Here is a 144,179-nt window from a genome sequence, read left to right on the forward strand (position 1 = left end):
CTTACTGCCATGAAAACACATTTACACCTGCTTAAAAGTGTCTTATGCAGTCCTAATTGACAGTATCAACAAGACTTGCAGGTCTTGAACCCTGGATCATGCACACTGAGATCACTGGACGTACCACTAAGCCATCTGGGTAGTACACATGTTGCATGGAGTCTATAATGCACATCCTACCACAGGTATTCCACAGTACTGATTACAAATGGGACAGTCCCTTTGTGTACATATGTACAGTCCCCTTGAATGTACTGTACTCTGTGAAACAACAAAGACAAGTCTACATCTGTACTATATATATATATATATATATATATATATATATACACACACATCTGAACGCCCTTTGTGACACAGAAGGGTTCCAAAGGAACTGACGTGTACACAAAACAGAGGCACCTCTTGTGTTATAACATTTAAATCATAAGCAGTTCACCAGAGAAGGGATGGTTGTTGTATATGTGGAGTTTGTTGTGGGGAATGATGGCTAATGTAATCTACTCCAGGGATTGTGGAGTTAGGGTGGGGGAATGATGGGTATGGACCTACACCCCAGTGACCACTTCTGTGTCACTGCTCAACAGTGGCACAGGAAAATAACATACCCAACTGTAGTCGTACTTGACTGTGTATTCTTTATCATTCCTAACTATGTAATACTTTGTAGACACCGGTCACCACAGATGGCTACCATGGTGTGCTAAAAGACATTACACATGTGTATGCCTGGCTACAGGGTAGTTACACACACAAACATGCACACACTTGCCAGTATTGTGCATACACATCTTGCCTATGTAAAGGTAACTAGTACAGTGGTATGCAGTTGAGGTATGTGCCACAGAACACATACAATTACACTTACTGAATCCATGTCTGAGCTGGGTGACATCACTGGACCGATTACTTGCAGTGGGGAGGGGGGAAGAAAAAGGTTTAGCAGCTGACAAGGATAAAGGCCAGTGCAAAAGGAGGTATCTCTTTGGAATGCAGCAAAACACGCTGCCATGACAGGATGCAGACACAAATACACACCCACAACCACACTCAGCCCTTTGCTGACACACACACTCAGGCATTTGCTGAGACACACACACACACACACACACACACACACACACACACACACACACACACACACACACACACACACACACACACACACACACACACACAGCCATTTGCTGACACACACACACACACACACACACACACAAACACACGCACACAGTTGCCAGTGGTGGGATCAGAACTCCTGCCTATCTAAAGATCACTATTACAGTACTACGCAGTTACGAGATGCGCCACAGAGATTACACATTCCAAGGCAGTCAGACTGCTCTTCTACAATTGAGGACAACAACAGGAAGACTGACAGTCACGAAGTACATAGCTGTAGACCTGTGTGTTTAAAGTAGGTGTCCATTACAACCTATATGCACAAACATGACACATCATCTGCAGATAGGCCTGAGAGATATAGTTGTAGCACAAAAGGAACCTGAACTGGAGTATGGCCATCTGCGGAATGGACAGCTACTTTCACTATACAGGGTTACAGTGGGCATGCTCATACATTTAGTAGCACAGGGCCGTTTGGGATGCACTATGACTACAACTACATAAGGTTATACTGGGCATGCTCATACACTTAGTAACAAAGGGCTTGTTGGATGCACTGACTCAAATTACACAAGGTGGCAGTGGGTACGCTCATACAGAGTTGTTTGGGATGCACTCCGATTCTAACCACTGAAGGCCACAGTGTGTATGCTCAAATACGTACATGTACAAAACACGTTGTAATGGACTCCTATTGTAAATACACAGGTTTACAGCTAGGTACATCTTACCTGTCAGTATATATGCACATCACACTGGTTTACTACCTGATACCTGTATGTGGCCTGTAAATGATATATCTGTGTCTGTGCTGTGTGATACACATACATACATGTACATGAAGTACTGAAATATATATGTAATGTATACACATTCATGCATGTGTGGACGTGACAGACAATAGGTTACCTGGGTCGCACAGGTGGATGCTACCTACAGCATGTGTCTCACACATTGCTGCCCTGAAAGGCATACAATGATAGCAGGTTGTGGACAGTGGCATTATACGTGGAACAGTGGCATGTGCAAGCATAATGTGTGAGCCACATTGTGTAATGGTACTGAGGTGCAGGAGTCAAGATGACCTCTCCCGGCTGTATTAGCAGTTGTCATTATTAACAGGACTACTACCCTAAGTATATCTCAAATTGGTCATATACACAAGTTCTGCCACTGTCCGTCACCTTACATGGGGCATTTGCTACCAAGCACATTAATGCCACGCGTAGTGATGTCATGGTATGGGTGGCAACTGCTAGACCAAAATAATGAGCCAATGTCCTGCTGTTATTATGTGGTTGTCCAGTGTCTGTCATTCCAGGCTCATGACTGAACAATGAGCCTTCAACACAGGGCACATGCATCCATGTTACACGTGTGTGTGGATAATATCTATGTTGCATTTACCCATATAGCTGCATTCCAACGAAATGTCCTACACACAGAAGTAACACCCTGACACCTACATGACAATTGCATTGGATGCCTATGCTAACCCATGCTAGATGTGTTGCTTTAGTAATCCATTTGCTCAATGTAGAACCTAAAATGGGGAATACTGACATCTATGCAGTGAGGAACACCTGGCTGAAGGCTCTGTAGTGCACAATTGCACTACCACCATATAACTCAGATCCAGACATGTGGGTCACAACAGTGGTACGGACCATTCCAGGTGGGGGTGTACACATATTCATAAAGGCTACTCACATGTAAAGACTACTACTCTGACATAACGCATCACAGATGAGTCAGGTACAGGTGACAGTGGCAAATGCTGCATTCTAGGTTGTATCCTCATATACATCCACCACCTTGTTCCCAGACTACCAACACACATCCATATGTGGTATGACATGGTATGATAGACCACCAGATAACCCTCGATTGGTGGACTGTACCTAGGCCTACATCAACTGTGCAAAGTGACCATGTACAGACACAGCTGCATAATGTGTTATACAATGCAATAATACCACTGTTTGTAACCAGCTCAGTTGTACACATACCAAGGTCCCTCGGATGTTGTCAGCATTAACACGGTCAACTGTTGCTGTACACCAGTAAACAACAACCTCATGTTTGGATATGACCTAACCGTACCTGCCCTGGATATGTACATCCCACACTCATACAACATAAATTACATTACCATAGCTTTTATTTACCTTTCTACATACAGGTGGCTACAGTCATTACACACATGCACATGGCAGATAGCATGCTAACAGTACATAAGGTTTGATATCTATGTTGACAGAGGTAATATTCCCTCTCTACTGGTCACCCATGACACCTATCATATCATTCAACACCCCATGTGGCTTGTATGCCTTTAGACATGTCCACCTAATGCGATGCCTACAAACATACCCAAATAACAGGACCATAGGACCTACACAAGGCCTGTATTGACAAACTCAGGGAAATCCAGCTCTGCTCTGTATGTTCCTGAGTAGTCACAGGTGATATGTTCATGACATGTACAGCCATATGTGGCCACAGCTCCTACATATACCCCATGTCAACAATTGCAAGCCATGCATGTTGTGTGCTATCTGGACATTAACCTTAGTACCACAATAGCCAGTACATACTGGGGTGAGATGTTTACAAGCCACAGACCTCGCACATGCTTGAATAAGTGTACTGCCTAGCTCTTACAGAGCACATTGCTGGCACTCTTCCAGTATACATGAGGTGTGTGTGGCAAATATGATGTGCTCACTGTTGACCATTACAGTGCCCTGGCTTCACCAAGGCACTGTCAAGTAACAGTTTGCAGGAGTATGACATGGAATAATGCTGTGTGTGTCACACTGATATGTGCTGTTGTAATATATGTACACTTGGCTACTCGGTGAAAGTGGTGGTGTCCTACCAGTACATGAATACAACATCCATTATGGTGCAATGCTCGGCTATGTTTCACACATTGTGTGGGGAAGGTGTGGAATGTATCCTCTTGACCTGCTAGTGCACGTACTAATGTAGACCACATATATGTACATGTATTGCTGTTTGTGTACATTTCATGTGTGTGCAGTGTCTGATGTCTGAAGGTGACTGTTGTCTTAGTACATCATGCTGTTGCAATACAGCCTCAACATTGCCAACTGTATATGGTGATATGCTCCAAGTACACTAAGCCATACATGAGGTATGGACAGATGTTTGGACATGGCTACTAAGTGGTGTGGCTTCTTTGCAGATTAATGATTACTGAGGACAGCTCACCAGTGTGTTACAACCAGTCCTACAATACCCTGTGTACCTGCTAAGGTCAGGTTTTGTTAATTGAAGTGGAAGACAGACAATGTAGAATGATGTAAGGGTGACACAGAAGGCAAACCTCATGACACCTGTAACAGTAATACCTCCCCGTGCATATATTGTGCATATATCAGCACAGTTGTCAAAGGAAAGAGTCAGTAAGTATTGTACCGGATGCGATAGTGCTGTACTTCTGTAGTACTTATCATGAGATAGGCATGTGTTTGATTCACAGTACTGGCACGTGTGGGTGTGTGTCCATGTATGTCACATATGGTTGGGAATACATCCCACATGTTATCATTGATACCAGTACAGAGTGAAGTGTAGAAAGAAAGGCATAGGCAGGTGGTTAAACCTCACACATGTAAAGTGTCTGTATGTGTGTGACATAGGTGTATATCTTTGTGAATGCCAGTGTGTGTGTGTGTGTGTGTGTGTGTGTGTGTGTGTGCGTGTGTGTGTGTGTGTGTGTTTGGCTGTCTGGTTCCTGGAGTGAGGCTGTATTTTACCATAGTGAAATGTTAATGCCCCCTCCTCACATCCACTCAAGCAATCTAGCATCCCTGTTGATATCATCAGTCATAGATGGGCATACTAACTGCCTGTTAACATGTACATCCTGGGGTGTGACCTGTTGTTACATAGCCTACTGATGGACCCCCCTCCCCACATACACTCACTGCACTGTAGTATTACTGTCATTGTCCTCCATCTTAGGCTATTCCAACTACCTTTACATGTGTAATCTCTGGGGCGTGTCTTGTAATTACGTAGTACTATAATGATGATATGCACATAGGCAGGGGTTCTCATCTGAACACTGGAAACTGTGTGTGGGTGTCAGAGTGTGTGTTACTGTGTCTGTGAATCCCTGAGTGTGTGGGTGTGTCTGTGTTTGCATGTTGTCATGGCAGTGGGTATTACTGCTTCCCAATGAGAAGCTACTATTTCCACTGGCTTGTACCCTTGTCATCCGGCATACCACTCTTTTACCCATGCCGTGCTCCAGGGAACTATACCTGTGATGTCACCCACTATGGATGTGACGGCTCTGAACACAGTAGCTTACTATACAGCTATCATGCTCTTGGATCATTAGAACAGTAAACATAATTGAAACATGGGAGAATATAACTGTGATGTGGAAGCTACAAAGTGCATGCAGGTATTGTCATACTGATCTGTGGGTAGTCAACATGTACATATGGCACTCCCACAAATACCAACATCCCCTGGCACATGCAACTACACCTGAAAGAGGAAGGCAGAACGTCAAGATCAACACGCTGTTAGTGTTGTTACACATGATACATACTGCCAAACGTACAAAATGCATTCTGAAACTGCAATGCATGGTATGTCTGCTGCCTGTCAACACTACTCAACAATAGTAATCTACAATTGTCTACCTAGTATGTTCACCCTGTGCATCAGACCATATGAACATGTCCCTGCACCGATGGTGTGGATGACAGGGATGCGGCACAGGCATCATCATATTCACAGGGTGATAATGTTTGCCAGAGGCCTAGGCTGTGCCATTGGATGACATCATGTGTGTGTTATTAGGGCCTGTGATATCATTGGGCGTGTGTGGATGTTATGCGTGTGTGTGTTGAGGTGCCCTACATTTGTTTCTAGTGTGTGTGTATGTATGCACACAGGTCTGGCATGTGGCTGGCCTACACAGGGGTAATATTGACAGCTGCAGACTGTACAAAGCAGGTTTCACAGTTCATGGTGTCCGGCCACGGCCATGTGACCTGCGCCTGCCAGGGGTTGCATGGGCACTACCAGGCAGAGGTCCAGATTGGGTACCATCTGATGACACATGTCCACTGGAATCGTGTCCCTGTTGGGACCATCCAGGATCACGTGCATGTGGCCTGCTGTGTCCTGGTGTGGACTGCACAGCACCAGCTGCACTGCTGCTGCTACCGCCACTATGGGAGCGGGCACGTGCAGTAGCATTTTCACGTAGTCCTTCAACAGGTGATGTAGCTCACCTACGTCCATGTGCCCAACACCTCACTCCCACCAGATGTTCCAGCACAGACATTCCAAGCATGAGGATTGACATGCTGTGGTCAAGGACTCCCACCATGTCACCCAATTGTCTATCCAAAACATCTGCAAGATGATGGTGAGCATTTGCAAGTGCCTGGATGTTGTCAGTTAATGAACAGACAGCAGCCCTCTGAAGCCTCAGACCTTCTCTGTTGTGCCATTCATCACGTGCCTGTGCCTCCATTACAGCCCAAAACATGCGCCTGGTGACTCCGGCTGATGTGCTTGGTCTCACAGGGGCATGTTGGCCAGTGGTCTCCCTACGAGCAGAGCTGGGCACATGCCTGTGTGGGACATCACCAGTCTGTTGACTTGGATCATGGTGTGCAGGCACACCTTCCATAGTCACCACACTTCCCTGTTCCATGCTACCACCTGCAGGCAGGGGAAATGTGTGCGAGGATGATACTATGGAGTATGCACATCTGTGCATACATAGAGTAGCAGACTACAGTATGTGGCATGTGTGCATACATGTCTTGCATATGATGTTACATTACATATTGTACAGTAACACGTAACTATGCGATATATGTGTTTTATGTGCAGTAGTGACTTACCAGGCAACTCCAGGCTCGATGGTTGAGAGACACCCACTTCCACAATACCAGATAAAGCTTGTGGATGGAGGTCTGCAGGTGTCCCCAGGTTGGCCAGTAGCTCCTCGGTACGTGTGAGTGGGGGCTGGGTGAGTGGCCCCCCACCTGTTGCACCTTGTTCCCTGGTGATTGCATTAGCATGCTGTTTCGCCCATTTTATCAGGTCAGTGCAGTGTCGGTGCACCTGCTGATAGGTGCGATTGTGATCACCAACGTCATTTACCCTCCTGCAGAATTCCTTCTACAGGGCATCCCACTGCTGTGCATACTGTGGCACATGGCTGAAGAGTGTCATGTAGTTATTGAGAAGGTATGGGATGAGGACCTCATCCTCCAAGCGGCTGTACGGCGGCAGTCTGCTACATGGCATACCTGGAAGACATAACAATGGAGACAGGTCACAGTAACTCACAGAGAAGTACAGCAGTACTGCTGTACATACATGTGTATCACATTTATTAAGATTACAAATACGTCTTTGCAAGTCTACATGACACTAACACCACTGACATGTATAAGTCACACACATTTGACACCTACTGGTGATGTGATGTTATCGCCATATATGTGTATGTCATGTGATGACATTGCTCATACACCATGTGGATGTTGTCTTGACGTGGGCATGTCTGTTTGTCTGTAGTGGTGTCTTTACCTATTAGCACATGCCTGGATGTGTTCACATTAATGCAATCGACCTTAATGCTGTGTATATGCCACATATATAGTCATACATAGCTGTTAGGGACATATCCTTTGACCCTGCAGACTCTCAAGTATGTATGTGTTTTGCCATATACATGTACATGGCACTGTACAGCTGTGTAGCATCCTGCCATGTATTGCCTGTGTTGCACATGTGTAACACATGGGACAATAGCTAGCCTGATGGTATTTGCAGGGTTGGATATCAACTATAGCATGTATGGTCATAGTGATCTAGTAGGCTATATGCCCTGGGCCATTTATGAGCATAGGCAGACAGGTTATCTAGCTGTAGGCAACAGACAGGTAAGTTTCAGTGGCCAGTTCAAGCAGTGCCACAGAACTGATACACATGGTTACTGATATATTTGGCATGCGGTCATCACACCATGTCACAGAGAGGGATGATGTGCAGTTTCGCTGGACAGGTATGCATAGTATGGCAAGAGTATGTTAAGTGTATGGGACAGGGATCTGTCAGGCATGTTGTGATCCTTGTAATAGAAAGGTGGATGTCCATGATGTATGTGTTTATTTGGGATCAGGATGTGTTAAGTGTAGCATGCCCAACACCTCTGGGTTGGACATGGCTTTATTCAGGGTAGGCTGCATGCTACATAACGCAGCTAATGATTGTAAAGGGCAGTGTAGGCCATCTACACATGGGCAATAGCCCTTAAAGGAAATATGTGATCTATTATGGGTCACATGGGTGTTGAGTATGGCTGAGCATTTATCTCTATATTCCTGGATGGCACCCTGTCATGATTAGGGGTGCCACATACGAATACCTGTCTTTTGTGGTGATATAACTATCAAAGGGAAGTACTGTCCAGCTGCATCCCATGCACACAGTTGCCATTATGTTGACCGCTGCCTAGGTGGTAGTTAATGTGTACAGGGTTTGTAACATAGGGGATAACAATGCAATACTTAGCTGTCAGATTGTGGCCATACATCACACACCACACATCTGACACACTAAGGCCCTTCTGTATGTTGAACGCAGTAGTCAACTATTGCTCCTAGTTTATAGTCATTTGCAAACATCAGTAGGCTGATGCCTTCTGTGTTAGTCTATGTGGTATAGATAACAACGAGGGGGAGTACCAGGAATGACCCCTGTATTACTGTGGCTGGCACTGGTTTAATGTGCATGTATTCGTCAGACACCTTCTGTAGTGTGGGTTCTGCCAGCAGTCCAGTTGCCAACCACTCCTATTACATAGGAATATACACCTAGTTTACTGAGTGTAGCTGGAACACAGTATGGGTGATAGTGTCCTATGACCTGGCAAGGTCATGATATGCAGTGTGAATCAACCCTACTGTCATCTACATCTGTACCGAGTACATTAATTACGTTGACCATGGTTCATGGCCATACAGACCAGACTCAGCAGGGTAGTTGTGCACTATGTCCCATTATCAATGGTGTCTCCGCCTTTGTGGGATGTGATAACTGCTGCTGTGCACCATTCAGTGTGTACACAGCCTGACATGGAGCTATGATTGAACATGATGTGTATGTGGATAGCTGAATGTTCTTACATTTGTGTAGGATACACCCTGGGATGTTGACAGGTCCCATGAAAGCTGTATGTATGGCTTTATAGAGTGTAGCTTGTTACCTGCATAGTCATTAGTAGAGGGGCCCTGAAGTGTATGTGGATATATTACTAAGTGTACCTGTTGGGGGTGGGGGTGGGAGTGGGTTTAGGTTCTCCAAAACCCTATCTGGATGAACAGGTGCTATTTCTGTAGGTGCAGTACTTCCCATGTCATAGTGCTGTGCAGCATGGCAGGTCTTGTCATTGCCATTGTGATTAATGACACAGCTATAGACTGCTCTGTGCTTGGCCTCATAATATGTGGCTGATTAGTTTCACAGTAGATTTGTGTGGTTTTATATGGTGTATCTGCATCTTACTGAGGCTAACCAGGGGATCACCTACACTCATGTGTGTTCACTCTTGCAACAGTTACTACCTTCTGTGGTACAGTTTAAAGCATGGTACCACCAGTTTGCCTACTTGTTTGTGTTGGGTTGAATCCTGGTTCTGTTTCAACGGCACAATCACTGCACATATGTGCCTACTTAAGGTTCATTTGTGTAGGATTCAGCATTTGCACATGCATCATCCATCTGCATGGATGCCATGGCACTCACCACTCTTCTCTTAGGAAACATAATGTTGGCATTGGAGACTAACTATGTGTAGCATACTGTTAGCCCTGTTTGTGTGACTACTGTGATCCAGGTCAGTGGGGTCGATTGAATTCAACATGTATTGAGCACAGGTGTTGGTACATGAGGAGTCTTCCCAGTTCATAATGGAATAGTTGAGAGTAGCCATTATTATGGTTCTGTCTCAGACCTAATCTTCCCCATTACAGCACATTATGACAGTTGTGAAGTCCGCGGCCTGGTGGGTGATCTGTCTCAAGGTGCATTTTGAATTCCACTTTGGCACAAAGGTAGTTGCTCAGCATAATGCATCTGATGTTATGCAAGTGCAATTAGCATGGGGGTGTACATATACTTCAGGAATATGGACACACCTGCAGCCCGTGTGTTCCAATAAAGGATAATGGGCAAGAGGTGAGGCATGTGTTATAACATGGTCATGCAGGTGTGCTCTCCGGAGCATTGAAACATGTCTCAGCCACTGCACAGATATGTTCTCCATGTTAGGGATTGACATATGTGTGTCCGTATAGTGTTTCTGACATGTATCATTGTGTAGCAAAACCCACAGTTTATTGCTTGGCTGTCCCTGTAACAGCAGTGGACACTCACTTGAACTGTGCATGATGAAGGCACTATAGGGGAAGCATGAGCCTTAGTATCCAGATTCCTAGGGGTGACAGGTGCAGGCCCTGTCTGGCAAAGCATCACGGTCTGTCAACCATGTTATCCCAGGATGACAGATACTGGATGCCCTGTGACTACACTAGACAATTGTGGAATACAATCCTTTTGTTCCTGTACTGCAGTATCATTCTGGCCAATGACAGAATGCTATCTGGGACATACCTGCATGGGTTACAAGATCTGACAGTTCCTACATGCGTTTTCATGCAGTCCAGGCTACTGCATCACAGGTCCTGCACAACATGGAATATGCCAGAGCCATGTGTATAGTTCAAAACGTGGCCTGAGTGTATGAGTATGTGGCTAATCATGGCAGTCAGGCAGCTGACAGTATGTATGCCCTCGTATAGGTCAGTGTGTAACATAGTGCTAGTGTTTGCATTCACAAATGAGTACTGTTGGGCATGTTTCCAGTCATGTGTTCAGAGGTGTGGCACAATTATGCAAACTACATCATACAGTTTGTGTATTTCGGTGTCTGTCTCTTCCTGCTTGGGGGGGGGTCAGTTGTTTGGCCAGATACTTAGATGCATCTGTGAATGTGTGTGCAGGTGTCCTTACTGTGTTCTGCTAAGGGTATGTGTTGGTTGTGTTGATGAGCTGCATGTGTTAACCTACACCTCATGACTGTCCAGTTGAGCCATGGCTGTAGACTAGGCCGCCTTCCAGCTTACCCCTGTAGCTGTTTCCCAAACAATATGTGCGGCATGGTGTTAGGTGGGTCTGGCAGTGTACATGGCATAGAGATTACATTCCCCCAGGATGGTCACATACACAAAGATGACATTAGTAAACACCAGTAGCTGACTAGTGGACATGCCTGTATGAGCATTTAGTACTACAAGTACCAAGTACTGTATTTAGTTTACGTATTGCCTATGAAGATGTTTTAGACAGTGATGCTCACATGTAAATATTTGTGTTATGGACGTGACAACACTGGCTATTATGGAAACATTGTAGCTATCTTTAGCAGCAATCCTCCTCTGAGGAGCACATCACATCCTGTTAGTTGATTACAGATGATGCAAGTGTCTACAGGTCTGTTTTCTTCTCTGGGTATATACTCACATATCCACCAGGACCATGAGCTCTGTTGGGCACAGACACCCACTCTTCAAACAGAATCATGTATCAATAGGCTCTGATGCCACTATCAACATGATCAGGATATAATCAGATAGTGTGAGCCATCACCTATGATGTGGCTATTACACATGGGCAGCTGTCTCCTACATCTTACACTTCTACTGCAGATGTTACACTGGAGTTAAAGATGATATGCAACCTGTTTCATTACTAGTGACTCTTACATTAAGAACTATAATACTTACCTTATAGCTTTAGGACACCTTAGGAAACCTTGTAAACTGCAATAGCCCCGCTACATTCGCCCTCGATGTGCTTTGGCTCTCTTCGCTCCCCTCCCTGCCCCCAATTCCCTCCTGCCCCCAGTACCTCTAAATTTATAGTACTATAGCCACTCCCCCACATTCTAGATCCTATCTGCTTTCATCTGGGATAATTCCTCCCACCCCCATTCTTCTACCTACATTTCAATAGCACCTATTAGCTTTCATCTGGCATTCTCCCATCCCCCTTCCAGTACCTTTACCTCACCACTCTATCTTCTGGTGTTGCATCACCAGGCAAAATAGTTCCTTAACTCACTAGCTGAATCACAGATAACGATATACTCCTCTTTACTACCCCTCTTGTTCACACCATACCTCCTTAACTTGTATGAAAACCAGTTTCTCACAGGATTTCAGGTCCCGAAAGGCCATACTATCACCCCAGCTGTAAATCCTCCCACCTTCAACCATACTTACAGTACCAGGTCTTATCCAACATCTTGTTCAGTCTATCAACATCTCAACCCCAGGCACATTTGCTCTAGATCCAAACACTACCACAAACTAATAAATTCCTGTAATTCATCACCAAGTATAGACTTAACCTAATACTTGGTGGTGATATTCACCCCAACCCTGGCCCACCCACTTCAGATACACATATCCCCTCTACTTGTAATCTAAGCTACACACCTACAATTAATAGGCCAACTAACTCTCGCCTAGCCTGTCATCTCAATATTAGAAGCATTAATAACAAGGTACATGAATTGCATGCACTTCTGGATGTCCACTCCCCTGAGATTCTCTGTTTATCTGAAACCTGGTTAAAACCTAACACTACAGACAATGAAGTGTTACCACCTGGGTACAACATACACAGGCTAGATCGTGCTTTGAGGAAGGCGGTGGGGTAGCTGTACTCTATAAATCTGAGTTGAATGTAACCATAGATGTAATACAACCACCTCAGATTAATAACTCGGAGATTCTTGCCACCAAATTACAACTTAATAAAAATAAATGCATTAATATCATCTGTATGTACATACCCCCAGGTAACAATATATCTACACCTGAAGATATCCTGCACTGGCTATCATGTCACTACCCTCAAGAAACCCTACTACTTGGAGACTTTAACATAGACTGGGGCACCTGTTCCTCAGAATCCCCAACCACCCATATTAACCTGCATGCATTTACACAAATCGTATCCACCCCTACCAGGATAGGTAAACCCAACCAAAAAGAAAGCATACTTGACTGGGTACTCATAAATAGTCACCCCCAACTGTACACCTCTGGTACCCTCCCTGATGGCCTAAGCGATCACCTTCTCACATATGTAATTAAGCACAAAGCCATTAATTCCCAACAACTCTTACTCAGAAAGGTTAGAAACAATATAAACTTTGACCCTGCCAAATTCCAACAAGAGCTAAACTCATGTAATTGGTCTATTCTAAAACACCTCCCCTTAGAGGAAGCAGTAGCATACTTTAACAACAAATTCCTTGAGATCCTTGATTTGCATGCACCTGTTCGTTCAAAGAGAACAAAGGCAAAAACTGCGCCATGGCTTTCTAAAGAGTCTAAACTCAAAATTACCCTTAGAAACAAAGCATGGACTTCATAGCGTTCTTCTAAAGACCCCCAAGATCACATTAACTACAGGCAATCCAGGAACGAAACTAAAAAATCCATTTTACAAGACAAAAAACAATACTACTGTAATTTACAGACAGTAAATCAAAATAACCCTCAGAAGTTTTGGGCAGGTTTAAATAATCTACTACATCCTGGACAAACTTCAAACCCAATCCCTGCTGCTACTATTGATAAAACCCCTGAAGATGTTTCTATCAGTTTTAACCGATTCTTTACTGAGACAATTCAAGCCCTAGCTAGCCAACTACCTCCTAGCTCCCCTGGTCCTGAAAGTAGCACCCCTAGAAACCTACTCACATTCAGCTTCCAGCCAGTCGCCACTTCACTTATCTGTACCTTGTTCAAAAAATTAAAACCCACTACATTTTCTGCTGATCAACTCCCTGCCGAGTACCTACAAAAATCAGCTGATGCTATTGCTTACCCCGTCTCAATACTAATCAATCAAACCATAGTAGAAGCTAAAATTCCCACCATCTGGAAAATATCCTATGTAATCCCACTTCACAAAGGAGGCAGCTCTACTGAATTCTGCAATTATAGGCCAATAGCTAAACTCTCTCCACTTGCAAACATTATGGAAAAATGTATTCATAGACAACTCATGCACCACCTAATCTAGAATCACCTTATGGCAGGCACTCAGCATGGCTTCCGTCCTCATCACAGCACTACTTCAGCCCTCCTAGCCTTTACCAACACCATAAACCATAATCGCAACAATAATTATATATCCTCAGCCCTCTTCTTGGATCTTTTCAAGGCATTTGATATGGTTGATCACCAACTTGTAATCCACACTCTGCAAACATTCTGTCTAGATACTAGAGCCCTTCAATGGTTTAAGTCCTACCTGAATGGTCGTCAGCAGGCTGTCCCCTGACAGAACAAACTCTCTAACCTTCTACCTAACACCCTTGGAGTACCACAAGGCTCTATACTAGGGCCCTTGCTGTTCTTCGTCTTCATTAACAACCTTTATACTGTCATCTCAAAAGTCAGTTGTATCCAATATGCTGATGACTCTACTCTGATTATCTCGGCCACATCTCCATTAGAGTTATGGTCAGCTACCCAGACCACCTTTAATACAATAGAAAACTGGCTTTCTGAACTTCGTCTGATCCTAAATCCCCCCAAAAAATAAAATGCTGTTATTTTCACCAACACGTAGGTCTACCACTTTCACCTTTACCATACATTCAAATGATGGCACAATAATCTCCCCTGAGCCTTCTACAAAACTATTAGGTGTCATCATAGATAATAATCTAAAATTTGACCTACATGTTAACCAAACTATCAAAACCATCAATAAAATCTAGAGTCACTTTACAGAATAAAAGCCTTCCTAACCCCTCCAGCTAAAATTGGCATAGCTCGCTCTCACCTTCTTTCAACCCTTCTGTATGCATCCCCTCTACTCTCGAATTTAAACAAGACTGTCCTTAACAAACTCTCAATTTGCTACAACCACATTGCCAGGTTTGCCACTAGACTGCCATTTAGGACACATCATTGCATCAATCTAAACCAGCTTGGGTGGTTTGAACTACCCAGCCTAATCCAGTATAAACAACTGATTATGGCCTATAAAATCCTCTATAATCCAGACAATACTCCTGCACTTAAAAATATTATCACCCCCTATAACAATCCTAGACCGCTTCGATCCTCTAACAAACTACTAATTCAGACTAGCAAAATTAATAACACAGCCAGTGACTCTCACTTTGCAAACTCTGTAAGTAGATCCTGGAATGTTTTTCCAGCTGATATTACCTTACTTTCCACCTTAGGTCAATTTAAAACTAGACTCAAACAACATTTGTCACTTAACTGGCTATGTCACTGTATCAAGCCTGGCTAACTCTCTCTAGAATGTGTAAAAATCTGTTAACCATCTTACTGTGTAATTTAATTTAATCCTGATTTATGCTCGGGATTAACTCTAACCTGTGGAACTTGTTTAACTTGTTTACTTATGTAATCTCTGTAAATAGTCTGTTTGTAATATGTAATGCTGGTATTATGTAATGCTGTATCTGCTTACCCTTGGAGCTTTTCTCCCTGGGCCTCCACTGAAAATGGACATGCATCCAGTCGGACTATTCCGGTCAACAAATGTAAAATAAATAAAATTAAAAAATAGTGCTGTGCACTACCTTACATACAGTATGTGCAGGCGGCTGTTAGGTTGGCAATGAGAGGTTGGGCTACACAAACCTGGTAGTTCAACCAGTGTGTGTCTGTACTCTCATTATCCACTCTATGTAGGTGTGCACATAGCCATTTGGCCCAGCCCTGTAACAAGGGTCACTACACATTTGCATAACATATACACATGCACAGCTGTTATTGCTTGCAAATGATATTACATGTGTTATGTGCATGGATAGTTACCTGGCTCTAACAATTATCTTTGCTATCAAGCTGCTAACCTGTCAAATGAATACTAATGCTATGTATCCTGTCATTGAGTATTGTAATTGCCAATAGACATAACTACTGTTTGCATAACATAACAGAACTGCTATGTAGAACAGAATACAGATCTGCCTAGAATACTGTACATTACACAGTTACTGGCACAATTTCCCACAGTGCACACCATATTTGTACGGTAAGCCCACCTTTAACACGTTCATCTTACTTATACACCCATACATATGTCGACTGTTACAATATATCAACATATACTATCCCCTGTTATAGCACATACTTGTTGGACCAATCCTGACACTGACAGTGGCTGGAAGCAAATTGGTGGGTTCTAAGCCCATATCATCCCTTGTGGTATACGGGAAGTGTGCTGTGTGACCTACAGCAGTACACACATAGAATACTACAAGCATTACTACTGCTCAACAATACATCGCTACAAGATAGTTATTTCCACTATATGCATTGTTTACACTGTAATTCTTACAGTACAAATACTACATACACAGACATACTACATGTTATGTATACCGTCTTAGTAATCTGAGGTGTTATTAACTAGTGTAATACTCGTTTCCGGTTCATCTTTCAGTGTTTTGTACTGTCCTACAGGTAGATACAGATGGTTTGAATGTGTGACAAGGCAACCTTTTATAGTTACAGATCAGTAACATGTGCTATCCCGATGACCAATTGGTGTTTCTAAGAAGCTAATTACATGCACATCAGCTGCGCTGCTACTGCCTTAGCCAATACCATGGCAACAGTGGAGTATAATTGAGTACTCAACTTGGGCGTTGTCCCTTTGCCTTACTTGTGAGGAAGACAGCGTGGATGTTTTGTTTGGAATCTATTGCAACAGCTGTATGGAGACGAACAGTAATATACTGTGTGTAATGCCTAGAGGAGTTGGTCTAAATGTGAGTACTGCTGTTATATTTCTGAACATTGCTACTTGTGCAGGGTTTGTCTGCACCTAATACTTTTGCATATGTTTCAGTCTGGCCAGGTTGTTTGACCAGCTCAAGGCCACATAGCTATGCATATAATGTTAGGGGGTTTACAGTGTGCCTACCAGACATATTTAGTTTGGTGTTACTGTGTATCATACTGTGCTAATAATCAGTGCTTGGTAAAACTTCCTGGTGTACGAACCTTTCAACCCTCTGAAACGGGATTAGTTCATACAAACCCTGTTACAGCAGCAGCTGTTCAATTGTATAACGGCAACTAGTTCACATAGGGCCATGTTAGTGTGTCTGTGCCCAGGTATGTTAAGGGTTCAGCAGATGTTGTACAGTAGTTGCATAATTGGTTATGGTATGACAGTATGTATTGATGTAATTATTTCGGTTGTGGGGTTATTGTTGGTGGGTGTACATAGTGCATGCAGGTGTGCAGGAACCCCTTTTATATAACATTTATATGTGTGTGGGTGTTCTTTCCCTATGTGAACACTTATCCCTTAGTGGACTAATACTATGGTAATTGCAGGCTGATTCATTAAGGCACTATTAAATGCTTCCTGTATAGCATGCAGTTACTGTTAGTCCTTGAATCCTTTGGCAATACATCGGAATGTAAAAAAATTGCAAAATGAAAGCTGTCTGTGCAATTCTGTCATGGATAATTGCAGTCATTGCAGTTGTGTTGGTGACTGTGTCCATAGAACATATTTGTAATAGTATATTGGTATATACTCTTCATATGTTATGTTCATACTGTTTGGGGGGGGGTGGAATGTGTGATTGCTATGGTCCATATTATACTCAGATATGACCACTTCGGATGCTGTCTACAGACATGTATGTATGTGTATACTTATGTATATATATATAAATATATATATATATATATATATATATATATATATATATGTGTGTGTGTGTGTATATGTATACAGATGTATACATTATTGCATATGTTTATCTGCACCTCCATAGATGTGTAGATATTTTTAACCTATCTATATATCTACATATATATGTAGACCTGTATATATCGACATGTCTCTATGTATCTCTCTCTCTCTTTATATATATATGAGCATACACCTTTAATTGGGTACATGGCGGGTTGTCCTATTTCAACACATTCCTCCCTTTTGTGTTTTAACCTGTCTCCATACACAACTGGGATAGGTACATCCCAGGTAGCTTAGTCTTAGGTTACTCTGAGGATGGAGTACATGGTTGCGGGTTCTACTCATGGAAGGTGTTATTATTTTACCTCTCAGAGTAGGCACTGGTAGGGAAAGTGTGAATAATGCACATTTACGTGGTTGTGAGCAGGTTTGCCCATGGTCTGCGCGACGTTAAGCAAAGGTCAAACGTGTGAAGTGCTTCTCCGTTTACCATGTTTCAGCACCGCTTACCATCGTGCAAACATGTGGAAACCCGCTTACAATTGCTTAAGAGTCAGAAAGAAAAAATCCGCTTAGGCAAAAGCTGCTCGCCACGCTTTATTATAATAAAGCGTGGCAAGCAGCGTTTGCCTAAGCAGAGTTTTTCTTTCTGAGTTTCAACTGCTTAAGAGTGCTTTAATCCACCTGCATCCAAAAGCCCTTATTCTGGCCCTCAAAATAACCTAACAGCCCTTGCAGGTCTTGAACCTGGGACCATGAACCCCACAGTCACTGACTTTACCACTAAGGCATTTGAGATATGTACGAATGTTATGGTGTTTAGAATATACATTGTACTACAGACATTCCTCACTACTGAAAGCAAATGTGACAGTCAGTTGGTGTACATATGTCTGATACATGTTAATGTTCATATGTTTGTGAAAGTAGCTGTTGCAATATGACATGTCAGGGTATATTATGAATGAGTAAGGTTCTTGCTTTGTGTCCTTATTATATTGTCCCCATACTCCATGTATGCCTCTCCAGTTCACTTATTGGACATCTGACCCAGGCCCTCTTTGATGCATGATTGCATTACCCATCATTCCTCGCCACCCCAATCTTCACATACACAACAACCACCCCTTCTATGGTGAATTAGGTTAATATTAATTCTTATAATACCAGAGCTGTGTTTTGTGTACACTCCAATTCCTTTGGAGTGCTTCTGTGTCATGAAGTGTGTTCATAGATGTTTATATATATGGCTATTGATGTAACTGTATAATATATATATATATATATATACATATATATATATATATATATATATATATATATATATATATATATATATATATATATATATATATATATATATATATACACCATATTAGTTTATAGGTTCATAGGTTCATAGGTTCATACTAGGCTATCTGCCCGAGGGCATTTACAAGCCTAGCCCATCGTTTTGTGGCTTAGGCCACCCCTTTAGTATGGGGAACTATACCCATTATTTTTCTGTGCCTCTGTCGAGCAGTGACACTGAGGTAATCCCTGGGGTATATCGATCTCCCATCCATTGGTCAAGATTTCTCTTGAACAAGGCCAGCGAGGTGCTCTGCCTCACATGTACCGGGATTTTGTTCCACAGCATAGGGAGTCTTTGGGTGATGAATCTATCCCTCCAGCACGTCCTATTAATAGCCGTGTCAAGGTTTAAGTCTCCGCCCTTGTGGCTCTGATGGATCTAGATTTTTGAGGTGAAGCATATTCATCAAATCTGGGTTTGACATGGCCTTGTATGTTAGGCAAAGGTCACCTCTGAGCAGGACTGAATAGAGCTGGAGTTCTTTCAGTCGGGCAGCATAGGACAGATTTTGAGACCCTTTATCCTTTTGGTGAGGAACTTTTGTGGCCTCTCCAGCTGCTGCAAGTGTCGGGTCAGATACATTCGAATGGGGCATTGTACTCAATCATTGGTCTGATGAGTGATGAGTAAAGGGAGACTATGACCTCCCTTGATCTAGATGAGAATCCCTTCATGATAAGGTGGGCAATGTAGAAGGTCTTCCTAACTACTTTAGCTACATGGGTGTCGAATGACAGACTACTATCAACCTGGGTCCCCAGGTCCCTGATAACTTCTTCTGTGCTCAGTGGATTGCCACCTATTTGGTAGCTAGGGGTAACCTTGTTTTTCCCAAGGGTATGACTATGCATTTTTGGCATTTAACTTTAGGCCGTGGCTCTGGCACCAGTTATCCGTTTCTGTGAGACCCTTCTGAAGGATATCTGTGTCAGATGTGTTTTCTACTATGGCCAGTTTGCAGTCATCTGCAAACTTTGTCAGCCATAACCCTCCTGTGTTTGCTTGTACTTGAAAAGTAGATGCCAAACAAGAGTGGGCCCAGGACTGAGCCCTGTGGGACACCACTTGTGACAGGCTTTGAGTCTGACATGGCGCCAGCAGCTCTGACCCTGTGGGTTCTGTCACTCAGCCAGTTTGCAACCCATCTTGTGATGTATGGGTTGACATTTAAGCTGATGAGTTTTTCAATGATACCGAATGGGGTATTGTATCGAAGGCCTTAGCCAGATCGAGGTAGGCTGTATGGACTGCCTTTCCTCATCAATGGCTTTGGTGACTGTTTCAAAAGTCAACCAAGTTTAAAAGGCATGATCTGCCTTTGACAAAGCCAAACTGGGTTGGATCCAAAGTCTGCAAATTCCTATGTCTTTATTTATGAGGTCCATTATGATCCTCTCCATGGCTTTGCAGATAAGGCTTGTCAAGCTAATGGGCGGTAATTTCAGGGTCGGTGGAGGCACCGCCTTTGTGAAGTGGTACCACAGTTGCAGTGCGCCACTCCTGGATGTATCCAGAGGTAAGACTTTGATTAAACAGCTGTCCTAGCTGTGGGTTTAATTCCTCATTGAGTTCATGGAGCACACAGCCGGGGACACCATCAGGTCCCATGGATGCTGTGTTTTTGCTTTGAGAGAGCAGTTCTCACTTGGGCGCTGGAGATGTTTGGGGGCTGCAATCGTTTGGTATAGATATCTCTCCTTTTGGGGGAGGGAAGTTTGCACTGAACCTGTCAGCCAGTATGTTGGCAATGTCTGTAGGATCAGTAATCTTCACATCATTTTGAACTAGCTCTGAGCATATCTGGGAGTTTCCTCCCAGGTTTCTAACATAGCTAAAGAAGGCCTTATGATTGTCTTTTGAGTCTTTAGCTATTTTTCTCTCGAAATTTGCTTTGGATGATTTTATGAGAGCTCTTAGTTTTTACTTATAGTGATCAAAGGTGTCTTACCTTTTAAGGATTTTGCTCTATCTTGTAGTAGCTTCCTCCTTTTGTTGTAGAGTTTGTTTATGGCTGGGGTCCACCAGACTGGATGCTTGCCTTTGGTACAAAGAGTCTTTGTTTTGCTTGGGATTGCCTTATCCATGCAGTCCTGCAGGTGCTGGTAGAAGGCATTTGTAAGTGATTCAGCGGCTTGAGTACTGTTTTCCGCCTCGGGGCCTTAAAGGAGACCACACTAGTCTTTAGAAGTGTGAAGTCGGCTTTTGAGAAGTTCTTTACTGTGGTCTTTTATTTCAGGTGGGGTGGGATGAGGACCTCCAGCGAGATTAGTTTGTGGTCTGATCTCACCAGTGAGGGTACACCTCCGGTGTTGAACATTGTGCTCCCATGTTCGTGATGATGAGATCAAGTATGTTATCTCCTCTTGTGGGGATGGTGACTAGTTGTTCCATGGCATTTGAGTTTATGAATTCCAGGAACTTTTGGGCTAGGGTGTTTGGGCTTGAGTAGTGTTCCCAGTCTATATTAGGGTAATTGAAGTCACCTAGTATGATGGTGTTTGGTGATACATTTATCCCCTCTAGTGTTTTCAGGAAGGCCATGTGAGGTTCCTGAGTTTGTGAGGGTGGCCTGTAACATGCTACAATTTGCAGAGCAGTCTTGCCTATGGTTAATTGCACCTGGATGGTCTCCGATGCATCGTGCGTTGCCACCAGTCTTGAGGTGTGGGTGTCCTTGATGAATATGGATACCCCCCCTCCTTTCTTGGTATTGTCCAGATTTTGGGGCCGGAACGCATGATATGAGGTAAAACCTGATAGCGCCGGGGTGCTCTCAGGAGCCTTGAACCAGGTTTCTGTTTGTAACAGTAATACATCTGTAGAATGGAATGTGTTGGTTCACAAACTACAGTGCATTACAATGTACTGTACATATGTACACAAAGTCACTGTCCCATTTGTGATCATTACAGTAAAATGCATATGGTATAAGGTGTAGTCTCAAGACCATGAAACATGTGTACACCTCGGATGGCTTAGTAGTACGTCCCATGACTATAGTGTGCATGGTCCAGGGTTCGACACCTGCGATGCTTTTCAAATGTTTTTTACTGCAGAATAAGGCTCATTTAAGCAGTTGTAAGCATGTTTAAAGGTGTTTGTGTGACATTATAGCAGCGGTTAAACACAGTTAAACGAACTTTGTAAAGTATAACCTGTGCGTGCAAACACAGCCACATCTGCTAACTACTCCAGATATATACATGTCAGTGACGTAACATCTCACTATGTGCTGACATAACATTACATTCTCTGTTGACCGTACTCTCCTGCACACATGGGTTTATATGGGTGATTCGAATGTTTGTTATACAGACGATTACTACCTATATATGCAAGCTGTGGTTAAGGTATACTTTTGCACATGATAAACATCCCTGCCTTTATCGGGATTGGAACCTCGAATGCACAGATACCATGGGGATGCTGTAAGCATTACACTGTTGACATTAATGTTGCTTCTGCCTATTTCCTATTTAGATGATTTCTATGTGTAAGCTAGGCTAAGCAAAGGGCGGGAGCCCCCAAACTCATTGAGCTTCATGTACTCTTGAAATAACAACATATAACAAATGTACTGTGAGACAATACATTACATTCCTAACTACATTAGGCAAAGCCCCTCACTGACACACACTTCAAGGGAAACCTTATTGTGTGAATTGGTAACAGACTATACACCCCTGGGATCATGTGTCCCACAACCATACAGCCAGGGGGTTGGGGAGCCTGTCCAGTTTGATAGCTGCAAGACCTGTTGGGGGAATTGAATGGTGTTGAATTGCCACATTAACATGCCCTCTTTAGATCACTAAGTGCTTCTATCACCCTCCACAACCCCAGTCTTCAACAGCTTCCAGCAACTCTGCCTGGAATTGCTTCTTTGGCTATGCTTGACAGAGGCTCAGTTACTTCATCAATGGTGCGGGGAAGGCCAACACACTCTTGCTATGCTTCTAATTGCCTGATAGGTAGTAGGCTATCTGTGAACCTCTAATGTACAGGCCATCACAGCCATAATATGTGAATAAACAGACCTTCAGATCACAATATACAGTGTGAACTTACCATGTAGTCAGGAAACAGTTGAGTACAGCAAGAACATACAGAACACTGATACTTAGTCACTCCAAAAGCCTATCTTGGAAACTAGAAGACTTGTATAAGTTTAAGGCTTTCTATTGCTTACCAGTAGGTTACCTAGAGGGGAGATGAAAAACAACCACATATGGAGAACATGCATGAAATGATACCATACAGGCCTATGTGTCAGCCTTATGCTTTGGAATACTGGCCAAGGCTATTGGCACCCCCATGGTGCCTTATTTAGGAGAGTCTTGAAGGTGAATACCAGCTCTGTAAACAGTACAATAGCAGATTCAATGAGGATTATGCTACTCAACACCAGGGGTTGTGATCACAACATGCATGCACTCACAGCACTCCTCAGGATGGACAACATCAACATCTGTGCATTAACTAAAATCTGTCTTAAGGCTCCTGAGAGAATACTAGCACTACCAGACTACAACCCATACCACACATTTCAACCACAGAACATGGACTGACAGACATGGAGGGGCTGTATCCATATTCATTAGGGATACCTACACCTCCAGGTTAGTGGGGCAGCATGATACCTCTGTCATCATCCATGTGCAGCTAACATCAGCCACAACTGCAATGTGGAATGTGGCCTGCTACGGATCACCCTCCATGACCCAGGACCTCCACTCCACCTACCTGGAGACAGTGAAGAACATGACAGTCCTAACACACACTCTGGCATTGGACAATGTCAACTACCATACCATTAACTGGGAAACGTACTCCGGTACTCACTTCCAGGACCAGCGCTTCCTGGAATGTATCACCTCATATGCTCTGTATTAGGTGGTAACCTCCCTAACATGGGGTGGAAACTACTAGATGTGGTCATCACCAACATGGGCAACAGGTGCACCACAGTGGAGGATAACCGATCACTGGTTAGATCTGACCATGAATTATTCACTGTTTCCATACCCTAGCATCTTACCCGCCGACGGATACCAGAGTGTATACCTTTCCTACAGCTAAATTTACACTAATAGTGATAGTGGTGTGGGGGGGGTTCACAGCCCACATGCTAAGGGGAAACACTGCTCAAGATACAGACAGATTTACAAATGTAGTCTATAAGCACCTACACGGATGTATGGATCATGCCATCACTGGTAGACCAAGACTCACTCCTCCTAGACAAGGACACTGGTTTGGTGGACCTCTGCAATAAACAGGCTATACTACAGAAGTAAGACTGTGTTCCAGACATACAGAAAATCCCACGAAGGGCAGACATCCGTGACCACTATTAGTATGATACGTCGGTCCCTCATGACATCATCCAAGGCTAACATCAGCAGGAGAATATGCAAGGATTCAAAATATAACCACAAAGCCTTCTTTGGCTATGTCAAGGATCTATGTGGTGACACACACTGTGCCAGTGAAATATAGCACAAAATATGCTGACTCTAATGATACTGTCAACATCCTTGCTGATACATTCGGTGCATACTTCACCCCCTAAAGAGCCCACAACACTACCAGAAAGGTACAGTATCCCAGCCATCAGAGACACACAGGTGGAAGTAGCCCTCTCTAACAGCAGAACACATCATCATTGGAGGCAGATGTTGACCCAGATGGAATCTTGCAAACTGCACAAGACAACCTGCCCCCCCCATCTAATTAGGCATTCCTACCTCAGCCTCTCCACAGGCTACATGCCCATACAATGGCGCGTGGCAACAGTTATTCCACTCCATCAAGGTGAAATCACAACTGACCATGGTAACTACCACCCCATAAGCCTGACTAGCCTGGTCTGCAATGGTATGGTTTGCATCCTCATGGCACTCATTAACAATGACATTGGTAACCTTTGAACACATGACCCAACCCAGGTCAGCTTGGTTGAGTGCAGTTCATGCCTACTGAACCTGTGTGACATCTTACATACAGTCACCAAGATGTTAGATGATGGGGGAGGTGGTTCACACATACTACCTGGACCTCACCAAGGCTTTTGACACCATGCCCCACTCAGGTATTATTGATAAACACACCAGCCTGTACATTCACCCATACATCACAGGTTGGGTTGCCAACAGGCTTACACACAGAACCCACATGTTATGACTAGTGATCTCCAGGTCCAACTCTTGAACAGTCATGACTGTTGTCCTACAGGACTCAGTCCTGGGAGCCCTACTGTTTGGCATATACATCTCAGATGTACAGGCAGACACAGGTGGACTATGGCAGACCATGTTTGGCAATGACTGCAAACTGGGAGCCTTGATTGATAGTCCAGCTGACACGGACATCCCTCAAAGGGCCTCACAGAGAACATCACAGGGTGCCAATGACACAGCTTCCAGCCAAGTGCCACTAACTGCATGGTCATTCCATTGTGGAATTGGCACCCACATATTAACACGAGTGGCAGCCACTTTAATACAGATGAGGTAATGGGGTATCTGGGGACTAAGGTAGATAGTGATCTCCCCTTTGTCAAGCATATCTCCACAGTAGTTAGGACATCCTTCTATGTAGGCCATCTGATTACTAAAGGATTCCCATCTAGACATACTGGGGTTATAGTGCCCCTTTACTCATCACTCATCAGTCCCATCATAGGGTATAATAACCCATGTGGGATGTACCTCAGAGGACACGTCCAGCAGCTGGGGGGTCTCACCAAGGGGAATACTGGCCTCCAACATATGGCCTATGCAGCCGGACTGAATAAACTCTGCTTTACTCTGTGGCATCTCGTTTACCCAGTGATGATCTCTGCTGGCCAACACAGCCATGTCAAACTCAGGCTTGATGAATATGCTCCAACTATGGGAATCCATGTCACAGTGAGCCACACCCTGTAGTGAGCTGACCTTGCCACAACAATAACCAGAAGATGCTGGAGGGACAGCTTCCTTTCACAGACACTCCCAATACTTTGGAACAACATCCCTAACTACATTATACAGAGCCCCTCACTAACACTCTGCAAGAGAAACCTTGAAGGGTGGATGGGGAACAGTAGATGCACCCCAGGGATCCTGTCATTGGCTCTGCTCCACAGAGGGTGGTTAATGAATCAATGGGGTGGCAAAAGCTGACACATTTTGGCTGGCCTTATGAATGGCCTCTGGCAGTTGGCCAAGTACCTACCTATGAATCTATACATACAGTATCTGCATATGCTGATAGCTTAATTTACTGTTCAGGTGTTGACTTATCTTGTGCCAATGGCTGTTGTGTGTGCAATAGTTGAGAGCTGCCTATGTTGGATGTACACAGTAGACTGCCTATACATGGCAATTTACAGGTAGTCTTGTGTGTGTGCTATCCAGTTTTACTGTGTGTGCAGGTGGAGAAAGGTGTCACTCCCTAGGTGCCTACACTGTCAGTGTGTGTGCTATACGTTCCCTCTTTGCCAAGGCATGGGCATACTGGGCACGCCTCTGTCTGCCTACTGAGGCTGGCTCAGGGTGTTCGTGGTCTGAGTATCTCTGTGCCTGTGGGGCCCTTGGCAGTGGTGATGGGCTGTGAGGGCCTTCACCATTCTGTCCCTGCTGCAGCTATTTTCGCAGGACCATATTGTGTAGCATGGCACATACTATGAAGATGTGGGCACATGTGCCTGGAGAGTACTGCAAGGCTCCACCAGATATGTCCAAGCAACAGAACCATGATTTCAGCATCCCAAACACATGCTCTATGATGATTCTGGTTCGTGCGTGTGCCTCATTGTGGCATTCCTGCATGGGTGTGTGGGCATTTCTGATGGGAGTCATCATCCACGGTTCCAGTGCATAGCCAGCATCCCCCACCAGGTGGCCATTTGGAATGTCCCCCCTGGCAAATAACTGATACAGCTGTGAGGCATGCCACATGTGGGAGTCGTGATAGCTTCCAGGGCTGCCAGCACACACATCCATGATAATGCCCTGGGCATTGCACACGACCTGGCAGTTGATGGAGGGGTATCCCTTGTGGTTTATGTAGCGCCTACCCTGCTCACCGGGCAGTGACTTGATGTGTATGTGCGTGCAGTCTATTGCACCCAGTGCCTCCGGGTATTCTGCCACATGGTGGAAGAGACGCATATTGCTGGCCAACTCCTCCTGTGGGGGAAGTATATGTGCTCATTGGCATGTGGTAACATGGCATCCAGGAACTGGTGTAGTACCCTGGATGCTGGTGCTTGTGAGATACCCATGATATCCCCAGTTGGTCTTTGAAAGGTACCTGTAGCTAGTATTCTCAGGCTTATACATACCTTCGTATCCACTGGGATGGGTTCCCCTCTGTTTGTTCTGGCTCTGAGGTGTGGCCGGCACAGCTCCACAAGTTGATGTAGGGTTTCCCAGTCCACCCTGTAACGCTCTACTATCTCCAGATCATGTAGCCCCCTGGTAGGTTACCCTGGGTCTGAACACTCTCCTCCTCCTCTAGTGCCTGTGGTGGTCATGTGCATCATCCTCCACACCACCTTCAGTCTCCAACACATGCTGGTGGATCAAAGCTGTGGCAGCCCCTAACATGTACATAATAAAAGTTCCCCATCTGTATACACCACTGGTGCAGAGTGTATGGGAATACACAAATGTGTGTGAGGTGCTTTCACACTTTATAGTATTGTGCTATAGATGCTGCTGATGTAAGTGGGTGTGTATGAGCTATTCCAGCTACTGTGTGTCTTAATTATGGGTTTTGCAATGAGTACTGCAAGTGTGGGGCCTTTACTGTGGAGATCTACTTGCCTGCCTTGATTAATCTGTTGCCCTTTAATTCACTTTTAGACCTGGATCCCTTCCCATTATCAAGCATGCATCCACCTGCTGTCTTTCTTGTTTTGTACTTTCCTTACCCAGTCATGGTGAAATGTGCCTTGTAGCTGATATACTGCATATCGCCTTTGTTCTTGTTCTACTTTGACACTTTGCTGTTTTCTTTGCAGTACAGCCCCTCCCCTTCCCTGTTCTGCAGGTAGCTGCTTGCAGCCTTGTTAGCTGTTGTTAGTGGCCCACTGTAGGCTTCTAGGTGTTAATTAGTCATTTGTACTCCAATTTCACTGCTGCAGCATTTCCTTATTTCTTTCCTATATCCTTCCTGTTTTAGCTGCAGTGCACAATGCGCATACCCGTTTACCGGGTTTACATGCATTTTCATCTCCGTTCACATGTATACTCGGATACCGTGTGTACTCTCAGCTAAGTATAGCTATTGGCAATTCGACACACCCCTATCCTGCAGCTTTGCCTAGCTAGGGGCAGACTGGTTTAGCAATGCTCCAATGTGCTTACAGCAATGGCGACACTCCCCTCTCTTTTGATGTCATCTTTATCTCAAGGGCTCACCTCGGTGTTATAACGCTATGGTGTGAGGTGCATCCTTACACCAGCGGGGAATCTGTGATTCACTATTACTCCTCTCATTTGCATGGCATTGCCTACTAATTCCTAGCTACTGCGCATAACACTGTCACTGCCCCTTAGCAACCCTTGCGCCATGTGTATAGTGTAGCATGCCTGCTATTGACTATTATGGGGAAATCGTGATATGTGTTTCATTGCAGTTTTATTCTATATTTTTATATATTCCTTGCGATCCCCTTTGTGCACCACTGCCCTGCACTTCCATGTCGTGATAGTGCGACTATATATATTAAATGTTAATTTTATATTTTGTACATTTTTTTTATGCCAGTGGCTATATATTTAACCATTGGCATATATTAACAATATAATACATGTGTTTGGTCAGCTGTCATGGCTCCAATTTTATGTTTGCAAAAATGAAAACGGTTTACATTTCTGCATGCTTACACTACACCTGCACCACTTCCTGAATCACTACATACCTTCATTTGCATGCTACACTGCTGCACATGGGGTAATTAACATACAAGGCTCAGGAGTTGTGCGGGCGTAGCGTACGCAGGTAATGCACGTGAGAACAGCTCCTACCTAAATCGCTCGGTGGCCATCTTTGGTGTTAGAACGCCAACACTATGCCTGCACCTGGCGCAAGCTTCATGAATCCCGGGGATTATGTTTTTCAAACACATTACATAATTTTTTGCTGTTTACTATTAATTAATTCTCTGAAAATGCTTCAATAATTTTTTTCAAACATATCTAATTCTTATATTTTTAAAAATTATGTTTATGTAATATTGACAGTTAGACTACATCCTGATGGTAGTAATTTCAACTCTGTCTTATACTGATACTTATTTACAGTATCTAAACAGTGTAATTTGGCAGTCTATGATAATGCTATTTCTAATATATAAAATTTGAAAAAAACAACACTGTGATTCAGAAAGGGTCAAAGAGATGCGGTAGCCTTATTTGGAACTTTTCAACATCATGCCAAACATTTCTGATTCATAGACTGCTCTGCTACTGGCATTTTCCTCTTGTGAGCTTCAGCATAGACAGCAGTCTTGAGGGCAAAGACTTGCCTCAGTAGCTCAGCAAGTAGCGTACTTACCTTTGGTAATCAGTAGGCTATGAGTTATATTTCCAGACCAAGTAGTTGGATTGTTTTTTCCATTACTGACATTGCAGTGTAGCATAAGAGAGATTCTATACTTCTGAATTTGTATTCCTTTGGAAAAGAGTTTAAACCAAAACCCAGCATCTGTCTGACACAGTATTAGTTTAAGTTAATGTAAAAGATCACATGGCACTTCTCAAAAAAGTGTAGGGGAAGTTTTGTGGTGCCCTGGCCAGTATGAATACCACTACAGGTCTCCAGTGAAAAGAGCCAATTGAACAAGTGGGACTAACCCAGTCAACAAAGTGTAGATAAGTAAATAAATGTTAATTTGGCAGTCTCGTTGAGTAGCTAATGCAAATTAACTATCTGTACTCCCCCAGAAATGTCTTCATATTCTGATTTGCTCAGGCAAGTGTTCCAGCGAATTAGTCAACCAAGTAAAATTGTATTATTGGATGAAAAAGTGTATGCCATTGAAAGGTGGTGGGCAGTCAGTCATGGCTATGGAAGCACTTGTAGTGCAGCAATTTATGGGAGTGGGTAGTGTGCTAGTGTGTATGTATATAGGTTTGTATGGACATGTGTGCACGTATCTGTAGAAGCATGAATGAGGCTGCATATGTATGAGTGTGTGTGTGTGTGTGTGTGTGTGTGTGTGTGTGTGTGTGTGTGTGTGTGTGTGGTGTTCAGACATGTGTCTGGGTATATAGGTTGTGCTTCCATCACTGTGAACAGGTACTGAGGATTTGTTTGGGGATGTGTGGGTGAGACTGTTTGTGTTTGGGGGAATGTCCAGATGTGTCTGTCTGTGTGCATGGATTTCCAAATGTATCAGTATGTGTTCATGCAAGGGGTGCCTTTGCTAAAGCAGTGCATGAGCGAGAGAGAGAGAGAGAGAGAGAGAGAGAGATGCTCAGATCTGACAGTGAAGTGTTTGATTCAGAGCAGTGCATATATGACCAAGCACTCCATATCAGATATAACATTAGTTGTCATATCTCAGTTGATTGCTTGCAATTAAGCTATCATTTGATTGCAAACTGTTTTATACTTGGGTCATATTACTTTAATGAAATAATTTACTCAGACTGTCTGATATTGTGCTGCTGCCAAAGAATGTTGTATAACACACAACTTTATTTTCATTGTATATCATAGTTTCTGCATTATTTTGACAGTGTTGTTCTTACAAATGTTTGCTTAGTAAGTTTTCTTGTCATGGGTAATAGTTGTTATGCATATTTTGTTGTAGTAGTATAGCATTCAGTTAACTATTCCATTGGGGTTGTTTGGATAGCAAAATCTCAGGAATTCTTACATCTGTGGTATTTCAAATGAAATTAATCTGACCATACGTTATCTGATACAGAAAGCATAACAATACAAGAAGACTTAGTTCCAAAATGACTCAATACGTATCCCTGAAAGGAAGCAGAGAATCTCAGTTTGCTTATAGATCTCATCTAGCGTACTGGTATACATATTAGCACAGCCTTTCAAAATCAGAACTTTTCTGCACATTACTTGAATTAATTATCTCCTGGATTAGTCTACAGTCTTTTGTCTTTAGCGGGTTGCTTTCAAGTAAAGCAGTAAGTCACTGCACAGACAGAATATAGGTTAAGTGGTATGCTTTTAAAGATACTTGCAGATGAGTGTATTGTATGCTAACTGTATTTAATATAGATTGTACCATATCCATAGCTGTGTGTGTACATTTCTGAATCATTGTATAACGGGTATTATGCAATGAGAAGAGGAGTTATCAAGCTATTAGATATGAAGTGTTGTGAAAGTTATCTACATTTAATGCATTCTGCACTTGCTTTTTAGTCATTTGTTAATTTATTTGCATTTAATTAAACTTTATTTGCCGTAATATTGATACACGTTTGCTAGACTGCACTGCATTTGAATTGTATTTACTGCTGTTTTAGATGCTTTTCTGTAAAAAAAAAAAAATCCAAGCTTGTTTCCTATCTTTCCTGTAACTTATCTAGTCCAGATACAGACTTGCTGTATCCAGGACTATTTGTAAGCTCTTGAGCCCCCCAAGCCTTTCTGTGTTGGAGGGAAGCCTTCTAGCTTATCAGTGGGAGTGGTAAGCACTAGGTAGCCTATCTACCACAGAAGGAGAGGTTTCTGGCCCAGCAATTATAGTTTATTGGCCATTTGGGAAGCTCTTCCATGCCTTTCAACCTTCTGATTCAAAAGCCTGTGTTTGTGCTTGTTTCCTGCCTTTCCTGTTACTAGTCAAGTCCAGGTACAGATTTGCTGTATCCAGGACTCTTTGTAAGCTTCTGAGCCCCCCCAATCCTTTCTGTGTTGGAGGGAAGCCTTCTAGCTTATCAGTAGGAGTGGTAAGCATCAGATAGCCTATCTACCATGGGAAGAGTGGGTTTTGGCCCATAAATTGTAGTTTATTGGCCGTTTAGGCAGTTTTCCATCTCTTTCAACTTGCTGGCTTAAAAGCCTGCATTTGCGCTTGTTCCCCACCTTTACTGTAACTAGTCTAGTCCAGGTACAGATTTGCTGTATCCAGGACTCTTTGTAAACTTCTGAGCCCCCCCCCAAGCCTTTCTGTGTTGAGGGAAGCCTTCTAGCTTATCAGTGGGAGTGGTAAGCATTAGGTAGCCTATCTACTGCAAGAGGATTGGTTCCTGGCCCAGAAATTGTAGCTACTGGCTGTTTGGGCAGTTTTTTCCCCATCACTTTCAACTTTCTGGTTTAAAAGTCGCACTTTCGCTTGTTTCCCACCTTTCCTGTTACTTGCCTAGTCCAGATACAGAGTTGCTGTATCCAGGACTGTTGGTAAACTTCTGAGCCCCGCAAACCTTTCTGTGTTGGAGGGAAGCCTTCTAGCTTATCAGTGGGAGTGGTAAGCACTAGATAGCCTATCTACACAAGAGGAGTGGTTCTGGCCTAGAAATTGTAGTTTATTTGCCGTTAGGGCAGTTTTTTCCATCTCTCTCAACTTTATGGTTTTAAAGCCCGTGTTTGCACTTGATCCCCACCTTTCCCGTAACTAGTCCAGTCCAGGTACAGATTTGCTGTATCCAGGACTGTTTGTAAGCTTCTGAGCCCCCCAAGCCTTTGTGTTGGAGTGCAGCTTTCTAGCTTATCAGTGGGAGTGGTAAGTACTAGGTAGCCTGTCTACCACAAGATGAGTGGTTCTTGGCCCAGGAATTGCAGTTTATTGATCATTCGGGAAGTTGTCCATCTCTTTCAACTTTCTGGTTTAAAAGACCACATCTGCGCTTGTTTCCCATTGTAACTAACCAACTGGAAAGCACTAGAAAGCCTTAAACTGATACAAGCCTTCTAGCTTAAAAGAGAGACTTTGGAGTGATTGAGTATGGGTTTTCTGTGTTTTCTTGCAGTACTTAACTTTTTTCCACTTAAATACTGATTTTCAAGCACTTACTGTGATTTAAACGCTTGTTTTTTTCACATATTGTACTTATTTGACTGCCTGCACTTTTAAAAAGTTGTTTTTTGTTTAAATAAATTGTGTAACTGTTGTAGGCTACACACTAAAGTGCAATAGCTTTTTCTGATCGCTTGTAGTTGTTTAAAGCTGTTTTAAGTGTACTTTTTATTGTTTTTGCCTTATCTTTAAAAAAAAAAAAAACAAAACAAAAATTCTTGTTTCCCGCCTTTCTAAGCTAGTATAGTCCAGTTTTCAGGTTAGTGCTGAATTCATGGTTGTGTTACAAGTTTCTGAGTTGCCCATACCTTACTTGGATAGAGGGAAGTTTCTCTGTTCACCTGTGAGAGAGGGGAACTTTGAGCAGCCATCTCTTCCTGGAGGAGTGGTTCCAGCCCAGATGTTAGTAGTTTAAAAACCGCGTTTGCACGGTTTTGTGCGACGGGCAGCACTGGTTAGCTAGGGTTAAATTATTCCCGGCTCCACTTAATCTCTTCTTCAGTTTTTCACTTGAAACTAGTCTAACTCTCAACCTAAGCACTCAAAATGCATCCTACAGTCCAGCACTTGCTCAGACCTAATAGCAAGCACTAATATACCCAGACACTTGACTGCCCAGCAGGGCAAGTCTCTTTATCCACCCCTCACCAACCAAGTGACTAAGCAACTCACCCTACTATTCAGGCATGACCAAAGGGCAACTTCAGGTTTACTCTCCAGTCCAGCTGGTGAATCTGGGTATCCTGAGGCAATGTTACAACTGCCTCATGTACACAGACAGCCCTATCCTCCTACCACAAAACACTAACATATGCGAGAGATACAATTATACAGCCAAACTGGAGGCTAAGGTCTCTCCACCCAAGACTGGAACAGACAGTCATGAGGACAAGGTTAACACTTGCACCACACCTCTAGCCTCACATAGATCTACTAAACTAGCATTGGCAAAAAATTCACATAAATATACAAAATCATACTTGGAGGCTCTAAATAAAAACCTGCAAAAGCATCAGAGAGCTCCAAAGCAGACATCCACAAAACCTGCACCTCCCATCACAAACCAGACAACACATAAAATACAAAAATCAATGTGCCACACAATCACAGCCCTTAAGGTGAAATAACATACCTAACACACTAGTAATAAGTGACTCAATAGTTCCCCAGTCACTAGGCTGGACAAGGAAAAGGTTACTGTTAGCTGCCTGTCGGGAGCCAGAATCCGCCACATAACACAAGCACTCAGGTCACTCCAGAACAAGTACAAATATGACTGTCATTGTTCATGTTGGTGTGAATGACCTGAGACATACCTCCCTGGACTACATGAAAAGAGACATGGAAGAGCTCTCTGATCATGTAGCCCAGGCATGTATGACTCTGATCCTGAGTAGCATCCTGCCCTCACCAAGAATGATACCTCAGTATAAAGAAAAAAAGATCAATTTCAACAATTGGCTAAGCTTCTGGTGTCATTCAAAGGGGATCCAGTGTCTGTCAGCCTGGGATGACATGCTCAACAAGCCGCGTTGCTTCACAAGAGACGGCTTGCACCTGTCACCCCTTGGCTTTCGAATACTGGCCAAGGCTCTTGCTGCCCCCATAGTGCTTTTTTAGGCAAGGCTCAAAATTCAAACCCACCTCGGTAAACAGCACAAGTAAAAAAATGAGGGGTTATGCTACCCAACACCAGGAGTTTAAATCTCAAAATGCATGCACTCGAAGCACTCCTAAGTATGGAGAACATCGACATCTGTGCAGTAATTGAAACCTGGTTCAAGGCTCTAGAGAGCACTCCAGCACTACTGGGCTATAATTCATACCACACATTTCGACCACAGAACACGGACTGAAACACAAAAGGAGGGGGTGTATCCATATTCATCAAGGATGCTCACACCTCCAGGTTAGTGGCGCAGCATGATTCCTCTGAGATCATCCATGTGCAGCTAACATCGGGAAAATCTGCAATGCAAATTGTGGCCTGCTACAGATCAGCAAACAACCATACGCTCCGCAAGGATGGCATGCAGGGTCAAGCCAACAATGTAAACCACCAACGACCAGCAAAAAACGATAGTGAACACGCAATAATGAAGAAATAATGATTATTTATTTATAATTCCTTCAAATCCAGACCGGTTTCGGCTATTCAGCCTTTATCAATGAATACAATCAAGTTTTTTTGAATGAAATGAAGCAGCCTGCATTTATACTAGTCTCTGATTACCTGGAAACAATATTACAGCACCACCCAGTGGCTGGAGTAACAAAGTGCATGTTCCATTCTTGATTAAAGCATATGACCAGTGACATAAAAATGCCAGAGGTGTAGATATTAAGTCATATTTTTAAAGATAAAAATCAAAGCTCTGGAAGTAAGCCATTATATGACATACATATTACAAGGTAATAGACCAATACCATAGTCACTATTTGTGAATGCATATCATAGTGTAAAAAACAGAAAATATATACCACTAGTATATATATATTTTGAAGGGTGATAACCACAAGTTCAAAAGAACTGAATAATAATGAACCAAGTACTGATCATATAATATATTACAAAATAAGGCAAAAAGAGTATAGTGGCCTCATTCTCAGCTATATTATAGATTATAATAAATTGAAATAATATGCTTGTAGATAATACAAGTTCAACATTGTAATTGTACAATACTCAATGTTTAACGCCAACATACCAGATACGAATACCAAACCATACATATACATATTCGTATCCTGAACAATTTTTTATCATGCTTTATAGAGTATAATATGAGCGTTGGTAGGCCTAACCACCATTGAATGGTACTAATTCTTGATCTGTATGAATGTTTGTTGTTGTAACCATGATTATGAAATCCTCCAGTGTTCAGTGAAACTCACAGATGGTCATTCAGACCTGGGGGGAATAAACATCCAAGGGTGGTTATCCAATATTGTTCCTTGTGGTTTAAAATGGTGTGCCAACCCTGTTGGTTGTTCCTATCTCCCTGAATTTTGTCAATGATCATGAACATAAACTGGGCATTGGGATGTTGTATCGTGTGTCTGTATAAAGCATTTGTTTCTTTTTTGTTCCTGATGTCACTACGATGTTCTGTCATCCTTATTCTAAGAGACCTAGAGGTTTGACCAACATAAAAAGCTTTACATTGGCAGGTAGCTAAGAAAATAACCCATGTACTGCTGCAATTACCAAACACCCTGGTTTTAAATACCCGATTGGTGTTGGCACTGGTGAATTCTTTTAGTGTACTAACTTGTAAACAGGAGCAGCAGTGACCACATGGAAAAGTACCAATTAGTTTATCACCACTGATAGTGGTCTGATGATATATCGCACCTCCCCTTCTCTGTTTTTGTAATGTGAAAATAGCCCTCCCAAATTCTTGCCTCTTCTGTATGACATTTGACATTGAGGGCCTAGTATTGACCTTAAAGTGTCATTAGCCAAAAGAATTTTCCAGTTGCAATTAAGTATATCCCTGACAATAGGTTGGTTCCTGCCATATGTGGTGACAAATCTCAAGATAGAATCCTGATGAGCATGCTCTGATTTTTTTGTATTGTAACAATGTTCTCCTGTCTATGGTTTTGCTCCATGAACTAGCTTGATATATATCTATGTCTCTATATCCTCTGTCCTGAAATCTATGGTATAAATCAAGTCTGGCATGTTCAAATTCATCATGAGATGAACAAATGCATCTGATATGCATAAATTGAGACTTAGGGATGTTGCGGATGGTGTGGTTCGGGTGCATACTGGAGGCGTGTAACAAGGTATTGTATTGAGGGTATTTTCTAAATGTTTTGGTACTTATAGTATCATCTGCGTTACGGTAAACAGTAACATCCAAAAAATCTATGGTACTCCTGTTACATGTAACCGTAAACTCAATACCCCAAATGTTACCATTCAGGTACTCCATAAATTCCTTTAGATATGCTTCATCTGTCTTCCACACCATCCAGCAATCATCCAAATATTGTCGCCAGATATCGATTTCCACCATGTAAATATTGTGTGATTTGTCATATATCATACATTCTTCAAAATAGGCCATGAATAAGTCAGCATAAATGGGTGCAAAGGAAGCTCCCATTGCTGTCCCTTGTAGCTGCCAAAAGCATTCTCCATGGAAATAAAAGACATTTTTGTTTAATACATGTTCCGCCATGCAGACAAGTAAGGTGTTGAAGCCCGGAGGATATAAGTTTGTTCTCTCAAGCCAGTATTGCAGGAATTGTAATCCCCCCAGTGTGGAATACTTGTGTATAAAGATTTAACATCCAACGTGCACATTAGCTAGTCTGGTTCTAGCTGTGTGTCCTCCACAATTTGTAAAAAGTGCGTGGTGTCCTGTAGTCGGGCCCTAACTGATGTTAAAAGGGGTTTGAGATACTGTGTTAGAAATGCTGATAGTGGTTCTGTCAAGGACCCTATCCCTGATACAATGGGTCTACCTGGGGGGTTTGAAATGGACTTATGTATTTTTGGGAGAAGATACAAGATTTGTTTTTGTGGGTCTTTTACAGTAAGATGTTTAACAGTATTTTTTGTTATGATACCCTCATCCTCAGCTAGTTTCAGAAAAGAGTCTATTTCTTTTTTAAAAACCCCAGTCAGGTCAATGTACATTTGCATATAACATCTAGTATCAGCTAACTGTCTTTTCCCCTGTATTCCCCAATGTTCATAACCACCACGGCACCACCCTTCTCTGCAGGTAGAATGGCAATGTCGCGATTATGCTTTAATTCCTCCAAGGCTGCCTTTTCCATGGGTGACATATTCTGGCCCAGAATGTATGATTCATTATGATGAAAATGTAAATCCCTGAGAACAGATTGTTGGAAAATAGAGACATGTTTGTTCATGGGCGGTTGAAAGTCTGATTTCAAAAATTTGAAATCAAGTGATCTTTGGGAGGTGTTGTCTGAAAAGAATAATTTCAAATTCAGGTTACGACAGAAAGACAAAACATCCTTAACAATGCTATGTTCATTAATAAAAAAACTAGGAATAAAACCAAGTCCTTTATTAAGTAGTTTAGTTTGTACATCTGTCAGTTGAACATCAGAAAGGTTCAAAACATTATGAAACTCAAATTCCGTCAATTCAACATTGTTTGTAACAGCCCTTCCATGGAATTGGATCTTATTCCTATATTTGTGCTTGCGACCCCCTCGTCGCTTGTTTGTATGTCTAAAGGGTACTGAACATTAGTTTTTTTGCTTCTGGGTGATTCTCGATAGTTATTACAGTCATTGTCTGTGCAAGATGAATCATCCCCTGAGGTACTAGCTAAAGTCTTGTCAGAGGATTTTAGAATAGACCTAGGCCTTTTCTTGGGTTTGTTTCCTGGTGTTTTTTGACCAAAATCATAGAATCTCACAGTTTTTAATGTATCAAAAGGACAGCCTCTTTGGTAATCAGTACAGTCCCTATTGAACTTATGTATTTTCCTATCTTTAATTAGTTGGTCAAAATTAGCCAGATCTTTGGATAATTTACTAACCAAAGTGGCATATGTTGGTTGTGATTCATATTTCTTACATTCTTCACATGAAGCTTTTACTTCCATTAAACAAATGTCCACCATTCTCTCATAATAGGATGCAAGGATCTTGACAAAAGTCATTGATGATTGTTGGAGAGCTTGGTTCCATTCTTTGGTCAGCCTGTCCTCCGACCTACTGACCAAAGGCTGTAACTTAACTCTAAGTCCTCTTGGTGTGATATCCTTATTAATATATGCCTTAAAAAGTCTGAGGTGCCATATATTGGCACGTAAGTTTTTAAGATCCTTGTTGAATTGGTTGAAGGCCATTTCACAGCCATTGTTAATGTTAATATTTGAGCCAATCGGATTACTGCTTGACATGTTATTCATACCAAACACCCCAATATCATGTCGATCAGCACATAATCCCATTAGTAGTTGCTCCAAATCCATTTTTCCAATGTATTTATGAATTTTGACCAAATAGAAACCAAATCTGTTTCAATCAATATGTCCAAATTAGTAATAGTTCAACAGGGACTACACTGAGAACCTAGGTGTCAATAAAAAATATATAAATATTTTTCAACAGTTAAACTATAATATATTTGGTCAAAGAACATCACTTAGTAAAAACCTTGCTCATGAACCCTGACATCCACACTTGTGTCTATCAGTATATCTGTATTATGCTTGGCACATATATATTTGTGAACACAATATATACTTTATATTCAAAATGCAATGCTGAAAAGGCTTGTAGTTCTTGTTAAAGAATATACAAAGATGTATTATTATTTGTCACATGATATCCGGCAATAAAACTTTTGAAACCCCTTAGCACATATTGCCTTTGCCAAAGATTTCAACACTGGGTTGCCCTCGTAGTACATGTAGCAACCTAGTCCAACTGTGAACTGACAATACAATTTTCAAGCGGTGGTTTTGCACACATAAAACGATTACAACACATATAGTTGTTCATACACAAGATAAAATAAAAATAAAGGTGTTATTCCCTCCTACACTTATATTAAGCTGTTATAAATATGATTCACTTGTCATTGACCCAAGTCAACTGTACTGTTATGGATCAATTCCTGTTGTTATATATCCTAGACCAACTATGGCATAAATAGTTTGTCAATATACATGCATACTAAGTAACTGTGGTGAATGAGACACTTCAATATGATATCAAATTCTGTAACAAAGAATGTATCCCACTTGGTTGACAAACCTATCCCAACATATAGCTGATGTTATTGTATGTATATCAGATATTTAAAGAATATAGCATTTAGAGTCAACCATTCATTAATACATTTCGAGATCAAATAAATCTCAAAAGTTAAAGTCAATATGATGTTTTCACCAGTTCTAATCCATCAACGATAGTCCAAATGCATTCCATTAATTTCCGATTTATCAGCCTGTAATCCACCAGTATTGCCGACCTCTAACAGCACAAATGCAAAAAAGATCGCAAAATGTACAAAAATGGTTAATATATAATAAAGCTGAAAATTTAGATTTATGTCCTGCCACTAGTCACAGTACCTGAGTTATTACTGTTGTTCCTGGGTTTATAGGCTTCTGATCCATAAAATGTTGAATGCCATGGATGAATCTCTGAACACCAATTTGCACAGAAAGGAGTTGTTAAACAGATGCCACAAAGTAGTAGAATGAACCACCATACATGATTTTAGGCCCCCAAGCTTATCCGCATGTAAACCAAAGCAATTCCAAGGTAATTCTTCCCTGGTCAAAATGTTAATTCCCCATCCACTTTGAACTAAACAATTCACCAACGTGGTAAGTGCTGGACAGAAATATGACATCTGCTGCTTCACGACCAGAAAGCGACTAAAAAATATACCAAGATGTTGCAAAAAAACAGCTGCCAACACAGAAATGCTGTGTCACTATCGAGAACCACCAGCGAAGCCAAAAACATCAGCAAACAACCATACGCTCTGCAAGGATGGCATGCAGGGTCAAGCCAACAATGTAAACCACCAACAACCAGCAAAAAACGATAGTGAACACGCAGTAATGAAGAAATAATGATTATTTATTTATAATTCCTTCAAATCCAGACCGGTTTTGGCTATTCAGCCTTTATCAATGAATACAATCAGGTTTTTTTGAATGAAATGAAGCAGCCTGCATTTATACTAGTCTCTGATTACCTGGAAACAATATTACAGCACCACTCAGTGGCTGGAGTAACAAAGTGCATGTTCCATTCTTGATTAAAGCATATGACCAGTGACATAAAAATGCCAGAGGTGTAGATATTAAGTCATATTTTTAAAGATAAAAATCAAAGCTCTGGAAGTAAGCCATTATATGACATACATATACAAGGTAATAGACCAATACCATAGTCACTATTTGTGAATGCATATCATAGTGTAAAAAAGCAGAAAATATATACCACTAGTATATATATATATTTTGAAGGGTGATAACCACAAGTTCAAAAGAACTGAATAATAATGAACCAAGTACTGATCATATAATATATTACAAAATAAGGCAAACAGAGTATAGTGGCCTCATTCTCAGCTATATTATAGATTATAATAAATTGAAATAATATGCTTGTAGATAATACAAGTTCAACATTGTAATTGTATAATACTCAATGTTTAACGCCAACATACCAGATACGAATACCAAACCATACATATACATATTCGTATCCTGAACAATTTTTTATCATGCTTTATAGAGTATAATATGAGCGTTGGTAGGCCTAACCACCATTGAATGGTACTAATAGTACTGCTACAGATCACCATCCATGACCCAGGACCACCACTCCGCCTTTCTGGAGACACTGGAAAACATGAAGGTCCTACCAAACACCCTGATATTGGGCGATTTCAATCACCTTACCATTAACTGGGAAAACTACTTGAGTACAAACTCCCAAGCTCAGCGCTTCCTGGAATTTATCAACTCAAATGCCCTGGATCAGCTGGTAAACTCCCCTACCAGAGGCCACAACATATTGGACCTGGTCATCAACCAACATGGGCGACAGGTGTTCAGTACCGGAGGTCAACCCGTCACTGGTTAGATCAGACCATAAACTAATCACCCTGGATATCCACAACCCACCACCACCCCCAACCAAGGAAACCACAGTGAAAAACTTTTCTAAAGCAAACTTCACCTTACTTAAGGCAGAGGTGGTAAGTTTCACAGCCCCCACGCTAAAGGATAACACTGCCCAAGATGCCGAATCCTTTACAATTGCACTCTATGAGCACCTACAAGGATGCATGGATCGTGCCATCCCTAGCAAAACCAAGACTCACTCCTCTAAGAGAAGGAAACCAGTCTGGTGGACCCCTGCCATAAACAGGTTATACAACAAAAGGAGGAAACTAGTTCATTAAAAAAGCAAATCCCAAGAAGGAAAGACATCCCTGATCAGTATCAGTAAGAAACTAAGGTCCCTCATAAAATCATACAAGGCTAACTTCGAAAGAAAAATAGCCAAGGATTTGAAAGATAACCACAAAGCCTTCTTTAGCTATGTCAAGAATCTAAGTGGCAACTCGCAGATATGCTCTGAGCCAGTGCAAAATAGCACAAAATATACTGAGCCTACTGATATTGCCAACATCCTGGCAGATAGATTCAGTGCAAACTTTACCTCCATCTCACCTTCAAAATGGCCCACAACAATACCGGAAAAATGTAGTGTCACAGAAATCACAGAAGCACAGGTGAAAACAGCCCTTTCAAAAGCCAAAAACACAGCATCAATGGAGCCAGATGGTGTCCCAGGCTGCGTCTTGCATGAACTACAGAACGAACTAACCCCCCAGCTAAACACGCTGTTCATCCTCAACCTCTCCACAGGCTACATGCCCATAGAATGGTGCACATCAATGGTTATTCTGCTCCACAAAGGAGGGGCCACAACTGACCCTGGTAACTATTGCCCCATAAGCCTGACTAGCCTGGTCTGCAAGGCTATGGAGCGCATCATCATGGAACTCATTAACAAAGACATTGGGAACCTTCAAACACTTAACCCGACCAAGTCTGGCTTTGTTAAGGGCACATCATGCCTACTAAACCTGGTTGACTTCTTCGAGACAGTCACCAAGGCCATAGATGAGGGAAAGGTGGTTAACACAGCCTACCTTGATCTTGCCAAGGTGTTCAACACCATTCCTCACTCGGTTATTTTAGAAAAACTCACGATCCTGAACATAAACCCCTACATCACAAGATGGGTTGCCAACTGGCTTACAGACAGTACTCACACGGTAAGAATAGCGGGCTCCAGGTCCGACTCTAAACCAGTCACAAGTGGTGTCCCGCAAGGCTCGGTTCTGGGATCCCTACTGTTCGGCATATATTTCTCAGAAGTACAGGCAAACACAGGAGAACTATGGCTAACCAGGTTTGCTGATGACTGCAAACTGGGAGCCATAACTGACTCTCCAGCTGACACGGACATCCTTCAAAAAGGCCTTACTGAGACAGACACCTGGTGTCAAAGTCATGGCCTCAAGCTAAATGCCAAAAAATGTATATTCATCCCATTTGGGAAAAACAAAACACCCACGAATTACCACATAGGCGGCAGCCCCCTTAATACAGAAGAGGTAATAAGAGATCTGGGGACCCAGGTAGATAGTAATCTCTCCTTTGACAATCATATTGCCAAAGTAGTTAGGAAATCCTTCTATGTGGCCCATCTAATTACTAAGGGGTTTGCATCTAGAAATAAAGAGGTTATAGTGCCCCTCTACTCGCCACTCATCAGACCCATCATAGAGTACAATGCCCCATTTGAGATGTACCTTACAAGACACTTCCAACAGCTAGAATGACCACAAAAGCACCTCACCAAGAGGATTACTGGCCTCAAACATATGTCCTATGCAGCCTGACTGAAAAAACTCCAGCTGTACTCAGTGACATATCACTTACTCAGAGGTGATCTCTGCCTGACTTACAAAGCCATGTCCAACTCAGAATTGATGGACATGCTCCACCTAAGGAAATCCAAGTTACTGTGAGCCATGTGCTCTAGTGAGTTAAACCTCACCACAACAATAAATAGAACATGCTGGAGGGATAGATTCCTGTCACAGAGACTCCCCATGCTGTGGAACAAAATTTCTAACTACATTAGGCAGAGCCCCTCACTAACACTCTTCAAGCGAAGCCCTGACGAGTGGATGGGTAACAGAAAATATACCCCTGGGATCACTTCATTGGCTCTGCTTGACAGAGGCTCAGTTAATTAATCAATGGGGCGGCGAAAGCCCACACACTCTGGCTAGGCTTATAAATGCCCTCGGGCAGATAGCCTAGTACCTACCTATGAACCTACAGTTATGCCTCACATCTCAGCTAAAAATGAGACTTACTTCCTGACATGCATACATTGCAGTTATCAATGACAGACTCACCTTAACAATAGGTTTTCAAGTTGAGGCCATTATGACATGTGGGTTTATCTATGTTATCTGTTCTTTTCCTAATCAGAGTTTTAGTCACCTATGGTTTTATTTTTATGAATAGTAATGCTGATAGATTCCTGTCCCAAAGACTTCCTATACTCTGGAACAAGCTACCCATCTATGTCAAGAAAAGTTCTTCATTAGCACTCTTCAAGAAAAATCTTGATGAGTGGATGGGAAATAGGAAATACACCCCAGGGATCACTTCTTTGTCTCTGCTCGACAGTGGCACAGGAAAATAACTTTCTTGGGTGGCGTAAGCCATGGAACCTTGCTGGCTAGGCTTATGTAGGCCCTTGGGCCGATAGCCTAGTACCTACCTATAAACCTATGAACCTATGGTCTTGTGCCAGCATTCCACAGAATCTTGGCAAAAGTACAAGGCACTTCTATACAGCCAGCATTGCTAGTGTCATCTTCTGTTCTTTGAGCTCTTTTATGGCCTCTTGGGGACCTGTGACTCTAGTTAGAGTGCACTTATTTAAAAATTGCTATGACGCTATCAAACAGTAACTCTAACAATACCTAATATAGTGGATTGTGATCAGTTTTGATGATCATAACCTATTTATTATGTGTTTGAGACATGGATGCCAAGGAATTCACTTCAAGAGCAAAGCTCGAGGCAAATCCTACTGCATGGAGCCTTATCTGCTCCATGTAAAAAAAAAAAGCTAAAAAATTCTTTATGGCTTACAAAGCTGTAAAACACTTAGCGAGCGCTATCAGAAAGGCAGTGTAACATTCAGTTCCCTTCTGTTTATACTCACCTTTCCATTCAGGTAAATTATTCAGCTCTTCACAGAATGTCCAGATTTTTGCCTCATTTGTTTTGCCGGTTCCTCATAAAGTTTGTAATTTTCAGAGAAATTATGAAGGATTGAAGATACTAAATAATGACATACATTTAAGTTACACATTTTGTATCCTTCTGAAAATGCAAACCACACATTCTGTTATTCTAGTAACTTTTATAGTTTGTAAGAGGAAGCAATGCCTTTTTGGCACTGGCAGAGACAGCAGGCAGAACCAAATCTTTTATTCTGCCACTGTCGTTTACTGATCACCACTGGCAAATTTAACTGCCAGGCACAACAGGTTAAGCAGATGGGTTTTTAACATTTGTTAAGGTCAAGTCTTGTATCACTGTAGTGCTTAACTGATTTGTCCTTTTCCAAATATTGAAGCGTAATCATTGCACTCCATACACTACAAATATTTATTATAAAAATGTAAAGGGTGGAAAGCAGCTTTACTATTGCATTGACCTCTTCTCAAATGTGTACTATAATGGTGTGTATCTTATACACACATTTAACACCTTCTTTGTAGAGGACTATTGCAGCAGTAAATCAAAATATTTGAGTAAATTATCAATCATTATTTGGATACCCATGGGAAATGAAAAGTTCTATAATGTCCTGGAGCACAGTTGTGCTGAAACATGCCCTACTCTTAAGACTGTGTTTTTGTAATATTTTGTGAAGATGTAAACAGTAGACAATATGGTACTGACTATGAATGCCATTTGAAAGAAGATTTCTGAAGTCTGCTGATGATGCAGTGGGTGTCCTAAATTTATATGCTGTGTTGTGCCTTGCAGAGATTTATTATACATATCATAGTAAAAAGTATTACATTTGGCCAACCAATTAAAGTCTGCTTACTAAATGGAAGCACTTCAACCTTTCTGAATATATTAGTTGTCCTAATATAATATCTGACTTGCTAATGTACATCCAATAAATGCAGATGATGTTCCCTATCACTTTGGTAGTTTTGATAAAAAGATCTGAGGTGAAAGGAATAATTTAGAGAGAATGTCAAGACTACTTTTGATGTGAAAGATGGATTTTTCTTCAATGATACCATTTCACTGTTGAATACCAAGTAAGGTCACTCATACAGGAGAGTATATAACTGAAATTCTTTTGTTGGAGTAACAACAAAGAGAACAAATGCTTTCTGTGTTAGATAGTTTTAACACCATAGCATATTGTGTTTCGAAGCGATAAAATAGTAACTTCTCCAACATAAAGTTAAAATCTCAAAAAGAAATATATCTATTTGGAGGCCTCAGATGAAAAACTTCTTACAAAAGGTCTTAAAAAACAGATTGCATTGCCAGCTGTGGGAAAGTTCTTATGCATGCAAAGATTAAAGAAACATAAACTTTGATTTCTGACTAAGATAAATATGAATAAAAAACAGTTTAAACAGTATAATGACATTGAAATTGGTTCTTATGCATGCAGATTAAAGAAACATAAACGTTGATTTCTGACTAAGATAAATATGAATAAAAAACAGTTTAAACAGTGTAATGACATTGACATTGGAGAATATAAGAGACTCAGACTCAGACTTCGTGACATGGTCCGAGAAGCAAATCTCTACTACTGCGAACATTAAGATTTCTTATAGTAGGCCTTTTCACCTTCTTTTAAAATAGTTAGTACTCAATTAGAAATGAACTTGCTATGGAAATCAATATTTTATCATCCAAGTTCACTGTTCTTGAATTTGAGATGTAGTACCTTACCCTGTTAATGAATCAGGACGGATTTGTGAATAGGTCGTCTCCTTCACAGAAGAGTAATCAAACTCAATAACAGATAATAGCATGACTGCCTGGGCCAGTACAGAAACCCCATTTTACTTTAAGTAGCACCCCCTAAATTCGTTGAAATGGAGGGAAGGCATACATTAAGCTTTGGACTGCATGGAAAGGAGAAAGTATCTTCCAATACGTTTTGTGAAGCGTAAGGAAGAAAAAGACTATGACTTGATTGTTGAGATGTCTGGTGAATGAGTCTACATCTGCAAGATGGGGTTGAAGAGATCTTAAGCATAATCTAAAGAACCCTTTTGTTAGACACTGGACTTCAGATGCTGAAAATATACTACTCAATCAGATAAGTTTGATGTGAGTTTCCACTACACAAATTCCTGGTTTATGTACTGAGGGACTGGATTTGTCATATTCAGTGGATCTGTAGACCATTTACAAACATTTATAAGATGACATTATGTCTTTCTCGTATATAATGTAATGTAAGGCACTAGAAGAATTCAGAGAGATATGTATCCAAGTGCTGTCCCTTCAGGACTGTGCAAATCTTTTTTCTTCAAAATAGTAGGGAAGATTTTCATTAACAGTGAATTTATGACTACCCCTATAAATGTTATTGATGTTGAAAGTGTCAGAAAAGACATTTTATAATTTATTTGTTAATACCAATGACTAGAGGAATACAGTGTTTTGTTTTGTGTACTATATTAGTTCATTCGCCTTTGTTGCAAGTAAGTAATCATTCAGATTAGTAAAGGCATTTATGCTTTGGTTTCTGAGGACTATAACAACAAAGCTAAACATTTATTAAATATTTTAAGAGTGATAGCCAACATAGCAGAATTGAAAAGTGAAAATAATGTTGAACTGTATGAAATCTGAAATATCTTCTGTGGGATGGCCTCAGTGGTGAAGGACTGTATTTTCTCTGTGTTTTGTGGCTGTTATATGAAAGAAGGACAGTCATCAAAGTCACCATCATGAAAAATTTTAAGTTTCTGAACTTGTTCATATCTGATACGTTTAGAAATGGCCTTGAGGCCTTGGCCTTTTATGAGACTAGAAAAAGTATGGAATAAAATCCTTGATACGTTTGAGTGGAAGGGACACTATATATTGTTTCCTTTACTAGTTAATCCATCAGCTGTAAGACATGTTGCACTTGACATTCAGGTGTCTGGAACAAGCTGCCTTGTTTCAAAATTTTCAAAAACATTTTCAAAATAGGCTTGATACCTATAGCAATGTTAATGCCTGGTGTAAAATCAGCTTGCAGTTTTAATCTTCTTCTTCTTCTTTCGGCTTTTCCTGGTTAGGGGTCACCACAGCGGATCACCTGTCTGCTCATGATTGGCAGTGGAGTTTTACGGTGTCGAGTTGCCAGCCCGGAGCCCAACCTTCCACAGAAAGCACACACACTCACTCATGCCTATGGCAAATTTAGAGTGTCCAATCCACATACAGCATGTCTTTGGGATGTGGAAGGAACCCAGAGCACCCCGAGGAAACCCATGCGACCACAGGGAGGACATGCAGACTCTGAACAGAGGGCACCCCAGCCAAGGACTGAACCAGAGAACCTCTTGTTGTGAGGCGGCAATGCTAACCGCTGCACCACCGCAGCCACCCCAGCTTGCAGTTTTAATATTCAAGAATATTCCAAAATCTCCATCTCATTGTTACCATCTCCTCCTCTCTACATCAGAAGATTATGCATCCCGATTTTGAAAAAGAGACAGATGACTTTAAAATGAATGTTTTTAAAATTTATCTTTAAAATGTTGTTACTTTTAATTATTTGCATAATTGATAACTACTGATTGTGTGTTCTGATTGGGTGTTGTGCTTTATGATTCTTTTTGATCTGGTATTTAAGTGCACTGAGCTGTTAAGTGTATGAACACTGATGAAGGGAATTTTTTCATGAAAGCTTTCTTATTTTTACAACTATTATTAAATTTTGTGATGTTTATGAAGTCTGGTGTGTGTTTCTTTAGTGTAGACATTTTTAACGTTTGACTTCAGTTTACTGGTTTGCGACCCCTGTTTGCTTTGTTGGTGTAGCCATCCCAAAGTTGGGGAATCCCAGGGAAACTTTCTTCTTTTCTTAGGAACACAAGGAAAAGGAAGAACTTCAGTATAGTTTTACATTTGTCAATTTGTTACTTAGAAGTTTGTTTGTGTCTTTCGGCTTTTCCCGGTTAGGGGTCGCCACAGCGGAATTCCGGTCCGCTAATGATTGGCAGTATAGTTTTACGTGCTGGCTTGCCGGGCCTAACGCACAACCTTCAATGAAGAAACGCCCGTTCATGCATGTCGCCACACAGAAGACACTCTAGCTGAGAATCGAATGGGCAACGTCTAACTGTGAGGTGACAACGCTACCGCAGTACCACCACCGCAGTATAGAAGTATAGATCATAAAATATTAATTAAAAAAACTATACTCTAGGTGGTGTTTTCACTTTTAAGGCTTCATCAGACCTGCCCAGATAAATAATTCTTATAACAAATATGGTTAAAGCTGTATTTGTAACAAATTTAAAAACAAGTCCTGATTATAAGGACTATAATGATTTAGGATTGTTTTGAGAGGCCATGTTTGTTACCTAATTGCATTATCAATCTGCGTTTGTATGTCTTTTGCTGCCTTATCACACCTTACCAGATTATGCATAGCCCACTTTTATGGGGCTCCAGACCTTTTTTAGGGGGGGTGTCAGCTTGGGGAATTATGCACCTGCTGTGACCTCCACCATTCGACATTACTGAAAGGAAGCTCCCTTTAAATGACTCGCTTTTAGGGAGTATTACAGTGCCAGGGTTTCAATCTCATTTCTTTGTGCACTGATCCTCCAGCTAATCATGCTGGTATAGGAGTGCTGAGAGTTTCATTACAGACTTCTAACTAACCTTGAGATCGAGCTTTAGGTACCAGCTGGAATGGTGGACGTGCCAGAATTAGAGAAGGTAAAATAGAAGTGACAGTACAACAACAATTCCTATGGCCATATATACAGTTGTTATTAATGTCTCAATGGACCCCTCTGTTGGCTAAAATGCTCTAAAGGGGAGGGTTTTCATTAGGAGAACTGTTTAGTGGCTGTGGATCTATAACTTTAGGAAATCCAAAAAGGTTGTACCCTTGTACTGACTCAACTTTGCAGACTGCTAAAGAGCCAGAGTTAGAGTCTCAGTTCTTTTTCCACTGATCCTCAAGTTATTCATGAGATGGGCATCTGTCTTGCTAGATAGTTATGGTCAGTGAAGCACTTTGGAGACCTGAGATGGACTGAATTCTAGTACTGTCAGAAAGAAACACTGCTTGGATGTGAATAACCCAAAATGAACCAAAAGGCAACAAAACTCAATCAGAAAAGTTATAAAGAATTTTCCAAACCATTCTTCCTTTGTATTTACTTACCTTTACAGAGTCATACTGTGCCTGAGGTTGAGTCTCAATTCATCTTTCCAGGGCTTAAAGTTTATCAAGTCGGTGAAAATTGGGTGTCTGTCTATTCTAAAAGCAAAGTTATCTAAAGCCATGAGGACCGGGCAGGAGATAAAAAAACAAACTATAAAGAATCAAAACTACCTCCAGGATGTTAAGATATTAAAATAGTCACCTGTATAAGTCATCCAGTAAAGCTTCAAAGACTTCATTGTCACTAACTTGCCTGTATAACCTGGTGAGCTCATTATAACCTTTCTATCTAAAGGTTACATACAGTAGAGAAAACTGTAACATGCTTTACGAAACAATAAATAAAAATTTTAAATAATGAGTAATCCCCAGCCAAACCGAGAACTTGTTCATACACTACACACACAATATATATATATATATATATATATATATATATATATATATATATATATATATATAAATAATTACAGTGTTGGTACCTTATTTTATTATTTATTATATTTATTTAACAACTTAGAAAATCTTACCGATATGTAAGATGGAGAGACATCCACTCTGGTTTGATGTTAGAGAAATAACTGTAGGATCTGCCTTGTAAAAATTATATAAAATCATATCTTTCTAAAAGCAACTTATTCACTCAGTTAGCCTTACTTTGGTGCTAGAGGCTGTGAATGTTGACACTAGCTGTCCCCTTTTAACAGATCCTTAAGGGTGTAGCTTACTGCTAGTACTATGAACCTAGTATTTGGGAGCCTTATCCCATCTCTGTATCTCTTCTCATAAGGAAAGGTATTTTATACAGGCCAAATGCAAAAAAAAAAAAAAAAAAAAAAACTCTCATAAAATTTAATGTTTCTAATAAAGGAAGTACCTTAATGGAGATGATCTCAAAGACTGATAGAAATAAATCCTGTCAGTCTGAATCCTCAGGGGAAGGAGAGTGTGTAGGAGGAACAAAGCCATACATACAAAAAGCCCCTTGACCAATCTAAACAGGCAGCTAAGAAGGTTAATTAATACTTCAAAGGCTAAATTTGAAGAAAAAATAGCTTCTCAGGCAAAGGACAATCACAAAGCTTTCTACAGTTATGTCTGTAACCACAGAGGAAATGCACAGAACTTATTATAAGTGGGATCACCCATACTGAGTCAAAGGTCATTGCCAACTTTTTGGCTGACATGTTCATCTCAAATTTTTCTCCCCACTCCCCCCCACTAGTCCAAAGGAAATGCAACAGAACACAATCCCCCAACCATTACTAGGGGAATAGGTCACCAATGCACTTTCGAAGGCCAGGAACACTGAATCAATGGGCAGAGATAAAATGCTGGGATGTTTAATAAGTAGCATGAAACATGACCTCTCTGCTCCACTCAAATCATTTTTCAGCTGGAACCTTCATTCAGGTTTTGTACCCAAGAAATGGAAGATGGCTACAGTCATTCCTCTGTACAAAGGAGGTCCAACCACTGATCTGGCTAACTACATGCCCATAAGTCTTACCACCCTCATATGTAAGGCCATGGAAAGAATCATCATGGATGTGATAAATGAGGACATAAGTAACCTGCAAAGGCATGGATGGAGGTAAGACTGTGCACACAGCTTACCTTGACCTGGACAAGGTTTTTGATAAAATACTCCACACATTCACTATAGACAAGCTTACTAATTTAGTTATAAACTCTTTTATCACCCACTGGATAGCCAACTGGCTCACTGATAGGACCCAGAAGGTCAAAATAGGTGAGGCCAACTCCACCAAGAAGTCAGTCACTAGCGGAGTCCCTCAGGGCTCAGTACTGGCCAGCACCTTTTTGGCATCTATTTCTCTGAAATGGAAGCAAATGCTGAAGGCTTATAGCTAATTAAGGTTGCAGATGATTGAAAGCTGGGGGTTATCATTGACTCCCATGCAGACATTAGCATTCTTCAAGAAGGTCTATCTCTGACTAACAAATTGTGCCAAAGCCATGGTCTTAAGCTCAATGCTAAGAAATGCATAACTGCACCCTTTGGGAAGGCAATCATCCCAGCTAATTGTCATGTTGATAATACACTCCTAAGAGTTAACAGAGTGGTCAGGGATCAGGGTACACACATAAACAGTAGCCTTACCTTTGACCGCTTGGTGATGAAATACTTTTATACTGTGCAACTTGTAAGTAAGAGCATGGCATCTTTGTTCAAAGAGGTCATTATCCCAATGTACTCTTATCAGACCAATCATAGAATCCTCCCTTTGGTATGTACCTGACCAGGTATACACAGCAACTACACACCACAGAGGTTCCTTACAAAAAGAATACAAGGCATAACAAACCTGCCTTAGCAGAGTGTCTTAATGCCCTTTCCCTCTACTCAGTCTCCTATAGATTGCTGAGGGGTGATCTACACCTGGTTTACAAGGCATTTGCAAACCCTACACTTATGAATCTCCTACATATTCGTACATCAGAGTACCAGAAAAACAAAGTCTGTGGATGTGAATTTTGTTTGTGACTTAAACAGAACATACTGAGAGAAAGATATCTGTCTCAGAGAATGCCTCTACTATGGAACAGGCTTCCCATCCATGTGAAGCTGAGTTTGATCTATTACCCAGTTTAACTGCAACTTAGACCCGTGAATGGAGAATAGGAAATTTACACTGGGCCTGGTACCCATGTCCTTTATGGACAGAGGTAGCTTATAAATATCTGGTCCTCAATGTCCTATTTAGATACAGGACATCATTATTCTTTCAGGAAAACTTGTCTAGGCTTAGAAAAGCTCTCCCAGGTTTTTAGCCTAGTAACAGTCGATGAATCTATAAATCTATAAAATCTTCTCTTTTTTCAGTCTGTAGCTGCTGCTTCCGAATGTTCAGCCTTACTAGATATCACCATTCTATCCATTTTTATCCTGTTTCTTATCTAACTTCCTGGAATCCCACTCTTACAGAGAGTGGAATGTAAAGATGACATATGGGGAAAGGTACTTGGAGTATCGTAGTACTCAGAAGGGTGATCATCTACCATAATTGCAGCTTTGACTTAGTATTAGTTTTACTGATGACTCTGAAGAAAAACAACAGTCAATGTATGTGAGGTACTATGCAGATTAAATGAATCTGATGGTGATTTAATCTGTGAAACACTGAAAGCAGTATGAATAACTGAAAAAGAAGCTCATAGCAAGCTGGTAATACAGGAATATATTAAACAAGGATTTATGGAATGCAGGTGTGAGGCCAGAGATGGTGTTCATAGGGAATACGATAATGCAGATGAGAACTTTGACCAAGAACAGAAAAGCATGTGGAATGGTTAAACCCAGATTTTATGATTTAATGTTACAGTGACTCTCCCTGAAGAAAATGATCTTGGTAGTTGACTGGATGTGTGAAGTAATGTATTAACACAAAATTAGCATGTGGAGAGGAATATGATATACCCAGTGTGTAATACATACTGACTAAAGTCGATACAACGTGAGATGATAACATTTTATCTTATTTTACAGCCAACAATTAGCCTTCTCAGGATGTGCAGACAAAAGAAATGCAGCTGGAAACTGTATATATTAATCAACAAAGATATCCATGCACTGTATTTATATAATGTGTTGTGCTTGGCTTACACTAACCACTGCAGTACAGAATTACATACCTACTCTGCAACACAAGCAAAATATACTGGAAGTATACATAGGTTCATAGGTTCATAGGTAGGTATTAGGCTATTGGCCCTAGGGCCTATACAAGCCTAGCCAAAAAGGTACCCTTACTTTCGCCACCCAAGAAAATTATTTTCCTGTGTCCCTGTCAAGCAGAACCACAGAAGTGATCCCCAGGGTGAATTTCCAATTACCCATCCAATCATCAAGATTTTTCTTGAATAGTGTTAATGAGTAGCTCTGTTTGACAAAGATAGGTAGTCTGTTCCAGAGTATGGGAAGTCTCTGGGACAGGAATCTATCCCTCCAGCATGTTCTGTTTATTGTGGTGACAAGGTTTAGGTCCCTAGAGCGTGGGATTTGGATTTCTTTAAGTGGAGCATGTCCAACAGTTCTGGGTTTGACATAGCTTTGTATGTTAGGCAGAGATCGTCTCTGAGTAGGCGATATGCGATGGAGTAAAGCTGGAGTTTTTTGAGATGGTCTGTGTAAGGCATTTGTTTGAGGCCAGTAATCCTCTTTGTGAGGTATTTTTGCGGCCTTTCCAGTTGTTGTAGATGTCTTGTGAGGTACATACCAAAAGGGGGGTTGTACTCTATAATGGGTCTAATGAGTGATGAGTAGAGGGGAACAATGACCTCTTTTTTTCTGGATGAGAAACCTTTTCTGATGAGGTGTGCCATGTAGAAGGATTTCCTGACCACTGTGGCGATGTGATTATCAAAGGAGAGACTACTGTCCACCTGTGTCCCAAGGTCTGTTATCACACTTTCCATGTTAAGTAGACTACCGCCAATGCGGTACTTCATGGGTACAGAGTTTTTACCAAAGGGGATGACAATGCACTTTTTGGCATTGAGCTTGAGACCATGTCTTTGACACCAGGCATCTGTCTCAGTGAGGCCCTTTTGTAGGATGTCCACATCATTAGGAGTTTCAATTATGGCTCCTAGTTTGCAGTCATCTGCAAATTTAGTTAGCCAAAGACCTTCTGTGTTAGCCTGTACTTCAGAGAAGTAGATACCAAACAGGAGAGGACCCAGGACTGAACCCTGTGGTACTCCACTTGTCACTGGTCTGAAGTCTGATTTGGAGTCTGCCACTTTCACGGTGTGGGTTCTGTCAGTAAGCCAGTTGGCAACCCATCTTGTGACATAAGGATTTATACCTAGTTTAATGAGTTTATCTATAATTCCAGAGTGGGGGATGGTGTTGAATGCCTTGGCAAGATCTAGATAGGCTGTGTGAACCAACTTACCCTCATCTATGGCTTTGGTGACTACTTCAAAGAAGTCTATCAGGTTTAGGAGACATGATCTGCCTTTTACAACCCCAAACTGTGTGGGATCCAGAGTCTGGAGATCTCCAATGTCTTTGTTTATGAGTTCCATGATGATACATTCCATGGCCTTGCAGACGAGGCTCGTCAGGCTAATGGGTCGGTAGTTCCTGGGGTCTGTTGTGGCCTGCCCCCTTTGTGGAGTGGGATAACTGTCACGGTGTGCCATTCAATGGGCACAAAGCCTGAGGTGAGGCTATGACTGAACATGGTACTTAGGTGGGGTGCCAGTTCATTCTGTAGTTCATGTAGATGGCAGCCTGGGATGTTGTCAGGTCCCATGGATGCTGTGTTCTTGGCTTTGGAGAGGGAAGTTTTTACCTGTGCAGCCATTATTACAGGAACTTTGCATTCTTCCGGTATAAAGATTGGCCCTTTAGGGGGTGAGAGGGGGATAAAGTTAGCACTGAACCTATCTGCCAGGATGTTGGCAATATCAGTTGGTTCTGTATATTTAGTATCATTGTGCTGTAACTCAGAGCAGATCTGAGTGTTGCCATTGAGATTTTTGACATAGCTATAGAATGATTTGTGGTTGTCTTTAGAATCAGTGGCAATTTTGTTTTCATAACTAGCTTTGGAGAATTTTATGAGGGATCTCAGCTTCTTACTGAGGCTGACCAGGGAGTTCCACCAATCGTGGGATTTTACTCTATTTTGCAACAGTTTCTTTCTTCTGTTGTAGAGTTTGTTTATGGCAGAAGACCACCAGATTGGCTTCCTTTTTTGGAGGATAGCATCTTGGTTCTGTTAGGGATAGCACGATCCATGCACTCATGTAAGTGCTTATAAAGTGCATTTGTGTAGGATTCAGCAGTCGTACCTCTATTGTCCATCTGCATGGGTGTCGTGAAGTTTGCCACTTCTGTCTTAAGAAGCATGAAGTTGGCTTTGGAGAAATTTTTTACGGTTGTTTTCCTAATTGGGGGGAGGGGGGGTGGGAGCGGGATGTGGATGTCTAAGGTGATTAGCTTGTGGCTGGATCTGACCAACGAGGAGCTGACCTCTGGTGTGGAACACCGCTCACCCATGTTGGTGATGACCAGGTCTAGGATATTGCTGCCCCTGGTGGGGGTGTGGATAAGTTGATCCAAAGCATTGGAATTGATGATTTCCAGAAAACGTTGAGCAAAAGAGTTGGTACATGAGTAGTTTTCCCAGTTAATGGTAGGGTAGTTGAAATCACCCATTATTAGAGTTTTGGGTTGTACCTTAATATTTTCCAGTGTATCAAGAAAAGAGGAGTAGGAATCCTGGGCCATGGTGGGGGTCTGTAGCAAGCTACAATCTTAATTGTAGTTTTGCCCAGAGTTAGTTGAACTTGGATAATCTCGGATGCATTATGCTGAGCAATTAGCTTAGAGGTGTGGATATCCTTAATGAATATGGACACGCCTCCACCTTTAGTGTTTCGGTCCAGGTTTGGTGGCCGAAAGGTGTGGTATGAATTATAGCCTGATAATGCAGGGGTGCTCTCTGGAGCTTTGAACCAGGTCACTGTCACTGCATAGATGTCAATGTTCTCCATTTTAATTAGTACCTCGAGTGAGTGCATTTTGAGGTTTAGACTTCTAGCACTGAGTAGCATTACCCTCAGATTTTGCTTGCTTGTACCTGTTATGGTGGTGAATTTGTCATTTGAACCTTGGCTAAAAAAGGCACTATAGGGGTGGCAAGAGCTTTTGCCAGTATCTGGAATCCCAAGGGCGACCGGTGCAGGCCATCTCTGGCAAAGCAGCGTGGTCTGTCGATCATGTCATCCCTGGCAGACAGATACTGGATTCCCTTAGAATGACACCAGAAGCTTAGCCAATTGTTAAAGTCAATCATTTTGTCCTTGTACTGTGGTGTCATTCTGGGTGATGGCAGGATGCTACTCAGGGCTAGGGTCATACCGGCTTGGGCTACAAGATTGGAGAGCTCCTCCATGTCTCTTTTCATGTAGTCCAGGGATGTACATCTCAGGTCATTCACACCAACATGGACAATGACAGAGTCATATTTGTACTTGCTGTAGAGTGACCTGAGTGTGTGTGTTATGTGGCGGATCCTGGCACCTGACAGGCAGCTGACAGTAACTTTTTCCTTGTTTAGCCTGGTGAGTGGAACATCAGTGTGACCTGGCTATAGAGTCACCTATGACTAGAGGTTGGGTACATTATGCCTTATGGGCTGTAGTTGAGTGGCACACTGAGTATGTGGGCTATGTGTCATTTGGGTTGTGTTGGGGGGGTGGAGGTTGCTTGCATTTCTGCTTTGGAGGTCTCTGTTGTTTAGGCAGATTTCTACTGAGAGCCTCCACAAATGTAGGTGTGTGTTTTGTGGCTCTGTGTGTGTGTTTTGGTGGTGTAGGTTTTGAGGGACTATGTGATGAGTGTGGTGCGGTGCAAGTGTTTACCTTCTCTTCCTGACTGTCTAGGCCAGTCTTTGGTGAAGAGAGCTTTGCTTCCAGTTTGGCTATATAAGTGCATCTCTCACAGGTCATAGTGTTGGGTGGTAGGAGTAGAGGGTTGCCTGTGTACATGAGGCAATTGCTGCATTGTCCCAAGATGCCCAGATTCATCAGGTAGATAGGAGAAAACACCAGCATCTGACCTTTGGACATGCCTGAGTAGGTGCTTATTTATTAAGTACTAAAAACTGTTTTCTTCTAGACAAGTGAGGAAAGTTGAGTGTTGTAGTAATTTGTAACTTATTTAGTACTTACAATGAGTTCTGAACAAGTGCTGAGATCAAAGAAACAGATGAGTGCTAAAACTAAAAAGCTGGCTAGTTGCAAGGGAAATTTTGAAGAACAGACTTTATGGAGCCAGGAATAGTTTAACCCCAGTTAAGTGGTGGGGGGGGCTTAGGAGTTCACAAACAGTCCTGGACACAGCAAATCCGTATCTGACCTGCCACAGGAAAGGGGGGAAGCAAGCTTAGAATTTTTTTTCCAGTAAAGTGGAAATGGAGAAAGGTGGAACAGAAGTTAATTCAACGTTAAGAGTCTGAGTGGGTTGGCCTTCACAAATGTTCTCTATTAGATTGAGTGAACTAATGACACTAGACTGGAAGGAGTGTCACAGATCAAATATACAGTATGGGCGGGCAACTGCAAAGCCACCAAGTATAAGAACACACAACACTAGGAAGGGTGGGTGGGAAAATTATAGTTCCTAGCTGTAGCCACTAAATGAAAGTTTTAAACAGATCAAGGAGCAGACTCGAGAATGCTTTTAACTGTAACAGACATAAATGCACAGAAAAGCTCGGATAGAGCACTCACAAACAGAAAATACAACTCTCAGTATGAAAAAGCAGTTTGCAGTTAAGTAATGTTAAAACAGTATAAAATAGTACATAAATGCAGTGAAACAATAAAAAAAAAGCTTTATAACAGCGCAAAATATAGTAGATCAACTGTATAGCACAATTATAAGCATTTCAGAAGTACAGTTCAGTGAAATAAGTGTAAGAAATAACTTAGCCTGCTCTTGGAATCTTAAGGAATTTCCACTTATGCAATGCAATCCAGAGCCTGACAATATAAGCAGAAACTTTATAAGACACAGGGTTTATATAGCAGTAACAATGGAGGAGTTGGAAGATCAGATTACTACTCAGCCCCTGCTATTACCCAATCACGCGTACTACAGAAGGTCAGGAGGCCTTGTTACTCTCAATAATAATGAAGACAATCAGCAAAAAATGGCTGCCAGAAACACAGGAAACTCAAACAAAACCACCAGCATAGACAACAGGCCTCTATCAAGATTATGCCACCTGAGCAGAACACAGAAACCTCACTTTAAAAGCATAGAAAGAACACCCACAAAGAGAAAATACAAGTCTCAGTATGAAAAAGCAGTTTACGGTTTAGTAATTTAAATAAAAAAGCAATTATAGTAATGCACACTATTGCAGTTACTTGCTGTAGCCACTAAATGAAAGTTTTAAACAGATCAAGGAGCAGACTCGAGAATGCTTTTAACTGTAACAGACAAAAATGCACAGAAAAGCTCGGATAGAGCACTCACAAACAGAAAATACAACTCTCAGTATGAAAAAGCAGTTTACAATTAAGTAATGTTAAAACAGTATAAAACAGTACATAAATGCAGTGAAACAATAAAAAAAGCTTTATAACAGTGCAAAAATATAGCAGAACAACTGTATAGCACAATTATAAGTGTTTCAGAAGTGCAGTTCAGTGAAATAAGTGTAAGAAATAACTTAGCCTGCTCTTGGAATCTTAAGGAATTTCCACTTATGCAATGCAATCCAGAGCCTGACAATACAAATATTACAACGCATTAACAAAGAGTCTAGTTCCAGCAGACGTTTATAAAAAAGAAAAGTATGGCAAACTTGAGTAGTGAAATTCTGAATATGTTACTGATATAATCATGCCCTAGGACTGAGAGACATTAGCTCTGACGTTGTTAATTGGCAAACTTGAGCCTGGCAGTTAGTGCTATAGATGATTACTTCTGATTCACAGCCAGTGTAAAGCAAAACAAACACCTCATTAGCAGCATATTACCATGTCTCTGAACTGATTATTGAACTGTTAGACCTGATTGCCCTAGTGCTCTACCCTACCAGCTCACACATTGTGTTGCCACAGCAGCTCAAAGCATACATATACACACACACACTTACTAATGCAGCTGCAAACAAACTTCTTTAGACATAGTCTCACTCATAGAATTACTTTCTCACAGACCCCCAAACCCCCACCACACCTACTCATTCTACTGTATTTATGCCCATACTGACATGTGCACACATTCTCATAGATGAGCGCGCGCACACACACACACACACACACACACACACACACACACACACACACACACACACCATTGTAGTACCTACCTCTACTCAAGCTACAAGCTGCATATCATCCAAAGGAGTGAATGGTTGTATTCTGTCAAAATATGGGGTATACTTTTCCTTTTCTTGTGCAAAATAAGTGCTCCACAACATTATTCCAGTGCTGTTGCTATTTCCAGTGTATAGCACCTGGCTAATTAGCATTAGAAAGGTCTCTAGACTACCACATTTTTATACAACATTGTCAGAGAGACCACTGTTCATGCTACATCTGGTATCCATGTAAAGTTGTAGTGGGATAGTGGTCTCTGAATCACTCAGGCTTAACACCCTGTAGAATCCTTCTCAGTAAAGACTAGCACAGATTGTTGTGCCTTTCTGAATCCTAGCGATAGTTTGAAAAGAGCATGTTGTCTCTTGTGAGGCATTTTATGGAGGCAATGCTACCAGATTAAATCAGAAGACATGGAAAATGCTATGCCCTAAAGAAAAAGCAAATGGAAAATGCATATATTGCTAAACCATTTTCTGTTACTTCTCTGTATATTTGGTTCATTAACATTGATATTAAAAAAATATGTAATAATGAATGAATGAATGAATGACAAAATTATTAGCATAGAAATATGCATTTTTGTAGTACATGGAGTGTGCTGATCGCTTTCAAAAATCAGCAAAATTGTAACCTTCCTATATAACTTTTAAAAATGTTATGTTCTAATCTTGCAGTGCAGCACAAATATCATTCACCACAGAAAATTGTTCAACTCTTTGACAGATTTAAAAGCTGTAATGAACTTCATGCTATTATACACTGTGATAAAAGGAGGTAGTGCCAGCACAGCTAGCTGGAATTGTGTAAATAAGTATATGTCATTTGTGAATATCAAACTAATTTATATCAGATGCTTGTGTTACAAATGTATTAGAACTGCATGTCATGTGTATATCAAACTGCTCTGTAGAGATGTTTGTGTTGAAAAGGTATTTGTAAAGTGGTGTGTTTAAAATGTATCCACAGTATACTCTACTGGAAGAGAACAGAAATGTGCGTGCACTATTATAACTGTTTAAATGCATATGTTAACAGAGGAAACTGGAGGGTTAACCTCAGATCAACAAACTTTAGAAAAATATCTGAAATTAAATTACTTTATAGGCTAGGCCATAAAGATGCTTCAGTGCAGCCAGAGAGAAAAAAATCTGTACTAGGACGCTTTCTGTATTGTCTTTGGGGTGAACTAATTGCTACTTTGGAAGCATGAAGTAATGCAATTGTTTTATCACTTCCATCATCTGCCAAAGATCTGAGCAAAAGCCCTTGTATGAGAATTTTTACAGGTAGATGCTAAATACTGCCAGCTTCAGCAGTGGGAGTTTGCATGAGAACTAGAAGTCAGATGACCAGAAAGTATATCATTTTGCAAACTATGTCAGCAGTAATATTTTAGATATTATTTTTGAAGTCTCTTAGTGAAACAGAGCATTCTGCAGTCTGTCTTGGACCTGACAACAACAATAAGATGCACCATTGACCATATCTGCCTTGCTCTAATGAAGCAAGTTTCTAGGAAACAGTATAACTCTCTTAGATTTAGTTTAGATTTTATTTTTCTTTATTTGTGTGAGCCTGTGCTGCAATGTTATTTTAAATATTTCCTGTGGTTTTGAACTCTGATGTCACTGTGAATATATATTTAGTATTGCCTTGTTCTTTTATTATCTATTATTAAATAGGTTTAAACCTTTCATTGTGGCTGATCTGTGTAGAGGTATTTACATTTTGAGAGCACTTGCATATTTATTTGGTGACACTGTGTGGGCAACTCCTAATAGCCCTGCTCTTGGTCAAACTACCATCTGTATTAATATTAATATCACTCAGTATATTGGGTAACCTTGGAAGAGCTTTAAGGTAGCTGGCAGGAGTGACTGGTGGCACTGAAAACTACCTTATAGTCTGGGCAGAAGGGGGCCTAGCTAGTAAACCTATACCACCCTTTCCCAGGAGTCTGTGTGTATGTGTGTATGTGTAAATCAAACCTCAAAGAGTGTGTGTGTCAGCTACTTGGGCAGGGACATGAAGTACTGGTTGGAAAGAGAAGGTGCTGGAGGTCTTGGCTTGGTCACTCAGCTGAGATCTCAACTCTATAGCTGTGCCATTGGGGACTTTTATTGTGGATCTAGAGAAAGAGGGAAAAAACAGCCCCAGAGTGACTGTGGTCTCTGTGTGCTTTTATGGGAAATTGCACTTGATGCAGAGTTGCATCTGGAAATACTGTGTGTGTAACTGTTATCCTGTCAGTGAACATCCCCCCACTGGTGCCAGTGGTGAAGATTGAGGCTCCTTGTTTACTGGTCCAGTGGTGGGTTGTCTCACACACAGTCACACACACACACACACACACACACACACACACACACACACACACACACACACACACACACACACACACACAATAAAAACAAAATAAATACATAAATAAAAGTGTGGTAGAGTGAAGTGTCTAACAGGTTTTAAAGCAGCTGGTTGATAAGAGGTCCAGTCTTCTGGTTGCTACTACTTGTGGGCAGTGTATTATAGCTTCTATAGCTTTCAAAACTGTAAAACAGCACTCTTACAACTTTTTAATGTTGAAAATGTGAAAAATTGTGTTTCTAGTGAGTAAGTGGATAACTTCTGTGTTAAAGAAATGGGAAGAAATGGATGTCACAGTTTTCACCAGAATACAAAAACAATAGGCAAACAATTAATCGATTAAACATCATTGTGGGTGTCTCTGCCCAAGCCAACTCCAATAGAACCAACATCTCAGCAACAAACATGTTGACAGTTCTTTAGCCATGGATGGAGCCCCGTGTATATACTATTCTTGCAGTACATGGAACACAATGATTAAACTTTAAATTCAGAAAAAACGACAGTGTTTTAAATAGCTTTCAGGCTAAGTGGTGATTAATAAACTTGTATTAAACAACTTTAGATGCTGTTAAACTTGAATCTCATTCAAGGGCATGAGCAACAGCCACATAGTATAGTGTCCAAAGCATTTCCACAGCATTAAAAGTTGTAATACATTTTATTGTCTCTCACACAAATTAGTGGTGTGGTAGAGTGACATTTTTAACTGCTTTTAAAGCCATTCCTTCATCAAGAGACATTTCACTTCTGACTGGTATCTGAGTGGTGTGTCGAGGATATATGTATGTATGTATGGTTTCAAATCTGCAAAACATGTTGTGCTTCTATACTTTTCTCCCTATAAGTATTAATATATGAGGGCAGCTAAAGATCCACATACTACAAATAATTATGATTGGGTTTGTGTAATCATAACTCACCTATTACATATTATCATAATGGATATCAAGATTCACCTTTCAAGCTTTGCAAGAATATAATAACTTGGTTCTATTAAAGATCTATTCAACATCTGCACTGAAGACAATTTGAAGTTATTACTCAAATGCAATTAAGACTCATATTCAGTAATTTCTTTACAAAGTATGAAAGTGTTCATACTAATCAATGAGATTACTGAAAAGTGTGCTATGTCACTGTCAGTTTTATATATATTGGGTGACATTATTGACAGCAGATTACAAGCTTTTAGACAAATAGCATGATTACAAGTCATGCACTAAACATTCTGTCTGAAATTAGACTCTCAAATAAATTGCAATGTGAATTATATGATAATAAATAAATAAATGATATTAATGTATTTTATATGACTATATCTCAACAATGTACAGTGAAAGAATTACCACTCCCAGGAGAAGCAGATGAAAAGCTAAGTTGTTCTAGGGTTGTCATGAGATTTGCCAGCTTGCATAATGAACTTGAATGTGACAAAGCACAATATGTACATGTTCAAAGTGAAGGAAATCAATAAGTCAGATTATGTGTCTTGTAATTTTATCATGTACCACCTCAACAAGAAGGCTTGTAAATTTTGATTTATTTATTTTATTTATTTATCATTTGTTTACCGGGAAAGTCCAACTTCGAATCAGCCAATTTTCAGTGGAAGCCTGGGAGAAACGCTGTAGATGCATGTCTTTGTAATGTGGGAGGAAACCAGAGCACCCGGAGGAAACTCACACGAATGCAGGGAGCACATGCAGACTCCACACAGAAGGCACCCCAGCTGAGAATTAAACTGGAGAACCTCTTGCTGTGAGGCACAACAAAATCCACTGCACCACTACGCCGCCCTAATATGCACTTTATATACACTGACTGAAGCAAAAATGAGAAGTCAACTCATTAAATCTAGATGCTATAAATTACTACTAAGCAGCTTAATAAACTATGCCATTGTTCATCTGTAATCTATTTATTCATCTTGAAGTTGGTGATCTGCAGATGATTACAAAAACATCTGTCAATGTCTACAGAGGGGTCCGAATGGAGAGATGAGGGGTCTGAAGGGAGGGATGATAAATCAGCAAGCAAAGGAGAGTAGTATTGCTGGAATTTAATTCATCTTCAGGTTTTGGTGAGTACCTTCATGAGATAGACCCTTTTTTCACAAAATCTCATCAAGATGACACTGGTAAAGCATCAGTATGGTTTTGTGGAGGGGAGGCAAACATTTGACAACACAAACAGAACTGTGATGATCTAGAGGGAAGCAGAATTTAAGAAAATACCACTGCTGTTGGTGAGTCTTGATGCAGAGAAACATTTGACAGAGTAAGCTGGGATTTTATGAACAGAGTAATGGAAGCATTTGCATTCCCTGATAAAATTATAAGGTTGATTAGGAGGGTGCATGAAGGATTGGAGGCAAAAATTAAAGTGGGTGGGGTCCTCTCTGATAATCTCTGCTTGAGCAGAGGACCCAGGTAGGGATGTCCTCTCTTCCCTTTGTTATTTGCATTATATTTAGAACCACTGGCCAAGAAAACAAGGGACTCAGAAATTCAAGGATATAATCGGTATGGTAGTCACGAAAAGCTGGCTGCATTTGAAGATGACATTACTTTATACCTGACAAAATCAGAAAGGGAGATTCCAGTGCTGTGGAACATACTGAGACAGTTTTAAACCTTTTGGGATACAAAATTAATGAAGCTAAAACAAAAGCAATAGCAGTAAATTATGTACCCACATACAAGTTGGTTCAGCAATATCCATATTTATGGAGACATGATAAAATGAAGTATTTATGCTTATGGATTAAAAATTATACTGGTGTGGCATTTAAGGATCTGTGGGAGGAGACTAAACAAAAGATAATACAAAAACTGAGAAAATGGAAGCTCTGTTATATGGATATCGATAGTAAGATACAAGCAGTTAAATGCTTTTAGTCCCTTTAGTCTTATATACTGGTCAGGCATATTTTTATCAACTAAATGAGAAGTTGTGGATAGCAAATAATAAAGAGCTGAAGGGTTTTATCTGGGAGGGGAAAAAGGCAAGAGTCAAGTGGGATAAGCGTATTCTTCCAATAGAACAGTGTGGATTGGGATTAACCAAGTTGAAGGGGTATTTCAGAGCAAAACAGTTAAGGCTGCTATACATAGCACAAGCAGAAAAACATAATTCAAAGTGAAAAGAGATAAAGATGTAATGGGAAGCTGAAGTAACAGGGAGAGACTGGGATTTTGGACCTTTAAGGAGAACAGCAATAATCATATAGAATATTATATTCATACAGTAGCAGAAGGTCTTCTAAAAACTAAGCCAACACAGGAATGTAAAAAGGAGATTCTGCTGGTAGAGATGACTACAATAAGGGATACAGACAATACGCAAGAGGGCGCGGGAATATATTAGAGAAAACTGACAAAGGAACCAAGGTATCAGGAGCAAATAACTAGAGAGGGAAAGGTAACAGAATGGGAGGAAGCCAAGAAAGTATTTGAATTGCAGGCTAGAGACTGCCTTCCATCTCAAGGATTGTATTCTGCTTTTAACTGCATATTAAAACTTTTTAACTGCATAATGATATCAGAATATAGGCAAAGAAAAAGAAATAGGGGGTCCTAAGTGAAAGACCAGCACTGATAGAGTTTTTAGTAGAATCTAGAACAGAAGTTGCCATTAAGAAATGAATAATTAGTAGAGCATATTGCATGATAACTATACAAATCAATCACAAGAGGTTAGAAAGGATTGAGAAGATTGATTAGATATGCAATTCACAAAGAAACAATGAGGGGAATATATGTATATCTCCCAAATATGCAGCAAAATCTAGAAGATTTAGTATCTTTGCCTGAAAGTGTTTACTCAGGTATTTTTATACCCCAAGCAGACTTGGAAGAATGTTTCCTCGGGCAGACAGCAAATGTTGGAGGTGTGATGGGTAAGAAAGAGGTAAATGGGAACATATTTTCTGGGAGTGTAATGAGTTGTCAGACTTTAAAGATTCCCTACAGACTGCTCTGTCACAGATGCTGAGTGAGCAAATTGAAGTAACTAGGGAAATGATTTTTTTGAGCTATGATACAGAATCGGAATTGCCCAGACATAATAAGGTCTTGCTGAGTCTAATTGTGATAGCTGCCAAAAAAGCAATTACTAAAAAATGGAAATCAAAGTCTAAACCAACTTTACTAGAAGTAGTAAAGATAGTAATAGAGATAAAACAACTGTGACTGGGATCTTTAGTAAAGGGTATGAGCAAATTGCACAGGAAAAAAATGGAAAATGTGGGATCAATAAATGCAGAGGATTAACAAGGTTTAAAAGAAGGCAGGATTTGAATGAGCAATGTAATGTTTGACTAACAATGACTGGATATGATAAAATTGAAGTATAATGTTTGCAGCTACAGTTGTGTCGGCACGGTTTGGAATGTATAATGTTTGCAACTGAGACTGTGTTGCTGTGGTTTATTTTAATTTATATAAATGTAACATGGCCTATCTCATACATGATAATTTAATAAAGATGTTTCTTGTTTTAAAAAATAAAAAAGATGACACTGATATATAGACTGTATTTGATATAGCTGGGTGCACAAGACACAGGATAAAAAATGCCCAATCCTGGTAGATGCACTGGTGCCAGGACTGGAAAAAAAAGACAGTGTAGAATCCTCAATACACAGAAACATTCCTACGATTGGGCTAAGCCAGTCCCAGGCTGAGGATGACCCCCTTTTGTAGAAGGAAGTAATCTGTAAAAATCACAAAAATTGATTGGCCAAAAAAGAGCCATAAAGATGACAGAATGGACTATTAAGGATAAGAAAGAAATTATGTTTCCATTATGCAAGAAGCTCAGAATTTCCAGACAGAAGATATACAAAAAGATTAAGAGATAAATTACAGGAAAGAAAAATACTTGCACAAGAAAAACTGTCAGAACCTTCAAATAAAAAAAATTGTCTTCATTAATAGAACAGATTTATGAAAAACATTATATAGACCAAGAAACTTTGGGTCGTTTGGAAAAAGAAGTGACTGAGGAAGTGCGAAAATATAAACAATAAAATCTAGAGATTTTTGAAAGCTATAAAAAAGAAATATGGACATGGGAAAGAAAAAGAGATCTGATATGGTGCAATATTTATGCAAACAAGAAAGCCAAATTAATCAATACAAAAAAGCACCCACAAAGATATTCGAAGAGAAATACAGGCAAGGGCATCCAGATATTAAAAATTTCACAATACAAAAATAAGATCACAAAGAGAGAATGTAGAACAGAAAATTAGTAAAGTATAAGTTAAAAAAAATAGAAACTGAAGTTATGGAATACCTGTGAAGTGAAGGATTTAGTGTAGAAAGTCTAACACAGGTTATATGTCAGCATAATGGAACAATGAGTCCCCCAAGTAAGGAGAAACAGAAGGACAGGAGACATATGAAGAAGAAATATGGACATAGGAAAGAGAAAATGATTTAATATGGTGTAATATTTATGCAAAGGAGAAAGCAAAACTAAAATACAAAAAGTGCAGCATCAAAGGTATTTGAGGAGAAATACAGGCAAAGGCATCCGGATATGGAAAATTTTACAATGCAAAAAATAAGAAAACAAAGAGGAAAAGTAGAAAAGAGGAATAGTAATGGGGAAGTTAAAGAAATAGAAAGTGAGGTTATGGATTACCTGCAAAGTGAAGGATTTAGTGTAGAAAATCTAATTTTGATAACATCACAGCAGGATAAAGCAATGGATCCCCAAATTAAGATGAAAACAGTGGAGCAGGAAACATCTGATCAGTTGCCATATGAAGGTATTTTGCAGCCTCCCACAGGAAACCAGTACAAAAGTTTAGTTGGAGTTGCACAGCAAGGGAAGGAACAGGAAACTGTGGCAACTCTGACATAGTCAATGTTGTGGAGAGATAGGCCAGTGAGTTCCCAAATGAAAGAGCAACAGATGACACAGGATGAAACTGAAGAGAATATGGTACAGGAAGATGGTATGGAACTTTCTATGAGCTGGAAATGAAGAACAAAGAATGTGGCCTCAGTTTAGAAGAAAATGATCTAAAAGAAGAGTAGCTTGATTTAACAGAGATGGGCAGACATATTAAGATCGATAAAAGAAATAGACTTCAGAAAGTGAATAAAACCCAAAAAGTTAAGTTTGATAAAACAAATGAAGACAGTAATTAGGACTGTCCATAGAGATCCGTGCGATATAACAGCAGTAAACTGGATATATTACTGTGCAGCTAAATTAATAACAGACAACGTCTTGCCACAAAAACACAGGGCAGTAAGAGAAAGGAAGGGGAAAAATCAAATGCAGTCATGGAAGTATCGAATAGAGAAAACTATGAATCCAATATGAGAAGAGTTGTCACTGTTAGAAAAGTATAGAAGAGGGAATAGAGCAACAAAAATACTCAGAAAGGTAGATGTGATAAAAGCAATATGTAGCATTAGAACAGATGAGGCTCTATCATGCACTATCACAAATAATAAACTAAACATATCAGAGCAGGCAGAAAAACTTCGAAAATGTACAAATAAATATAAAGGAAAGGTACAAAATAAACAATTTATTGATGGCACAAAAAAAGTTTTATACAGAACTGGAGCAAGACAAAAGGAATTAAAACACCACCAAAAAAGAAAAAAATAGATACATTTTGGAGAAATACATATGAAGATCCTGTGGAACATAAGGAAGATTCTAAATGGATAGAGAAGTAAAAGAAAGAATAAGAAGTTCAAATGTACAGGATATAAAATGGGATGAAGTAATGGCCAGAGAAACTGAAACTAAATTAAGAAAAGTCTCCAACTGGAAAACCCCAGGTTCAGATGCAGTACCTAACTTCTGGCTAAAAGTATTAACATCTTTACATGAAAATTTAACCACAAGTAAGAATTATTTATATGCACACCCTGAACAGACACCAGCCTGGTTAACAACAGGAAAAACAGTGTTCCTACTTAAGAATGAACCTGCAAGCTGTCCTAAAAACTATAGACCAAGAACCTGCCTTCCGACGACGTATAAATTGTACACTGGAACTGATGCCAACAGAGTTTATAGTCATTTAGAAGAAAACTCAATCATGGCAATAGAACAGAAGGGTAACAAAAGAAAGTCATATGGAACAAAGGATATTTGTTGTTAAATAAAGTCATAATGAGAACTGTAGAAAGGGGGAAAATCTAGGTATGGCATGGATAGATTACAAAAAGGCATGTGACAGTATCCCATATTCATGTATAATGCACAAGATATACCCTACATTGATCAATTATATTGCAGCAGCCATGAAACAGTGGCAAACCATCTTACAGTTAAGCCATGATAAAGGACAAATTATTATTCCAGGGATAACAATTAAACGGGGGATCTTCCAGGGTGCTCTTTGTCACCTCTGCTCTTTTGTCTCACCCTTAACCCACTAAGCTGTCTAATTAATAGATTAGGTCATGGCTATAATTTGGCTCCCAGAAAACAACAAAGTGTAAAGACGTCTCATCTCCTTTTCACAGATGATTTAAAACTGTATAGCTCATCAGAAAAGGAACTGAAAACACAACTGCAGGTGGTCAAAACTTTTTCAGATGACATAAGAATGCCATTTGGTCTTGATAAATGTGCAAAAGCAACCTTTAAAGCAGGAAAGCTGCAGCACGAAGAAAACATCAGTTTGATATAGGAATGCAATATAAAATAACTTGAACAAGAGGGAGCGTATAAATATTTGGGATTTGATAAAGTATTAATGGTAAAACATGAACACATGCATAAAAACTTAGTAAGTAATATTTTACAGTACTAAAATTAATACTGAAAACAGCAGTGACATCTAGGAATAAAGTACAAGCTATAAACCAATTTGCTCTTCCTGTCATGACTTACAGTTTTGGAGTGACTGACTAGGCCCAAAAGCTGTTGGATCAGTTGGACAGGAAAACAAGAAGGATGCTTCATGCTCATTAAATGATTTATAAAAATCAATGTATCCCAAGACTATATATTCCCCTTTCTGAAGGAGGTATGGGCCTCCTTGAAATTGATTACATGTATAGCTCTGCAATAATGAGACTGCGTACATATCTGCTGATCTCACAAGACCCAAACATAGTAAAAGTTTTGAAACATGAGGAGAATAAGTATTAGATGACTTCCCTTCTTAGTCTAGCAGAAGTATATCTGTGTCAGGCAGGAATGGCAATCAAACTAGAAGAAGATAAAAATCAGGCAGCAACTGAATGTGCCAAAAAAACAAAAGAAAGAATAAAAGGAGAAAGATCAGATGAGAAGGTAAGAAATGTGTAAAATGCATAAATATAGTTGCAAGTGTAGAAAACATTTGGAACAATCTTGTATTGATCAGGAGTGAGCACAGGAATGGTTAAGGAGAGGTGAATTTAAACCAAAAGATGAAAGGTTAATATTGGAGGCCCAAGATAATTTACTTTGTACACGTTGGTTTACAAAGTCCATTGAACATGTGGGACAAACAGACAAATATAGGTTTTGTAAAACAGAATCGCAAACAGTCACACATCTTGTTGCTGGTTGTGATATACTAATGGCAGAAAGACTGTATACTGAAAGTTTTAATAATGTGGCAAGACTGTTGTATTGGGGATTGTGCAAATATTATAATACTGAAGTAGTTGAAAAACACTGGATACTTGAGTCTCAAAGTGTTATAGAAAATGATGAAGTTTATATCACATGGGATCACCCATTACCAACAGTTCATAAAATAGAAGCAAGAAAACCAGACATAGTAGTCCATGAAAAGAAGACAAAAGTAGCATTGATCATTGAAATTGCTATACACAGTGAGTACAGTGTGTTATAGACAGAGAGACACAAAGTCATAAAATATCAGGATATGCAGGCAGAAATGAGGGCAATGTGGAAGAAGGATACCCACACAGTGCCAGTAGTAGTAGGAACAATGGGTCTTATAAAAAAGAATTTACAATCGTACTTAGATATGTTAGCAATACATGTAACTCCATATGAATCACAAGAAGGAGTCATTACTTGGCACATTATGAGCACTGCAAAGAGCACTTCTAGCTAACATCAAAGATGAAACAATACTAATTTCATGAACTTGACTCATACTTTGACTTAGGAATGGGGTCCATTCCTGTCATGGTATTAGAAACCCAAAAGACTTGGAGAAATTAAAAAAAGGAAATGACTACCTTACAAAGCTATGCAGGGATTAATGCAAATTTTGAAACACAATGGAGAATCAGAATTATATGGAACATGGATGTATCACTGTATATTAATATATGACAAGTGAAAATTAAACAGACAGTGCAAGGTGACCCTATAAATCTGCTTTAATGGTTTCTTAAGAAATACAACTTAACAACAGAATTCCAAGGTAATGTATTTTAATCATTTAAATTCAGCTGACTATTACAGAACATCTGATATTTAAGTTCTAGCAAACAACTTCAATAACTTTGCACTGAATAAAAATTCACAACACAAACACACTACCATGGCCTTATTTCTGATGTTGCATGAGTTGGAAATTTCCAACAATTTAGCTGCTGACTCGCATCTTCCTGTTGCAACTGTAAAATCATTACAATACAAGTTTGGAAAATGAACATGACATTTCATGACTTTCAGAAAACTAGTCATCATCAGTAGAGGACTGCAATTCAAAGTTTCAGAACTGGAGTAGAAATATGTACCACTTAACACACGAGCTATTGACTCATCAAGAAAAGATATAAAACTGGCTGCAACACTTATCTAACAGGAATGTATTACAGCTGTTGGCTGCAAGAATGGCTTGATAGAAGTGACACAAAATACTCTGTACTTCCACATTTCAAAGAACTTTCAAATAAATGACAAATCACCTCAGTAATAACCCACAAAACTTTCTACATGCACAAGAAAAACATGCTACAACTCACTGCTGGTTACAGTGTGATGGTTCGGCAAATGGCCTCACCTCAGTCTCAACTACCCATGCAGAGAATGCACAGAATGGGAAAGGTATTTATTTATTTGCATTTTAGATGGAAACATCCAACTGGGAAGTCCTCATTTTCAGTGGAAACCCAAGGAAACAGGCTCCAGAAACAACTCAGTATCATCTCAGTGGCACTGTGTGAAATAATACCATGTGATTCAAAGCAGTATGAACTAAAACGTGCATTTTATGTATGAAGTAATCCTAACCTGATACAGTCGTGGCCGCTAAGTTTTCTGAAAATATATGAATGACATGCATGCATATGCATCAGATGATAGCCAAATGAGGGGAAAATATATCATAGGATACAAGTATAGCCAATGGCTGAAATGAAACATTAGGCATTATCCAGTTCCACTGGTATATACAAGTAAAACCCTTAGTATGACTTAGGTAACTCAAGCAGACAACTGTTGAAGTTCATGAGGGAAGATGAATGACAGACATGGATCCTGCTCACCTCTTCTGGAGGATTGTGAGAACATGGACACACGTGGTGATATCAATGCTGTGCCACTGACCTGGTGTTGCAGTGTAGTGGGGCAGTTGTTTGAGGGATATGTCATCAGATAAGTGGATGCATTTCCCTGTTACATCACTGCACACCCCTTTCCTGTCATCAGAACTTAGGACCTAAAGTAAAAAGCACACTGTAGTTGCCAAGGACATTAATATCAGCAAGCTAGCAGAAGAGAATACCTGACATCAATGATGGCAATGTTAAAAAAATATGTATTGAAAACTGTGAAATCCTCCTTTGGTCATTAGAGAGATAATGACTGTAAGCATGCTGTATATATTTAGTATGCATGTTGCAGAGATGCACAGAAATGTAAAAAATACTTTTCAGAGGGAATAGGAACTATAAACATGAATGATGCATTTAATACATCAGTTTGAGAGGCCTAAGAAGAACTAATGATGAATAAGGTTAAGTCCTAATTAACATCATGTGGGAAGAGAATAACCATCGAACAAGTAGCACAGCAGCACCCAATACACATGTAGCTTGACAAAATGATATCATAGGCCCATAGTGCTACATAAATTATACATAATAAAGAAACAATGCAGCAGGAAAGCTCTCACTAAACCAACCACACTAGTTAGCAGACCAGGAGCAATCAAGGAAGGTAAAGCTGAAATTCTAAGACTCTGGGAACTGATTATAATTTCCAAGTCCTCAGCAGGTGAAATTAGAGAGTGACTGCCCATAGAACTAGAGTCTAAGTCTAGAGCTAGGGTTGGGGTTATTAGGGAGGAATGCTTTGGCTAATAAGGGAATATCCAAGTAAAATCAAGCATGATAAAAGACAAAGATGGTAAAAACCTGATGTCATCTTTATCATTATCAGTCACCTTTGTCTCCAGTTTTACATGGGGTCAGAATACATCATCAACTGTCTATATGTCTTTCTTTTCATAGGCATGTAATAACTTCTTCAACAGTAATGCCTGCCTGTCTCAGGTCTTTTCTCATGCAATCCATCCATCTGTCCATCCATCCATCCATCCATCCATCCATCCATCCATCCATCCATCCATCCCTCTCTTTGCTTGATATCCTTGTCTCCTCTTGCCTTCTTTGTGTGTGTCACAAATCTGCTTTACCAAATAGTATTCTGCTTTTCTGCACTTGTAACCAAACTACCAGAGTCTGTTCTTTTTGACCAGCTCTGTAATTGGAGCTACTTTGGCTTTCACTCAGATGTCCTCATTTCTCTGTCTCACAATGTGCATCACTACCTATTTCAGCCACTTTATTGGGATCACTTCCAGCAATTGCAGCTGTTTTACTTGCTAGTGAGATAGTACTCAAGATCCTTCAATATAGACCCCAGTAATATATGAACCAAGAACTTCTAGATGTAAAAACTGGTTTTAGAAGGGGCATAAGTACTAGATATAAAATTGCCAACATATACAGGATAATAGAGAAAGTACAAAAGATACACAAAAATATTTATTTCTGCTTTATTGACTACTATAGAGTCTTTGACTGTGGATCATGAGAAACTATGGCAACTTGGCATGCTCTTAGAGAAAAGGGAATACTAGCTCACCTTACCTTTTGAGGAAGAAGCGAGCAATAGAAATGAATATGAAATAACTGTCCTATTCAAGAGTGGTTAAGGATTATGACAAGGCTGTATATTGTCCTCCTACTTAATTTATATACTTAATAAATCATATGAAATCCTGGGTTAGACAAATCAGATTCTAGAATCAAAATTACCAGAAGAAATATTAATAACATTAAATATTCAAATGATACATCTCTAATGACAGAAAGGGAGAAACAATTAAAGAATCTATTGATGAAGATTGTTAGATTAGGGACTTCCATTTTAAAGTAGTTATTAGGCATTAGGGAGACTAAAAAGTAAAACAGGCCTAGAAATGTAGTGTCAGAATTGTGTTTTATTTATGCAAATATTTTAGAAAAGACAGTTAAGCAGAAGGGAAGAATAACCTTGCTGGTCAAGCATAAGAGATAACAGTTCCCAAGGGAAGGCTACAGACTATTTTTTTTCTGTTCCTTTCTCAAAGGAAATATACAATCTTGTCAGCAAATGTTCCTTTCTCAAGGGAAAAGATGTATATAGCAATGGAATGCTCGATAAAGAGACACAAGGTAACCAAGGCTAAGGAGGTGTGTAAAGCATTACAGGGTTTTGGTATTATTAAAATATACTTCAGATACAGTTATGAAAATCAGTTAGTTAGTTTGGCCTGACATACAGAAAAAATTAAATATCTCACATTTTAGAAAGGAAGCTACAATGCAGACACTTGAGCCTGAGTACAGAAGATAGGTCAAATAAAGAGTGTTTCAGTTTATATTATTCAGAATATACGTGCAGAAACTTTGAATATATTTATCAGCAGTGTTAATGAAGACAGTATTCGGATATAGTGAACATCTAATAAAGCCTTATTAAATGAACTACAGTCTTTGGAGAATTCACTCTGGAAAGTACACAATACCTGGCCTATAAAGGAGAGACTGGCATCTGTTCAGCAAGAGTTTGGGTAATTAACAGATAAAGACTTTCATTCCAGTCTTATTTCAGTTGTTTCTAGTTAATTCCAGTGTAGTGCAGTCTCATTAATTCTTTCAATGGTGAGCCACTATAAATGGGTAAAAAAGTTAAAGTAAATCCCAAACCCAATTGCAACCTTGCATCAGCAGTCAGACTACGTGCATTCTACAGAGAAATCTACAGAAGAGCAGTGTTTTGTTCAACTACAGAGCAATCTACAGGAAAAGTGTTTCCTTCAGAGCAACCTTATCAGCAGTAACACTACAAGTACCTATGTTCGTTTGACATTTCTTCAAACTTCAACAGACACAGCTGTAGTGAGTAACCCTTTCAAGTACAGTTTCAAATGCAACAGCCAGCGTAACACTTTTTTCCCATTCTATGTGTAACTACAGCAAATGTTTTATAGCAGACTTTTCAGCAGCATACCAGTGCTTTTCCAGACATGAAATTGTGAACTCCATACAGAATAAGGCCACAGTCAACAGCACTACAGTTAGTCCTTGCACAGTGGACCTTTCAGTAAGACACCACTAATAAACTTCATACAAAAATCAGCCTGAGCAGACGACCTCTACATACAGTAATTGCAACTGTTAGACAAATTGCAGAGCACCAGTGTTTACTTCAGCAGAAGCCTCAGAAAACTTCAATAGACCAGCACTAAATCAACAAACTTGAGCAGTGCTCCTTCAGAACATAAAAGACATTTTCCTGTTAACACCTTCATCAACTCTACAAACTTTCAAGTCTCCATTCTGACATCACACAGCCAAGAAACAAGAAAAAGGTTAAAAACCTTAAGACAACAGGACACATTCTTCCAAAATCATAAAGTTACGTAAGATTTTATATGCAGTTTTTACCTAACAGTTCAGAAAAGCTTAAATTCATCAGTTCAGTAAAAGTCATTTGCATACCTCTTCTATAAACATGTCGAGTATTATTTCTGCAGGTAAGACACTAGTAAATGTTTGGTTTAGAGTTAAAAATGGGGTAAAGCAGTGTAAAAACCTGTGTTCCAGAAATGTTATTTTTAAAGTTAAAGGTTATTACTTCAAGAATGTTAAATATTTCTAGACACAAAAGGGTTAAATCACAGAAGCAGGCTGCAGCAAAGCATTTGCAGAATGAGTCAGCTTCTATCAGTACGGTTTCAGATTTAAATAACACAAATTCTTGTGTAAATGCTTCAGCACATACAAGTCAACATATAGAGTTAAGTTGTAGTACAGTTTCAAATACAAATATTATAACAAAGGATTTTCAACTTATCTATAAAGGGTGTGGCAGTCCAGCACCAAACCGGACCATTTATCTGTCATTGTTTAAGGTTAAAAGAAATGACAATATTTCATTGTTTACAGAAAAATTATGGAATAATGTACTGATTAATACAGACAAATCAACTTCAGTTACACATATGTCTTTATTAGAGGACACAAATGCAGTTTTGTCAGGATTTAAAGGGTCAAAGATTACAGCAGCTAACAGTTCAAAGTGTAACAGCTTTGTACTAGGTATGGACATGTCATTAGAGTTATATGCTGTTTTAGACTTCAGTAACACGATTTTTGCAAATGTACAGAATTTGAAAAAATGGTTATGACAGTAACATGCAGATATATGGTTTAAAGGTTCAGCTGACACAGCTAAAGTGTTCAGAAAGACATATTGGGTGTGGCCAGTTAGAAAAAAGGGTAACTGTATGCATGTTGTGTACCATGTATCAGAAATGACAGTCAAGTTGGTTTGCAGAATAAAGGGTTTACAGTTACAGATTTGGAAAATGATTTTTTTTGTGTTACTGTTTTGTTTAGCAATCAGTAGTTAAGTGCTTTGTATTAAAGTGTTGCAGTGCATGAACAATTTCTTAATACAGACAGAGACAAAAAAAAGCATTCACAAATATTAAATAATGTTTTCTTAGTTTACAGAATGTAAAAGTCAATGCTACATTGTAAAAGTGACAGTACAGTCAAGAGTTCAAATCCTATGCATAAAAACAGTACATCATAAATATTATATGTCAATAAAGCCACAGGTTCAACTCTTATGTTATCAGGAATAGACAAGCAAACTTCCAGAATCAGATCAGTTTAAATTTGGTATTAAATGTATTTATGTAATCAGTTCAAGACTGTATATATTTCATACAGAAATTGCAGTTTACCAAGTGTACCAGATCTGATTACAGCCAGCTTAGCAAACTGAATTAAGACAGTACTGTATGCCATAAGGCAGTAAGATAAAAATCAATTTAATGCAGTTACAATTCTTACCATTTATCCAAGAAAATTGTAGACAGTAACGATAAGCTCTTGCAGCATTCAGCAGTACTAAAAAGTTGGTACTTACATATTATCGCAACCAGATATTCGCGGTTGCGGTAATACAGTTTGTATTGTTTGATAGTACAAATAAAACATGAGAAATCACACAGGCAATGTAGTCTTTCACCAAATAGTTATATTTGGTATGAATATCAGTGAATCATGAGAAAATTAATGTTTTACTCAACAGTTGTCATTTACCAACATTATGCCCTATTAGACTGATTACATTTCAAGCTCCTGCATGCCTAATGCATTTTCCTTTTCCTGAGCAGCAAATGTTGTCAAAGTTTTACTTGATATCTGTGAAGAGCATCCGTATAGCCAGTATAAGTTTTCCAGTAGTAACACAGCAGTATATGCATGTTCAGTATGCTTTTGTGAGATTTACCAACAAATGAAAAATAATCCATTGCACTTTTTCAGCAGTACGGAGTTTTACCGGCAAGTAAAGAATGCTTTTCTGGACATGCAATGAAACTGTACTTTGGCAAACAAATTTTCTGGAAGTGCAATTCTGAGAAATGTTATAAACATACTGGTATTTGTGCAGGAAATTGGTTTGATGGCAGTAGTATTAATTTTACTACTGCTGTCCGTTTTATTTCTTGCTGGTGTAAGCAGTTAACATCAGTAAGATTTTGCCAGGAAGAATTGGATATGGCAGACAAGACTGTAATAGACTGGAGTAACTACTTGAAGGATGTGTGTGTCCTTGAAATGGAAAAACAGGAGCAGAAAAAAATCGGAGGAGAAGGATGTATAGTTGAAATAGATGAAACCTTATTCACCTGTCGTAAAAGTAATATGGGCCATATTCTCCCTCAACAGTGGGTATTTGGAGGGATATGTAGGGAAACAAGAGAGACATTTCTTGTGAGAGTTGCTGACAGAACAACAGAAACATTATTTAATGAAATAAAAAAAATACATAAAAGAGGGGTGTACTATTTATTCCGATTCATGGTGGCCATATCAAACACAACAACTACAAGAAGCTGGGTTCCCTCACGAGAAAGTAAACCATAAATACAACTTTGCAGACTCAAACACAGGAGTGCACACTCAGCACATAGAAAGAATGTGGGAAACTGTAAAGTGGAGAAACAAAAATCAGTGAGGGACTGCAAGACACCTTTGGACTCCTACCTAATTGAATTTATCTGTCGAGAAACACAGTTTGCACTGAAGAAAGACTGCTTTGATACAATGTTGACAGCAATCGCAAACAATTTTCCACCACACACAACCAGTAAACCAACAACTGAGGAATCACTTAGTTGAGTAATTGCTACAACACTACCTCCTATTTATGAGAATATCCAAATGCAAAACAAATATAAAAACCAGTACTGTATACTTCACAGTTCATGACTGCAACCTGTCATCAGTATTTCATAAAAAAACTTTCAGCCTCCGTTATACCATTCCTTTTTCCAAGTATGTTCATACAGTTTAAGTTATTGTACAGTTTTTTCAAGTTTCATTAATTAAAATACATTACCTACAAAAGTTGCAGTTGTCTCTGTCTTGCTTTTGAGAAGTTTATCCAAATAATGAAGCCCTTTCTTTCAGGGGTAAGGTAACACTACACTCAAACATTTCCAGTTCTCCCCATTGTAATTCTTTCTCCAGTAGAAATATACTACATATAATCCGATCTATCTTTCACCATTAAAAATAAAAGTATAACTACACATTCCCATGTCCTCACAATTGAGGAAACAGCTCAATCAAACATTTTATGTCTCCTCAACTTTTTTCTGCAGAACGGCCGCAGTTAAACCAATTGAAAAGCACACAAAACTGGAAGCACATTTTAAACCTTGTTTACCCTCCTAGAATTACGAGATATGACTTTGCACACACTAAAGATGTCAGATAACACTTTATGGTGAATACAAAACTGCCTTTGCATGTCAACAAGCGTATTACCGCAACTACGAATATCTGTTTGCGATAATACTTAAGTACCAAAAAGTTAAATGACATCAGCTAAAGAAACAGCTATGGTAGGACAGTGGGTGGAGTTTCACTCACAGAACAGTATGTTAAAATCTGAGTGTCATGAGAGTAAATGTAAAAAGTTCAACAGTTAAAATTTTATATAGGTGCAAAAATGTACAGTGTTAAATTACTACTTTAGTTTCCTTTAAGGTTATCAGTTTGCTTACAGACTTACAAAAGTTTATTAGCATCAAATGTTTATTTCTTGTAGAAAAATGTAAATAAAGTCAGGGTAACAAGCAGTGCTATCAGTTTATAGTTAGACATGCAAATGGGTAACAAGCAGTGCTATCAGTTTATAGTTAGAGATGCAAATGTTATTTTAAGGACATGATACTAAATAAAATCAAGAACATTAGCCACCCAGCCTTGCACAAAAAATAAAAATAAAAGGTTTAAAAGGCCTAACTATAAAAAGGACACTTCAACATTAAAGCAAACCTTCCTTTATCTCATCAGTGACTGGGACAATCCAAAGTAAAATATGGCAAGAGCAGTGGTACAAAAGTTGACTGTCTATGTGTTTCAGTTATTTCTTCAATGTTTGTTTAAAGTTAAAATGTGTGACTTAAAGCAAGTATGTATGCTTTCAGTTACATAACAGTACTAGTTTCAGTTTATGTTTTTATCTAGTATGTTCAGGCAATACTGACAAAAAGATATTAATAGTTAAGTCTCCAGAATATAACAATAACAGATTTCAGTTTATTTTTTTATCTGTGTTCAGGTAAGACTGTCAAAATGTTCTCATGTTTTCAGAGAATTGAACAACAGTACTAGTTTTCACTTTATCTATGTTCAGACAATATTAACAGGAAAATGTACTAATAGTTTGGTTTTCAGAATATAACATTTATCATTTTTCAGTTATCCTTTTATCTGTGTTTAGGTAAATCTGGCAAAAGATATTCCTTTAGTATTAGTTTAGTTAGTTTTTTAGAATATACACAGCTATTTTAAATTTTCAGTATAAATATGTATCAAATTTCAGTCAAGATTCAGAATATGACATTCATATACAGTTATTTGCTCAGTATAGTACATAGTACTCATAGTGCTCAGTATAGTGCAGTCACAAGCAGGTAATGCATTACCTTCACCAGGAAAACATTCTCACACCCACACAGCATGGTTTCTGTCCCAAGCATAGTACAACTACTGCACTCATATCATTCATCAACATAGTCTCCCTAGCTCGTGATAACAATAAACTTGCCTCATGCCTATTCCTTGAACTTTCTAAAGCCTTTGACACTGCCTCTCACCCACTCCCTCTAGATAAACTCACTAACTTACATTTCTCTCCCCCTACTATCTCCTGGTTTTCCAGCTATCTCTCTACCCGCCAGCAATCAGTTAAATGGCTCTCTGCACTATCATCCCCTCTCACTGTATAAATGGGAGTCTCCCAAGGGTCCATACTTGGACCACTACTCTTTAATATTTTCACCAACTTGCTCTACTCCTCTTGTCCCCAGCCATCTCTTGTGCAATATGCTGATGTCTCAACTGTTATAACCATTGCTGACAACCCAACTGACCTCCACTCAACTACCCAGGCATCCTTCCACACAATTGAGACTTGGCTTAGTGATAACAAACTAATACTTAATCCAAAAAAAACTAAGCTCCTACTCTTCCTCCCTAAAAACATCACCACACTCAAAAGTACATTTACCATCTTATCCTGCAACAACACTATCATCTCAGCTAAATCTAGTACTAAATTGCTAGGTGTTACAATAGATGATCAGCTTAAGTTTGATCTCCATATTACTAATTTGGTAAAAAGAACTCATCAGAAACTTGGACACCTTTTCCGTAGCAAGAAATACTTAACTAACACTGCCCGAATTACTCTCTCCCAGGCTTTATTACTTTCAGCACTCCTTTACAGCTGCCACATATTCACAAACCTAAATTCTACACTTATATCCAAGCTTGAAAGTATCTATAATAAGATCGCCAGATTTGCAGTTAACCAAACCTACAAGTCACACCACTGCTTAGCACTTCAGCAACTAGACTGGCTAGAATTCCCTCAGCTGCTCCAACTTTGCCAACTACAAATCATCCACTCTATCCTCTATCTACCCTCCTACTGCCCCAGCCTCTCCACTACCATATCCAAATATTCCCCTGCTAGGACGCTACGCAGCTCAAATCAAGAATCATTAGACATCTACAAACCCAAAACCAAAATAGGCTGCCTTGTCTATAACTATAACCCAGCTACATCCTGGAACCAACTCCCCTTGGAAATAAAATCCCTCCAGCATAGCAAAAGTTTCAAATTAGCCACAAGGAAATACCTAAACACAAAGTGGTCTTGCCACTGTAGCCAACCACCCTGAAACCACCATCCTTTCACCTATATCACCACCTCACTCTTAATGTATCTCTAACACTATTCCCCTGCCTCTTCTAACTCTTCCCTTCCTTTATCTCCAACCACTATTAATTCTTACAGTCTCAAAACAACCTAACGGTCTAGTCTGTCTCCTATACTCTACCTCCTCTACATCTCCTACTAGCCATTCTTACTTTCCTTTCTTGTTTCCAAACTCCTATACAACTAGATCCTACCTACTTTAAATAAGCATCTACCTAACTATTAACTCATTTTGCCCTAAGCAGCTTAAATAATATTGTAACTAGTCACATTTTCTTCTGCTAATTGTTTAAAACCTTGTTTGTAACAACTCGCATACTTGTCTGCCAATTGTTAATACTCTGTATAATTGAATTGCCTGAGAAGCTTTTTTTCTCTCCAGGTCTCTGCTTGTAAGATCCTATAGCTGATTGTTACTACTATGTTACTAAAATTTAATAAATTATTTTCTAGTCCTGAGGAGCTTTTCTCCCAGGGTCTCTGCTGAAAATGAGCCAAAAGCTCAGCCAGATTAACCCGTTAACAAATGTAAAATAAATAAATAAATAAATATAGTACATTTCAGTCAAATTTCAGACTATAAGAATAATATTCAGTTACTTCACATTATTCTGTCATTAGTTTTAAAGATAAAGTAACAGAATTACATTATCCAATAATTAGTCAAGGGTAAAGTGACACCGTTATTTGTAACAGGCGTATTACTTCAAACATTTCAACGACATCATCCTTAACATTATTCAAGTGACAGAATTATTTATTACAGGCTTATTAAGATAAGTTATCTAAAGAATATGTAGTATTCGGTATACTCAAGGCATAACAGAACAGGCTTAATTTCTTAGTTAATTTACAGATTACAGTGCACTTTACACAATTATTGTACATTAGTCAGAAAATTAAAAGGACACTAACAGAAAATGCAAAGGTATAGACCTGAAATCCAGAAACCATAGGTTTTGGTAAACTCTTATAGCTCATAAATTTGCATAGAATATTTCAGACACAATTTTAGAAGGCAGACATCTATTACAGCACATAAAAGTTAAAAAAAGGTAAGGAGCATTATTAGCAAATCTAGATGAGAATTTGTAGACACAAGTTAATACAATATATGGTAATTATGCTTCAAGAGCAATTATAAAGTTATATCTTTAGTGCTCATTTCAATTAGTCCTCAGAAAATAGCCAACATGCTTGATAAGCTATACAATAAAAAGGAAAATGGATTAAACAGTACAATGTTTAAAGATTTAAATCTATAAACATCAGGGAAAGGTTTTATTTGCTATAAGAGAGGCATCATGGTACAATAAGGCACCAGTTCATAAGGTAAAAAACTATAAAAAAAAAATAGACACTGTAATTTTACCATTACAACATACAAAGATAGGGAATAAAAATAGACAGGGTTAACAGTTCGTAGTCTGTCTAACTTAAATAAAGATTCACAAAGACAGGTTAAAGATGTGTATGACTTAGACTTAAAGACTTTAAAGACCATGAATCTAGGTAATATGGAAATTAAATCATAAAGATAACAGACTTCAGGCCTAGTGGCCAAAATTAAAATTGCATGTTTATTCACCAGATAAAGAAAAACAATTGCCTAGTTATAATTAAATCATAAAGTTAAGAGACTTCAATCCAAATAGGCCATGAATGCTTAAGTGACACCTAGTGGTCAAAATTAAAACTGCAAGTTTATTTACCAAATAAAGAAAATTTATTTTCAGATTATGAGTCAGGTAGCATAAAGCTATAAACAGTAGTTAGCAATACAAATGTAAGGTAACCACAAATGTAGATCCCTGTAGACTTTCATCAGGGACCACTGTTAGATTAGAGACTTCCATTTTGAAGTAGTTATTAGGCATTAGGCAGACTAAATGGTAAAATAGGCCTAGAAATGTAGTGTCAGAATTGTGTTTTATTTATACATACATTTTAGAAAAGACAGTTAAGCAGAAGAGAAGAATAATCTTGCTGGTTAAGCAGAAGAGAAGAATAATCTTGCTGGTTAAGCAGAAAAGAAGAATAATCTTGCTCGTCCCAAGGGAAGACTACAGACTGTTCTTTTTCTGTTCCTTTCTCAAGGGAAAGATACAATCTTGCCAGCTACAGAATGTTCCTTTCTCAAGGGAAAAATATGTACATAGCAATGGGATGCTAGATAAGGGTCTATATCATATGAGCAAATCACACAAATTGCGAACACTCATAATATCGAATGTACTGGACTGCAAAGTGCTTTTTTTGAGATCACGGTACAGTGAAGAATGGGATATTTGCCCTTTCCTCACTGTAGTGCAATCTCGGAGTTAGAATATATATTTAGCAGGTGGTGTGGGGGGCACAGCCCCCCATAATAGAAAGTTCGAGGTCCGGTACGTTCTATATTATGAGTGTTCGCAATTTGTGCGATTCACTCATATGATATAGACCCGCTAGATAAAGAGGCACCAGCAAGACCAGGCTTGGATACCAAGGCTAAGGAGGCATGTAAAGCATGTTTTGCTATTATTAAAATATACTTCAGATACAGTTTAGAAAGTCAGTTAGTTCGGCCTGACATACAGAAAAGATTAAATATCCAGCATTTTAGAAAGGAAGCTACAATACAGACATTCGAGTCTGAGTACAGAAGACAGGTCAGATAAAGACTGTTTCAGTTCATATTATCCAGGACAATCAGAATATACATGCAGAAACATTGGATATATTTAGCAGCACTGTTATTACTAACCAGCATCTCAGCATTTCTACACACTGTTATTGTTTATTAGCACTGTTAATGAAGACAGTATTCATATACTGTGAACATCTAATAAAGCCTTATTAAATTAACTACAGTGTTTGGAGAATTCATTCTAGAAGGTACACAAGACATGGCCATAAAGGAGACACTGGCACCCGTTCAGTACGAGTTTGGATAATTAACAGATAAAGACTTTCATTCCAGTCTCATTTCAGTTGTTTCTAGTTAATTAGTTAATTCCAATATAGTACAGTCTCATCAATTCTTACAAAGATGAAAGTAGAAATAGAAAAAGCTGCACAGTATGAAAAAGACTAACATTATATAATACGGCTATATCAATTCTTTGGATATATATATATATATATATATATATATATATATATATATATATAGGAAAGTAGTTGAGGCAGTGAAAGCAAGATTCCAATGTTGAGGTATACCTGAGTTGGCAGTACAATGTGTCCCTTCCACAGCGCTCAAGCTGTCTATTGCACAATACAGAAATAATTACACTGAATCATAAAAGCCAGCCAACCATTTTGGGAGCCCCTGGACTACTACAGCAGTTCCTGATGGCCACCACACCAACATCATCCAGTAATGACAGTAAATCTGAAAGAAAACAAGCAGTCATCATCCCACAGTTCCCAAGACAATGGCAGTTATGATACATGCCAAAAACCAAAGTGAAGACTCAACTGATATAAACTGGAGAACCAAGTAAAACAAAAATATCAGTCCAGGAAGACCTCAACCACTAGATATAATCCACTCAGTAGTGTATTCAAAAAGTACCACTCAGTTTATTAACGCCAGTAAGTACAATTGCAACGTTTTCGTCAGAAACACCTTGACTTCCTCAGATACAAATAAAATCAAAAGCATCTTAAATACTGTCATTCAATGTAATTAAACAATTAAGTTATTAAGAATTTAAAAGCATATCAACACTAAAATACATGTATATATAAACTTTAACAGTAAAAACAGAAAACTCATACTGAAAAGTATATAATAACACTTAAAAATAAAAAATATTATTTTTTAACTTGTTAGATAATACAATAAACCAATATGAATTATTAGATATTGGTTACAAATTACTAAAAAAGGGGTAATATATATAATGTTTATAATTTCCCTGCCTTTAATTTAAGATATGGTGCTATAGAAATAGCATCATTCATGCCAGGACTCTTGTTGGCTTCGAGAAGAATTTGCCAAAACATTTCCCTGTGTGCTAACTATATCTCCCAGGGACCACCCCTGTTGTCACGGATCAAAGATTCAATGACAAAAAACACAAAAGTTGCCCCACTGCAAACCAAAGAATGTCTGTAAAGTGCATTGTTGTTTTGTTTTTCTATTTCATAAAAATGTTCGTATATTCTTCTTTTGAGGGGTCTTTCAGTTTTGCCAACATAAAATGCTTGACAAAACAGACAGACAACCAAATAAACAACCCCTATAGTGTTGCAATTAGAAAATGTAGTGGCCTTAATCCATCTATTTCTAGAGGGAAGGAACATGGTATCAGTATGGGAAATATGTTTACACTGAGAGCAGGAGCCACATCTGTATGTGCCCTTGCGATGGGTGAAATACATGTTGGTCCTAGGCTCATGTTCAAGAATATTCTTGATATTATTGCCCTTTCTGTACACTGTCTTGATGGTTTTCCCTTTTAAATTGTACAAATCAGTGATATCCTGGAAAGATTCCCATTCAAGTTCAACAATATTCCTAATGAGGCCAGCATTTGCACTATATTCCATTATAAAGGCTTTGTTGAACCCAATAGAAGATTGTTCGAGTCCACTGTGGGAATTAGATGTTTCCACCGAACCTATACCCAAAATAGGTCTAAATTTAGTCCACCTGCCCTCCTGTACTTCATGTTTTACACTGAGTATGAAATCATCAGGGTAACCCCTTTCCTGAAACATGGTGGTGAGTTTATCACATTCAGTCAAAAACTGTGTATCTTCGGAGGTCATATGCGATACCCGGACAAATTGACCCTTGACAATGCCCCTTTTTTTGAAACCTAGGGTGTGAAGTAGAAAAATGAATGTAACTGTTAGAAAATGTAGGTTTTCTATAGATACAGGATTGAAAACCCTTGTCACCCTTACTAAGGGTCACATCCAAGTAATTGACCCTATCCGAATATGTTTGGTAGGTGAAAGTCAGAATTCAGTGGTAGAATTGAGGTAATCAATGAATTCCCCAATGATACTAATAGGGCCCGTCCAAAAAATATAGATGTTGTCAAGAAATCTGGAATAAAATATCCAGTTACTGCTAAATCTACTATTAATTACAAACTTCTTCTCCCATACTGATAGAACAATATCAGCATAGGTTGGGGCACAGTTGGCACCCATGGCCACACCTGTAAATTGTTTGAAATATTCCCCTGAAAAGAAAATGAAATTATTACACAACACCATTTCAATTAATTCAAGAATAAGAAAAATATCATTAGACCTAGCTTTGGAACATTCTCGTAGGGCTTCCTCCATCCAAAGTAATCCAACATCGTGAGGTATAATGGAAAAGAGATCAACCACATCAATGGTAAGAAATGTTAAATGAGGTACATTGAACTCTGGTGAAACTTTACGTAAAAACTCCCAGGAATCCTTGAGTAAATGCTGTTCCCTTCCCCACAGATTTTTTAATTTCCAGTCCAAATATTTGGATAGGGGATGCGTCTTGGAACCCTGTGCTGAAACAATAGGCCTTAATGGTGGGTTCCCTGGGTCTTTGTGAATCTTAGGGACCCCAAAAATTGTGGGTGCTCTAGGATTCATGTTCTCTAAGTAACAATAAGTGTTGAAGTCTATAACGTCCTGATCAAATAAATCTTTAATAGCCAAATCAATTTTCTTATATGAAATGTTAATTTTCTTTGACAGAAACAGGTGAATATTTGGTAACATCATGTAAACTAGTATGCATCTTACTTTCATACAACATCTTATCCATCAATACAGTACCTCCGCCCTTGTCTGGTTCCATGACCCTAACATTTTGATTATTGCCCAGTTCAGAAAGCAATTCCAATTCAGCTTATTCAAATTGGAAGAAAACTTGTATTTGGAAACAGTTTGTCGAATTTGTCTTAGAATTCTACACTCCAAATTCCTGAGTTGGGGATGTATAGGGGGGTTGAAAGTACTAGACTTGTTAGGAATAGTACCCTGCCCATGTGCAGTAGTGCCGGAAATGTTTTCCAAGTTGAGCTTTCTAATAAATAATTTGAGGTCTAAAATAACCTTAACAATGTTACCACTTCTTTTCGGCACATACTTGAAACCCTTAGTGAACAGATTGAAAAATGTATTAGTGACTGTGAGGTCACTGTAATTGTATATATGATACCCAGCTTTGGTGTATATGCTATATTCCCCCCTTGAAATATGAGAAATGGCACCGTTGGTTTCATTTACCATTCCTGATTCCTGTTCTGCCATCAGTCCCGATGATACCACCTGCCTCCCCTGTAGGGGTGATAATCCGTGGAAAAAGAATGGTGGCCCTGTTGGTTGCTTTGATTACATTGATTATGTATCCTTTCAGATCTTCTAGGTAGAGGGTCATGTCCCTGCCCGTTGTCCTGCATATTGCCCTCACCTACTACTGCCTCATCTATAGATGACATAGGTTCATGTCGCTGGGGTGAACCAATTTGCTCCCTTCCCCCCTTGATGAATCCCGACCGAAAGATGGTGGAACTGGGTATTGTCTGTCCTCCTGATATTCACGTATATCTCTATGGAGCTTTTTATATTTTCTATTAAGCACCATTTCACATTTCTTATCAATTTGTGACCTAATATCATGGTATTTTTTCTTTTCCTGTTCTATAGTGAACATTAAATCAGAAGTTACAACATCATTGTATTTTTCAATGTTTTGATGTAATAAAGAAATGTCTTTTTCATTTTTCTTGACAATGGCTTGAACTATCTCAAGTCCACAGTTGTCAAAAGCTCGTAATAAGTCTTTGTGAAAGTCACTGCCATTGACCACACTGTTAGGATACTTGGGAACATGAAGCCCCTTTGGGACTATTCGTTTCTTTAAGAATTCATTAAGATACATATTATCAAGTTGCAAAGTTTTTTACCTGTATAATGCCGTTTCCAATATGGTCAAACTTTCAGAGAATGTATAATTGTGAACCGTTTCGTTGGATTTATTTTCCATAAAAACGAAAGAGGGTTTAGCTTGAAACCAATCTTGGAAAGTGGTCAATGGCTTGCCCGAATTGGAATTGTTCATGCCAGATGAAGGCAATGAAATCCCATTGCCAGAAGTCCATAACACTGCGGGTGTTTGTAAAAATTCAACAGAGTCAATGCGACCACTGACTTCCAGATGGTGGTTCAAACCATGTTCCCGCTCAGTAGTAGGTGGAACCTCTTTACGGATAGTTCCAGCATTCAAGTCCTCTCGTTGTTCTAAAATGATAGCCTGGAGCCCTTGTCCTAAGGGTGACAAGATGTCGATGAGTTGTGTTAGTTGCCCCGTGAGTTTCCGGATTTCACCCACTTCGGACCTAAATCCAACTTCGGCTGTATCAGTGGATTTGGTCTCCCCCAAACGAGTCTCCATAGTACACCAACCAAAAACCAAGGTGAAGACTCAACTAATATAAACAGGAGAACCAAGTAAAACAAAAACATCAGTCCAGGAAGACCTCAACCACTAGATATAGTCCACTCAGTAGTGTATTCAAAAAGTACCACTCAGTTTATTAACGCCAGTAAATACAATTGCAATGTTTTCGTCAGAAACACCTTGACTTCCTCAGATACTCACAAATAAAATCAAAAGCATCTTAAATACTGTCATTAAACAATTAAGTTATTAAGAATTTAAAAGCATATCAACACTAAAATAAATGTATATATAAACTTTAACAGTAAAAACAGAAAACTCATACTGAAAAGTATATAATAATACTTGCAAATAATTATGATACATGCCACTGGCATCCCCCAGACTGGGAGAAGTTAACAATTTGCTCCGGCAACACAACAGGGGCATGCTCATTGGAGATGGTTATGTTAGTGGTGCATTGTATCAGCTGCAGCCCAAAGATACAGGAAATAGAAACTCTAGCTATAATCTTACCATGTCCTGGGCACTGAATAATGGAGATCACAGGTAGAATAGTGGCAGTCAGATGAGGTTAAAAGATGTTATCAAGCTGAGTCTCCATAATGAGGGGGAGGTCAGTAAAACCCAACGAGTCTGAAATAATGCCAGGCGTGTTAATATAGACCTCACATTAGAGCACAGAGCCCCAAAATGGGGGCATGAAAGGAGATGTCCCTGTTGCTGTGAAAGGCACCAGCTGAAGGAAAGATGCACAGTCATTTTTCAGTATTTCACACACCAGGGAAGAGACTATGACATCAAAAGGCCACTGAAAATATGAACCTAGGGGTACTTACAAAGGCCCGCATCTACCAATCACTTTTGTACATACCTTGCAGATGTAGAATATAGTAGCTTGCAAATGGAAACATAAAAGTATGCAAACCAGTAAGACTCAGAGTGCTGAAATCTTGCTTACTGATATATTTTTAGATACATTGATGTTTTAGCATTTGCAGTTTTCTGATGAACAGCCTATGAGTACTTACCTACCAGGTGCATTGGAATATGCATTTAACCTATCACTGGAAGGCTGTTTGACAGGGAAGATATAATGCTGGTATTCTGATATAGAAAGGATGTCTTAGGAGAAAAATTCAATGAATTACCAACATTTTGTTAGAAAAAAGCTTATGGTAGTACTGTTCTGCACCATTTATGAGGTGCACGTGATAGGAAACAATTCAGCTAAGTGTTATCTAACAGAATATTTTATTAATAAATTGTTGGCATAAGTCTTGCCCTATTTAACTGCTTATAGCGGTATATGAAAAATACAGAGAACACGAACGGCACCTGTATTATCAACATACCACCATGCTTCCCATATTGCTTACCCAGAAATGATATAGAGATAAGCTTTAGTAAAAAAAACAGTCAGAGGCTATAAAACTAGGAAAATAAAGACAGGCTGAGCAGAAGGAAGAAAAGGGAGGAGAGGAAGGTCATCACTATTCATGAGCTAATTACAGTGGCTTAAATGGATGTTAGAAAGTTTTATTTTCCAAAGAAAGAGAGAAAAAGAGAGAGAGAGAGACAGAGACAGAGAGACAGAGACAGACATAGAGTAAGTTGTCGAATGCCCTACCAAAATAGGTGCTAGTCTGATACAATTAGTACATCAAAGAGGGGCGGGCTTGGATTGCTTCTAGTGAATAACAGACTTTAGTGACAGATATCAGTGAACATGACCTACCCAAAACAAAATATCACAAATAGTAGCAAAGCAAATATCAGTATAAAAAAAACAGGAAATGTGACTGATACCACTCAATGCACAACACTGAAATAATGTTAAACAAGATGTATATAAAATATTCTGGCCTCAGAATATGAGTTATATAAGCAAGAACTAAAATTGTAGTGAGCAGCACCATACAAAATTCCTTTCATCATCCAGCCATCCATCCACAACCCCTTTTTCTCATTTTTACACATGGGGTCAGGGTACCACAGCAACAGTGACCTCATATCCTGGTGTTACGATAGAAAATATGCATGACTTGAGAGAGATGTAGAATATAGTAACTAGGAAATGACAAAGTAAAGTAAGATACTATATATAGTAAAGTATATTATACTATAAAATATTTGCTGATTCATCATAGGAGCACATTACATTATGATCAAAAAGCAAGAATATGGGTTTAAATACCCTATAGCATTACATTATGTTGCAGTGAATGTAGAAAATGTCAAGTTGTCTATCTGGTCTGCCTTGTTTGTGCAATTAGTATCTTTCAGTTGTATGTCTTATACATCTCTTTTTAGACCATAATCTATTCATGAAGGAATATGTGGTCTTATAATTCACTATCAACTCAGGTAACTTTTTCCATTTATCTTCCACACTTTCTGTAAAAAAAACCTTCATATCCTTAATCCTGAAGACAAATTATATGTCTATTTTATTTATAAATATGAGAAATGTCATGACCATCAAAATGACAACTAAAATCTTCTGAAAACATCGATTTAGATTAAAAAAAGAAAAAGAAAAATTTTGAAATTCTATGTTATTAACCACAATATATATCTGTGAAATCAGTTAAAGAATTAAGAATGAAAACCTTAGTCTAGTTCTGTGAAATCAATGGTAAATATTCAAGTGACAGTGTAATGATCAGTTTTGTAGAAGTAGGATAACCGTAAACAATGGTTATACAGGAGGTAATAAAATAGAATAGAGGGACAAAGAGGAAGAAACAAAAAGATGGGATCTGATGTTAAGTATCAATATGCTTTGTGGGTTAGTAGGAGAGTTAAGCATATGTGGTTGCAATCTAGACTTTTGTATAACCATGGAAATAGATCATGTAGTAACATACCTGGCCGATCTAGTGAAGAAAAGGTCTCTTTTATTCATTCTTTTAGCTTTGCCTTTCCTCGTAATCTGTATGCCTCTGAAGTGTTTTGTGTACTGCTATCATTGTTCTCCATTCTCAAGTAAAAGCAATTTTTTTACAGACAACCTTTCCTTTTGGCCCTTGTCTTCCATTTCTTTCATTACCCTGGAACTTTTGCTTCATACGCCTCCTCAATAAGCTTGGTATGTTTATCTCTATATGCATAGAATAGCTAGAGCACAGTGAGAGGGGCAACTGCCCTAGGTACAAAGTGTTGGGGGTGCAATCAGCTGATCCTTATTTCTGTTTAATGCAATACCAGCTTTTAAAAGCTAGTATTGTGTTTGCAGTCAAACCTGAGCACTGTAACACTCTGTGTGTAGTCTGAACTGTAGCAACTGTTTACTACATTTTAAAAGTAAAACAAAATGTTTTTTAACTAAAACCTGAGAGCTGTAGTGCTCCATGCAGGCAGGGTATAAACTGTATTTTATTTATTTATTTATTTAGCACCTCACTTGCACAAGCCTATCTTCTCCCCTGCCTACTCTATGCTTCCCTATATTTACACACACCCAAGCAAATCTCCTAACCAAACTTGAACAAACTTACAACCAGATAGCCAGATTTGCCTGTAATCTCCCCTACAAATCCCATCACTGCTTCACACTAAAAAAACTTCAATGGCTTGAGTTCCCAAACTACTCCAACTTTCACAGCTACAAATTGTACATTCTCTTTTCTAAAATCATGAAAACTGTCCATCCCTGTCCACCCTCTCATCAGGGCCGGCCTTAGCTGAAATGGTGCCCTAGGCGAAGTAGTACTCCAGCGCCCCTTAAGCCCCACCCACTCCATACTAATGCACACTCCTATAAGCCACACCCACAGGTAGGCCACTCTCCAAGAAGGCCACTTCAGTCTTTTCCTTCAATTATTTAAATGCATAGAAAAAAAAGATATCTTATAATGTAGTTAAACTGCAAGTGAAGGACGGTGGAATTTTCCTTTAATAAACCTGCTTTATCTGTTGCTCCTTCACACATATTTTACTATGAAAGTCATGTCCTCAAAAAATAAAAGACCATGTGCCTTGTTTCAAAGGGTTGCTTAATTTACAGTTTAATTTACTTTGGGGTAGGCGAGTGAGTCTTACAGCTCAGTGAAAGTAAAATAGCAACCTCTCTCCTCCCTCTGTACAGTAGCTTAAGTAAGAATAGCACAAACACAGATAGCCATTTGCTAAACAATACAATCTCGCAATGAAAACAGACTTAGCATAAGCATTAAACTTCTCTGCCATTGAAATGACATGAAAACCCACATTCATAGAAAATGCATCTGGCCATTAAGTTTATCTTTGGGCTGTTTTAAAAATAGACTCCTTGCACACATTTTTAGGGCCATGCAATGCATGTATTCGTTCTTTGATTCACCTTCCTGATTATAGTAAATTATATTCCCTGTATAATACCACTGCCACTTGTTAGAAAATGTTTTAAATTGCAGTTTAACATTCTTTTAATAAACAATGAAATTATGTATAAAATCAATAATGACAACACTATTCATTTCAGAAAATTTCAACCATAAAAGGGTAGACGTCTGTCATTACAATCCACCAATATCACTCAACGCACAATCTTGCAGAAGTAAAATCATTTGAATAATTCCACATTAAAGAAACATGCAACTAATGAAGAGGTTACTACTGGCAAACAACTTTACACCTCAGTGCTTCATCTACAAATTCAGTGTAAGTTGCCCTTGAAGAATTGCCTATGTTACAATTAAAAATGTGATAAACTGGTAATATTGCAAAAGGAAATGACTAAAACTGAGAAGTTCATAGTTACTAAATATCTCATACAAAGGAGACACACTCAGGAGTGTAAAACCGCTACCCCCCCCCCCCCTTATAATGCAATCATATGGGCACTGCAATATCAGCACTCCATCTACATGGTGTGGTAGTAGAATCCACAGCCTTCTGCACAAAAGGCAATTATGGTACTAACACTGCTTTCAAATTCCCTGTACAATAAGGCACCATTTGTTAGTGTGTGTTTTGAATTTGTAGCTTTGTGCTTTAAATTTGTAGTTTTGAACATTTTTCCAGTAAGCAATGAAACAATGCATTTCCCCAATAATGAAATAACTGCCCATTTCAGAATATTTTAACCATAAAAGGCCACTCAAGACTTCTATCATTACAATCCATCAGTATAAGTCAGTAAGCACAATCTCTGCAGAAGTAAATTTCATCTGAATAATTCCACATTAAAGAGATTCGTAACTAATGAAGAGGCTGTTACTGGCAAGCAACTTTATATTTCAGTGTTTCATCTACAAATTCAGAGCTTGCTGCCCTTTAAGAATTAATTGCTTGTTACATAAAAAACTGGTAAGCTGGTAATACTACAATAGGGAATGACTGAGAAAACAACAAGTTCATAGTCACTAGGCATCTTAAGCAAAGGAAGACACACTCGGGAATGCAGAACCACTACCTCACCTTAAAATCCACCAAATAATTGGCATCTAGGGCATTACATACAATGCCTCCATACCTCTCAACTTCTGCTAGGCTAATAGCCTCTTTTCAGGGGAGACCCCAAGGTGGTATTGATACTACTAGGGGAAATTCTGCCAGGGCATTGAGAAACTTCTCTTACATTCTTCAACAGCTGTCATGAGATCTTTTCCACCCATCTGAGTTACTATCAACCTAAGCAGATGGGACGTTAGTTTAGCATATCATCTGAAGGAAGACATACTCAGCAGTGCAGCACCTCCCTTACGTTGCACTGTAATTTCAGCAGTCCGTCTGCCTGGTGTGAGAACAGAACCCATGGCCTTCTGCACCAAAGGAGCTTATGCTGCAGAAACCTAATTTTCAGTACCTCTGTTGTGATACAGCCTCTGACTTAATGGACACAACCATCTTGATGGTACGATCTTGATCCCTCAATGAGCATTAAACAGATCTGTTTTCTACATGCAACTAAAATGTTTTAAAATGGGATAGGCACAAGCTTACATACAGCTTTTTTCAATGGAAAGGGAGTTTTCAAACCTGTGTATTTAAATATCATTTGGTGTTTCATTTGTTTATGGCTTTAGCTGGGTGCCCACTGAAAATCCTGCAATTCTGCGATCCATTGAAGAATATAAATTAGATTATGTTTAAGGAGAAGGAATACTAATTTTAAAATTGTTGCATCACAGAGTACTCCTCTCTGTGCAAGGTAGAAAAATATTCAACATAGTGTAGTTAAAAAATAGATAAGGACAATGTTTCTTCTTTTAAGGGATAGCTTAAGAGTTTTCTTTTTTCTTTTTCAGTTTGAATTACATTAGTTAGAAGTATGAAAGTGAATACAGAAGGGCTGAAAATATTAGAGTAGAAGGTTGCATTATCAGGATATACTTTTAAATCGTCTATGGTATGCTCTTGTTTTATTTTGTATAGCTTTTATAGCAGGCTTGAAATTTTAATAAAATAAGAGAACACTAAGAGAAAAAAGTACATGATTACATAACTGAAAAGCTTTACGGCTACATTGTGAGAAAACTTCACTTGTGCCTATTCAGAAATTGGCTTACTTCCCTTAGTTTTTCTTTGTTTTTGAACATTATCAGATTTTGACAGTTAGATAATCTACAATGAGCTTGATAAACTGAAAGGTTGGAATATATGTCCCCAAATTCAATGTAAGCAATTACTTAAGTACAATAAATCCATTATTAAAATGACATCTCACATATACCTGTTTTAGCTTGATGGGTGAGGCAATTAATTATTCTGATGCACAGTTGTTTCTACTGTAATAAGTTTCCACTGTTAGTGGTTTCCATTTTTTTTTGAGTAACTACAGACTAAAAGCATAAACCAGCAAACAACTTCTGAGCAGTTCCTAGCTGTTACATCAGTATTGTAAAATTTTCATAGAATAACACCATGTCAGTTCCTAAACTTTGCTTATATATTCTTAGCATTTACATTTCCTTTCCAAATTTATTTCATTTTGGGGAGAAGGAAGATGACACATTATATATACTTTGTCTGTTTCTCCATTAGTGTCTGTCTGACATATGGGAACTAAATTAGTGGTGACCCAGTGGTATGCTTGAAGACTTTGATGGAGGTAAAGGAAAGACTGGTGCCCAGCATTTATCAGTGGAAAACACTGCAGGCAAATGGGTATTAATGGTTTTACAGTGGTTGGTGTCCCGTTCAATTCTCAGCTAAAGCATCTTCTGTGTGGAGACATGCGTGAAGGGGCGTACCTTCATTGCGGCAGGCTGGTAACCGGCACATAAAAAATCCACTACCAATCATTAGCGGACCGGAGTTCCGCTGTGACGACCCCTAACCGGGATAAGCCAAAAGACACAAACAAACTGAAAGAGCTTTTCATACTGCAGTGGTGGTGCTGCAGTAGCGTTGTCACCGCACAGTAAGACGTAGTCCCTCTTCTTCACCTCTGAGATACATGCTAGACTATCTTTCTTCAAACAGGACCTGTATAATTGGGTGGGTGCTCAAATTCACCCCAGGCATGACTGGCATACACCTCAATACAGTCTCAGGTGAGACCTGTCAAGCCATAATGATCACACGACTCAGTCACTTTGAGCTTACGTATTTCCAGCGGAATGTATCCTGAGTACCAGAAAGAAATCTGCTTTATATAACTGAATTGCTACTTTGTGATGCACTGAACACATTTTACCTTATTTTTAATGTTTGCTTCTTTACACAGACTCCACAAGACAATTTGCCTTAAGTTGCTCTGCTTGTGTGATATTATGAATATTAATTTAACATGCCTGTTGTTGGCTACTTTGAGGATGTTGTATTTTTTTTCCATGTTATTGCATCCTCTGCTGTGTGTAGAGATACACACACACACACACACACACACACACACACACACACACACACTCCAAAATCTCTCACTTTTTTCTCCTTTTGCTTTCTGCAGTTTACTGTTACTCAGTGGAACAGGTCAGGTTCTACTAAGGGGCATTATCATCATGTAATTTATCAATATTATGTATCTTCTGCTTCGGGACAAAATTTTATCTAAATTTTATGCAGCAATGTATTCTTGTAAATGGCAGTGACCAAAACAGGTCCTAGCTAAAGGTCACCGAACTCACCAGTGTGTTGTTTGTATCATGTATTTACATTTTGGTTGAGAGTATTGGTAAATCTATTACTTGTTTACCTCTTGCTTATTGCACGTATGATAAAAATCTACCAAGTCAATTGTTCATTTTAATTTGTAGCTTTTGATGTATTTATTACTAGTTAACTATACCTGATTTGGTTTCAGGCTGCATGGCATTTGACTTAAATGTGTATCTTCATGACACCTTACATGTTTCTCTTGTTCAACCATCTGTTATGAACTAGCTGAGGAAAAATATTTTTTAATTTATTAATATAATTTCCATAATGCAGTAAAACTTGCCTAGCTTTCTAACTGATATATACAGTAACCACTTTAAACACCATATAATGTGTACTAAATATATTACCAGTCTTTACATGATAGGTAGGACAGTGTTTTATGGTCTTTATCATGTTTCTGTTTTCTTTTACAGAGTTCCCCCTGATTAAAGGCCAGTTACATTTTCTAATGTGTACAAAACTGCCTTTCCAGATGTGCCTCCAGAGCATCTCCTCTGCTTAGCTTTGTATGGTATTCATATCAAAGTACACATGCCAGCATCCCAACACTGGTATGCTAGAAATGGGCTATATGTCTTGAAATTCCCAAAGGCTTCAGAAAAAGGGAGCAATGGTAAATGAATATGATATTAGAAAAACTCCCAGAAGATGAAATACAGAAATAGCCCAGTATACAATGTGCAGTTCAAACAGAAAAAGCCTTCTGTTTCCATTCGTTACTGTATTTTGTATTATGCGGTATTTCATCTCCCTCTTCATTTTAATACTACTTTTAAATGCAGAACGCATACCATTAGTGAGTTTTTCCATATATTTTCTGATAAGCAATTCTGAATTATTTATGGTCTAATTTATTGCTATATTATGAAAACTAGAGTTTGTAGACATTTTGATATGGCATAGAGAAAATGTAGTATGTCTATTAGAAACTGTTTATTCTTTACGAATTGAAATGTTTATCATATGGATTTTGCTTACGTTCAAAATAGCTATCAAGTTTACTCTTAAAAAAAAAAAAAGACGTAGTCCCGTTCGATTCTCAGCTAAAGCGTTTTCTGTGTGGAGACATGCGTGAAGGGGCGTACCTTCGTTGAAGGTTGTGCGTCAGGGCTGGGCTCCTTAAGGTAACAGACTGGTGTACCATAATTTTTTTTTTCTGAGCCAACCTGCAGCTGGTGGGAGGGCGCTCACCTCTCTCTCGCTATGGATCAGGCTTCCTGAGCAGGCAGCTGAGTGAGAGGAATTTTATTAATTAAAATATTAAAATAAATAAATAGTTAAAAATAGCGCCCTTTCCGAGGCTGGCCTGTACGGCGCCATAGGCGGTCGCCTAGTTCGCCTATGCCTAAGGCCGGCCGTGCCTCTCATCCCTCTACAAACCTGCATGATCTCTCTATAGCACTGACCAAGTACTACTGAACACCCATAAGTCCAAAAAATCTATTGGCAGGTTACTTTATAAATGCTCTATATCTCAAACCTGGAACAAACTCCCATCTAACATATGACTTATCCAATCTTCGCTCCTGTTCAAAAAAGAACTGAAAAAATACTTAGCCAGCTTTCCCTCCTGCAACTGCCACCCCACTTAATCTGCCACTACCACACCAGAACTATTCCCTTTATACTTTATATATACTTACAATCCTGTGAATCCATAGCTACACCACTGAGCACTCTTAAAAACTAAAATTTCCTCCCAACTTTGCCCCCATTTTACTTTTTATTTCCCCTGATCACCCCAACTCTTTCCTCCTCATTTCCTTCTCTCCACTCTATCTTTATTTACAACCTCTCCTTCCACTCCATCCACTATAACTGACAAAACTTCTGTTCTTTGTTGTTCTCTGTCTGTTCAGTTATTCTTCACTCTTCTCTACACTCCACTTACTATTCTATTTTGTTCTGCCAATTTTACCTCTATCATTTTGTTGTTGTACATGTACAAAATGCATATTTTTTATGATTGCTATAAGGCTTTAATGTTGTTACTCACATGCCTCTTTATCTTGCCCTTTTTAATGTTCCTAAACTTGCAATGTAACTTGATTTGGTTATGATATATATGTATTATTTTTTGGCATCATCTTTTTTATCATGTGTTTGTGGAGCTTTGTCAATACTTTTAATGATATCTACAAGGCATTAATGTTGTTATTCACGTCTTTTTATCTTGCCCTTTTTATGTTTTTAAACTTGCAATGTGACTTGGTTTTGTTATAATATATGTATATTATTTTTTGGCATCATCTTAGTTATTATGTGTTTGTGGAGATTTTCTCCTCGGGTCTCCACTTAAAATGGGCCCCCAGCCCAGTGGACTAACCCGGTTAACAAAGGACAAATTAAATAAATAAATAAATTTAACATTTGTTTACGAGGATAGTCTGACTGAGTGAGAGCCCATTTTCATTGGAGGCCTGGGGAGAAAAGTTCTAGTGACAAAATTACAAATAATAAAAATAAAAGTAAAGATAATTAGAAAAACAGAAATTATACATATCATAAAATACAATAACATATTGCTTTAAAATGATTACAAAGCATAACATATCAATAAAACACATCTTAAAAGCACATAGAGTTACATTGATTAAAAAAAGTGACAAAGTAATGCAGGTTGCTGATAAAATTGGCAGGGTGATGATAATGTTAAATAAGTATGTAGGTACACAATCAATAGTTCAGACAGTGCAGTAGTTATGTAAATATTCACCGGACTGGTGGAGAACATGATCTCCCAACTATATAATGCATAAGCAGAGCAAGTTTTGATGTAAGGGAAAAACAGGAGAATAAAGTAGAATAGGGAAAGGAAGGCGTGAGTAAAGAAGAAAGCAGATGTAGGAGAAAGAACAGAAAACAGAGGAAGGGCAGTGGCTGAGATATTAAGGCATGTAGGTGAAGAAGTTAGGAGGGTGGATTGTTACTGAAGAGAATGGGATGGTAGGTAAAGTAATAACTAAGTAAGTAAGCTACTTAGAGTAGAAATGAAGTGATGAATGAGTAAGTTAGTGAGATGAGAAGTGAGTGAAAGGGTTTAGCCTGGGGCGGTGCATGAGCAAAGGCAGTTATTACTTAAAAAGACTCTTAGTAGGTTTTTGAAGTGAGTTGGATCAGCAGTGGTCATGATGGGCTGCTACATTTGTAGCAAGCAGTTTGCTACAGTTTAAAAATATTTTTTTAACTAAACTATGAGCGCTGTAGAGCTCTGTGCAGGCAGCATATAAACTGTAGCAACTGTTTGCTACATTTGTAGCAAACATTTTGCTAAAGTTTAAAAAATAAATTATTATTATTTTTTTTTAAATAAAAGATGTTGAAGGAAGGTTGGGGCAGGGCAGAGAAAAAGGATCAGGTTGGCTAGGGCAAAAGACAGAGAGGGGGCATGTCATGCATCTGGTCTCCTGGTTGTTTTTTTCTCTTTATTGGAAGAGCTGGGGGCATAAATCTAACTGTAAGAAGCTGACAACTTACAATGTAGTGACTGACTTATTACAGTGAAGTGTTTTTTTTTTTTTCTCTTCACTTGAGAAGCCGAGGGTGTTGGGCACTGGTTTATTGTACCACCCCAAGGCACTGATTGATTCAGTTATGCTTGTGCCTCTCTGTGAACCAAAAATGAATATAAGCTGCAACTTAACTAGAGATGTATAGAAGGATGAAATACATTCCAGTCAAGCAGCAGCTGTTTTCATTGTTAGAAGCTCGACTGGAGATGTCAGCCACAGTTAGTACTTTATTTAAATTCCACGGTTAATGCTTTCATCCCTCAAATAGGGACTTCTTCAGAACAAGTTGTTCTGAAGAAGTCCCTATATGAGCGATGAAAGTGTTTAACCATGGAATTTAAATAAAGTGTTAAACTGTGGCTGATGTTTCTTTCCTTCCTGTGTTATTCAGTTTGTGGATCTTGTTCGTTTGTATCAACTGGAGATGTACAGAAGGATCATATAACTCTTCTTTTCCTAGATTCTATTACTCTTAGGATGTAGCCCACCATCTTGATTGCCTTAGCAAAAGTATTTTTATTTTGTACCTAGTCATTCATTTTTTCTGTTAATATCACATCAAGGTCTTCCTCAGCAGTGCTTTTTCAGGATATCCCTTTCAGTTGGTGTTCCACTTTGGGATTAGTATGTCTGAGGATAAGTACTTTAAACTTCCCTTTATTAAACCTTAGATACCACTTAGCCCACTCTGCACATCTTCTTAGAGCATTGATTCCCTTGTGTCTTTTCCCCTTCTTTCTTTTTGTCATTTGCAAATATATTGAGACTGTTCTTAGGAAGCACACGATATCTGATACAAAGATGGCAAAAGGCACTGGTCCCACTATTGCTGCATGTGGAATCTCACTAACCTATTATCATTTCTTTAAGGAGGTATATGATCTGACGACCCCCTACTTAAACCTGGGGCAGTAACTAAGGAGCCTCAATCCTCACCACTGTCTCCAGTAAGGGATTGTTACTGAAAGCAGGGATAGAACACATAATGTTCCCTAAGGGTAAAATGGGAACAGGCTCCAAACCTGGGACTGAACCATATGTTTCAACCTAAGTCCCCAAGTGAGTCTTCACATTAACCACTGCAGGGCACTGTGTCCCAGTTCTAGGTATTTGACACACTCACTCTTAAATATTTGATATTCACACATACAAACATTCTTGGTAAAGACTGTCACAGATTTACCTGCTATGTCCTCTTTCCCAAATTACACTCTAATGCTGCCACCTGTCAAAATACCATGATACCCTTTAAATGGGATGTTCAATTACACTGGGTGAAATAAATATTAATATGTATAGTAGCATGTAATCCAAACAGTAAGGCTTTTTGGAGTGGCCCTGGTGTTATCACAATAAGTATAAACATTCTCAGGTTACTAAAAGTACTTTTGAAAATAACCAGCCACAATAAAAAAATATTTAATAAACAAAAATGATTTAAAACATATATACACTGAATAACTGATTTCAATAAACCACAGAGTTTCACACACAAGAATTATGGAAATAAAACTGAAGGATAGGTTTCACACTGATTGAAGAAAAACTCAGCTGTTGAACTGTAGCTTCCTAACTGTCTAGAGATTAACTGTGCCTGTCTAATCTCATTAAGTCAGTAAGGCAAGGTGATACTCTTACGTCTGCAGGCAGAATAAGAATTTATGTCAACTCTTCAAGCTGCTGTCTGGTCCTCAGTGACTGGAATAGCAAATCCTATTATTTATGCTGAACAGCTCTGAAAAACTCTGTGTGATAAATACTGACCTGGAAAACAACTGCTGACTTCTACAACTGAACACAACTCAACTGCAACTGAACTCAACACAACTGACTCAGGACCTGCTTTTTATAGCAGAATCTTTTAAAAGTCACCAAAAGCTGTTATGAGAATTCTACTGTCTTGTTTCAGACTTTTGAAAAGTAAACAAAAACAGCTGCTGTGAAGATTCTATTCCTTTCAGCTCTTGCACACAATGACATCACTCTAGGTCAGCTGACTGGCACAAACTGCATTCAGAGTTCTTTTTTAAAAGACATGTCCATTTGTCAGCCACTGTTTGATTCAAACATCTTACACAAATCAAAAAACAATCAAAAAACATAAACTTATTTATAAAATTATAGCTAGTCATGCTGGCATTTATAACACAGGAAAATTTACAATTATTTACAAAACTGCAGCCAGACATGATAGCACAGATAACAATATCTAATATGCTCACAGGGAACCCCAATTGCTATTCTTTACCTGGATGCCTTTTTCCCATTCAGTTAACTTTTCTGCTATTCCAAGTCATTTTACTTTGCAACCTGGTCTTCTGAAGGAAATGAGTCAAAGATTTTAATTGTCAAGGTATGCATCATTGATTAGTATTCCTTTGTTACTTTCCAGCTTAACCTGTCAAATCTTAAAGTGTATTTTTATGTCAATTAAAAAGATGAATCTCAGTGCTTCATGTAAGACATAACAGTGGAAATAATACAGTATTGGGAGGAGCATAACTTTGATTAGCAGGCTTTTTGTATTGTCTCAATAACATATTTATAACTGTATTCTTTTCAAAAAATTGTAATTTATTTGCTGATCATGGTCATTAAAAAGATACACAAACATTTAACCCTTTGAAACCGGTTTCTAAACTCTGAGGTGAGCAATCACTGTCCATACAGATATGTATCAATACTCTAATACCAATTCAGATGGTGGTGATACATTCAGTGCAGTGGCTGGGATTATTGCCTCATAGCTTTTAGTTTTTTTGGTTTAGTTCTAGGCATAATGTCTTCTATGTGGAGTCTGCATGTCCTCCCTGTTTCTGCAAAGGTACTCCAACTTCCTTTCTCATCTTAAGGACATGCTGATAGGTGGACTGGTGAAATGGTGACCTTCTAAATTGCTGATAAGGGTTTGGATGGTTTGTTTGTGACCCACTGAGGGACTGACATCTGATGCAGGACTAGTTCTCATTGCCAAACTGCCTGAGTTTTAGGACTGGGTCTGGCTGCCCCATGATCCTGAACATAATAAAGGATATATTAGAAAATGAATGAAGGAAGAAAGGAAAATTCAAAATGGGTCAGTAATCACTCATTTTGTTTATTACATTCATTGACCAGTCACATAACAGCAATTGAAATACATTGGGAAACTGGACCTCTAAATGGAATATTGATTGCCTTCCTTTCTGTGCCTTCTCCGTGCAATGTCCATTTATTCCAGCATTTCTTTAATAGAGCCAGTCACCTGTTACCCTTATGCTTTTATATGTGTCTGGTAAGTTTGGCACTGCAATAAACATGATAGTGAAACAATAAAAGTACACATGGAAGACTTTTTAGTGTATAACCAGTCAGTGTCAGAAAGGTATTTTAACAGATTTGTACAAAATGGGGCATATTTCTGGAAACTAGGATTCCAGGGAGATTTTGAGTGGTGAGTTCTCTGTGGTGAGTAGGACAGGAGTGGTTATATAAAGTGCAATCCATGGTGCTCAGAGTTTTGATGGGAGTACAATGGCTATCAACTTTCTAGTCAGGCACTCTTCCTTCAGTAACCATGTAATGGTTTGCACTGGTAGGAAGTTACCTGTATTCAGTGTCTCATTATATGTAATAGCAACTTAATATTTGGAAATATATTTCAACCAGTTTACATTACATTTTCTGAGGAAAAAAATATTAGGATCTAATATCGCTGCTGGATCAGACTAGGGAAGTAGTAAAACATTTATGAATGACCTGCTTTACAAAATACCCCAATTTTACAAAGTACTTTATCTCCATCCAGTTGTGTATAATTAAAAACAGTTTGTCTCACAACCTCATTTGGAACCTGAGGATAATTAGAGAGGAATGTTCTTTTTCAAGGACTTAGATTCTAATAACCTTTTTATTACTTCACCACTGTCATTCCTGCATAGCTTGTATGCACAAATAGGTGTTTCCTCATCATTTGCGTTTGAACTGGATAATGTTGCAGCAATTGCCAGAGTAGAAGATGAGTGGTAAGAGACCTATGCTTGAATTTATTCAATATTTGTTACTACTTCTCAAATTTTAGTGACTTTGTTAAGCAGAGACCACTTGATGGATGTTCTAGCATAGCTAACATCTGAATTCTAAAACTGGATCACATCACAGTGGCTCTCTGCAATGCCAGAAGACCAAACAAAAATGCCCTGATATTGAGGTACTCCTACATTTGAAGACATCCATGTCTGTGTAGTTACTGAGATCTGGTTTAAATGTAATGAAAGTAATCCTTTTATGGAGTCTCCATATTTCTCAAAGAATATATTACTTCCAGGCAGATTCCTAAGGACCAGCAAACTGAATGCACTGAACTTCAGATCACCCTAGATAAGATTAAATAATAGCTTGTTACGAATACTTTTTTTTACTCCTGATGACCATGTAAGATTCCTCAGAGTTCTAAATGATCTCCAAATTAGTAAAAAATCCAGTATTTTAGTCGACTTTAACTGTCCTTCAATAAACTGGTTCACCTATACCTACAATATAATATACACCAAAAATGCTTAGACTTCATTCCCTTGAGCAGCTGATAAATAAGCCTACCCAATAACATAGAATTCCTGACCTCATTCTTCCAACCATGGCAGCCTCCTGCACTATTCCTATGGTATCTCATTCCCCAGTGAACTCTGACCACAAACTTGGGACCTTCTATTTCAAAGTCTGAAAAGTCTTTACAGTATAACCCCACTGAATTTAAGAATCAGGAGCATGTCAACCTCAGGATGGTCAATGACAAAATATCAAAATTCACCAATGACTGCACTTTCCCTGATCTTGATACAGCAGCAAGCTTCACTAAATAGTTTGCACCCATTTAGAAAATGCATGGAGAGTAGTCCATACTAGAACCAGGAATCCCAGAAAACTCAGAAACAAACCAACCCTGTGGTTGACCACCATAAACAAAGGAGCCCCCTTAAATAATGTCATAGATTCAAAACCCCTCTTCTCAAGGATTATATTAAAAATATTAAAAAAATGAAGAATACTATCAGATATACTAAAGGACCCAATGAACTCAGTTCGGCCCCTGAGACCAATGATAATTGTAAATCCTTCTGTAGCTATGTTAAAAACTAAGAAACAATTACTTGCATTGCTCTGAACTTATCCATAATGACACCACCCATTCTGACCCAATAGATATTGCCAATATCATTGCAAACAAATTTAGTGCCAGCTTCACCAACAGCACTCCTATGCATGACCCTGAAATATGTTAATCCCTTACTTCCACAATTATATCCAAAATCATTTAGTGAATGTGATAACCAAGACCAAAAATATTTACCCAATGGGACCTGACAATATATCTGCCTGCTTTTTTAATACTATTAAACATGCCCTTGTTGACACACTCCTTAAATTGTTTAAACTAAGTCAAGCTACTGGATTTTTGTCCGTAATGAATGGTGCACTGTAGTGGTGCTGCCCTGTCATAAGGACAACCATACAACTGACCCAGGTAATTTCAGAGCCTTACAAGCCCCATTCACATAACCATGGAGCATATTATAACTGACCTCATAAACTACAATATCAAGAATCTTATTAGACTTGACCTGCCTGCAAAAGTTTGGCTTTGTGGAGGTTAGATCCCATTGACTGAATCTATCAAATTTCTTCAAAGGTTTATGAAGACTGTAGACAGTGGCCATGTAGTATACACAGCCAAGGTCCCTGACACTATTTTCCATGCTGGAAACATACAGAAGCTAAATGCTTTAAAAATCAACAAATTTATAGTAAGATGGATACCAAACTCGCTGAAAGACAAAATCCAGACAATGTGAGTTGTAGGTACTTCATCAGAAAGTATAACAGTGACCAGTGGTTCTGTGCTTGGACCTTTCTATCATGACATTTACTTCTCACATCTCAGAGAAGACAGCCATGACCTTTGGATAATAAAACATGCAGACAATTTCAAACTGGAAGTTGTTAAATCACCTACCCAAACTCAAACCCTCCAGAATGAACTCTCTGTAGTAAACTCATGGTGCACTAAAAATGGGCTCAAACATAATGCTAAAAAATATAGTATCATCAATTTTAATAGACAATCCATTCACTCATCATACTATATAAACAACACACACAACAAAATGTAAACATACTCAGGAGCCCAGGAGCTTGGGCTAATAGCTCCCTGTCTTTAGACCATAATGGAAAAATGTTTGTAAGCAAATCCTTTTGTTTAGCACAGTTCATTTCCAAAGGAATATCATCAATGTCTAAAAAGTTAATTACTCTCTTATACTTAGCATCAGTTGGGTCAGTTTCAAGTACACTGTCCCATTTAGAATACAAATTGTTAAACATAGCAGACAATTAGTAATACACCAAAAGTTCCTAATAAAATAATCACTGTGGGAAAGTCTTTAGCTACCAAGAGAGGCTGAATGTTCTATTCCTGGCTGAGGAGAGGTCTCTGTTTCACTTATCATTCTATTAGAGTCCTGGCTTTCCTGGACCTCCTGTATCTCCACAAGTTCAATATCTTCATCAGTTCTAGCACTAGTGACCTAAATTTTCATCTACAGATAAACAAAACACAGTAGAAGGACAGGTACATAAGCTAGTACCTCAAAATACTTTGGGATAAACTTTCCCTGCATGTTAAAATTGCAATTCACCATCTTCCTTTAAATGTAACCTAGATGTGCACTTCCCTTATGCTTTTATATGTGTCTGGTAAGTTTGGCACTGCATAAACATGATATGAAACAATAAAAGTACACATGGAAGACTTTTAGTGTAGAACCAGTCAGTGTCAGAAAGGTATTTTAACAGATTTGTACAAAATGGGGCATATTTCTGGAAACTAGGATTCCAGGGAGATTTTGAGTGGTGAGTTCTCTGTGGTGAGTAGGACAGGAGTGGTTATATAAAGTGCAATCCATGGTGCTCAGAGTTTTGATGGGAGTACAATGGCTATCAACTTTCTAGTCAGGCACTCTTTCTTCAGTAACCATGTAATGGTTTGCACTGGTAGGAAGTTACCTGTATTCAGTGCCTCATTATATGTAATAGCAACTTAATCTTTGGAAATATATTTCAACCAGTTTACATTACATTTTCTGAGGAAAAAATTATTAGGATCTAATATCGCTGCTGGATCAGACTAGGGAAGTAGTAAAACATTTATGAATGACCTGCTTTACAAAATACCCCAATTTTACCAAGTACTTTATCTCCATCCAGTTGTGTATAATTAAAAACAGTTTGTCTCACAACCTCATGTGGTACCTGAGGATAATTAGAGAGGAATATTCTTTTTCAAGGACTTAGATTCTAATAACCTTTTTATTACTTCACCACTGTCATTCCTGCATAGCTTGTATGCACAAATAGGTGTTTCCTCATCATTTGCGTTTGAACTGAATAATGTTGCAGCAATTGCCAGAGTAGAAGATGAGTGGTAAGAGACCTATGCTTGAATTTATTCAATATTTGTTACTACTTCTCAAATTTTAGTGACTTTGTTAAGCAGAGACCACTTGATGGATGTTCTAGCATAACTAACATCTGAATTCTAAAACTGGATCACATCACAGTGGCTCTCTGCAATGCCAGAAGACCAAACAAAAAATGCCCTGATATTGAGGTACTCCTACATTTGAAGACATCCATGTCTGTGTAGTTACTGAGATCTGGTTTAAATGTAAAAAATAAATTAAATGGAATCAACTTCATTCTTTAGACCCAATAACAACTGTGATGGAGTCTCCATATTTCTCAAAGAATATATTACTTCCAGGCAGATTCCTAAGGACCAGCAAACTGAATGCACTGAACTTCAGATCACTCTAGATAAGATTAAATAATAGCTTGTTATGAATACTTTTTTTTACTCCTGATGATCATGTAAGATTCCTCAGAGTTCTAAATGATCTCCAAATTAGTAAAAAATCCAGTATTTTAGTCGACTTTAACTGCCCTTCAATAAACTGGTTCACCTATACCTACAATATAATATACACCAAAAATGCTTAGACTTCATTCCCTTGAGCAGCTGATAAATAAGTACCCAAAAACATAGAATTCCTGACCTCATTCTTCCAACCATGGCAGCCTCCTGCACTATTCCTATGGTATCTCATTCCCCAGTGAACTCTGACCACAAACTTGGGACCTTCTATTTCAAAGTCTGAAAAGTCTTTACAGTATAACCCCACTGAATTTAAGAATCAGGAGCATGTCAACCTCAGGATGGTCAATGACAAAATATCAAAATTCACCAATGACTGCACTTTCCCTGATCTTGATATAGCAGCAAGCTTCACTAAATAGTTTGCACCCATTTAGAAAATGCATGGAGAGTAGTCCATACTAGAACCAGGAATCCCAGAAAACTCAGAAACAAACCAACCCTGTGGTTGACCACCATAAACAAAGGATCCCCCTTAAATAATGTCATAGATTCAAAACCCCTCTTCTCAAGGATTATATTAAAAATATTAAAAAATGAAGAATATTATCAGATATACTAAAGGACCCAATGAACTCAATTTGGCCCCTGAGACCAATGATAATTGTAAATCTTTCTGTATCAATGTTAAAAACTAAGAAACAATTACTTGCATTGCTCTGAACTTATCCATAATGACACCACCCATTCTGACACAATAGATATTGCCAATATCATTGTAAACAAATTTAGTGCCAGCTTTACCAACAGCACTCCTATGCATGACCCTGAAATATGTTAATCCCTTACTTCCACAATTATATCCAAAATCATTTAGTGAATGTGATAACCAAGACCAAAATTATTTACCCGATGGGACCTGATAATATATCTGCCTGCTTTTTTAATAATATTAAACATGCCCTTGTTGACACACTCCTTAAATTGTTTAAACTAAGTCTAGCTACTGGATTTTTGTCCGTAATGAATGGTGTACTGTAGTGGTGCTGCCCTGTCATAAGGACAACCATACAACTGACCCAGGTAATTTCAGAGCCTTACAAGCCTCATTCACATAACCATGGAGCATATTATAACTGACCTCATAAACTACAATATCAAGAATCTTATTAGACTTGACCTGCCTGCAAAAGTTTGGCTTTGTGGAGGTTAGATCCCATTGACTGAATCTATCAAATTTCTTCAAAGGTTTATGAAGACTGTAGACAGTGGCCATGTAGTATACACAGCCAAGGTCCCTGACACTATTTTCCATGCTGGCAACATACAGAAGCTAAATGCTTTAAAAATCAACAAATTTATAGTAAGATGGATACCAAACTCGCTGAAAGACAAAATTCAGACAATGTGAGTTGTAGGTACTTCATCAGAAAGTATAACAGTGACCAGTGGTTCTGTGCTTGGACCTTTCTATCATGACATTTACTTCTCACATCTCAGAGAAGACAGCCATGACATTTGGATAACAAAACATGCAGACAATTTCAAACTGGAAGTTGTTAAATCACCTACCCAAACTCAAACCCTCCAGAATGAACTCTCTGTAGTAAACTCATGGTGCACTAAAAATGGGCTCAAACATAATGCTAAAAAATATAGTATCATCAATTTTAATAGACAATCCATTCACTCATCATACTATATAAACAACACACACAACAAAATGTAAACATATTCAGGAGCCCAGGAGCTTGGGCTAATAGTTCCCTGTCTTTAGACCATAATGGAAAAATGTTTGTAAGCAAATCCTTTGTACCTGACTTGCCAAGGCCATTTCCATATGGGTTCCAAAGGTTAAATGCTTTCTTAGTGGTCAGTTTCAAGACCGCCTTTAAATACAATTGTTAAACATAGAAAATTAGTAATAACCAAAAGTTCCAATAAAATATTCTGTGGGAAAGTTTTATACCAAGGGTGAATGTTCTATCCTGGTGAGGAAGCTTGTTCCATATATTCATTAAGTCCTGGCTTTCCTGACCTCCTGGTCCACAAAATCTTGCAGAATCAGCTAGGAACCATTTTCTCTAAATAAACAAAACCATGAAGGCACTTAACTAGTCCAAAATCTTTGGGCAACTTCCCCAGTTAGGAAATGCATTACCTCTTCTTAAATGTAACCTAGAACTGGATGAATCCAAGATTTACTGAGATCACAAGGAAATGCATCTTTATCTTGCTATGAAATGTAGCTGGTTAGTTGAACATGTCTGTATGAGCAAATATCTACAGATTTTTATTTAAAATGAACAATATGATGATTACACAGTAAGTTGCACAATCATTTATCTGTTTCAGTTTTTAACTGTTAATATCAAAATCTAAAACCATAAACACAATATTTACAATTAGCATGCCTAATATACTACATATTGCAAAGAGAATAACAGAGTGCATAATTAGTTTCATTCTTGAATAACATACAGAATAGATTGAATAGCTATGCAGTTTAATCATTGTTTGTGCTAGCAGTTGCACACATATTTGTCAGTCAGATGGGTTTTGAGTTGTTTCCTTAAAACATTAAATGCAATTGTATGTCCTACCTCTTACAGAAGATTTGTAATGACTTTTAGAATGCTTTTTTCTTTTTGCCTGACTGAGGGAGCTTACTAACAATTCAAGATTGTCAAAAGGTTGTTTCATTCTTAAGTTTATTTACTCACAGAAGACATTAAGCATTATTCACTAGTTTAAAGTTTAAGTAGTTTTATGGTAAACAGGTTCTAGCAGACAACAGATGTGCTTTAGCTGTGTTGTCAAAGTGGTGTTCACAGTTATGACAAAGAAATAAAAATATCAGAATGTGATTTTCGGCGCTTTGAAATAATGAGGAATTTTGTTCAGGATATAAAGCAGTAATAGCAGAGGAGTCTGTAGAACATCTAAAGTTATTTCTGAACTTTTTTTTAACACCTTGTTTGAGTTAACACTTCTGACACAGGAAAACATACATTTATATAAAAGAAAAACCTTATTAACATGTTTTCAGTTACAAGCATTATACACCACACATATTCTTCTGTGCAATCATCTATCCAACATTACATCAATTGCTCAGTTTCTGTCTTCCCTTAAATCTCACTCTTCCTCCAAAACATTATTCTGCATATATTGCTCCAATGGTTTCCATTTTTGTTCTATGTAATTTCCTCTTACCATTTTCTAAAGATCCTGCTTCTGTTTCTTTTATCTCTGTTGCAATATTCACTACTTCAAATATGGTTGGTATAGACTTTGATTTCCATTTTCTAGTAATTGCTTTTTAGGCAGCCACCAAAATTACACTTCCAAAAAATATGTTCCCAGTTAACTCTTTCTTCCCTGTCACACCTGAAACATTTGCCATCTAACTGATGAAAAACTCTTTGAAGTCTGATTGGGGTATAACATACTTATACACACACTTCCAAGCAAAAATCCTAAATCTTCTAGACTTTGTTGCATATTTGGGAGGTATATATATGTCCTGTTATCATTTCCTTGTGAATTGCTTATTTAGTCTCTTTTCCCAGTCTTTTCTAACATCTTCTGATTGATTCCTATATTTATTGTGCAGTGTTTTATATACCCAACTAATTATCCTTTCTTAATAGCCTCTTCTGTTCTTAATTTAACTAAAAACTCTACTGGAGCAGGTGTTTCACTTAAGACTCCTTTATCCCTTTCTCTTTGCCTATATTCTGACATCAATCCCTGATAGGGAAGGCAGCTTCTAATCTGCAGTTGAAATATTTTTATGAATATAATATTCTGTATGGCTGTTGTTATTTTCCTTAAGGATGTGCATCTAAAATCACACTCTTTCTTTATTTCTTGAATCCCCTCCCCTTCATCATCATCCATTTTCACTTTGAATTATATCTTTCTGCTTGTGTTCTGTATATGAGCCTTAATGTGTAGCTCTAAAATATCTCTTCAAATCAGGTAATCCTAAACTATGTTGTTCTTTGACATAATGCTAAAAAATATAGTATCATCAATTTTAATAGACAATCCATTCACTCATCATACTATATAAACAACACACACAACAAAATGTAAACATATTCAGGAGCCCAGGAGCTTGGGCTAATAGTTCCCTGTCTTTAGACCATAATGGAAAAATGTTTGTAAGCAAATCCTTTTGTTTAGCACAGTTCATTTCCAAAGGAATATCATCAATGTCTAAAAAGTTAATTACTTCCTTATACTTAGCATCAGTTGGGTCAGTTTCAAGTACACTGTCCCATTTAGAATACAATTTGTTAAACATAGCAGACAATTAGTAATACACCAAAAGTTCCTAATAAAAATAATCACTGTGGGAAAGTCTTTAGCTACCAAGAGAGGCTGAATGTTCTATTCCTGGCTGAGGAGAGGTCTCTGTTTCACTTATCATTCTATTAGAGTCCTGGCTTTCCTGGACCTCCTGTATCTCCACTAGTTCAATATCTTCATGAGTTCTAGAACTAGTGACCTAAATTTTCATCTACAGATAAACAAAACACAGTAGAAGGACAGGTACATAAGCTAGTACCTCAAAAAAACTTTGGGATAAACTTTCCCTGCATGTTAAAAGTGCAATTCACCATCTTGCTTTAAATGTAACCTAGATGACTGGATGCACATCCACAGATTTACTGCAGATCACAAGGAAATCATGACAGTTGCTTAATCTTAGGCATATGCAAATGTTTAGCACTTGCATATAGAACATTAGTCTGTAGCATGGAGCAAATATTCTTTTTCTGACAAGTTAGTAAATTGAATACATATATGAATCAATGCCACAAAAAGGAGAATTTATTTAGCGCTTTCATCAGAATATAACAGTAGACTTCTTCAGAATGTAACTTTGGTTTTTCAAGTAGTCTTCTGCTTCTCAGTTTGTGAAATCAAATAACTTACATAAATATATGAAGAGCACTGCTTTGTTAGTAAGGTAATTATTAAAGTAATGGTAGTAAAATATACAAAGTCCTAGAGAGGAAATCATTGACCATTCAGTAATATAAAAGTGAGAAAGTTTAAGTTATAAGCTTTTTCTGTCAAAGAAAGAACAATTCAAGTCAGCTACAATATATAGATTTGTCTTTCATTTAAATTTGCATTTTTTCTCTGTCAACTGTAAAAGAAGTACAATCATCAAGAAAACATTTGCATGTCACCACTGTGTTTACTTCTTTAAGAGTTTCTATTTAACTGGTCTGATATCAAATGAATAGACAGAATGATTACATAATAATGTCATTATAGGAGAGATGAAAGCAGAAGAGGATAAAAGAAGTAAAGGGAACTCAAGATTTGTCATCTGGTCTGATGAAGCTCCTATGCGAAAGCGCTTACCTGATTGTACTTTGACAATAAATCTTGGATTTTTTATCATCTTGGACTTGGTTTGTGCCTGGACATTACAGTTAATAGCTGTGTTTTACTCCATTGGCATCTCCACGTTTTATTTATTTTTTTTATATATCTTTGTGCCTACAGAGGATTTACCTTGTGGGGTGCTGGCAGTCTTTATCTTATTTTTGGTTATATTCTTTATTAATTACTGTCCACATCCTCTCCTCTGGTTGATAAAATATGCCTGACCTGTGTATAAAACTACACAAATTAAAAACACTTTCAATGCTTGCATCTTGCTATTCATATCCATAAACAAGAGTTTCCAGTTTCTGAGTTTTTGTAGTATCTTTTTAGTCTCTTCCCACCTATCCTTGGCTACCATAACAGAATAATTTTTAACTCATACACCTAAATACTTCATTTTATTGTGCCCCCATAAATATGGACATAGCTGAACCATTTCACATGTGGGTAAATAGTTTGCAGGTATAGCATTAGGTATAGCATTTGTTTTATTATCATTAATTTTATATCTGCAAATAAAGTCATGTTTTCTTGATTACAAGACCAGTTATATCTTTGAATATGAGTCCTTTATTTTCTTTTTCAATGGCTCTAAATATAATACAAATAAAGAAGGAAGAAGACACCCCTGCCTTGTTCCTGTGTTCAGACCCAGCTTATCAGAGAGGAACTCTTCCTCTTTAATTTTTACTTTTGATTTCTCACATATCCATGTATCCTCATTACTGAGTCAGAGAATGTAAATGATTCCATTAGCCTACTCAGAAAACCCCACATTTCTGTCTTGAATGCTTTCTCTGCATCAGGACCCATCAACAACAGGGGTATTGTCTTACATTCTGCTTCCCTCTGGATCATCATTGTTCTAATAATGTTGTCAAATTTTTGCCTCCCCTCCAGAAAACCACATTGATTAATATCTATCAATTTTGGCAACACCTTTGCCATTATTTAAGTTATTATACACATACACACTTTATGATCACGGTTTAAAATTGAAATGGACATTTATGAAGCTTGGTCTGATGGGTACTTACCATCTTTGGATATTGCAGCCACCATGTTGGTGTTTGCCCTCCTTTTAAAATACTGTTAAACAAAACCTTCCAGATCCTTATCACTTTTTATTCTGTCCTTTCCTGCAGATTGGTTGTACATCATCATTTTTATTTCATTCCATCCAATCTTAACTGTTAATTGTTGACCTCATCTGCTTCTAACATTGGCGTACTTAAGTCTTCCCTAAATTTTTCCATTTGTGCTTTTTCTTGATTTCCACATTTCTCTACTTTATACAAATTTTCATAAAATTTCCAAAATATCTTTAATACCTCTACAGGATCTCTGATTATTTTTCATGCTGTAGGCTCCCTAACTTTTGCAGCAACTGTTTTTACTTTCTGTTGCCTACATTGTTGTGCTAAAAGTTTCTGTGATCTACAGTTATTATCAAAAAACAGTTGCTTAACAGCAATCTTTCGAAATGCAATCATATTACCCATATACTCCCTTATTTTCTCTCTAGTACTCTGCAGTCACACCTCTTCTTGTTCAGTGAGATTCCCCTTATTCTGCATTTTCTCAGCCTTTGTAAGCCCGTCTAAATAATTCTTGTTACTTTTTAAGCATATCTCTTTTTTTCTTTCATTTCTACCCTATTTTTAAGCTCCACTTTAATTTTATCCCACTCAGTAGCTATACCTTCAGAACAAATGTCTATCTTCCCTAACAACTCTAAATAATTTGCACTATTCATTCATTAAATCTTTGTCATTTTAACAGGAAGGTAGGGAACTGCCAGTCTTTCATTTTTGCTTCATTATCCTCATTTTTTATTGTAGTTGTTGGCACATTATGTGAAATAGCTTTTGGATATGTGTTGACACTTTAAAATGCACATGTTCCTGTGAAATATAATTTCTGTCTATTCTAGCTAAATAATAATGACATAGAACACCAAAAACAGGAGCCAGGATACAGCAGGAACTTTAATGTCTTCTGGTACCTCGGCTAAACAAAGCCTTCATAGGAATTCCTATGAAGGCTTTGTTTAGCCGAGGTACCAGAAGACATTAAAGTTCCTGCTGTATCCTGGCTCCTGTTTTTGGTGTTCTATATTATGTTTTCCTGTGGTTTTTGATAAATAATAATGACTTCAGAAATCTACCTTCTTTCATTATATTTTCCTTTCTAGGTCCCCCTGATACATCCTCACTGTTGCAAATGAAGTTCCAGTCCCCACCTGTAAGTAATATTCCTTGCTGAAAGCTGATTATTTCTCCCCAAAATGTCTTAAGCTCCATAATAACAGTTTTAGGTGGAATATAAATACATGCCAGCATAATCCTCTTCCCTTGCCAGAAGCCCCTTGATATCACAAACCTACCATTATCTTTTTTCCCTCTTCTATCACTATTGTTGCTCCTCTAGCAACTAGTATAAGTACTCACCTTTCCTTTGACCCTGATATTCTGCCGAATATCTATCCTGAAATCCTTTCTTTATCAAATTCACATGTTCACTTCTTTCCAAATGTGTTTCCTGTAATTTGCTATTCACACTTGCCATTTCTTACTATAATTCAGTACTTGTATCTTTTTTCTTATACCTGTTAGAACATTCACATTCCAAAACAATATGGATAATACAACCATTATGATAAGAAGTTAGTATTCCATCTATTATATATGACAGCTTTTTAAATGTTTGTTTTCAGATTATGTGTTACATGCACCAAATAATATGTGGCAGGTTGATCCTTTATGCAGTTGTTTCTTGACATTGCCATTTGAACCTATGTCACAGTTTAGAAGACATTTTGTTTTAATGAAAACCATCAAATAAAAAAATATTCCCAGAACACTCCCAGAACTGATTAACTTAAAACAAGCACACAAAACTATGTACATCTTCAAATAATGAACTTTAACCCTCCTGATAGGAACAATTGTCCCAAATCAACAGCTGAACCTGCAGATATTAACTAACCTAAAATGAAGGTTATCCATGCTAAAACACGTTACAGCCTGTGTTCATACTTTCACTAGTTGCTGAGTGTTCTTGACTTATCATTATTTCCCCCAGATGTGAAAAACAACTCGTATGCCTTCTGAAAACATTACATTTTAGCCTCAAGAAAAAGTGCATTGTGATCTTTAAATAAAACTAAAACATACACTGTTCCAGTAAATGCACTGAAGAATTTATTCACTTCCAGTAATTTGAAACATTATTTTTTCCCTCAGTTGCTTGACCTTGTACCTTTTCATTTTATGTTTCTCTTAGCAAACAATATTCAGATGTCTCAAGATTTTTGCTTTTAGCTGTAGTATGCTTGTTTCCATGGAAACATAAGAACAGAATGCACAGCTGCCTTCAGCTGCAGACATCTTAACTCACACTGAACATTTACTTGCTAAAGGAAAACTATACATTACATTTACAATGGTCTCTTCTTTTTAAAGCTCACTCACTTACATAACAAAACTTGTTATTAGATTAAACCAAGGGCATTAATCCAGATATTCACCAATGCAAAAGTAAAAGAAAATATCTCAGCTGTACATGTATTATAATTAGTGCACTTTTACACCCCATCGCCCACCCCAACGGCCTGAGATTACATAAGCAATACCTGGAAGTGTGTTAGTCACACATTAACACACATCCTGGAGGGTATTATTGCACTTAGAGAATAGACTCTCTTTAAAATTGTTGTGTTTTACTTACTTATTTATTTTTTAAGTACTATATTATTGTTTTATATATTTTTGATGTAAAATAGATCCTCCACCTAATCTTTCAAACTTGCTGTAGTATATGTTAATGGTGTTGGAGGAAGCATTTTCCATCCAAAATATAACACTTAAAAAATATCCAGGCATTTACTTTATTAATAGGTCTCTTACAGCTAAAACATTTGGTTTGCTGCCAGTCACTGGCACACATTTGAGTTCCAGACTATTATTTTCTTCAGAAAATTGATACTAACACAAATCCTTTTAATTAAGCAAGTTTATAATTTTATAAGAGCAGTAATTAAAATCTGTTCCTATTTTTGAACCTTTGTTCCATGTTTATTTTAGGCTTTATCCAGATTTCTTCAGCTGAAAGATCCAGAGGTATACAAATGTCTTTACTGTTGCTCTCACACAGTTTCTCATGCACACCTCTGTTTCAGAAAATGTATGCTAACAAAAATCCTAATAATCAAGTAAAATATGTTCCTATTTTGAGCCTTTGTCGCAAATTTATTTTTGGTTTATCCAGATATTTTGAGCTAAGAGTGAAATACATTTCAACTATCCAGATTTTTACAGAATGTCCAGATTTTTGGCTCGTATGTTTGGCCCTATCCTCATAAAATATGTAGTTTTCCTCCAAATCACTGCTATTGAAGTCATTAAATAATGACAGACATTTGGGTTTCAGACTTCATATCCTTTAGATAATACATGCTAATAGAAACCCTGTTGTTCTAGCAACTTTCTAAGTTTGTAAGAGCAATATTTAAAATCTGTCCTTATTTTTAGTTGTTTGTCCCTTGTTATTTGTAGCTTTGTCCAGATTTCTTCTGCTGAGAGGTATGAAGATGTACATAAACCTCTTAACTGATGCTGTTGCTGCCAGGGATCATTTTCATTCTTCACTGCCTCTCTCTCTCACATACACACACACACACACACACACACACACACACACACACACACACACACAGTCTGCTCTGCTTTCATGCATGCATTCACTCACACAAGCAACCAGAAACAGTTTTTTTAGATTCATTTATTTTACACTCACTAGACAGAAGAAGTGCTGCATAAGGAGTGCAAGATAACATCTCGCTTGATCTCTCAATCTCATACATGCATACACTCTCACACACAGACATAAACACATACACACATTTTTTTAACTTTCTTCTTTATTATTCTACACTCACTAAACATCAACAGCACTGCTTACTGAGGGTAAAATAGTGGCAGACGTTAGTTTTTTTTCAGTCCAAGCATCACTCAGCTTGATATGCTGCCGTGAAGCAAAGGACTCATTTTTCTAAAGGCATTACTTGTACATTAATCAAAGTGCTGATGTACAGTTTGCCCATTCTCTGAAGTCTTTTAACTTAAACATGGTTTTGTCCAGCTTTTCTTATGTATTAACATTGTAATGCCTACATTTCTTAAAACTAACAGAGAAAAAAATTACTTTAGTGTCATTATGACATTCAATAATCATTGAAAATACTTCACTAACAACAGACAATGTATATCATGAAATGTTTCATACAAATAGTGTTAAGAACAAAAATGGTTTTACTGACAGTTACTATTTCTTTTTTCCCATGTAGTATCCTTCCAAACATTAATGACATGAAGTGGGGCATATGCCTTTCACCCCCCAAGTTTAATAAATTCAACAAAGTCCAAACTTTCTCAGCCATTTTTCTTGGAAAGCCACATTTCAAAAATGTGAATGATGCTTTATAGTCCCACATTTATTGACTAATTTTAGTGTTGCTGGTCTTCTTCCTATTCATCTCGATCTCCCACCCCCCAGACTTTGGTTCAAGTCCAAGGTACTCCTAACTCTTCTAGGAAACTCATGTGTTTTTTTCTGTCCTTTAAGCATTTTTCTTTGGAGTATTGGTAAAAATTTCACTGGCAAAGTTGCTCTCTATTAGCTTTATTATCAGAAGAATGAAAAGCCAAGTCTACTTCTGTTTGATGACTTACTATTTGTTGGGCAAACTTTTGTATTTCCTCTGTAGTCTATTCTACATCAAAAATTATTTTGATCCTACAGGAAAAAATATTCTGAAAACAGATTAATACAGCAGCATAAATTTCTTGCCATTCCCTAATTGCTGGGATAAATTTGTTCTCTTCTGTCTAGTGTAGAGTGAATATTTTCCACAAATCCTCATTTTCTCCAATTTTTAACACTTTGCCCTTTTTTCACAGTTTTGTCAGGATTAACTGTTTCTGCTGGTGTGATGGCATCTTTACTAATACAGGTCTTGGCCACTTTCTCATGGCCAGGTTTGGAGCATACATAAAATGTGCCCTTTCAATTAACAAATCCTGCTGTAAAATACCAGTCCAGTTACTTATATGTGCTTTCATAAAGTTAATGCAGTCTGTTCCTTCCAGTTTCTTTATTAAGGCAGAAAAAACTAAGGTTTTCTATGCATGCTTTGACCACTAACTCCACCGTTTTTGAAAGAGCTCTTCTTGAGTAGTCTAATACTCAGCTAGACTTTTCTTCATTTTGAACTCTGATTTTTGCGGTTTTTTTAGTTCATTTAAATACCTGCTTAATGCATCTTCATTTTTCCAGCCTTTCTGGTATATGAGTTGCCTTCAATGTTTTATTTATTTTAATCAGCTATGAGCTTATTTGATTTATTTTTTTTTTCTCTCAATTACTGGAAGCCATATCTTGTACCAAAGCTGGAGCTTGAACTGCGTTTTAATGACCAGCTATGGGATTCCTCTCAGTCAATCTCTTTTCTTTCAAGCTAGGTTTCTTCTTTGCTGGCATCCAGGGTGAGTACTTACGTATCTGACAGTAAGTGACTTTTACTAAAACTAGCAGAATTACTAGGCCCTATCTATCAGTTTCATTTTTTCACACTGGGAGAGTTGAAATTAAGCTGTTGATCAGTGTGCAGCCAGCTTGGAAAATAAACTGTTTCCAAACTTTAGTGACTAATGGCTATTAATGTTCAGGTATTGATCATAGCCAACAGGTAAGCATTTTGTCTTAAAACTAAAGGTAAACAAATTTCTTCTTGGTCTTTAGTAGAAAGGCATAATGTTCAATGCAGTCTTTGTGGAGTCTCCAAAATAATGAGTGTGGACTTAGTGTAGCTCATAGTGCAGCTTATTGTCCAATTAGCTAATTGGTTAACATTTTTCTGTAAGGCTCTCAGTAACTTTTGAAGGAGTTACTAGAATTATGTAAAATGATTCAGTCTGCTCATAGGGTGCATTAAATGTTACAGAGACTGAGGACAGGGTCATTGATAATTTAAGAGAAAAATAAGGGGCCTATTACTGAACCTTGTGGCACTCCACTTACAAAGCTGGAATGTATGCTCGGTTGTTACAGGAAATGTTGGCTATGCAGCATTTGGGCTATCTAAGGACTTCATCTGAGAATCTATAATAAACAAACTTTTAAATAAGAAAGTTGTAGTCCATAATTTCATAAGCTTTCTTTAGCTCAATAGATATAATTCCTGAGATGTGCCTAAGAAAGTTGTAGCTCATGATTTCATAAGCTTTCTTTAGCTCAACAGATATAATTCCTGAGATGTGCCCATTTTCTCCATACTAAGCAATTCTGCATCAGCACATATGTGTGTGTGTGTGTGTGTGTGTGTGTGTGTGTGTGTGTGTGTGTGTGTGTGTGTGTGTGTGTGTATATATATATATATATATATATATATATATATATATATATATATATAGTCATGTTGTCCATTTGTAAGTATATTATACTAGCAACAATTACAATATTGTAGAATAATCCAAAAAGTGTTAAAAAAACACTTTATTTAAAACAAACATAAGCGCTTTCGTTAAGTCAGTGTGAATTTCTACAGACAATAAAACTGTTCCCTTTCAACCAGGGCTGCCATATTTCCAGCATCCCAGGTAGGGACAAGATAGAAGAAGAAGGTCTCTCACGGGAAGTGAAGACCAAAAAAAAAAAAAAAAAGGTCTTCGGCAACTGAAGACCAAAAAAAAAAGGTCTTTAATGCGGAACAGAGTTCCCGTATGCCAGGTATAACCATCCCTGATTTTCAAGAAATATGACAATGCCTTAAGTTACACAATAATTTTACTTCGGAAAATGTATGAAAAGATGTGTCTTCTTTTTCTGTCAATTTTCTAAGTCAGTAACAAAAAAGTATACACCAAATTGGGACCTTTATTAATGATTATTCTAGACTTTGGCCATAATTCCATGAAGTAAGAAACTAAGTGCTATGTTAAGTAGTCTGGATTTTACAGTACACAACAATTGCAAGCACAACTACTTGTGTTTGAACTACAGCCATTGACCATCCATAAATAGCACTCTCAAAGGGATAAATGAAAAACGTTTTGTATATCTGAGCCTCCAAGATTTTTTTTTGTATTCTCCAACTCCGAGTAAACCGTTTCTTCACACCTCCCAAAGAATAAGTTAGTTGATTAACAATTCCGTAAAAAATTCTTCATAATATCTATTCGTTCCCTTGTGTAACGTTCTCGGAAATAAAGGCACTTGCCTTTTCTATTTTTAATTCCTAGCTCTTAAACTTTCCACATTTCCTAACTTTCTTTTTCTTTTTTTAACTGAAGAAATAATGCCCAGCGGGGGACTGCTCAGAATCTCAGATGCTAAATAAAAATCAGATATAATGACAGGTATAGACTGTAAGGACTAAAGTTACTGTTCTGCTGAAATATTGTAGTGAGTGCAACTGACAAAACGAAGGTTGTAGTATATTCAAAATGTAAGTCAAAAGCACACGAACCTCCGCGTAGTCCCAATGAAGGGAAATAATTTAATATAAAAAAATGACATGAAATTCTTTTTACATACTTCACAGTAGAAGGTTAGAAATGCGGGGTCCTTCGGCAGGTAGCCTGATCTCAAACGGAAAAGGAAACTTTACACATTTTGCTGTTACTTTACGGGACAATCAAAAAAAAAAAAAAACAAACAAAGCCGGGATTTAAACCGGCAGGGCGGGACTCGGGATCAGGCTGCTGATCTCGGGACAGTCCCGCCCAAATAGGGACATCTGGCAACCCTGCTTTCAACATTTAAATAATAGATTCAATTAAACTAATTGAAGCCATTACCCTATTAAGGTTGTTGGAAAAACATATTAACCCCTACATACCAGCATTCATTATTAAACCCTGTTACTAAACCAAAAAGCACAAAATGCAATACAGTTCACATTTTCTAAACATTATTCAATAGTACACAATGTTTAAACCATTATTATAATTTTTTTTTTTTTAAATTATTATGAGAAAAACTGAATAAGATAAAATATTGTTCAACAAATGGGAGTGTACATACATTAATAACATTTTATCCCTTATTTTCTTAAAAAATATGTGTATTATTTATTATTTTCCATATAGACACATGTACATATATATATATATATATATATATATATATATATATATATATATATATATATATATATTATATACATATATATTCGTAAACTTCAGCCTTCTATCAATCCAAAGCCCTTAGTCTAAGCATACAATATATTGACACATATTCGTTCAAGCCTGTTCATGCTGAGGCATTCAATTTTAAATGCCATAGAAGCTCTTTCCTTTCCAGATGTAGTCCAAAAGGACCTCCCATTGAATCCAATTGTATTTGATCAATTGCCATCTATTTAAAATTATGACCTGGGAATTCCATTACATGTTTGACCAGTGCATTAGTGTCTTTCATTTTCCTAATACTGTATTCGTGTTCATATATTCTGTCCCTGAGTCTACGTTCATTTTTTCCGAGGTAAAAACAGGGACGTTCCTGACAAAAGGCTATGTACACTATATACTTAGAATCACAATAAAACTTTAGAAAATGTGAACTGTATTGCATTTTGTGCTTGGATGTTTCCTGCATTTTGGCTCCTTGGGCTGTTTGGTTGTCTTTACAGTTTGTGCTTCCTTGTTTTGTTTAATTAGAATATTGTATTTGGATACCTTGGCAATTGGGTAGTATGTATTATTGGCCTATAGTCACTAAGAGCACATGGAGTAATCATTTTATGAAGTGGTTTGATTAAAGAATGTTTCAAGCTTAAAGATTTTTCACATGAAATAAAGGAGAGAGTAAATATTAATGTAAGTGGATCTTCCTTTTTTCAGGAAAGTAGGATGAGGAATGTGATTATCCAGGGAATAGTAAAAATCATCTCTTTAATATTCAGCGTTAATGTTCAATGTTTGTATTAACTGTGGAGCTTTTCTCCCCGGGTCTCCACTGAAAAAGGGCTCTGTCCCAGCTGGACCAACCCAGTCAACAAATAAATAAATAAATAAAAAATGTATTCCATGTAGGCACAATCTTTTAATGGATGTGCTATGAGTGGGACTCATACATTTAGCTAAGCTATTAAACAGGCACCATGGTAAGCTAATCAACCCCTCCTATATATCCCAATATCCTCAGCCCACCTAAAATAGGCAAACCATCTTGGGTAAAATAAGAAATGGATTTAGTATCTTTGACTAAGTGCTCCATTGAATGCTGTTGAGTGGGGACTAGTAAGGAATTTATATATCTATTTCTGTTTACTATCACAAAGTTGAAGCAGACTCAGTTGAATGATGCAATTATCGACCCACGTCCACAAAAGTGACAATGTTGAATTATGACATTGTCGAAGTATGTCTCCAATTTGACCTTGGAACAAGTGTTAACATGGGTTGAGATAGAGGTGAGATTTGTACTTTAACAATGTCGGGATTGACATTGTCACCGTTTGACCTCTGGTCTTCAGCAATGTGGATTCAACCGAATCCACTTCAACATTGTGATTGTAAACTATATATATATATATATATATATATATATATATATATATATATATATATATATATATATATATATGGGTGTACTGTGTAAGTTCGAAAATACACTTCTATGAACTCACACAGTAGACCCTGGGTTACGCATAAGTGCACTTAATCGAAAGTGCACTTTTGTGAAACCCGCTTCAGCGAACGGGCTACTACTAACTTTAGTGCAGTAGTTACAGACCTTAGGGTTAGGGCATGGGTCATGGTAAGGGGATAGCTAGTAGGGATATCCCCTTACCATGACCCATTCCCTAACCCTAAGGTCCGTGACTACCACACCACAGTGGAGGACAGGCTATCCTCCATTGTGGTGCGGTAGTCACAACCTTAGGGTTAGGGCGTGGGTCATGGTAAGGGGATAGCCCTACTAGCTATCCCCTTACCATGGCCCGCACCCTAACCCTAAGGTCAGTAGTTACTGCACCACAGTGGGGGACATAGGATGTTTTCCTGCTGTACTCTGCTGTGGTGCGATCCATTCGTAGAAGCTGAGTTTGCGAAAGTGCACTTTCGAATAAGTGCACTTTCGCATAACTGAGCAGTCAACTGCTCTTTTTTTGGATACGTGGTATTCGATGAAAAGCAGTAGACCTATATATATATATATATATATATATATATATATATATATATATATATATATATATGCTTACACTAATGAATAAAATGCCTTTACACAGATCAAACTGGCAACTAAGCTCTTCATATGACTTTAGTGACTGTCCATTATAAATCTGAAGTGGGAATACTAGTTGTTTCCCCCACCAAATATATTTTTTCATATTTGAAAATATATCAGTTAAAAAGCACTTGGAAAATAATTTATTGTTATATGAAATCTCAAGTTTGGATGATCAAAAGTGCTTTCACACCTAATGTCAAGATTGTCTAGTTTCCATGATAGGAAAAAATGTCTATGAAACTTCAGAGAAAATATAATTCTGGGTCTATACACATAATATCATAGGGCTGATATAAAGACACACTGTATACATTTTTACTGATAACATTGCTGTCTGTACCTTTTTAAAGCATGTCTTGTTCCCAAGATACTTACATTTTTAACCTGATTTTTCAGAAAATGCTTTGAAAAGTAGGTATGTTTTGCTGCTAGAGGTGTGACTTTCTACTTCTCAGTGGTGTTATTGGGTTAATCAGCTTATATCCCTGATTGCTTGTTATATAAATAAAGCAAAGTGAATATCCTTAAATGCCAGAGAAAAGTAATTAAGCTTTCTAATTAATGCATTATATTCAAAATATTTCTCACAAGTTATCCAAAATTGAGAAAAAGCAAAACCTGTAGATATAACAGATTAAAACCATCCTTTCCCTTATGGGCATTTAGAAGCTGTCAGGGTATGTTTAAGGATTTGCAATGCCAAATACATTTTCTATTGATTTTCCTACATTTCAAGTATCACTGGTAGAATAGTGGTACAAAGAATTCTAAACAAAAAAAAATCCACCAAGACACAAATTTGTCAAATATATTAATTCTATCCATTAAACATACATTTAGTAAATGCCATTTATTAGCTATCTCATATATCTCAGATATTGTACACTTAAAGCAACATAGCTTTTGAAAGAATAAGAGAATAAATCTAGCCAAAATATTTTGTAGTATTAGCCTGCTGAAATGTATGATTATTTAAAGTGTTAGGAATAATAACGTTTCAGTTTTACTTATATCTACAATGTAACCTGTAATATTCTTTATGCTTTTAGCCAATTGGGAAAATGTTTGAAGAGACGGAATACCATGATAAACAATAAGCAGCAAATTACCTGTACGTGCTACATATGTGGTGTTTTGTGATTTTGGAATTTGATGTTTCTAGAATTTGATATCAGACCCCTGTAGATATACCTCTTTATAACATGTTGAATTAATGCAGTCTTCTGTGTGATGTCCAAGGCCAAAGTCTGTGCCAGTAGAAATAGGATGGGGACAGAAGAGACCTGGTGCACTCTCCTGGCGGAAGTTTGACAGGCAAAAATACAGTACAGAATGCCAAACCCATTTTAATTTACACAACTTAATAGTAATGTAATGTATAGTAACACTATCCAGAAGTTAGTGCAGTGGATTACAATTATGAGATCTTAACAAACTAATTTCAGTATTCCAGTAATCCACTGTTTGATTCCCTCAGCCTCCATTTGGCTACTGTGTGACTCTTAGCAAGTCACTTAACCAGGCAGTGCTTTGGAAACTCTGGGAAAGTAAACTGGGCTCCTCAAAGGTCTTTGGGACTGCATGTCTAGTAACTAGCTATGAACCTGTGACTATATACAAGTAGGGGCTTCTATACATGATTATTAGTTCACTTCAACTCTTATGAACAAAACTAAATGCATATTGATTATTTTAATTTGAGCAGATAAGTTAATAAATTAATAAATCATTACTGAGTTTTATAATCAATATTCAAAAGTGTGATAGGATGAAGATTATGACAGGATGCATGCCTAGTTTATAGCCCAAAATAAAATGTGCGAATTATATATATAGTGACTCGCATAAGAATTACAAGTTCTGTTACATTATAATAAAAGAACTGACATACCTTGTTAAACAGCTGTAAAAAAATTGTAATTGGATGCTCTTGCAACTTGCACCTGTGATACTTCTATCTTTCATATAGAAGTGTTCTATTTGGTGATTTTCATTCTGTTAAAAGTACTTTGTGAGAGGTTACACCAAAGATACACAGTGCTGCAGGAAATAGTGGGGTGGGTTTGGTAAAATATTTTAGGTCTTCACCTCATAGACACAAAGTACACGGTTTGATTCTGATCTCACACGTTTGGTGGGTTTATATCAGTACCTCAAAATGCCATCTCTTCAAATACCTAAAGATCGACACCTAATGAATGAAATCTGAAAAGCACGAATGGCTATTGCCATGAATTTTTTCATGGGGAAAAAATTTGCTTGCCATTATCAGGAATTTGCCCTTTTCTCCAGTGTAGAACTTGGCTAGGGTTTGAAAGTTTGTTTTCCTGTTGGTCTGCCAAGCAAATTTTTTCACTGTGAAAAAATTTGGAGAAGTGGCCGTTCGTGCATTTCAGATTTTACTCATTAGGTGTCGATGTTTAGGTGCTCGAAGAGATGGTATTTTATTGTTATAATATAGACCTTTTAGGATAGGCTTAAATGGCCCTTCATGGCAGCTAGCCTAATGTTCACCTGTGAGTAATAGCTTTCTTTTATTGTTGGTTACGTGTCTGGTTTAAGTATGTTTTTTGCTAATGAAAGGGGGCTCTATCCAGTCCTATGAAACTAGAAAGCTTTGGAATAATACAAGTAGGAAAGAAGGGAAATACTTCATGGCCTGGAGTTTTAATCTCCAAAAGGGTAATAGGCTGTCTCATAATTCCTACAAGTAAATTAAAGGGAAAAAATGTAATGTTTAACAAAATTAAATTATTAATAAAGTATTGTTTATCTTGCTGGGAGTGTACAAATGCTGAAGAATATTTTTCTTGAATTTATTGAAGAAGCATTTAACTATGGGCCAGATTTCAAAAGACTTGCTCTCAGTATAAGTGACTTACTACTTCAGTGTAAGGCCTGTCCATAAACAGGCTGAGGCCAGATTCCAAAAGACCTGCTCTAAGTGAAAGTGGTCACTTACACTGAGAACAAGTCTTTTGGAATCAGACCCGCTCTATATCACTTGCCTTCACCAACAATAGTCTATCTTGTTTTTACCTGTTGAATGTGGTTGGAATTATATGACTTATTTAGCAGATAAACAAAATATTTGCATCTTGTCCTGCCCTATAAGCCAAAGCTAATATTGCATAACATCTCATAATAATCATACTATAACCCCTTAAACTGTCTATAATGATTTTTAAGTAAAATGTATTTGTTAAAATTTACCTGCAATACTTTTCTACAATTCCTAGCTGATAAGTGTTGATTCATCTGTTTGAATTATTAATTCTGTTCTCAACTTAATTTAGCAATTAACTTTAAATAAATCCAAAATACTAGCTATAAAAGCAGCACACACCAAAAAGAAACCAAGTTGATTATTAAATTCCCATCTTCATTTCAATGTCCTCATAAAAAAGATCCAGAATATATAAAATAACCGTTGCACAGAATTTATGTGAATTATGTGCATCCTTTCAAGAAAATAAAATTAAGCATGATCAGATAATACTCTGGGATATATCTTCATTCCTGAAATTATTAGCTACAAATTGTGTAACAAAGAAATAATCAAGATGAACTATGTTCTTTGTATTTTAATCAAAATATGTAAACCCAGGATTATTTTGGATAGTTCAACATCCATAAGTAAGTGTTACTATTTGTTTGGAAAAATCTTCATGCTTCATTTACTTTTCCATTATTAGGAAATATAGAATTATCCAGTTGAGCTTTAAAGTTATTGGAGAGAATAATCAGACTTGTGCTGAATTCCATAATAAGACTGGATAATTAAAAAAAAGTTGGAAGTGTTGCACATATTGATCCAATATCATAAGACAAACTTGTATAAAGAATATTTATCAGTAATATTTTGCCTTTTTTATCCTAAACATTTTTTACAATTTTATAACAATCAAGAGCTGAGGGACATGGCAAATTTGCTAGCTAACACATTCAGGTCAAGCTTCACCCCCACCCCCACTTCTCCCTGCCTCCCCACATAAAATACCTACTAGTACAACCCCCTCCCCCCATCTATTAATAGGGAGCAGGTTCTGGCAGTGGTCGGTAAGGCCAAAATACAGCCTCAATGGGCCACAAAAATATCCCAGGATTCCTTGTAAATAGCTTGAAACATGACCTGTCAGGGCCACTTGAGTTACTTTTCAACTATAGTCTCAAAACAGGCTTTATACAATGAGAATGGATGACTACAAAAGTTATCCCACTTCACAAGGGTGGACCATCAACTGACCCCAGAAACTACAGACCTATTAGTTTGACTAGTCTAATATGCAAAGCCATGGAACAGACTATCATGGAAATGATCAACAAAGACAGAGGCAACTTTCAGACTCTGGACCCAATCTAGTTTAGCTTTGTCAAGGGAAGGTCATGCCTATAAAACCTGGTGGACTTTTTTGAGAAGTTCACAAAGCCAAGGGATGAGGGGAAGAAAGCACTCTTGATACATAGGGACACAATCGGGTTGGATGAAGTAACTCAAGTGGCCCTGACAGGTCATGTTTCAAGCTATAGGATGTTACAAGCTACAGGCTAACACAGACGGCCTCTGGCTAACGAAGTTCGCAGATGACTACAAACTAGGAGCCATAGTCAAGTCCCCAAATGATGCGGACATCCTACAGAAGGGCCTCGCTGAGACAGATGCCTGGTGTCAGAGCCATGGCGTCAGGCTCAATGCTAAAAAGTGCAGTGTCATCCCCTTTGGTAAAAACTCTGTACCCATGAACTGCCACATAGGCAGCAATCTACTTAACACTGAATGCGTGATAAGAGACCTTGGGACCCAGGTGGACAGTAGTCTCTCCTTTGATAGTCACATCGCCACAGTAGTCAGGAAGTCCTTCTACGTGGCACACCTCATCATAAAAGGGTTCTCATCCAGGAAAAAAGAGGTCATTGTTCCCCTCTACTCGACACTCATTAGACCCATTATAGAGTACAACGCCCCTTTTGGAATGTACCTCACAAGACATCTGCAGCAGCTGGAAAGGCCACAGAAGTACCTCACAAAGAGGATTACTGGCCTCAAACAAATGCCCTACACTGACCGCCTCAAAAAACTCCAGCTTTACTCCGTAGCATATCACCTACTCCAAGGTGATCTCTGCCTAACATATAAAGCTATGTCAAACCCAGACCTGTTGGACATGCTACACCTAAAGAAATCCCAATCCCTCTGAGCTACATGCTCTAGGGACCTAAACCTTGTCACCACAATAAACAGGACATGCTGGAGGGATAGATTCCTGTCCCAGAGACTTCCCATACTCCGGAACAGGCTACCCATCTATGTCAAGCAAAGTTCTTCATTAGCACTCTTCAAGAAAAATCTTGATGAGTGGATGAGAAATAGAAAATACACCCTGGGGAATCACTTCTGTGTCTCTGCTCGACAGTGGCACAAGAAAATAACTTTCTTGGGTGGGGAAAGCCAAGGAACCTTGTTGGCTAGGCTTACGTAGGCCCTTGGTCCAATAGCCTAGTACCTACCTATGAACCTATGAACCTATTACTCAGTTAGGCTTATAAAGGCCCTAGTGGTTGTTAGCCTAGTGTATACCTATTAACCATTTATGTATGAATATTCCTCTATGAGCACATTTATTATCACACAAATTAAGAAATACCAGGTAATATGACATGGTTTGTAAAAGATAATATTTGTCATTAACTAAATGCAACTACTGTAGACATGCAACACATGAAGTAACATTAGAAAAATATTTTATCAAATTTCTTCTTTTATAATGTGGTTCACATCATAACATTATAAAAAGAAATTAACATGATAACAATAACAACTGACCTCAACAGCAAGAAATCCCAAATTCCCTCCCACCATAATAAGAAAGAAAAACAAATAAATAAATAACCATAATAAGAAAGAAAAACAAACATATAAAACAAAAAACTCTAGAAAATAATTCCAAGTTAACACATGAAGGAAAGAATAAAAATTTAAGATTATCCATAAAAAAGAATAACAGAATGATATTAAGTTGTCAATCTTGCCTTCATTCTTGCTGGATGGGTTCGGAGCCGATCCTCGGCTCCAACTCGGCACTTGCTAAAGCTCGAGAATCACTTTTACCAGCTCGAGGCAGCCCAATATCCCATGATGCAAGGTGGTAATTACCCAGATCTCGTTTGCCGCTTCGCTCATGAGGTCACCTTTTTTACCAGCTCCTGGTAAGTGAATTTTCATTACTCTTTTTCAAGAGATTTAGCTATCCCAGTTTCAATTTTTTTCCCCTCTTATAGTTAGTTAGTTCACTGATTCACTTAGACCCTATTCCCGTTAGTTTCTCAATCCCTTCATATTTTTCTGTTAGTCAGGCCTTAGGCCTTACCCTCCCAAACAATTTCCTGTCAGGATTTTTGTTAGGTGTGTCTGTGTTTTTGTTTTAATTAGTGTATTTAAAGACTGAGTGTGTGTGTGTTTGTGTCCAAACTCAGTCATGTCAAAAGACACTAGGGTCTCAGGTTTTAAGAAGTGTGACTCGTGCTGTCAGAAGATGTCTCTGACAGATGGTCACACTTCTTGTATTTATTGCATGGGACCCCTACACCTGCAGGACTCCTGTGCTATTTGTCATTCTTTCAGCCAGAGAGTCCTGCAGGAACATAGAAACAAATTGATCCTGAGGGGTCTTCTCAAGCCTGAGAGCTCCCCGGCTAAGGTCGGCTCCAGGAAGCCCTCTAAGCCATCCAAGACCCAGACTTCGGTGTCCAAGTCTGTGGCCTTGGTTCCGACTCCACCAGAGTCGACATCGGCTCCGTCCGGAGCCGATCCTTCCTTCTTGGAAAGTTCAGTACCGGCACGATCGGCACTGATACCCTGGCTTCGGCACCTGTGTTGGCTCCGGCTGGAGCTGATACCCTAGCTTCGAAGCATGTCTCGGCTCCGGCTGGAGCCGAAACGTCTCTATCCCAGCTCGGAGCCGACAAGCTGTCGGCTCCAACTGGAACCAAAGGTTCGTCAGCTCCGATGGCTCCGATGAGGAAGAGATCTAGATCTCCTTCACTGGAGTCTATCCACTCGGCTCCGGCCTCCCCCTTACTTTCGGAGCGGAGCCATCTGAGCCGATCATCAAGGTCTTCCAGGCTCTCAGACCATGACTTGGAGAGAGTGGTGAGTAGACTACTAAAATCACAGGCACTGGCCCAGATGCTCCATAGCCTGTCTCAGCAGACGACCGCTATTCCACAACCTCCTGAAATTCTTCCTTTGACTCTCCTACAGAGCTCGGAGCCGGAGATTATTGGTACCGTGACTGTTGCTGCTTCGGAGCCGATACCACACCTTTCGTCTCCGTCGTCTTCGACTCCTATCTCCTCCTTGAGACCGTCCTTGGAGGGATCCGGTCATCGGGCTTCCCTGGTCGGTTCCGAGAAGCATCGGACCCTTGTCCGACCCCGTTCTCCCTCTCGGAGCTTCGGCCTTGGTGAGCTCGGCGCCGACATCTGCTTTGGAGCCTTCCTTTTCGGTGGGGCCAGGGATCCCTGTTTCTCAGAGTGGGGGCTCTCGGTCCTCCCTGGGAGGGGAGCCTTCGAGGTGATGAGGAGTGTGCTAGCCCCTGAGCTTAGTCAGCAGTCGGTTCCTTTAGTTCCTCCCTCCACGGTGCCTGTAGATGTCTCTTCCCACTCTCTTGCTCCCGGACCCAGAGATCCATCGCCCCAGGTTTCCCCATTGGGAAGAACTTCCTCTTCCGAGGTTTCTCCTGATCCTTCAGGAGAGCCCCCGTGTAAGAGGACCTGCAAGAGGAAGCACTTAGACTCCCCTGAGTCTACGACATCAGATACCGACTTAGATGAGTCGGAGGGGTCCCCAAGATCCCCCTCTGAGGATGTCTCCTTTTCAGACATCCTCGAACTCCTAAAAAAGAGGGGAAACTGGCCCTCCATTAATCCCTCCGAGGATGAGTCAGTATACCTGGAGGCTTTTGGATCTCGACCCTCCACCTCCTGGGTGTCTCCGCCTTTTGACCCCCTCATGGATGTGATAGCTCGAAAGGCGTGGGCATCTCCTGATTCTGTGGAACCAGTCCCCAGGAGGCCTTCTAAATTTATCATGGCCCCCACTGAGAAACAGTTTCTTACGAAAGGTGTTCCAGTTGATGCCATGGTGGTGGCAGCCGCCACCAAAAAGGAACTTGCAGATCCTTCCGTACCAGTCCATCCTCCTAACAAGGAGTCTAGGACCATGGACAGGTATGGTAAGTGGATGTTTTCCTCAGCGACCTTTGCTTTGCGTTCGCTGAATTATTTATGTCACTTCACCCGACTTCAAAGAGACATCCTCAAAGAATTGGGTGAGGTAGTACAGGATCCGTCAATTGCTGGGGCTCAAGAGAAGATTGCCTCTCAGCTGGGAATCCTAAATTCCATAACTAACTCCTCCATGTGGCTCATTTCTTATGCAGCCGATGGGGCGAGTAGAGCCACAGGCACAGGGGTGGCTCTTAGACGTCAGTCCTGGATGCGGCTTTGCTATTTCGTAGACCCCTTTAAGGCGTCCTTCACAAATTCTCCCTTTGATGGCACAACTTTGTTTGGGCCTCAGGTGAAGGACACATTGACCAGGTGCAAGCAAGACGGCAAGACTCTTTCTGCCGTAGGAGTCCATTTCTCCACCCCTTCTAGACCTTACCCCAAAGGTCAGAAGGGGGGGGGGATGTGGTTCCGAAAATCTCAGGGAGTCACGCCTGATGCACGTGGTCAGTTTACCCCCAGAGGCAGAGGGGGTAATAACAATAGATGCCACCCTAGAGGCAGAGGAGGTCCGCAGAACCAGGGCAGCAGAGAGCCTCTCTCTGACAAGCCCTTCCAGCATCCCTGAGGTGTTGCCCGACTGCCCACCCTTGGAGGCAGTCGGGGGGAAATTGTCGCTGTACCCAGAAGCCTGGCTTTCCCTCTCTCAAGACAAATGGTTACAGTCGATCATATCCGAGGGTTACAAGATCCCTTTCGAGGAAAGCCCCTTCCCTCAAAAAGGTTCCCTTCCAGACGTTCCACCCGGTCTAATGGAAATTGCAAAGCTAGAGGTTTCAAAGCTTCTAAAAAAAAGGGCCATCCAGCCAGTTCCAACAGATCAATTAGAGTCTGGAATCTACTCAAGGTTCTTTTTGGTTCCCAAAAAGACGGGAGACTGGAGACCAATATTAGACCTCAGCAGGCTGAACAAGTCTGTCAAAAAGACAAGATTTCGGATGGTCACAATTCAATCGATTTTGCCCTTTTTGGGCAAAAACAAGTGGATGTGCTCCATAGACCTTCAAGATGCGTACTATCACATAAAAATCCACAGACGCTCCAGAAGGTTTCTCCGCTTTCGGCTGGGGACCAGTCATTTTCAATTCAGAGCCCTGCCCTTTGGTCTCACTACAGCCCCCAGAGTGTTCACCAAATGCATGGCAGCGGTCACGGCTTACCTGAGACGTCAAGGATTCCAGGTGTTTCCGTATCTCGATGACTGGCTCCTCTCAGCCACCACCAGGCATCAACTTCTTCAAGCCAGAGATTATACTCTACGTCTCTGCGGTCAGTTAGGAATTTCAATCAACTTCGAAAAGTCTTCCTTATTGCCCTGCCAATCTATTACCTTTATAGGCGCAGATCTAGACACTACTCGGATGTCAGCAAACCTAACAAGTCAAAGAATCCTAGATATCCAAAACCACGTTCGAATCATCCTATCCAGCAAAAAGGTACAAGCCAGGTTGGTCCTGAAAGTGTTGGGCCTCATGGCAGCCGCCATCACACTTCTTCCTCTGGCCCGTTTTTACATGCGTCTCCTACAATGGATGTTGTTTACCCAATGGTCCTTCCAGCAGCTTCCCATGCATCACAAGATCCTAGTGACACAGACCTGCAAGAGCCATCTATCCTGGTGGACTTCTTCTCCCCTAGTCCATCAGGGCAGACCATTTGTCCCCCCAGCCCCGGTAGCCACGGTCACTTCTGATGCCTCCCTGATCGGGTGGGGGGGGATTATCAGGGCAGGATGGTTCATGGCACGTGGCAACCATTCGAATACCATCTGCACATAAATGTCCTAGAGATGAGAGCAGTGCTTTTAACGTTGCAAGCCCTCAATGATTTTCTTCCCTTAGGAACTATTGCAGTTCACACGGACAACATGTCCGTGGTGTGGTACATCGACAAGCAGGGTGGGACCAAGTCCTATCCCTTGTGTCGAGAAGCTCTCAGACTTTGGCAATGGGCGATCTCCTCTCATCGGTTTCTGGTAGCAATGCATATCCCCGGGAAAACCAACATAATAGCAGACAGATTGAGCAGAGCTGTACTCATGCCTCACGAGTGGTCTCTCAAACAATCCATAGTGGAGGAGATTTTTCAGAAGTGGGGCCGCCCATGCTGCGACCTTTTTGCTACACCCCAAAACAGCAAATGCCCAGACTTCTTCTCTCTCTTTCCACTTCCGGGCCATCCCCCCAGAGACGCTCTAACCCAAGATTGGCCCCGGGGACTTCTTTATGCCTTTCCCCCCTTTCCGTTAATACCACAAGTACTCCAGAAAGCTACCATCTTGAGAGCCAAAATGATTCTCATTGCCCCTTACTGGCCTCGACAAATTTGGTTCCCGTTCCTTCATCGCCATCTCATGGTGCAGCCTTGGCATCTGGACCCAGTTCCAGATCTTCTGACCCACCAGTCAGGTCAACTGCACCGATCACTTCGTTCCCTCAACCTCACCGCTTGGTTGCTCCACTTCCTTCCTTAGCCAGGCTTCCTATGATCTCTAACCCCGTTAGAGATATCATAGTAGCTTCTCTAAAGTCCTCTACCAGGAGGATTTATTCTAGCAAATGGAAACGTTTCTCCTTTTGGGCAAAGTCTAAGAACATAGACCCTTTTACTGCCCCTATTCAGTCAGTCTTGGACTTTCTAGCTGAAATTTTTCACTCCGGTTCTTCTTCTTCCACAGTTAAACTCCAGTTGGCAGCAATCTCTAATTTCCATGTCGGATTTGCAGACCAGAATATTATGTCTCACAAACTTTGTAAAGCCTTTCTCAGAGGGGTGTTCCTACTTAAACCCCCTGTTAGAGATCCTCCACCACAGTGGGACCTAAATTTAGTGCTGGCATCCTTGATACTTCCTCCTTTTGAACCGGCTGCTACATGCTCATTAAAATTTCTTTCTTGGAAGACACTCTTTCTAGTTGCTATTACTTCGGCTAGGAGAGTGTTGGAACTACATGCTCTGTGTTTGTCCCCCTTACTTGGTCTTCCACAAGGATAGAGTATCCTTAAGAACCAATCCATCCTTTTTGCCCAAGGTTGCTTCTAAAACAAATTTGAATCAATCCATTGACCTTCCTGTATTTTTTCCCAATCATTCTAACAGGGCAGAACAAAGTTTGCATTGCCTAGATGTTCATCGCCAACTCAGATATTATTTGGACAGAACAAAGCAATTTAGGAAATCTGATCAGCTTTTTCTTTCTTATGCTGAAAATAGGAAAGGTCTTCCTGTTTCTAAAGTAACCTTATCCAGATGGCTATCTTCCACCATTTCTGACATTTATCAGCTTAGGGGCAAACAACTGATTTCAAAACCTAAAGCACATTCTACTGGAGGTCTAGCCACATCTACAGCCTTTCAGGCTAGACTACCCTTGGATACTATTTGTGCAGCAGCCACTTGGGCCACTCCTCATACCTTCGTTTCTCATTACAAATTGGATTTGGCCTCCAGGAACAGGGCAAGTTTTGGTTCCACAGTTCTCAAGAGTCTGTTCCACTGAGCCACCCAGGATAGGGGTGCTAGGGACGCGGTCCCATCCAGCAAGAATAAAGGCGAGATTGACAACTTAACATTTAGAAGTTATGTACCTACCATAATGTTCCATGTTAGTTGTCTTCTCTCGCCTTCTTTCTTGCGTCCCTCCCTCCTGTCCCCCTAGCCTGGACAGACCTTGATTTTCCCTTTTTCTCTGGGAGATTGTTCTCCCTTGGACACCAGTTAGCTCTGAATCTCTGTTACCTGGTTCCCCTTACAGTCTTCTCAGGTTAGTTGTTGTTCTTTCCTTGTGGAAAGATTGCGGGCAGTTTTTTCCTCTAGATACCAAACGAGATCTGGGTAATTACCGCCTTGCATCATAGGATATAGGGCTGCCTCGAGCTGGTAAAAGTGATTCTCGAGCTTAGCAAGTGCCGAGTCGGAGCCGAGGATCGGCTCCGAACCCATCCAGCAAGAAAGAAGGCGAGAGAAGACAACTAACATGGAAAGTTATGGTAGGTACATAACTTCTAATTTCATTATATTAGCTACAGATCAAGGACATCCCCATTTGGACTTAAGCTATAGCTTAAGATATCAATTAGTCGGAATGTAGTTTATTTTCTTTCAGTCTCTCCTATAGTGTAAAGGAAAGTTTTACCTACTTGTTCAATATTTGTAGGGAATTGAAATGACAGTTTTATGGCCTTTTGCCACAGCTGCTTTCTAATCTCTTCAAAATATTTCTTGCTTTCAACAATTTCATTGAAAAGTCTCGATAAAGTGAAATATGTATATAGTTGAACAAAAATCTATATTTCTTCACGACAGCCTAAAAAGTAGAATTTATATTATTTATAAATAAGAAACATATGATAATTGTTATATTATAGTCATGACCCAGTGGACCTATTTCATGTAATTTTCTGGATTAACTGCTGGATGCACATTATCTGTCTTTAAATATAACAAACTATGCACTTTAAGTGGTCAACATAGTATAAATTCAACACTTTCTTCTCACTTTACTAAAGACTACTTCAGAATAATAATAACCGCTACCATGCGCTGGGTCAAAACGGCTTGGTAAATGCAAAGTTAATATTCCACAGTAATAGTAGTCACGGATCCAGATATAAAATCCACCAAAAACTGCAAGAAAGTCAAAATTAAACTCTTTAATGACAGAGACTGTTAGCGCTTTCACCTGTAGGCTTCTTCAGTCAGTATAAAGACACAGAGCACATACTCAATTTAAATACATGAGAAGTGCTAACGATAGGTCAAAAAATAATCACATGTCAAAGAGCTACACAGTACTATAAAAAACACACATATATATGCTATAAAACTAATGAGGCATTCAAAGCTATTCATTAAAACTCATAAAAAGTACAAAAAAGACAGAATAAATACAATATTAAAAAATGCATAAATATAAATATAAATATGCCCTCAGAATAAAAACATTTCATAATGCATACAACACTATGGTCTATAGCATCTTCTCTTCCTCAGAGCCGGGGCTATATTCACTTTCTCATTGAGCCCAGGAGACCTATCCGCTCTACACCTAATTATCCAGTTCATTTCCTTCTCTAAAGTAAAATTAATAAGGTCTCCTCCCCTTAAACTCAATGCTGCCACCTCTATAACACAAAACAAAAATGTATGCTGTGGGCCTGTTGATCCAACGTGTCGGGCTAGTGCATTTGTACTACTGCCTATCCTTATCTGGTACATATGTTCCCTAACTCTTTCTTTAAGGGTTCTGTTTGTTTTGCCAATGTAGAATGATGCACAGGCAGAACATCTAGCCAAATAGACAACATTGGAACTCATACAATTGGTGTCAGTATGAAATTTAAATTCAAACTTCGTGACAGGGTGGATAAAAGAAGTCCTAGTGTCTATTAATTCACACTGATTACAATGTCCACAAGGATTCGTATTCGTGGTAGGTACAGTTCCAGGGTGTGAAATCGTAGAAATGTTTCTATAACACAACATACTTCTTATATTGGGTTTATTCTTATAGCTAACCGAGGGCTTCGGTCCTATCACATCCCTAATGGTGGGATCTAAAGTCAAAATCTCCCATCTATGTTCCAAGAAACTCCTTATACCCTTGCATCTTTAGTGTACAAAAGAGGGGCCCTTACATGGCTCGGAAATGACGTATCAATAAAACGTGTAACATCATTAACCGAAGACATACCTGAATAATAGGGTTTCGCTGTACTAGCACAAAGTGAACTCACTTCCAGTTTCATCATATCAAAGGCATATTGTTCATACCCTCGAGCCTTAAACATCTCACCCATCTTATTCAATTCTTCTGCATATCCTACATCGGTCGGGTTCAACCTTGAGGCCCTCATAATCTGTCCTTTCATGACATTATGGAACACATAGGAGGGATGCATGCTACTTCTATGGAGTAATGCTTTCCTGTGTATACAAGTATTAATAAGACCATCCGGGAGTCTCTGCATAAAAACATCCAAGAAAGAAATACCATCCTTGGAAAAACAAAGGGTGAATTTCAAAAACTCTGTGGATTGATTAACTTCATGTACAAACAACAACAATTCCTCCTCAGTGCCAAACCATATAAAAAAGAGGTCATCCACAAACCTTCTATAGAGCCCTATAGACTCCTTGTATTGACTATGCTGAAACAAAAACTGTTCTTCCCACTCAGCCATAACAATGTTGGCGTAGCTATTGGCACAAGAAGTGCCCATAGCTATGCCATCATTCTGCAAGTATATCATGTCCCCAAACATGAACACATTGTTATAGTCTCCAGGAACAAAGCCAATAAGTCAATGAACTTATTGGTATAGTCAGAATTCCTACGTAGATAACTGAGAAAAGACAAAACCCCTAAATCATTGGGTATAACGGTGAATAAACTCACCACATCTAGAGTAACAAGTAAAAAATCTCTAGATGGATCTATATCCTTCATAAAATCATACAAGTCGATCAAAAACTGTTTACTATCCTTGAGAATGTGAGGACTCCTCTCTACCATAGGTCTGGAAAAATGTTCAAGGTAAATAGACATGGGTTCAGACAACCAACCTTGCCCAGAGACAATGGGTCTCATGGGTGCTTGGTTTAACGACTTGTGAACTTTGGGTAAGCCTTGTATAATCGGTAGATGTGGGTTCTTAACTTTCAAATAAGAATATAACCCTTCAGTAACATCATAGTTCAAAACTAGATCATCCAACATATCAAAAACCTTGAACATCTTATCTGTTACTACCGTCATATCTATCTGAGTGTAAAAAGATCCCGTGTTCAACATATTTCGCATACTCTCTATATATGCAAAAGAATCCATTAACACGATAGGCCCACCTTTGTCGGCTGGTCTAATGACTATGTTAGGATCCAGCCTCAGAGCTTCCAGGGCCTGTCGCTGTTGTAAATTCAAATTCTGACCATGCCTATGGTTCTTAACATTAGTGAAATAGTCATAAATATCATTCTCAACTAACCGTGAATATGTATCTAACAGAGGGTGTAGCTGTGGTAAATACACACTAGTGGGTTTAAACCTCACTTCTCTCATATTTCTATCTAAAGATTGAAAATCTAGCCTTAGCTGTATGTTCCTTACAAACGACTTCACATCTAATATAGATTCTACTAAATCACCCGTTTAGGGGGATAAAGCTTAGGCCCTTGTTCAAAACTTCGTATTCATATTGCGTTAGAGTTCTTTTTGTCAAATTAATAACTAAAGAGCCTTGGTCCTTTCCCACATTTTCTTCAACGTGGGACCTACTATCTCATTGCCTGACCCTTTCCTCTTGTGTCGTCCTCTGCTTATGGACCTCCCTCTCCCTAATCTCTGATCCTGTGCTATAGGGAAAGGGTGGAAAGTAGTGTCAGAAGCATTCTCTGACATAAGGGTGTTACTCGGTGCAGGGATCTTTCTCCTCACCACTGGGTCATTCGCCTTATGTTGTATCCCATTATTAGGGGATTGTACCACTGTATTCTCAGTGCTATTAACAACAGGATTAACCAACACTGGTGTTGTAGCATCCATAGACGCCATACGTTCCTCAACATTATCTAAAGTGTTGGGAGTCGAGGTACCCATAGCAGGTACCTCAGTAGCGTTACTTCGATTACATAAAGTGGACACACCTTTATTCACATTCATTACATCTCTCCTTGTATTATTAAATAAAACACGTTCATTGCCATTAATTGTTTGCCCATGTACAGCTGGTCTAGGCCAAGTGAACACATGATTATTGCTGAAATCTTTTAAATCTCTTAAAATTTTACCCTTCTTTAATTCTAATAAACGTTTCTCAAACAAACTAACATTATCAATCACATTCTCAAGTAACATATCCACTGTTCCATCTGTATCTCTGGACTTGATACTATTGTAAAGTTCATTCACTGTTCGTATCAAAGTCTCTTCTTCCGGTTTATGGAAGTCTATAAGCAGCCTCATGTAGTTGTAACTTAGTCCTATATTGAGCTGCTGCCATTTGTACAGCAGCTCAGGAAACGCATTACCTGAGGTAGGCATCTTAAGTATTCTTAGTCCACGTGGGATGATCTGTTTCGCCAAACACGCCTCAAAGTGTTGGCGTTGAAGTAGCTTCTTTAGTTTGATAAACGATTTTTCAAATTTGTCCAAATCCTCCGAAACGGAAAGTGCAGTTCCAGCATCTATACCCACACTGGTATCTCCCAAATGTGGCTCGTACAGCAGTAGCAAGTTCGTAGTGCCTCTCACACAATCTTGAAACCTAGTCGTTCTGCAATTGGTCGTCTCTCCCTTTCTCGGCACGTATGGTAACTCTACGTTGTTGCTCACCAAATCAGCCATCCTCCTAGCTCGGTGTGTAAATTCAAAGATAAAGTACAATACAAAAACAAAAGCCACACCAGAACAACGGAGATATGACCAGCAATCGCAATGGATATAGAACAAAGACAAATAATAACCGCTACCATGCGCTGGGTCAAAACGGCTTGGTAAATGCAAAGTTAATACTCCACAGTAATAGTAGTCACGGATCCAGATATAAAATCCACCAAAAACTGCAAGAAAGTCAAAATTAAACTCTTTAATGACAGAGACTGTTAGCGCTTTCACTCGTAGGCTTCTTCAGACAGTATAAAGACACAGAGCACATACTCAATTTAAATACATGAGAAGTGCTAACGATAGGTCAAAAAATAATCACATGTCAAAGAGCTACACAGTACTATAAAAAACACACATATATATGCTATAAAACTAATGAGGCATTCAAGCGCTATTCATTAAAAACTCATAAAAAGTACAAAAAAGGCAGAATAAATACAATATTAAAAAATGCATAAATATAAATATAAATATACCCTCAGAATAAAAACATTTCATAATGCATACAACACTATGGTCTATAGCATCTTCTCTTCCTCAGGGCCGGGGCTATATTCACTTTCTCATTGAGCCCAGGAGACCTATCCGCTCTACACCTAATTATCCAGTTCATTTCCTTCTCTAAAGTAAAATTAATAAGGTCTCCTCCCCTTAAACTCAATGCTGCCACCTCTATAACACAAAACAAAAATGTATGCTGTGGGCCTGTTGATCCAACGTGTCGGGCTAGTGCATTTGTACTACTGCCTATCCTTATCTGGTACATATGTTCCCTAACTCTTTCTTTAAGGGTTCTGTTTGTTTTGCCAATGTAGAATGATGCACAGGCAGAACATCTAGCCAAATAGACAACATTGGAACTCATACAATTGGTGTCAGTATGAAATTTAAATTCAAACTTCGTGACAGGGTGGATAAAGAAGTCCTAGTGTCTATTAATTCACACTGATTATAATGTCACAAGGATTATTATTACGTGGTAGGTACAGTTCAGGAAGTGAAGTTGTAGAAATGTTTCTATAACACAACATACTTCTTATATTGGGTTTATTCTTATAGCTAACGAGGGCTTGGTCCTATCACATTCTAATGGTGGGATCTAAAGTCAAAATCTCCCATCTGTGTTCCAAGAAACTCATATAGCCCTTGCATCTTTGAGTGTAAAAAGAGGGGCCCTTACATGGCTGGAAATGGCGTATCAATGGAACGTGTAACATCATTAACCGAAGACATACCTGAATAATAGGGTTTCGCTGTACTAGCACAAAGTGAACTCACTTCCAGTTTCATTATATCAAAGGCATGTTGTTCATACCCTCGAGCCTTAAACATCTCACCCATCTTATTCAATTCTTCTGCATATCCTACATCGGTCGGGTTCAACCTTGAGGCCCTCATAATCTGTCCTTTCATGACATTATGGAACACATAGGTGGGATGCATGCTACGTCTATGGAGTAATGCATTCCGGTAGCATGCTTTCCTGTGTATACAAGTATTAATAAGACCATCCGGGAGTCTCTGCCCCGGTAGCCACGGTCACTTCGGATGCCTCCCTGATCGG

Source organism: Protopterus annectens, chromosome 9.part0, assembly GCF_019279795.1.
Source record: "Protopterus annectens isolate FY-2018-M chromosome 9.part0, PAN1.0, whole genome shotgun sequence".
Taxonomy (NCBI): domain Eukaryota; kingdom Metazoa; phylum Chordata; order Ceratodontiformes; family Protopteridae; genus Protopterus; species Protopterus annectens.